The sequence below is a fragment of the Lepisosteus oculatus genome, chromosome 4 (assembly GCF_040954835.1).
Source record: "Lepisosteus oculatus isolate fLepOcu1 chromosome 4, fLepOcu1.hap2, whole genome shotgun sequence".
Lineage (NCBI taxonomy): Eukaryota > Metazoa > Chordata > Actinopteri > Semionotiformes > Lepisosteidae > Lepisosteus > Lepisosteus oculatus.
In genome coordinates, this window is record NC_090699.1 from 51,592,959 (window position 1) to 51,737,137 (window position 144,179).

At 35.4% G+C, this 144,179-nt stretch overlaps 1 protein-coding gene across 3 annotated transcripts; it reads right to left on the bottom strand.

Moving 5' to 3' along the window:
* Positions 1-18,316: 18,316 nt before the first annotated feature.
* cntn3b (contactin 3b) lies at positions 18,317-96,193 on the bottom strand. Of its 3 annotated transcripts, XR_011189477.1 has the most exons (24): positions 95,717-96,193; positions 81,139-81,275; positions 75,691-75,817; positions 67,611-67,786; positions 62,073-62,168; positions 57,585-57,788; positions 57,001-57,103; positions 54,269-54,453; positions 51,960-52,096; positions 51,318-51,447; positions 47,512-47,662; positions 45,336-45,466; positions 43,348-43,523; positions 40,151-40,268; positions 32,410-32,568; positions 31,096-31,245; positions 30,609-30,679; positions 27,545-27,779; positions 26,793-26,908; positions 25,899-26,085; positions 25,505-25,617; positions 24,087-24,252; positions 21,914-23,494; positions 18,317-20,507 (listed from the first exon to the last, which is right to left on the bottom strand). XR_011189477.1 is itself a non-coding variant. In XM_069189363.1 (23 exons), the coding sequence occupies exons 2-23, from the start codon at positions 81,191-81,193 to the stop codon at positions 23,397-23,399; spliced, it is 3,084 nt and encodes a 1,027-aa protein (XP_069045464.1). In that variant the 5' UTR covers positions 81,194-81,275; positions 95,717-96,193; the 3' UTR covers positions 18,317-23,396. The 3 variants fall into 3 exon arrangements, 2 of the variants coding, with proteins under 2 accessions (XP_069045464.1, XP_015202782.1); XM_069189363.1 differs by having other exon boundaries at positions 18,317-23,494; XM_015347296.2 differs by lacking the exons at positions 18,317-20,507; positions 21,914-23,494 and having other exon boundaries at positions 24,093-24,252; positions 25,494-25,617.
* Positions 96,194-144,179: the final 47,986 nt, after the last annotated feature.

The following is a 144,179-nucleotide window of genomic DNA, read 5'->3' on the forward strand; positions in this document are numbered from 1 at the left end:
CAGTTTCCCTTAAAAATTTTTGATTTTTTAAAATTAAAGATATACAGGAGAATAAACCACACATAGTGTCCAGTTCTACAAAAAATATATTCAAGATGAAGAAAATGCCCCAATAAGCCTTTTCATTTAGTTACAAGGTTTTGTCAGAAAATTTCCAACTTATGGCACCTTTCTCTTAAAAAGAATGTAATAGAAGAGGACCAAAGACAGTTGTCCAAGGAAATGCCATACAGTGTTCAAGATATAGTGAGGAAGATCATTGCTGTGGAATGCCATGACATACAGTACAGTTGCCATTTTTGTTTTGTTTTTTGGATCCCATAGCAAGTATTGAAGTGACCTTTAGCTGACTATTTTTTGTAGTTTTTCCAATTGATTTCCATTCATCATGATTGAATAGAAAAAAGAACAACAAAACTACAAGTATATATACTATATATTATCTTGTCAGCGACATTACGCACAAGTATGTATTAGTATTAGTATTAATTAGCTCATACCTGAAGAAGGCTCCACGGCCGAAACGTTGTGTTCTCTTTCTTCTTTTTTTCAGCATGGAATAAACCTATTACTTGTTCCTCTGCAGCCTACGCATGCTGACGCAGCTACCCACCTAAAATTAGTATACTGTATAAGGCAAAAACAAATTAAAATCAGGTAGAATTTTGACCACCTCCTTAGCTTTTGTTTAAAACTCATTCAGTGGGGATCTTTCGATAGGCACAATGAAATTGATACCAACAAAATACCAATAAAACTAAAGGGTTTATGAACCTTTTTTAGTACATACACCTTTCCCTCATCTATTGTGATAGGCCTTGATTAAATGTTTTGTGAAAATAGTTTTTCAGAATGCAGTATTTCAGTTTTACACATTATAATCAATGTCCTGCTTTTCTCGCCTTTTTTTGGCAGACACCAGGATTTTTAGTTTTGTTTGAAGTAACCAAGATCACACTAACAACAAGTGAAACAACCATTCTTCATTTGCTGTTAGAATAACTTGCCCTTGTTAATAGACTTTGTCCTCTGTTACAGGTAAGGTCATATTAAAAGGCAACAGTAGCATTTTATTTCCAGGCTGGTTTAAGCTCAACACATTCAACTGAGACTGTACTCTATTACCAATTCTCTTCATTTAGCCCAATCTGTCTCCTTCTGCTCTGTCCTAATCCTTCTTGTTCTCTCTGCAACCTTGAAAGCTGTGGATAACTCATTTCTCCTGTCAACACTTGATGACCTCAGAACTGGTACCGCTCTTAACTTGTTGAAAAAACATACTGTCTCCTAGTGAGGCTCAGTCTCTGTTTCTCTCCCCTGGTGCCCCTTAAGGCACTGACCGGGGTCCTTTGTTCTCTCCTGCCTGCCACTTATCCCAAGACGTTTCCTATAACATTGCCATTGATTAAGTTCTTCTTTTCTATCCATCACTCTGATACTCACAATTTCTTTTGCATCTCTTCCTGTTCCCTTCTAGGTTAAACCATTCTAAACCCATCCTCTCAAAATCTTATCTCCTTTTATACCCTTTCTCTGCTGTGATCAATCTCAGTGTCACTCAGTGTATTCTGTTCTGTTCTTTGGTATGATAATACTGCATCTTTTTGAACAACAATTGCAGAATTAGCCCCTTCTTTACTACTAATTGCACAAGTCTGCTCATATCCAAGACCTGGTACTGTTCCTCTTAGACTACTATAACTCCTGTTGTCCAGCCACCATGGTAAAACTATGCATCCACTGCAGAAGTCTGAAGCCTGTTTCTTCTCCTCTCCTTCATTCCCTTCCATGGTTCAGTATTTCTGCTGATATCCAATTTAAAATCCTAATCCTTGAGTGTCTTTCATTACATCTTAGGTCTCAGACACTTGATTGTAGCACCTATTTTCTTAATTGGTTATTAAACCAATTATTTTCCAGGTCTTAAAGCAGTTAATGATGTAAAGCCAAAAATAAAAAGGGCCCTTCAAGACCCTATTTGAATAGAAATTATCCTAATGGAGGGACTCCTGAGAAGAGCATTATCTAACATATTCCATCACAGAGCTTGGGGCGACTCTGATTTTTAATTAATGAAGGTGATCATTAATCATTTTCTCTGTCATTAAATATCTGCGTGATAGGTGTTGGACCAGGCATTTTGCTAAAAAAAGATGTCCTGCTAGGATAGAAAGGTGACTAGAATCACTTCATTTTGTAAGCTCTGTAGAATGATGTGTAGATTCAGTGCTATCCTGCTGTCCTTTGCAAGCTTTCAACTGATTTCAACAACCATTTTCCCCTCTTAAATATATGACCCTTTTCTAGTTGACGTTTAAAGGCATTACACATTTTCTGCATTAGCTGGCATTTTAGAAAAATGGAAATAGTAGAAAGCTCATTCTGAGATTTCCATTTACATTCATGAAATGCTGCTCCCAGAAAAAAATGGAAACTTTTCTGAAAGATTGTCTCATTAATTTATTCATTAACACTACATATACTGTACCATAGTTGTTATGCCCTGGGTGTATATAAAGGCTGCAACTAGATATAGAATTACAACTGAAGGGTTAAAGTAAGGTCTGGAAGGCTCAATGCGTGACTGCACAGACTTTGAAAATAAAATTCAAATGGAAGTCACCTTGAATTATTTCAAACATTTCATAATGAATAAGTTTAGTTGGTCTCAGCATAGCTCCTAGTGTACATGAAGCTCTTTCCAACTGGTTCTAATTCTGCATCATTAACTCTGACAGCTTCACAAATGGAGCACAAAAGGAAAAGAGCTTTATCGATATCAGTCAGACATAATGGTGTGCTCACCTGGATATTGTTGTGAACCTATTTATTGATTTTAATGATTAAAACCTTTGCCTAAAATGTTTCTTTAAAATTAACTTCTCTAAGAAAATGATTTTGTGGTAAAAAAGCTGCCTTACATTATACACTTTAAAAAGCAGCTCTGTGTGTTGCAAATTGCTCTGAGCAGGAAGCAGTAAAGGACAAGGCAAAGGTATAATAAGAACATCCGTATCAAAGAAACTATGACAATGGCACAGCATCAGAAAGAACACCAGTGGCTTTATAACCACAGCTCTGATGCACATAGCAACAGTTTTGGAGAGCCAAACTCATACAATTACCTTATATAATTTATTCTGATTGCAGCACTGCAAATACCTACTTGCAGAAGTGATAATTTATTGGGAAGGAACATTAGGAAGACTGTCCTTGTCAAAATCTCCACTGTATACCTGGATTGAGCAGGAATGTTTTGAGGTTCTTGATAAGAATGTTTCTTTGAGCAGCTGGAGATGAATGGGGAAATATATACCCCTAATGTCTTACAGAATGTGATTTCACATTTTAAACATAGGAAAACTACTGTGATGAGCTTTCCTACTGGCAAGAAAGTACCTTCTGGAATTATTATGCCCTAGGCACACTTTATGAGTTATTCTTTATTTTAACATTTTACAATAGAACTTACTGTACAACTAAAGAAGAAGCTTACTTTACCTTCAATGGAAGTCCATTTCTGTGGTGACAACTGAGACAGCTATTGTTACCTGTGGGTCTTAAGTAGTATTTTAAGGCTGGTTAGTAGTGGTTTTTCATCCTATCCAAAAATATTAACACACGGAATTTATAATGAAATTTCAGGAAGAATAACAGCCAAGTTCAATCAGCATCAGCTGTCAATAATTTGTAATGAATCCAAACATAATTTCTTCACTTAAACATTATAAATACTAAATTGCCTTCTATCCCTCACATACTTCTTTTGCATCCCTTCTCTATCCCATCTCCACCTCTGCAGCTGCACCTTGGTCACTCCTCACTCCACATAGAGGTCCAAGCCTCCTCATCCTATGAACAGAATATTACCCCCTCAAAAAAGCAGGTTAGGCCAAATTATTGTAACTTAAAATACTCAATAAACCTTTTCATAAGTACTGTATAATTATTGGCTGTTCTCATTTCTAGTGAATCTGTTGATGATTTCACACTATGCAACATTATACAGTATGTGATCCTCTTTCTGCATCATAACTTCCTTTGCATTATGAAAATCTATTTTTGGTCTTGTCCAAGACTCTTGTGTTGTGTGTAGCGCCATTTAATCAAAATATTCAATTAAATGTATTTATTTGACATTTAATTTTTACGTAAGCTGTGTGCTGTAATAAATACTATATGTCTCTGCTAACAAGTAAAAAAATCAGTCCTGAGATTGTTTTATGTTTTACAGATATACTGTATCTATACTGTACATCACTACACTTTTAAAGGAGTTGATGTGAGAAACTTTTTACCACTCTGGGCACAATACAGTATATATATATAATCTCTCAAGGTTTCATTAACCATTTTCTGCTTTATATTGAATTTTTAATCTATTTAAAGAATTCACTTACCAATTAATTAAACTTCTAATATATAGAGCTACAAAAGATACATTAATGTATTTAAATCTCAGTTGTGACCATATATACTGTAGGACAAATGTATCAATATTATGTCCCTGACCACTTTCTAGACAAAGTTGTTAACTTGAAATGCAACATTAAGTAATTAAACAAATTTCAAAAGAAGCAATAAAAACTGAGTTTTCCTGATTTATTTCCTCAATTTGCCAATGTGCCATAAAAAGTAATGAATTGCATTTGTAATGTTGTAGATTAGGTCTGGCCATGCATTGACAATTACACTTTTAATACCATCTAATTCTAGTTAACTTTCAGCCATCTAACTTCTAGAATTTTCTTTTAATTGGCCCAATTTTCAAAGAACGTAGGCGCTTAACTCTCCATGTGAAGCTTAAAGATCTACTGTAAGTCTATTAATGTGGAGCCCAAAAACACAAACATTAAACCTTTTTACAAGAATATGTAAATTTATTTTATTTTATGTTTCAAAGATTTGGTTTTTAGCAATTAAAACACACATTATGCATGCACACTGTTTACAAATTAAATCCATAACTGGCATTTTGAGAAACCTGTTGCCAGTAAATTGTGAATAGTTTGGCATTTATACTTAATTAGGCTTAGCATATCTTCAGTTCAAGCCTGCTACACCTCTAATTGCAAGGAGCTAAAATGAAATGCAGAAGGGCACGTTGCTTTAATGTTTACTGATCCTACAACTTTTTGAGAGTCAGTTTTCAGCATTTCCAAAAAATCATATGCCAGTTCACAATCACATACCATTATATAACTATTTAATTACAGTCCATCGATCCATTTTCTATCCACTTTATCCAATAAAGGGTCACTGGGGAGCTGGAGCCAATCCTGGCAAGAAATTAAAAACAAAGCAGTGGATGGGAGACCAGTCCTTTACAGGGCCCACACAGACACTCACACAAGGGCCAATTTTCCGAGAAACCTATGAGAATGTCTTTAGACTATGGAAGGAAACCAGAGCTCCTGGAACCCACACTAATAGGGAGAACATGCAGATTCCACACAGATAGCACCCCAGGTCTGGAATTGAACCCAGGGATCCAGCACTGCAAGGCAACAATTCTTAGCACTGTGGCATCATGCCACCCTCGTTTAGTATTAGTAAGCTAAAAATCCAACTAATGTTCACAGATGCTCTCAGAAATGCTGGAGCCCTTCAGGGTTATATTTTGTGTTCTTATAGTTTCTGTTTTACATAAACTACATGTCCATGGCCACACTACTGGTTTTAATATTGATTGCACCTTTGAGTTTCTATAGTTACCAATCTGTGAATGCTTAATTCAACACCTTTGTTGTGTGTGGTCTCTATTCCTGTGGTGCTGAAGCCATGTGTTTAAAGATGCGATAAAACACTTTAGAGTGATTAGCACTGTCAAATAACATCATTCACACCAACCACTTATGTGCTGTTTTCTCAGAAAGAGCAGAGCACACATAGGTGTCATTTTACCATTATGATAATTCTTAATATTTTCCACACTCATTGTAAACATTTCACATATTGCCAAAGTGGTTATGTGTTCAGAAGCTAAGTTCCTGCAGTATAGGGTTCTGCATGAAGAAAAATGGCAATGAACAGTAATCTTTAGCAATGTGGCACAATTATAAATGTACATACTACAGCACTGTCTCTCTGTAAAGTATTATTGATCTTTTATTTTAATCAGCTGTGGTGAATCTGAATTATTTAATAACCAAAATATTGTCCTAAATTTTCATTATGGGTATCTCATTGTTATCTGATAGGTAAATAGCCTTCGATTGCTTTTACTTTCTATATTTATTTTTTACCTGTGCCCTTTATTTCTTTTATTCCAAATGTAATACATTTAAAACTAAATAATAAGATATTCTATGGGTGTCAATTTCTGGAAAGTGAAACAGGAGAAACATTTGTTTAAGATTGACTTAAACAATTAAAATATATAAATAATGGAACATCTGTTTTATAACATTCTATCACCAAAATGTATAGAATATAGAATATCAATGTAGAGAAATATAAAGTGCATTGGTGTTCTCACTGTTTTGTAAAATATATAACTACAACCTGTGTTTGGTTTGGTTGAAAGGAAAGTGCAAAAGAGTTGCAGCCTTCCGATTCCACTTTTCCTCTCCCATCTTCTCTTTACCAGTGAGCCGACACCAAGACAGCTACTCTTGTGAGTGTCCCTGCTTTTAATCACATACTGTAGGTCTAGGAGTCTCAGTATTCCTAGACTGCCCACTCCTAACCTTGGGACATTTTAACCTTCCAATACTAATTAATATCTCACTAAGAGACTGATCTTCCCTTGAAGCTCCAACTCTGTCTCTCTCCTGAGCAGACACAGACGTCTCACTGTGAGGCGTCTGTCTTTCTTTCAGACATGCCTGTTCACTTCCTAGAAAAGGCTGTCCATTGTATTGCTCAGTCCCCTCTGGGACTGCACTGGAAGCTGCCCCTTCCAGGGCTTAGATTAGTGGTCCTCAACTTGTGGCCCGCGGCCCACCACACACAAAAGTCCTACCCATTTTTAATAAATTACATTTGTCTGCAGTCGATTTGTTTGATAGAAAATAATTAAAAATAGGTAGAACTCGCAGCCCCACTAAGAGTGTGTTCTAGTCACGTAAAACTGTTTCTGAATAGATTCACTGGTGATCTGATTAATTTTCATTAATCTTTAATTTCAATAAAGTGCTGTACTGTATGTAGGCAAAGAAAAGCCCACTCACAGCAGCGTCGCCTAGCCTAGTAGCCTAGTAGAAAAATAGAAAATGACATAGGCCAGAGAAGAAAATGACAACAAAACAAATACAGATAATGAAACGTGTGCAAACAGAAAAAAGAGTCGAAGCATCAGCAGTGAGGGTAGGAAAGTATTAGAATGGAGGAGCAATTTGCCATGATTGATAGAGATGGGCAGCCTTTCTATTTGCTTTGTAGTAAAATTATTGAAATGTAAAAAGACATTTTGATACTACTTGCAAGAAATTTGACAAGCAATACTCACCGGATTCAAGTGACAGGTCTCTCAAGATAAGTAATCTCGAAAGTAATCTAGAAAAAACTGCTATTGCCGAGCAGAAAATCATGCAAAGTATTTTAAAAGCATCCCAGGTAGTGACGCTAGCTACTATACATTCAAAATTTCATGGCAAACCATTCAGTGATTGTGAACTAGTAAAGAACTGTTTTCTTGAAATGTCTCTTTGAGGACTTGAGCAACAAGAGCGAGATAATTCACAGGATAAAAAGTTTACAGCTAAGCAATGACACAAATTGCAGAAATGTCTGAGAACTTGATAGCACAGCTTGAAGTAGACGCTGCTTTGGCTATGTGATTAGCTGCAGACAAATCTATGGATATTGGGGATGTGGCTCAGCTTTGCTTTTGGGTCACATGTGTGAATTCAGAGTGTGAATGTGAGTACTATACTGTCAGAGTAAAGAATGTTAAGAATATATACAGTATATATATTATGTATATAAGAAAATAACTGTAGTGTAACTGCAGTGTACTTCAGTAGTAAATGTAGAGGTTCTGGCAGAAGTCCTTCATCAGCTGTGCAAGCAAAGTGCTTCTGAAGTTGCCCACCTGATGAAGGACTTCTGTCCAAAATGTCCTATTTCTCAAGAAACCTTGTGTAACGTTTCCAGCCTTTCCCTCGATATACAGTGGTGTGAAAAAGTGTTTGCCCCCTTCCTGATTTCTTATTTTTTTGCATGTTTGTCACACTGAAATGTTTCAGATCATCAAACAAATTGAAATATTAGACAAAGATAACACAAGAAAACACAAAATGCAGTTTATATTATTAAGGGAAAAAAAAACCAAACCTACCTGGCCCTGTGTGAAAAAGTGATTGCCCCCCCTGTTAAAACATAAATCAACTGTGGTTTATCTCATCTTTGGAAAGCTGAGTTCAATTTCTCTAGCCACACCCAGGCCTGATTACTGCCACACCCGTTCTCAATCATTTATATTGATTTAAATCGCATTTAAATCGCCTTTATTTAAAACCCATAAATAAAGCTGATACTGTTTAGACTTAATTATTTAAAACTGTATTACAGCAGGACAATGCACAATGCAACGTAAATCGCTATCTTTGTCTTCTGCGTAATAATGTTCAGCTCTCTGTCCAGCAAATTAACAATAATAATAATAATGAACTTTATTGTATATGGTGCCTTTAAAGGTGGCTCCTCGAAGCACTTTACAGGATAAAAACAATAACAACAATAGTGTTAGGCTGGGCAAACAATTTATTTTTATATAGATATACAAAATGAGATATAATGATGTGTTCCGGCTTAGACATTAACGAAGAGCATAACACGTGGGCGGCGTAGTGGTCGGCTCTGGCTTTCCCATCTATACCGATGCACTGCAAGTACAACCCCCCACTCTGCAGGAGTGCTGGCTGTGACGAATTAAACCGGTTTCACAGGTATTTTCAAAGTAGAAGGGGGCGAGATTTCCAGTGAAAGACACCTTCCCCCCTCCAAAACCACCCAGTAAGTACAGTACTTACTAGTTAAGAAAGCTAGGCTCCTCAATGAAATCGCTTTAACATGCAAATGCGTTGGTGTAACAGTACGGGCGTGGCAAGCTTCTAATGTCAACCCGACTACGGCGAAAGGAACCCTTCTTTCATTGGAAGACAATGAACATATTCTAGCCCTAAATGAATTAATAGTGTAACGCAACGGGGGCTCAGGCGGGCGCCCTTGCCGCATCTGGTCGGCCCAAAGTATAGGTGGCTCGAACCCGGGACTTCCGTGTCACTCTGCAGCGACCTAGCCCCGTGAGCTAAAGAGAGATCTCTCCACAGCCCAGTAGCTGTGGTCCTGCTATCACAGGGAAGGGCGGTGACGTCACCCGCTTTGGTACGCCGGCTCTTACACAGTGCCTGTCGGCCGTAAGCGTTACACTCTCCCCCGCTTAAATCGCCGTCCCCGGCGAAGGGCTATCCCGCCCCGCTTCTGACACCAATGTAACGCAACTGGGGCTCAGGCGGGCGCCCTTGCCGCATCTGGTCTGCCCAAAGCATAGGTGGCTCGAACCCGGGACTTCCGCGTCTCTCTGCAGTGACCTAGCCCCGTGAGCTAAAGAGAGATCTCTCCACAGCCCAGTAGCTGTGGTCCTGCTATCACAGGGAAGGGCGGTGACGTCACCCGCTCTGGTACGCCGGCTCTTACACAGTGCCTGTCGGCCGTAAGCGTTACAATAGCAAACATGGTTTACATAAAAAACATTTTTCCAAGAAAGTTTAGCCTTTGTCACTAATGAAACCACTAAATAAAGACATAAATATAGAAATCTTAAGATTTTTAAAATACATGACTTTGCTAAAATTTGTTTAAAAATAAAAACGATTACAAACGTCAGCAGAGAGAGAGAACAGGGGAGGGATGTTGGTTTTGCATAAGGGGCGGGGCTATGGAAATTAGGTCTATTTGGGAATGTGGAGTTACATGTTCTGGCTGTTTTGTGAATTGGAGTATGGAGTGTTGAGGTATTGATTTTGTGTTATGCTTTATGTTGAAAATTGAGGGGGATTTTGTTTATGATAAAGAGGATAAACTGGGAGGGGAGGAGGGTTTGGTTTTGCATAAGGGGATTATGATAATTTGAGGAATTTGAGAGAGTTTGCGGGCTATTTTTGGTTTGTATTATGAATAATTTGTACAAGATATTGAGATTTGTTGTTGTTTTGTTGATATTTAACTCCGCAAGTCTGAGTTCTTGTGTCTGTCCTATCCGAGCCTGAAAGTATTACAATATGTATCTTTATAGCAGGTGGTGTACAGTTTTTTAGTATAGATTACACTTTTCTAAAATGTATTTAAAAAATAAAAATGATTACAATCTAATTTTTCCACGTTTGATCCCAAGATCCCCAAAAAAATAATCTAAACGGGGAGAAAGCTATGCTGAAAGTTTATTAAGATACTTAGAAGACAAAGATATCAATTTATGTTGCATTTGTCTGATTGTGAATCAAAAAACACATATACAGTATGACGTGATTTAAATCAATATAAATGTTTATATTGTAACACATAGGTGACTATTCATTGTTATTAAAATGACTTAAATTCGATCATGTTGTGATATTTAGAAATATAAAAGTCAATTAATTGTCCATAATATTGCTATTCTATTTTTTCACAGAAATGTCGCAGTACACGAATATAATCATATCGTTATTAATTTCTTTAGATACGCGATTACATATTATATTAGCAGAAAAGCTTAAAACTACCACTTTTTAACAAGCTTTTTCACATGTTAATTAAAGACTTCGATGCTTAAAATGTTTAGGGAGAAATGGAATACCGGTGTATATTTTTTCTTTTAAAAAATACCGATTCCTGGAATCTGACTGGCTGACACCCTTCTGAAGTGGTTCCATAATATCTGGTATACAGAAAAGAAAGCGTTGATTTTATGAAAAATCAATTATGAAATTATGAAACGCTCTAATAAAAGCAAGGGAGTTTTTATGTCCGTTGCAGTAAAAGAAAATGCGTGACAAAGTAGGGCTTGGACAGAGTCCAAGTGCTTGTACAAATGTGCTAAAGAAATTAGCAAAAAAAGTAATTCCTTTATCATTCCTTTATCGTATTGGCTAGCTAATGTCCTGTTTGTCAAAGAAAAAACTAAAAGTATTTTCATTTAAAATGCATTTAGATAGAATGTGGACCAGCGTAATACTTTGATTTTACAGCTTGTCCAAAGTCATTCATTATTAATACTATTAGTAATATCTTCGGTAAAGGCTTTGATGCATAAATATTTCTGATAAAGGTAGGTTGTGTACTTTTGTCCAACTGAGCAATCTTGCTTTCATAAAATATACCAACTTTTTAATGACTGATGATTAACATGCTGTAATACACAGTTTAAATTTAAAAGCTCAAATGCTGTACATGAGAGGTTAAGCTTTATTGGCTCCTCCTGGCGGTTTTACAAGGTGATTCCGGATACCTTCCGGCATGACGTCAAATGACGCGATATACCGTGTGATACCGCGTTTTGATGCGACACGCCCACCGGGGGATATACCGCTAAATAACCCACCCATTTTGAATGGCTGCATCTGTACAAATGATTAATAGCTGTTATGCATGCAGATGAGGTAGGTCTAGTAGTGATTTATCCTGTACAGTATATGCAGCCAACGAGACTTGCTTTTAGCCACGGTTGCAGCCCAGTTGATAAAAAGGTTGAGAACCACTTTCTCTTGGTCTCTCATTGTCCCTGTGATGAGCTGACAATAGAGACTCACTGAACGCTCTGATATTCCCTGAAACGCCTGACAGCAAGGGTTCAGATCCCCTGAGTGGAACTGGACTGTCAACTCACTAAACCTTATATACTGTAGAAGATGGGCTTCACACAGGTGACACCAGCTCCATAATAACTTTGTGAGTATGCAATCTTAATGCATTCTTGAGTGTATCTGGAGTGTATCAGGATATCCTGGTTACTTAACCCTTTATCTGACCCTCCAGATCCTGTTGCCCTCTTATACTCATCCATCTAACAGTCTCCCATCATCAAAATTTTATGGTTCAGTTTTGCCAGATGTAGAATGTTCTCTGAGGGGAAATGGATCAGGGAATGACCAACATAATTTTATTACAAAAACATTATTATTTAAATAATAATTCAAAGGTTAACTATAATTATTAACTACCCACATAAATGTATCAATCTACTTTAAAGATATTGTCTATCATTGTGAACACATAACCTTTAAAAGAGCCAGGAAGACTTGTGGAGCATACCTTTTTTGTTTGTGTAGAATAGATGTCAACGGTGCGCTATTCCTCTAGATTTCTTTTTTATTTTTGACAAAGAGATCTATAAATACATGTCTTTGGATCCATTCCTTTCACAGTCATAGTAATTTATCTCAAGCAGTTATTTATACACCTCAAATCTAGAATGTCCCAGTGAACCATGATTTGCAAGGTCCATACTGACTGCAAACCTTACTTTTCTATTTATTATCATATGAGAGGAAAAGAAAAACATGAGTCAATGAGAAGGGCAGAGGAGGTAAAATAACACAACACAATCAGGTTTTGATTTCCTCAAAGACAAAGTCAATTGTTCCGAAATGCATTTTACTAGCTAAATCGAATATATTTCATACATTAACTGGCCTGCATGAGGAGAAATGTAACCGACGAGTCATGATGAGTACGGCCTAAAATTCCACTTGTCAAAAAGCTGCTGCATTTGAAGCACTACAATTCAATCCAGTATAAATAACATTAAATAAAAGCTTTTTTATGGATGCACATTCAGTTTTTCTTGGTTCTGCTTTTTTCATAGCAATCCATTGATGGCCGTTCTGAGCACATGTACACCAACCCTCTGCCTAAGTATAAAAAGAAAATGAAGCTGGTGTTTTTGGCTAGAATGCATAATGAAAGGAAGAAAGTAAAAAAAAAATCTGTATATGGGAAAATGAAAACAAATTATGTGTGATTGTTAAACACAAGATGAAAGGAAATCAATGTAGTGCTACAATAAAATGTTGAAGAAAAGTCGAAAAATGAAAACAAAGATTTAAGATATTGTCTGTGTCTGTGTGACCACTGTGAACATGACTGTATTATTCAGTACTTCAGTAATATTCCATCTGATTCCTCATGTATTGTTTTAATTTGTACATACAGTACTCCAGTATTTGTTCTCCACCATAAAGAAATAATTAGTGAACAGAACAGACACCTGTTGATTAAAAAAAATGATTAAAAATACAAAGTGTGTCTTTATGGAAAATATTGGCACCTCAAGCTATTTAGGCATTGAGGATTTCCTCTTGAGGACAGTGATTCTTTTTTAATGGAAAAGTGATTATTTGAAGCCGCAAATGCTTTGTTCTACAAACTGCTGTGGCCAAATGTAATCCAATTTGGATCCCAAACATTACAAAGTCTTACTCACCATTGATGTGTGAATCCCGTGAGCCATGCTTCAGAAAGACTTATTGAACTTTTCAATCCTCATATTAGATTACATAAGGAAACTGCCTTAAACCCAATTAAGATTCAGCCTTTTTTTACCCATGGATTTGAAACATTGATGAAATATATAATGCACCACTTACATATCCACAATTCTATCTGTTTTTCTGCAATTATGCCCAGCAGTCAAATTGATTTACAATACCAATGTGGGCTGTGAGGTCCTACTCAAGTAATGTGAGATGGTTGAAATCGAGGCGAATGGCAGGCTGGTGTCGAATGCATACAGTAGTTGTCATACTGTATGATCAAGAATACACTTTCAGAATTTTTCGGGTTCCTTTACTTGGTTAAATTGTTTCTGACAATATTACGAAAATAAATCTAAGAGTGTTTTATAACTGGAAATGTAATGCCTATCTTTCCTTGTAATAGAAGAATGTAATGTTGTCATCTGTAACTGGGTTTTCTTCTAATCTTTTGGAAATAAGATACAACTGTAATTCTTAACTTATTGATAGTCAAATAAATAATTATATCCTGTCCTATATTTTAAAACCTTAAACCTATAAAGGTATTTTATTCAGCATAGTGCTTAATAAATTCTCTGTATGATTATCTTTACAAAGTAATCGCAAATTAATTAATTAAATCTGGCATAACACAGGTAGAAAACAGGACCTCACCTGTGGTTTCCGAATTTACTAATACTCTTAAATGATAGCACTTCAGAGAATTAAATTCTCCACCCAATGTTTTTATCCACAGAGTCTGAATACATAAATTTCAGCACTTCTTGCAGAAAGAAACATCAATGTCCTTTTCTGTTGGCTTCTTTGCCTTCACGATATGTACAGTAAATGCATTTGATACTTAGAGAAGTATGAAGCAAATGGTTATATATTTTTTCATGTAGAAATAAAATATACTTTCACACTGATTATAGTTTATATACTTGCTGCATCACATTACCTCCACAGACTTATTTCCAATCTTTAAATCTGATTATATCCTGGTTATGCTCTCTCTCATTTAATTTAGTTATAGGAATCACTATACACTGGCATTTTATGTCATTCTTATTTCAGAATGACATCTCCTTTAATCACATTTCTCACTGTTTAAAAGATTTTTTAGAGATTAACAATAATCCTAAGATCATAATCATAATGTAGTTCTCTGCAAGCATTAGAAGGGCAATAAAGTCACTGAGAGTTTTATTCACCTTTCTACTCTTGTGAGGCAAGCACACAATCAAGAAATTCTTAAAAACCCCACTTGACATTTGCTCAATTAACTCATGAACAGGCTGAGCTCTCTGCATGGATTAAAGAAAATTAAAGAAGTTGAAACCTCCTTACTTACCAACCACGCGCTCCAACTTTTCAATGATTTCCGATTTCAGGGTACCGAATGCCACATTTTTACCATGGACATCACATCTCTGTACACCGTCATTCCCCATAATGATGGCCTTACAGCCCTCAAGCACACGCTGGACAAACGCACAGTGCTTGATCCACCCACCCACACCCTGGTACGCCTTGCGGAATTGGTCCTCACACTGAACGCATTCTCTTTCAATAATCTTTTTTACCAACAGGTCAGTGGAGTTGCCATGGGCACCAGAATGGGACCCAGCTATGCCAACATTTTTGTCGGCTGGGTAGAAGAACGCTTCTTCGCTTCCTACACTGGCTATGTCCCTGACCTCTACAAACGATATATTGATGACTGCGTCGGTGCCGCCACATGCTCCAACGATCAGCTTGAATCCTTCTTGCACCATTTCACCAACTTCCACCCGTCCCTCAAATATACGGTTAACATTTCTTCCACCACTCTTCCGTTTCTAGACATCCACTTGTCTATCAACTACCCCCGACTGTCCACTTCAGTTTATTACAAACCCACGGATTCACACAGCTACCTCCTGTACAGCTCATTTCACCCCAACCACACTAAAAACTCTCTTCCTTTTTCACAGTTCCTTAGGTTACGACGATTATGCAGCGACGACATCGACTTCGAAAACCAAGCCCTCGAAATGTACTCATTTTTTATCAACAGAGGATACCCCAGCAGTGTGATTGACAGGGCCCTTGCCCGAGCCAAAAACACCCCCCGGACCATCAACCCGATCAGGAACTCCCGCCGTAACAACCGCATTCCTTTGGTGCTTCCTTACCACCCTAACACACTTCCTATCCCCAGGACCATTAACCAGAACTTTTCCATCCTACAGGATGATCCCTCCATTGGGGCCCTCTTTTCTGATCGCCCTATCATCTCATATCGCCGACCACCTAATCTGCGTAACCTCCTCGTTCACAGCTCCCTTGACCGCCCTCAGCAACCATCCACACCAGGCACCTTCCCTTGCAAAAGAGCTCGCTGTATCACCTGCAAGTACACAGCCACCACCACACTCATTCAAGGCCCCTCAGGACAATTCCGGATCACCCAGACAGCATCTTGTACCTCCAGCAACCTTATTTACTGTATCTCTTGCAGTAAATGCCCAGCCATCTACATTGGGGAAACAGGAAGGAGACTCGGAGACCGCTTCAGAGAACACGTCAGGGCTGTGAAGATTAAAGATCTCTCCAAGCCCATTGTTTCTCATTTCACCTCTGACGGCCACGACCACTCTAATCTCTCCGTCTGTGTTCTCAAAGACGGTTTTCCGAACTCATACATTAGAAAGACCACCGAAACTAAAATTATTCTGCAGCTAGGATCACACATTCTCCCTTCCCTTAACGACAGATTACTGTTCTTTTAAATTTTCTCCATTCATTGGAAGTTTCATTTCACACCTCTCTGCACCCATTCTGACTTCACACCTCTTGATTGGCCTCTCTTTCTGTCCCCTGCTCCTGCCTCTCACTCCTCCTCCCTCTCAACCTTTGTTCTCCCGCTACTTTACCTTTGCCTACTGCCCTGTCTCTCTCACACCTGAAGAAGGCTCCACGGCCGAAACGTTGTGTTCTCTTTCTTCTTTTTTTCAGCATGGAATAAACCTATTACTTGTTCCTTATTTTACCTGAACTGTTACTTACTAGTGATGTAGTGTCAAGCAGTACCTTAAATACTAATATCACCATTTTTTCTATTGTCTCTTTCCATAAAGATACTGTAAGTATCAGATGTAATTTTGCTTTTTTTTAAAGTCAAACACCCATTGCAATGTTCTAGCTATAGTCTGCTATCTACAGTATATGAAACTCAGGAATAAAAATATTTACAAAAGGCCCTTTTAAGCAGATAGATACATACTGTACAGGTGTCCCCTAATTCTTTATGACTGGACAGGCTTCTTGAAGGACTAGTTTGCTTCTGAAAACATATGGCCTCTTTTCCATATTCTGGATAATGTTCACATTAAATTGGCTCTTCTATAATACTGTACTTGCTTTAGATGTGAGGAAAACATTTGATCACTGGAACTACAGTATTTATGGAGTTTTGTAGAAATCTTTGGTTTCAGACATTCATTTATTATTATCAAGTCAAAGCTGTCATGTTTAATTAGACATATGTACAATAAATCTTGGAAAGCAATAATTCAGACAGGAAATTCAGACAAAGGTCCTCTTTGGTGCTTCTGAAATTATTCTGCTTTCACAGCACAGCACAGAAAATGTTTTACCCTAATGCAGAAATCTCTTCTTCATCTTGGAGTGTGGAGCTTTATGCTTTATCTAGCTAAGCTGAAAATCCTCCATGGTCGGCAGCCCACTACATGCAAAAGTCCACTTTTCTGCAGCGAGTGTCAGCAATATCATCTCAGTCTATACTGGAAGGGGAACCTGACAAGGCTGATATCACAACCATGATTATTTGTTCTTTCATTAGAACCTCTAACCAAAGGTGTTCAATGAAATAACAGTGTGTATGTGCCACTGGTATACATGGATCCAAATATATTTCAATCTATATTGTTGACATTTTCCTGGTTCTCTGGTATTTTTAGTTCGGTTCTTCAGCCTTAAATCTATTCGAAAACTCTTCATATAAAAGAAAATTTTAAAAAACAAATATGTCTTTGAACCTCCTTGCTGCAGCAACTTCACTTCTAGTCTCCATTGTTATTAATTTACAGTTTTTAGGTTTTGTTTATGTGTATACTGTACCAATATCTCCTCTAATGCTCACAATAGTAATGCTTCAGTTTGTGTATAAAAGAAGGTCTAGTGTATTTTCTACAAGGGACCTCAAGCTTGATCAAAGCCCTGCAGTATGGCATAATACTGTACCTTTTCCACGTTTGAAAATCTCACACACAATCTCACACACAAATCTATTTTAAAATTGCACATGGATTGTAACATGGATTGTAACCATTACTATCCTGATCATTTGAGATGAAGACTGTTCCCATGCCTCTTTGTCAGAAATGCACTGTGTTTTTAGTTGTGATTGGTGTACTTCTGATACTTAAAAAAATAATATTTCAGAATTGTCAAAAAATTATTGGTGCAGGCTTTACTGACTGAAAAATAGGTGTTTATAAAGAGTGTTATATTCAGGAATAAAGCTTTAATTTATTCTTTACTATACTGACAGTGTTTAGTGGCAGAGTGTATGATATAAGTACTAAGAATCCTTCTACTCTTAAAGACATAAGGTTAATAAGTGGTTTCTGCCACGTTTAGGGTGAAAAACTAATGGCATTACCGATAGAGTCTCCATTAACACATATTGTAGCTTGTGATACAATCTTAAATATGAATAGAGTACGGTATATACAGTACACTATATGGCTTAACATCAGCTGAGCAAACAAAGGAATTCACAACTGTCAGCAGTCTGACAGCTTGAGGTGAAATATAATGTATACCTTATATGTATAATAAATATGTAGAGAAGCAGTATGCTGCTGTAAACATTTTATTAAGTTACAGTATTATAAAACTTTACACAAATGCACCAAACAATGTTCTACATGCACAACATTAGTATACAAGACAAACCCATTACTTTTCAATATGAAATCACCATATTTTTGGATCAGCTATCTCACAGAGATAGGGAAAACATTGAATTAATACAGCAGTATTAACAATTAAAGGCCAAGTGTTGAAAACGTATTACGTATGTTTGCCTTTCTGACACATAATATTCTTTCTATTTATCCAATAAGATAACTGTTTCTCTTTTGTGGAAATACCATATTTTAAACTGGCGGACTCTGTCTTTTGATTGTTCAGGTGTTCTGTGTTTCATACATGGGTGACTTAGTCAACACTGAGAACTATGGGTTAATTCATTTTTCTTTATACAACTCTCATTTTCCCACTCTTATCACATATACAGTAACTGTACAAGAAATTAGTTTTGCAGATGTCTATCCCAAATAATATACGATATGTCTTATGTTTGTGCTCATTACTTACTGTAAGATAATATCCTGACTTATTATATCCTTTTACCACTTCTAGAAGACCACTATGGTTTTTTTTTACAAACTTTTGGGATATCAATCATAAAACACTTTTCACAAAAAGAATACTGAAATATTTGCTTACAAATGTGTAATCAATGGATGGAAAGGAAGTGTTATATACAGTGACTGATGGCTTTGAATTTTCACTGTGTACAGAATGCTTTCCTCAAATGCAGAAAATAAGATTAGAAGTGGGTGAATCTTTTTGGAATGTACACATGCTGTTGTTTTATCTGCTAATTTTAGATTTTTTGTTCCTATTTTTGTGCCAACACTTGACCTTTAAGGTAACTTAGAAAGGAAATTTGCTTTTTGTATATACTGTATTACTTCTTTTCAAATTTCCATTCTATTGGTAGATTTAATATTTAATGATTGAATAGCAATATTGTATTGTCAATGACAAAAGACAGTAGAAACAGATTCATCGTGATTTAATCTTATTAGTAAAACCATTTTGTGTTGTTGCTGATGTTTTTAATCATGAGGATGCTAAGGGAAACTGTTATAATGATCTAATTACACAGCTTCTCATCTTTAATGAGGAAATGCAGTGCTACTTAATACACATATGTATGTTTTAGAGATTACAAGCTTGATTTTTTATTAGTTCATCTCTTTTTCATCAGATAAAGGACTGATTACATTTAAGACCCAGCATGATTTATGATTTGTGATGTGTAGAATAAAAACAGGTGAGAGTGAGACAGATAGAGACAGATAGGCAGTCAAACAAATGCCCACAACAAGTACACTGGCATCAGTCAATCTACTGTCTAAATTGTGACAGCTGCAATAATAAGAGAGAAAATCAATATCCCATTGACTTCACTGCAGCAGAATCTAATCAAAGAACACAGGCCTTTATGAAATCACACAATGAGTGGATAGGACAACCTAATGGTAACTGCTAAGGACTTTAATCAGACTCATAGGCCTGAACACCTGTTCCAGTGGATGAACAGCAGCTGAACAGGGGTGCTGTGTCACCTTGGTTCATTCCCTTGTGATTTCTTTCAACTCTGAAATCAAGTGCAATGTATGTGCACAAAGTGTATCATCCATGGGAATGTGAGACTTAACCTTTATCAGGTATAACAGTACTTGTTAAATAAAGGCACAACCCTACAGCAGTTCAATGAAAAAATGATATTTTCATTTTTTTTTACATTTTCAGGTTATCCAATCCCAATTCAGATGGATGTGATCTACAGAAGACCACAAGCTTTTTCTCAGCAAGATACAGGTTTAGAATTTGCACTGATAGTTCCCATTACAGTTCTCACTACATGTAACATGCTTGGATATAACAACAGCCATAATTCCATTGGACCTGAAAACTTCCAGCATGCTATAATTAATTCAGATGTCTTAATAATTCCTTAATTATGCCAAAACAGCAGACCTTATACTGCATATGGGGACATGTTGACTGTAGTTTCGATGATATTATAATCAGTCATGTGTCATTGTATAGCTTCCCTTTTTTCCTTGTATTTATAATTTAATTCATATTTTTACATAATATACTTACTATAGTACTGTATGCATTATCTTCCATCTGATGTTTGTGTGCTTCATCTGTTTTCTTTCTTAAAAGTAGCTTTCATTTGTCCCATGTTCATTCTTTCTAGAAATTTAGATGAATAAAGATTTGAAAACTTCTTATACAGTAGATCATGGTCCCATTTTCTGATGAAGGCTCTAACTTTACTAATACAATGGGCAAGGCTTATTTTACAATGGTATAGAATGCCACTGAAAAATGGAAACACCCAAGAATATTTTAAACAATGCTGAACAAATACAAACATCTTAAACCTGTATGTTAATGATGATTATAACATTTCTAGAACTTTTAATTTTGCTTTTCACTGCATTATCTTCAAAGGTGTCCTTTTGAAGAAATCCAATCTAATAAGCATTGTCCCTCCCCAAACGACAGCCAGATAACACATTAACATACAGTAGCCAACTGTCAAACTGAAGTAGACAATTCTTAATATCAACGCAGCTTTAAAATATGAATTATTAAAAGAATAACTGCAGGCCAGCAGTTTGCTATAAGTGCCATTAGAGCAGATCCAGTGTGGGGAAAGTGGTGTTTTAAAGCACTACTTCGCTGTAAGTGAAGAATTTCCATTCTGTTTCGGGGGGTCTGCTAGATAGTCTCTGAAGAACCTTAGGGCTCACTGGATTCCTGGTTGAAAATACCCTCAGTAATGTAATTCCTAAAAATCACCACAATCTGACACCACTGAAATGTGTGTGGAATCCTTAAATGAGAGAAATATTGATACATTTTATGTCGTAAAACATTACAAAGTGTTCATTTGCATAAAGGTTTCAAATTCATTTCCTGGAGGGCAAAGTGTCTTCTGGTTTTGTTCCATCCTGAGTTGTCAATTACTGTAGATTCTTTAGCCTAATTATTAAGATATTTAGTCATATAGGATTGTTCTTAGGGTTTCTTACTGTTGAAAAGACATTCAATTCACTACACCTCAGAGCCTGGTTAAATACTACAGTTATGCATTTAAATAATTAGACAACGTCACTTAGAGCTCAGCTGGAACTAAAATCAGAAGACACTAGGCCCTCCAGGAATTGAGTTTTAGACCCCTGATATACAACGGAAGAAAACAGTCAGCAGCCAGTGCTTATGAAGCATCAATGTCAATGTCAACTATAATTATTGTTGGGAAAACAGAAGGTTTATTTTCCTGAACTATGAAACAAACAATTTAATTGTACTGAAGTGAATCTTTAAGCTAAGATACAAACTTCTATTTAGATTCCGAGTGCTGATGTTCGGAACACCTAATGGGAATTCTGTTAACATTTCTACAGGCTGTTAATTCTAAATTGTTTCTTAGTCACTCAGTCGGAGTCTCACATTAGTTTTACATGGGTATTATCTTTTGGTAGGGTTGTGCAACAATTTTATCTGAAAAAGTGAGGCCTTTAAGAAACTTGTGCAAGAAGAGATTATAAATGTTTGTTATATATATATTTAGATATATAAAATTGTTGTACCTTAAGGCATGCTCACACCAATGTAAAGCATTTGCACTAGTTAGCCTAAAGGAGGAAATGAAAAAGAAGTTAATTTAATGCTTTTTTCTGAATTTGAGTTAAGATGTCTAATGACATTCTTTCCAGTGATACCTTCGTATGTAGTTCAAATCGAACAGAAACATTAGATCGATGGTTAGCACAAGCAAATGTCTGCTGAAAGTTCTTGATATCATTTTGGGAAATAGCAATATTTTGTACTCCTGAAACTAGAGTGAAGTTTTCACATAAATGTGGCCCATTTTACTGACACTATTCTAAAAGGAACAAAATTAAAATGCAGTTATTAATGACTAATGCAATAATAATTAGTTGTAGTTCAACTAATAACTAAAAATAATTAGTTTTTTATACATTCTGTTGAGGAGTAAGTTATTGATTACTTGCATTATGTGGACATTTCTAACCCTAAAAAATGGTGTTATCTCTGAATTTATGGAAAAAGCTTTGCGAATACAAGGGTGAATCTCTTTGTTTTGAAAGTAAAAAACAGATACTATAGCACCTTCTGTAAATATATACAGTATGTCCACAAAAGAGCAACTAAACTGGAATAATCTGCTTCTGATATTCTATAATCCAGTTTCAGAAAAAGCTTTTGTTTGATGAATAGTACTGTTATTTTGCTTTCTTTAGGGCATGTATTGTATGGGTCAAAACCTAAAGGTAAATGGCAAGAAACTGAATAAAAATTAAACTTAATGAAACCATACTAAAAGCAACATAATTTTGATGAAATGAGGAAATTCCAAATACAGTTGCCTTATTTAACAACTATTTTACTAAATCATGAAATATTTCATTTGATCAGTTCTTTACATTATATGATCAAGATACACAAACACTAACGTTTGGAAATCCCATTCCAGACCGGTTTTCTTAATTAGGGATAATGATACACATTAATATGTTTAAATTGTCAAATTTCTGCCTTAAGACATTTAAATTGAGTCCATGCTGTCATGTACAAATGGCTTGAATTTGGATTTATTTTAAACCTACACAAAAATATTGTCAGTAGCACAATAATGATTTTGTGTGTATGTTAAACTACTTTGGTATGTAAATGGAATTAAGGCATTTATCATCTTGAAGGATAATCTAAGATCAAAATAAACTGGTATACCACCATTCCCTCATGGACCCATGTATATTTAACACAAGTATATTGAACTGAAATTTTCAAATGGTTTTAAAGGCAAGTATAACATAACTTGGTAATAGATTTGATAAGCAACATGCACTCTATCCCAGTTTCTCTGAGTGTATCACCATGTTATGTTATACTTGCTATCAAAGCCTTTCAAAAATGTTAAATACACAAAATAGCAATAAGAATTCATAATGGAGCTGCTCAAAGAACTAAAGGGTAATAAAAAGCTTCTGGTGCATTCAGAAAGGTACAATATACGATAGTCTAGGCATTTGAAAAACTGTGGGTATCTCACAATGTAGATCTGAATGTAGAAAACAGTACTATGAGGACCACCGAAAGGGTGAAGGCATTGAAAGTTGAAGTACTGGAGCCTCTAGCACTCATACCTGTAAAGAAATAAGAACAGTAGGAGTTTGTGGCCAGGATTACAGTTTACCATCACTGAAAGATGAGTTTTAACATGGGTATCACACGTTTACCATGATTTTACCATGTTTTGCACTGGTTTGTTACACTGGTTGGATTATGGTGTTGTATAGTAAACATACTTTAGAAATGTATTATAGTAGTTTTACAAGGAAACTACTGGAAACAAATTGACAAACAATGGCAAAGCCATGTACAAATCCCAATGAAAACCTACCTATGTTTTCATAGGAGATAATAATGTGACATTGTTTCATTTTATGTACAACAATGCTACAGTGCCATATGCAGTACAGTAGCATCATTTCTAGATTGGAATTTCTGAATTTCAGAAATTCCACATTTGGAATCTGTGCTCATAGTGTAATCCTTTGATGTCTGTACAAAACTTTCGTATAGTCATTTTAATACATGGACAGTTAAGAGAGATAAGAGATAAGATCACTTAAGATAAGATAAGATAAGATAAGTTATGGGACTAATAAGGTGATGAAGAAATCAAAACCATAGCTGTTTAAAAAAGTAAAATAAACAGAAATAGCTCACACTTACTTAGTTTATGAATCCTAATTTGTTCACTGCCAGCTCCCTCTCCTCCTTCACTTAAGGCTTTAACCTGTATTAGATAGTCATCGTGTGCAGCAAGGTTCAGATCCACAGTGGTCTTGTTAGTTGTGAGTATATTAACAATGTTGCTTTTGTATCTTCTGAATAATACCTGAGTATCAACAGAAAAATATACTATACAGTACATCCCTGTAAACAAATCCTTTTAGTTTTCCATCTATTTTATGCACTCAGGAATGCTGTTTTCAGTTTTATAATATCCTTTATAATGAATACAAAATTTGTCTCCATTTCTTCAAAAGCTATACACTCTGTTTTGAAAATCCAATGGGAAATGATTTGCAGTTCTTTAAGTAATCATTCCATTATTTCAAAACCTAATCTTGAAAGCATTGCAATTTAAATGAATCAAATACAGAACTTTTTGATTTTTTTTTTCAAGGGAAGGCTGAGGTTGACATTGTTCAGGATTTACCTGATTCAGTTTGCACTATCAGTTATGGTGAGGTTTTAAAGTAGGATTAAGAGACAATGGAAGATCTTTTTCATTAAAGGCAGTAGAATAAAGCATGTAATGTGCATAAAAAAAGGACTGTCTACTGTATATACTGTATACTTTCATAACAAAAGTGGATTGATTCACATCCATTGTTACATTGATTGCCTTAAATCTTCACTGACGTCTACAGTATGTCTAAATTATCTTCTCACACATCAGTACATCTGTTACTGTATCTCTTCTTTTAGTTTAGAAGTTTTTAAAACCTGCACTTTTGATGATTGCTTATACAGTACATGAACCACAGCCTTTGAACCCTTCAAACTGTCTGAATTGCCAACTAGAGGCATGTGCACCAACAGTTATGCATCTTATGAGATCACTTAAAATAGAGTCCCTAAGCATTATACCCTGCAGAAAAAGCCTGGTCTGCTACTGCTTTATAACTCTTTCATTTATTCCTCATCATTTCACATGAGGTAGGCCACCCTAGTCCTCGAGTGCCAGATTCCTGCTGGTTTTAGAGAAACATTTATACAAGCACCTGATTACAACCCCGAAGACACAGCTAGATGTTTCTTCTCATATATTTAATTGGTTAATTAAGTTAAATTAAGGTCTGAGATGACAAACAAACTCAGTAGTCCGGGACCAAAATTACATCTTCCTATTCTGGATAACACCCACTACTTTTGCAAGGATGAGTTATTCATATGCGATTATTATGGCAGGCGGACAGGTAAAAACCCAATTATTTGTTTCTTTTGTAAATTCATGTGACTACATCTGTAGAAAGTTTTTGCTTTCCGACCATGCTAATTCACAGGAGGCAATCATCTGAAATACATTTTGGAGAATAAGCCAAAAAACAGATCTCTAATATAAGTATATACCTGTTACTTACTTGATACCCTGTGACTTCAGACTCATTTTCCATTGCTGTCACAGGATCCCAACTTAAAGTTAGCTTTAAGCCAATCAGGTTCCACTCAATATTTGATGGAGGTTGACTTGGTGCTAAAAGGAAGTGAATTGGTTAATACAAATCACACGATAGATGTTTTATCTGTATCCTTACTTTAGAAGTAAATAGTTTTGGCATATAACCCTTTTCAGTGAACAATCTGAAAAAAAAACATATTTTAGCATTAGTTTGTCTTCTACAGAACATTATGCCTACAGTAGTTTTTCATTTTGCACAAGCAGTTATACAGTCAAACAAAACAGATGAAAGCTTGTCAGATAAACTGCTTTAGTTGTAAGTACAGTACTGTACGGAATATTTTAAAAGCACTCACGTGGTTTTTTGGTTGTGACGTTAAATGAAACAGAAGAAGGGCCTGTTCCAGCAGTATTAAATGCATTCACTGCTATGTTATATAAGCTGTTTCCTTTCAAACCAGTAATATTAACTGATGTCTGATTCCCATATACCCTTACTTTCCCTAAAGTATCAGGTTTTGAGTCATATTCCATGTACACAACCTGTGGAAAAAGAGACAAAGCCAGAGTTAAGTCAATTATCCTTGCTGTTTTACAACAATATTATAGTTGAATGAGCCACTTTTGATATAAAAAATCCTCATTTTGGAAAGAGCAATATTGTACTTACAGTGTAATACACAGTGTACACAGTTTCCCAATTGTATTGCTTGTCTGCTTGGTCTGATTTCACAAATTAAATATGAAGCACACAACTTGAAAGTGTCAATGTTCAATAGCTTTTTTAGAAAGAACAAGCCTGGAATGTCAATACCTAGGTTTTCATTTTAGCACAACTTAAAGGATAAAAAATACAGTTTTTCTATTCCTTTTACCAAATCATCTTCAATTACATAATAGCACTAGTTCTGTAGTTTGGCATTACTGGTGCCATGGCAACACAAGGACTGCATACTTTGGGGCAAAGGTGATGGAAATAGAAAGAGCATTTGATGAAACTACAGTGCACTTTTCACATAGAAAAAAATAAAAAAGATGAGAATGGTTTTATTGGCATCAATATGCTGTTGCAGAGGCCTCAGTAACTTTAGACCAAGGTATTCAATGCTTTTTCGACGAAGATGTCTCTAAGGGAACCTGTGATGTACTGTACGCTCTAGATCCCATTAGCCATCAAAAAGTATTTCACAAACTAATGCTCAAGAGGTGCCATTTTGGGTGTTCATTACAGTGAAAGAAAGACATAATACCTCATATCCAAGCACCCTTCCAGAGGTCATCTTTGAGGAAAGAGCCTGCCAGACAACTTCAATTTGTGAAGCAGAAACACTTTTTGCTGAAACTATCTCTGGTGCTGCACTGGGTTCTAAGAAAAATTGAAAAGACAAGCTGCACTGGAAGGCTTGCTCCTCACAACGCGACAGAGAAAAATAGTTATTTCATTAATACATGAATAAGTATACAATTGTTTCTCTTTAATTTTAATTGGAGCTGCAACTGACATGAAAGAATATTATCTGCAAGACAAATTAAATTAGCACAGTAAGCTACTCTCAGAAATTAGGTGCCACAAAGCATCTTTTAATGTATGCATTGGAGCAATAACTAATCTAAAGTTGGCACCCATAATTGTTTAATCTGTAAAATCAAATTAATTTCTGAAATAGCTCATTTTTCAGGTCCTGTCATATTAAAATGAAAACCGAAATGCACAATTGCTCAATTCTCCTGTGGCATCTGAGTGCCATTGATATAAATATCAGAGTTTTTCATGATTGTCTGCATCAGACAATGCGGATTCACAAGGCCAAACGACCAGTTGTGTATGGATGAATTTCTAATAATACATTTTTGCTCAATATTTCCTCAGAGATGTGTCATCTTTGTCTCAAGTCTTTATTTTTTTATTTTTTATTTTATTTTTTGTAGCAGGTTTATGAATGTGTAGATATGGCATTTGGTCATTGTCACTGTCTTAGACATGAAGCTATTTTATACTTACCTTCTTCAGCAGAATATACAGTTACTATAGGACTGAAAGGCCCTTCTCCTTTGTTATTGAATGCTCCAACCTTTACATCAAAAGGAGAAAATGGTGAAATGCTGTCATTTCGATAGACATATCGAGCTATTCCTGGTGTGGTTATGATCACTCGTGTCCACGTCACTGTGGAGGCGGGTCGAAATGCAACGATGTATCCAAAACCTTCACCGTTTTGTAGTTCCTCAGGGATGGGCTATGAGCAAAACACAAAACTATAGTGATATTAAAACAAATACAAAAAAGAAATGTTCTTACTTCTATACATTCATACAAATATATAGGAACCTGTTAGGGACATAACACCTGTTAGCACATCATACACTACATGCTGAATCTACACCTTATATACTATACAGTGAAAACAGTGATACAAGTAGATCACAGATAATAGAAAAGACACCTTATAACACCTTTAAACAGGTAGACATAGACTTCAACAGATGTATACATTATTTGCATTCTATTTAAAATCACATCTCCATTATAAAAAAGTGCCTCCTCACTTAAAATTTCTTCAGTTCTAGATTTCCTCTTTTTCCCACTTTTTCCCACTTTTGTGTATTGGAGTTAATAATATTCTAGAAAGGGAGTGTAACAAGGAGGCAGGAAAGGGAGTATGGATCCTGTGCTGGACGCAGGAGAGAGAACACTGAGAGTTCCAATCCAAATCACAAGGCTAAGACATACTGTAAACCAGGAAACAAGCAAAAAGGTCTGATAGCGGTTAGACAGCAGGAGAGTAACAATCCGATTCACAAGACTAAATTGTAAATGAGGAGACAAGCAATATGGTCTGATAATGATTAGATAGCAAGAACATATAACGCGCACTAGGGAGCTCATAGAGAATCCACAATAGTGAGCGGGTAAGTGAGAAAAAGGGGAACTAAAATAGTGATGGGAGTGAATGGTGATAGGTAAATTAGTTACGGCGTGAGCATTTGTTAAACACAGTGCTCGTGGTTAATGTGAGACAGGTCTGGGGCGTGTGCGGAATGCGTAACAGTAACCCCCCAGGGGCGGCTCCTGACGCCCTACTAGTCAAAAGTGGATGGGTATGAAAAAAGTCTTCAATGATGTTTAAGTCCAGGATATCAGCCTCTGAAACCCACAATTGTTCTTCTGTACTGTAACCGTCCCAGTCTATCAGGAATTGGCGGGAGCCTAAGATCTTATTCACCGTATAGGTGCCATCAATGAGTCGAGGGGAAGATGAACGTGGTTGACGTCCAGAAAATGGGGATTTGTGGTAAGCCATCCAACACTGGGTTAAAAAACTCTGAAGTTTCGCAGGATCTCCCTCAGATTTTTCCGGAGTGGGGAGGAGTAAAGGGCTAGTAGTGGCAAAAAGAGAATGTCTGGCATAGGTGCCACGGGTTAAGGTGGTGGATGGGTGGCGTGGTCCACAAATCGCTGAACTGCTGCAGTCAGTTGTCCAAGAGCCTGGGACTGCTGTTGAAAAAAGGCGAAGGGGTCATTCCGGTCCGCTGGATCCATGTTGAAGCTAGTTCCTGGGGCTCTAACCTGAGAGATGCTGTGGGAAGCATTTTCCATGTTTTTAAATTGTCCAGTTCTGGAATCAAGCGAATTTTCTATTTTGTACATTATCTTAATTAAGTATATTCTTGTCATGGCCTGACCTGAGGTACCCACGAGAGATGTAGCTCTTTCCCATATGAACAGCTTCCTCACGGGACTCCTACATCCTCGGGTCGTGTGCTGAGTCACACTTCTTTCTACCAAGCCAGCACCTCATCTAATTGGACCTGACTTCCTATTGAACACCTGAACTGCCATTGCGGAAGATGCAATGTCATTTAAGCTTCCAGTTACCGCTACACTTTGTTCTATCTTTGCATCTCTCTGTTCTTACAAACTAGCTCTACTTATAACCCTTCTCCTGATTCCTAATCAAGTTACCAGGACATGCCTGCTGGAAACTTCCCTGTGGCTAATCATCCTTCCTGCAAAACTAGTTTCCTTCCTTTTCTGGATCCAGCTCTGCCTCCTGACCTTCTGTATTTTCCCTCTACACCACTTTTGTTTTTACCTGTTCACTCAGCGATCTCTATCAGACTACAGAAATCACCAAGCATCTGTTGATGGATTGTGTGCCTTTCTTTTAGCCGCAGCTGTCAGCCAGAGCAAACTTCATCATAACAATTCTCTTTTCTCATCTTTTAGGCCTGCTAGATGATAACTCTAATCCTAACCTGTCACAGTAGCAGAAACAGATTTGACTGCATCTTCCTGCCCTTGGCCTTACGGGATCCTGGTCTATCCTGACATTATTTAGATGAAGCTCTAGACTTCCAGAATTCATGGTCACAGTGAAGAGAACTGGGGAGTGCTTGGAGTCAAGGCCTCTTTGCAAAAGACTTCTATTGTAGCAAAATCTATTCATTTGTAGGTCCATAAATGGAAACTCAAGAGGGTGTATGTGTGTGGGTGGGGAGGAAGGTAACACTGAGGATGATGGGGGATTTTGTGGTATGAGGAAACTCTTTTTCCTTTTTTTGTATTGTATTTTATTAATTGTTTTTTGAGTTGAAAAGATTAAAAATAAGATTATGTTAATAAAAAATGTCACAAGCGTTCACACATTACAGAATAGAAGAGCAGACAAATTATGTAGTGTACTTGGCAAGGTTCCAGTACAGTATGTAGACTAAGAGGCATTAAGAGTTTGAAGTATAATTTAATTGATTTTTACATCAATTAAAAAAGTATGATCAATAAATAAGTAAACTGATACTTTGGTTTATATTACAGGCCAATTCTCAATAAAAGCACTGGGAAAGCAAACAAAACCATCTTCCATTTTTGTTGCTTCTTATATTTGACAGCTAAGACAATCTAAATGAAATGCTTTCTAATCCTGAGCTAAATTGCACATCCACGAAGTGCAAACTACTGAATTTGGCGGGGGCAATACAAAACCTTCACACAATTGTGAGCTATTAAACAAATGTCATTCATTACCTATCATTGGAGTGAAATAAAGCGGTGATAGATCACTTACCTCCCATGTTATTACTAATTCTGTCTTAATGCCACCACCTCCGCTTACATCAGTAGGAGCTGTGTCAGGAACTGTAAGAAAAAAAGAGATAAGCATGTACAGTATACTTGTATTCTTTAATTGTCCAACAGGGGATTAACATATAACAGTATACTCTTTTATTTTCAGGATATACAGTATTAATTGCTTGTTAAAAACATCCCTATAATGTCAACCCTGAAGTAAAGTCAATAAACATTACTAAAGCTTTGCTGTCAGTTCAGCATTCTGCATAGAATGCACCTTAAAGACCATGAAGGTAATAACGTTCAATATTTGGAAAACTTTCAAATCCAGTAAAAGAAGTTACTTAGCTTTTCAAAATGGATGTTTTGACTTTCATATTTGGCACATCATTTGTAGTCATGTAGCTTTTGAAATCAAATCTGATTTGTTGTCATGCTTTAAATAACTTCCTTTGACATGGATGAACAAAAAAGATTTTCACCTGCATCTTCTGTTCGAGTTTTGATTGATGGTGGACTAGGTTCCCCAACTCCAACACTGTTACTTGCCACTACACGAAATTCATACTCCACCCATGCATTTAGATCCACTACTGTGGCTGTTAATGTATTGCCATCAATAACCTCAGGAACTAAGGGAAAGAAATGAAGTTAGGGATGTTTAAAGAACTAAATTACTATCGCTGCAGCATCATAGTTTGTGCTGGACCAAAGAACATGTATTTCATAGAAATAAAATCACTTTTTAGCAGGATGACTACGATAGCTCTAGATTAAAATTCTGATTCTTAGTCCTACAAAGCATTCATAATCAGCTCCTGGGCTTGCTAGTAGGTTAGTGGACACATGTTTGTGAACACGAGGCTGGAATGTAGACAGGCTATTGACACACCAAAGTAAAAGGAATGGGCTCGTTATATTTTAATGCCAGCCAGCTTTCCTGCAGGCTTGAACCCATACTGTATTTTAGCACTTAAGTGAAGCATTTTTTTTTATTGTGCTTCACTGACTTTCCTCTTTAAAAACATAAAATCACTATGCTTAATTCCATCATTCCTCAATGTTTGTCAACAGTGACCATCGTGTTAAATCCATTTATACTGTATGAACAATTCAGTCAGGGAAACCAATGTGTTTAAATATGTGGTCAGAATCACAAGCCAGACAGAAATATCTGAGAAGATTCACCTGAACACTAAAAACATTATTCTACCCCAGTATGTTGGCTAAGTATGCAATTTTTTTCTAACCCAGTATGTTAGCTAAGTACATCATTTAATTCCAATTTATAAACAAGTGGTCTTAACATTTTCTAGGTAGAACATGATTGTCTCCCATCTTATTACTGCTGCATATCAAAACTCTTGAATTGCTGGTAAAAGACTCAATATATTTTGTGCAAAAGTGAGATAAAGGTTGTATAAATCACATAAATTGTTAGCATTCAGAGGTCTGTGAAATATAGTTACTTAAGTACAATTCAAAGTCAATTGGATGTACTCTATGCACCGTAGTCGACACAGACCTTTATTTAAGAGATTTGATATTATGTTTTCAAGGCATACTAAGCCCCCATTGAAACTACTGAAACTATTGAACATGAGAATTATATAGCTCTGAGTTTGTACTCATAAGCATGTCTGAAATTAATTTAAGAATTGTTGTTTAAAGTTATATGTGTAAAATGGTACTTACTAATATTTTATAAATATATATACAATACCTTGTAAGTAAATACTTCGTAACCTTTCTTAAGAGTGGGATATAGGTTCTGATTCATATGATGAAGCATTTACCTGTATCAATTGCCTGCCATCCCACAGTGAATGGTGTTCTCCCCTGTATGATATAGCCGGTAATAGGACTTCCATTGTCTCTCCCTGGCCTCCAGGATAGCTGAGCTGTGCTGTCTGTGATCTCTTCCACTGTTACAGCTTCTGGAGGGCCTGGGGGACCTGACTCAATCAAAACAATATCCAAAGTTAGTTTTAAAATGATATCACCACATACCCTTTTGTTCTTCAGTGTGTCACAGAAGATATGAGAAAACATAAATTTTCTAAAATTAAGTATTTGCAGCAATTCTTTTACTACGAAAACACTAGGCAAGTAAAATTTCAGATTCAATATGCAAGACTGTACACTGTACAGTATGTGCATCTGTCTTTTTTACTTACAATGTCACATCACCACTATCAATCATAATACACTCCTTTAATATGTCTGAAATGAATTCAGAGGATTTTAAAAACAAGAGCAAGATTATTCCAATAAAAGCATAACAGTGCCCTAAAGTTAACCGATCAAACAACAGGGCAAGAGATGAGATACGCAGAGACATGTTTAAATCTAACCCACAATTTTCCTAGCCCACACAGGGGCACCCTTATTTATACCATTCTGGTGTAACTTGACATGGGACCTTATTTCAGGCAGGTGTCAGCAAACCAGCTCCTGCCAAGCACCATCCAATATTTCATTTGTATTAGTAACCCCTCTCATCTATACAGTCAGGACATTATGGCCAAAAAGTCAGCCCTGCAGTAGCTGACTGTTCTGTACATAGCTTACAAACTGTATATTAAGCAATGACACGCACAGGCATGTGCCTTTGATAATTAAGTAACAAAAGCAATTGGGTACATACTCTCTGTACTCCAAAATAATTTATTAATGCTTATTAATGTTTTAGCATACAGTACATACTGTAAACCTTCCATTGGACCTGCTGCTTTTGTATGAAAATAATCCATTTTAAGCTAGTTTGGACGAAATGTGGTACATGCAAACAGGACAGGTTGCCTCTCAAGAGCAGGATCGTTTTAAACAAGCCGACATTAGAAAACATTGGCACTGTGATCCAATCATATTTCGTGTGTGCTTAATATGCACGCACTGCAACATGTATTTATAGGACAGTTTTTGTATAATCACAGAAGACTAGCTTTGGCAATTATAGTCCACAGCTGGATAAAGCTGATTGGTCACATGAAATGGCAGCCAAATAAAAGGTTTAATCTGTCCTTCTGGTCAAATAGAATAAATCCTATGTGTTATACTAAAATGGTCCTTACTCTTGACTTCTAACCTTTTCTAAAGGTCACATGCAAAATCTATTTCCTTAAATTGTATAGAATCGGTCATGTTTATTATGGAATGCATATACAGTAATTGTTAGTTGCTGCTATTGTATATTTTCCACTATGGTATGTCACATTCAGTCTTTAAACATGAACCCTGATAGTTCAAAAAACACCCATTCATTTTCTAATTGCTGTATCCAATATATGATTGTGGGGGAGCCAGAGCCTATTCCGACAAGCAATGGGCGCAAGACATTATACACCCTGGACAGAATACCAGTACTTCACATTACACGCAAACACTCACACCAGGACCAAATTTCCCACAAGCCAATTCACCTACCAATATGTCTTTCAATTGTAGGAAGACACAGGAGCACCTGGAGGAAACCCACGCAAAGACAGGGAGAACATCAAAACTGCATGCAGACAGAACTTCAGGAACTGAACCCAGGACCCCAGCACTGCTAGGCAGCAATGCTGATCACTGTGCCATTGTGCTGCCCTTAAATAAAAACCATCAAAAATATGTTTGGTTTTTTTTTTAATAAAGCAAGTCCTCAAACTAAAAGAGAATTAGCTTAATATAACCAGATTTGAGTCAAACCCCTACACTCAAAAATGTGTGAGATCACTTGCCTGCTGTTGGCAGAGACAGTTAGAAGTCATTTTTTTTCTTCAATATAACTAAAATGTAGTGAGTGAGTACTGTAGCGGTGGTGCATAATATTTGTTATCCCTGCCAAATATCAAGATAATGTCTACCTGACTTCCCATGTCTATACAAGAATGGGTTTTTTAATTGGTTTCCTTGCAAAAAATAAAAAGAAATGCACAAAAAAGTCACTGGCCAGGTGGCAGTTCTAATTAGGGTGCTTATGAGATTTCAAGAACACTGGTTTAAAAAATGTGACTTTTTCAGTTACATTATCTGTCCCCTAATTACCCATGTATCAGATCTGCAATTCTTCTGAGCTGTTCACTTTTTCTCTTGATCAGGCAGAAGGAGCCTCAGAAATACAGGCATTACATTAAACCAGCTACATATTTTTGATGCATGGTCAACAGCAAAAAAATATGTCATTTGTTATTATTTCATGAACCAATACATGTTATGCTCTGTGCAGTAAGCAACAAAATTCAAGTTCACTAAGGTATAGCTACAGTATAAGTGCACTTTGTTAAATTATTTAGGTTTAAAAGTTGCTTTTTAAAAGGTGCATGATAACATTTTTTAACTCAATTGCAAAGTTCTAGATAATGTTATGTTAGAAAATCAAAGATATTTTAACTATAAAACGTGCTAGCAGTATTTAATTTATGTGATAGAAGACTGTATTCTGGAGCTGTCCATTTATACTGTATATAAATGTCTAACAAAAAAAACATTGACTAATTTGGTGGTTGTTTGATAAAAAACATATTTCTTTACTATTTGAGCTTTAAATTGCAATTGTTTGATAACTTTTACCGGTGGCTTCTACAGTAGTTTCGCATATGTCTCCTTGCTATTGCTCTTTCTTGTCACTTAGAGATGTATGATAACACTATAGGCTTACTCTATATAGACACCTGGAGTACCTGTCGCAAATCATATTGCATGAACCTTAATGTATTTAAAACAATATTGCTACAATCTCAATAATCTGTTTATCATGAAATAGTGTGGTCATAACTGTTTCTATTATGACTACAGTCCCCATCCCATCTTTCCCTGGAGAGGTGTGTCTCCTACACTGTCCCCATGTATCATTCCAGCAGTATTAGCCTGCTTTCCGCGGCAACGGTAAAAGGAGGACAAGCCACTGCAGCGCAGTTTCAATTGCCTGTCTCTTTTTTGTTTTCTGTGGTGAACAGAGAAGAGAACAAGGGGCTTCAATTCAGGTATTCAAAATCATCATAGACAAAGTTGATCCAAAGAACGTCTTCAGAATCAACTGTGAGCACAAATCAGAGAAGAGATATAGAAACTTTGAAAATGTGCATTTAAAACAGAAAAGGAGACATTTCTTTATACCATGGGTTGTGGGAATCTCCATCAGGCTGCCCAACTATTTTCCTGATTTAAGCGATATGCTGGCATCATCAGGGAAGTGGGTAGATGAAATGAATGGGTCAATTACCTACTGAAAATAAAATTAAATAAGCAAAATGGGCCAGATAGTCTCCCCTCATTTATAACCTCTTGTAATTTCTATTTTTTAATTGTTCTTATGTTTTTATTACTTTTTGTAGGTTATGGGCTTCCCCTTCTAGCTAAGCTACTGTACATTCCTCAATTTCTTGGTCTTCTGTCAGAGGAAGTAACATTTCTGGAAGTCCTACTGCCTTTAGTCAGACAAACATGGGATACATGTTCTTCAATGCCTCATCAAAATTTGCTGGTAGGCCACCAAGGTAGACAGCATAAACTAAGACAGTTAGAGAGGCCAAGGCCCAAAAGAAGCTTGGGGCACAACACAATAACAAAATGGCTTGAAATTGTGCAGTTCCCTCCCCTGTGAGCAACCATTCTTCGGGCCACTTCTATCATTTGTTTTATCTACCAATACCTATTTCTTAGATTGAAGAGAAATAAACCACTGTAAACCAGAGATGTAGCCCAGCACCTCATTGATCTCAAGGAATAAATATAAATCATTACAGGTGAAGTTTTTTTTAACTCAAGTCCACACAGAAACTAAAAGTCCATTCCTGAGCTAAATAACCAGAGCCTCTCTTAAAACTCAGCCATCCATTTGCCACTTGTTTACTGAGAAGTGTTAATTTGATGCTGTACTAGATTGGCACAGGTAAAGTCCTTATCAAGAGTATTAAAATGTGCTGAAACTCTCACAGTCTTTCAGCTGTGTTTTCTCTGGCACCAACAGCCCCTCCCAACACTGCTGCCACAAATCCTCTATAGCCATTTCTTACTGCTTCTACAGTATTCCAAACCCCTGACTGGTATTAACATATAGTTTCCCTTAGAAGGCCAATGCCTCCTGCATCCTTTTTGCTCTGCAGTGCTCTGAGTGGAAGCAGTCCTCAGTCCCAGCTGACAAGCAGGGTCGTCTGCTTCACTGGAGGCAACATCTTTCATGCAGCAGCACTCTCACAGAGCTGCTGGCGGAGCAGGTCAAGACAGAGGCCTTGTTGTGGGCCTGGAGAACACCTTCTTCCTGTGCTGCTCATGGGAGGGTGACAGACTGCTATTGTCACTTTTTTTTCCAGAGGGATTTTTGTCCCTTTCTAAACTATGCTACTGCTCAATGGCCATAGCCAGGAGATCAGCATAGTACTTCAACTGTTAATGCTTAAAGCACATTTTTTTATTGCTCAAAAAAAGTTTTTGAGGGTCTATCTTGACACATCAAGAACAGCGCTGTTAGTGGCAATGGTATCTCTGACATAATCATCGACCTGTATCTCTATTCAGCTGTCTGTCTTCCTCTGCTATCTGAAAAAAGAACGATTTACTTTTCTTCCAAACAAAGTTCTTCTGATGGCCCTGGAAATATACTGTAGATTTAGGACTGGCCTTGTCTCCCATCTTGTTGGAAAAATGCAAGCTCCTAAGTACAAATTGGCTCCTGGAGATCCAGGCCTAGGAAAGCGTGGGTCCTCCACATGTGCCAATCAGAACTCATGATTGATGGCATGTGTCCCAGCCTGGGCCTCCAACACTTGCAGTTGTATCATGGACTGTATTGTCCTGTCACTTCTGTCTCTTCCCAGCATCTTCAGCCCTTTAAACTGCAAACTGAGTTTCCAGATTGAAAAATGATGATGGTGGAGACAGTGTTAATGAAATTAACAGCTGTGTTGCAACAATGCTTATGTGCAGGCCATTCCACTCAGCAGGACCATCCAGTAACACTGTTATTTCCTCATTTGATCAATCTGCTCCTTGCTGCTGCTTTGTAGGCAGGAGACAATGCTCTTGCCATCAGGTAGCTTTCCTTCTTGTAATCCTGCTCCTGCTCTGTGGCTGATCTTGCCCAATCTGCTGCACCAGGGCAACATGATAGCTCATGCATCTTGCTTGCTACAATTACCGTCCAAAGGTTGCTGTGTTTGGTCAGGCATGGCATGTCTTCTACAATTGTCCACAGCTGCCAGGTCTTCAGCCTCCCACAATCAGTCAACCACTGAGATAGGGTTGAAATATGGTGCTAATAATATTATAGTACTTATAACTGAAGTTCTTTTCCCACCTGTTCAGAGTTCCACACAATGTTTTATTAAAACATGAATACCATTTAGATCCTGAGCTTCAGTCTAGAGACTGCCTTCAGGTTCACCACTAATCTTATGTTAGGCAATAGTAGCTATAATTTATCAATTTAATCTTCTGTATGCATGTCCTTGCTTAATTTTCAAGAAGCTCATAAATGCACACATCTATGTATTCATTTACAGAACATACATTATACATTATTATTAATTTACCTGTTACAATATTTTGCAGATTCACTGATTCACAAATAAACATATTTTACTCATACAGTATACCATATGACAGATACAAATTTTATAAGGCAATGTCTTATGTAAGTGATTAATGACAATGCACTTTGTTGTTTCCAATGTCTTTATTTTTTTTCTTCCTGCACCAGGAGCCTTCTAGGAGTGTTCCAGCTGTGTGAATCCTCTGTTAATGCTATAATTAAGAATCCTTTAATGCAGTGTTTCTCAGTCCTAGTCCTGAAGTACCCCTGAGCCTTCTGGTTTTTGTTCCAGTTGAGTACTTGATTAATTAAGGTTATTGAACACTGAATTGAACCAACTGTTTGGTTTTCGTCTATTTTCTGCAGTTATGTCTTTGTTATAACAGTAATTATTTTTTTGCAAATTAATTTCAGGAAATATTAAAAAGAAATTCTATTTCAAACATGTAAGTTGTTGCTTTCCTATAATTTCTAAAAACTAATAATGATTTTGTTAATTCATTATACATTAATTATGTTCAGGAGGTAGTGCCACTGAGCCAAACATTCACATCATAAGCATTCTTAGTGATGTACCATTGTCTAAATTCCAACATCAAGTAATCAACAATGAAAAGGTTTGTGAACACAGCTTCTGAGACAGGGTTATTGCTAAATCCCAACCTTTTTTTATTATGCATGGTCTAAAAGGGCTGATTTATAGAAGCAAATAGTTCAATTAAAAGTTCAATAAGCTAAATTAATCAAAAGCTGAGGCAGAAGAAAAAAATGAAGCACACAGGTACTTCAGGACCAGAACTGGAAAACAATTGTTTAATATAATTCACAGTATGATTCAGCTCAACTCCTGGGATTCCAAATGTATTCTAAATGCATATTAAAACATCAGAGTAGCATATAGAGCACAATGAACAGAATAGAGCTGAATATGTCACTGTTGTGCTTTGGAGTGAGATAATTTATTTGCTTTTACAATGCATTCATGTATTGTCAGTTTGAAACTGAAATTATTAAAAGGCAGAAAAAACAACTGCATTTTTACTCTTTAGCTTTCAGTATGCTTTTCACAATAAAATGTGGATCTGCTAATAACTTTCAAAATGAATTGCCGAATTCATTGTTCCTCTCATTACTGAATATCTGGTTTTCTGTGGCCTCCTGATAAATTAAACTCTTTTATTTGATTTTAAACCAAGAAACTTTACAGTATAGTTTGATCTTTCTAATATCTACGTGCCTCTCAACAGTTTAAATACTAGCTTAGCACCTGCTGTATCTATTTAGCTTGACTAAGTTTAATTGAAAGGTATTCATCATTCTTAAACGTATTAGCTAGCTTTGATAAGCAGGTTTGATAAGGTTGTCTTGTTACCATGTACCTAATGAACACACAATCTGAATTGCAATTTCTGCATCAATTCATTATAATCATAAATTATAATTTGCTCCTATTGCTTAGAGTGAATTGATGAAATTGTAAAAAGAAAGTGTGGCACTTCTGTACATGATAGAATTCAAGGGAAAACCATGTTAAACCAAACAAGAAAACCTATGGAACTATGAAGTAATCATCAAGTTCCCAGTCAAAATTAAAATTAAAGCCAGAAAGAAATGCATCCCTGTTTTCTTCTTTAGTGATCATACAAATTATTTTGGATCCATTTAGGGCTCCACATAAACATCCATGTCAGTTATCTCATGATCAATAGGCAATGGGAAATGCACTTTTCTCCTCCCCTTCAATTTTAAATATTTAAACCTAACTCAGATTGATTTGGATAAACAGTAATGCAATATGCCTGCTTGACAGTTAAAAAAAATACTTTAAAGGCTTGAAGGCAAAACATTGGCACAACCCGCCAAGCTTTTACCTTCATCCCATCACCGTGAAGGATGTTATCTTTATATTTTCCAGTCTGTTTTTATCAGTATTTTTATATCAGTGAATCGGTTAATTTGAACTGTTATTTTATCTAGATTAACCATTCTGTTTGCCTGGATACTTTTGCAGTCCAGTCACTTACCTTTTACAATTAGTACGGCTGCAGATGACAAACTTTCTACATCTGTATTTACAAGACAGACATATTTTCCAGCATGATTCAATTGGATGTTTCGGATCATCAGATCTCCTGCTATACTCTGAAAGGCAAATTAACACATGTTCAAAAAGCTTATACAAAATTGATAACCATGAATATATATATATATGCCAAATTTGTACTTACATAAAATACAACAAAAAAGCAGAAAAATATAAATTAGATTTTGAACAGAATTACAACAGACTAATTTGCAGTATTGAAATATAATTAATGGTAAACTGCTGTTCCAGTGTTTAAATATTCATACTGTATGTTTTATACAGTATATTTTAACTTCAATTTTATGCAAAACAAAGATAGAGAACATTGGATGTAAAAAGTGGTCAATAATGGAAAAAAATTCACTGTGCATATTTTGAGCAAAATCAATGATAAAAAACACCCTAAAAAATCTCTTAATATAGCTGTGGAAAATGCAAATTTGGTAAATTGGAACACTCCCAAAACGTTTAGTGATGCAACCTTCAGGGGAGGTGAATAAGATGAAGAAAGCTTTATAATCCTCAGATGCCTGGAAAACTAATATAAATGTCTGCTGTGCTCTGTAAAATGCCAGACTTAAACAAATATTCACATTGGCCCAGCCTGGAGGCTTTGCAAGTATTATATAGCCAAGAAGAAGGGTACAGTGTACAAGTACCAAGGAAAGAAAATACACAATATTTAATTGGAAGGATGATGCTAATTAAATCTTAATTATATAAGCAAGTAAGAAGAAAATGGTCAAACACACAGCGTAATAATATCTTACACACATCAGCTCCTGGACTGAATTTATAAATATGTTTTTCTCTTTGGAGACACTATTAAAGAATAAACCTGTGTAAATATTTTTTTTCTAATTTGCATTTCTAAAATACAAGTAAATTTAGTCAGGGATAAAGAATTTCCAGGAGAGGACAAAACGTTCTAGCTAAAAGGGCACCAAGGACAAATCATGAGAGTTCAAAAGAATTATGAATTATCTATCAATGAAAAATATGTATCTTGTTTGCTTTCCCTATGAAAAGACACAATACTGTATGTACATTAAAAATGTAACTTAACATGAAGTTAAAGCCTTTTCCTATGTATACTGTATGCATCCCTACAGTAAGTACAGTACTTCACAATGCTGCCACAGCCAAGCCAACAATTTTATACTGAAGTGGAGCCAGCTCTTGGGAAATGCAAAATAATTATTCTATGGCATTATATCACACAGCAACGCATGCCAAGAATTGCCCAGAAGAAGAATGGGTCCAACAACGGTTTATCCAAGAAGTAATCAGGTTGGAAAGAATTTAGGCAGGCCAGATTTTATTAACCTATATGGGTTTGGGCCATGACCCTGGAGTTAGCAACCTTGCCTTTTCAAAAGAGCATCTGGGGATCTGTAATGTTGACTGTAAAGCAGTGATAAAGTAAAGCAATATTAATACTGCTTGAGGCTACCTTCTATTAGAAAGGGAAAAAATGGGCCTTCATGCCTCTCTTTCCATGTGACTGGCAGGAAGCAAATGGTAAATTAAAGGTTAATTCTTTTCCTTATATATAAGTGTTACGACCCCAAGTGTCTTGTGCATTTTCCAAATGACCTTACTCCACTACACAAAACAGCACAGTCATTTCAAAACCTTTTCGGTACTGTATCTTCAAACATATAATCAAATATTAAGTATAGATGCACTCAGATATTGATATGTTCTATTTTACCATTTATTGATAAATGCTGATGAAGGAAACTGCTATATCTGGAGCGTTGAATCTATGGGAGAATTGGTTTTAATTATATGTGCATATAAATATCATATTTGGTTGTTATGAATATATTAAAGAAATGTATTTATGTTATGATTATTGTACAAGGTGTTCCATTTTGTTCCCATTTTGAATTTCAAATGATTAAGCAATGATAAAATATTTTACTTATTTTTCTTTTTTGATGTTCGAAATATTTTCAATTTTTCAGGACCTCCATCTTATTCAATAGACACTTTCAGAAGAAAAACTAGATTTTTAATTATCCTTTCCAGAAACATAATGTACTAATTAGTTCAGCTAACTTTAAAATATCATTCTTGATCTTCTCAATAAACTGTTGGTACAGTATGCCAATTTTCCTTATGTGCACCTCCTTAGTTTAGTACTGAACTTGCACACACATTTAGCCTGTATTGTAGTAACCTGGTATGATCTGCCGACTCTGGCATCTCTTGAATTAATAACATTTTCCATGAAGAGTAGACCAATCTAATTTATGAAGGCTTATAGATTTCTAATTAACAATGTAAGCATATGTCATGACTTTTCTCTATGTCAATGCTGTCTGAGTCATTTCCAAATTATTTTGGAGCACAAGATGTTTAGATAGTGCTGTTCTTTTAATATTAATATCCTGTTCTTTTGAAAAAAAAAAAGATACGCATCTTTCTCTCTGAATAATAGTCATTGGTATTAAAATTTCAGAGTGTTTCTAAATTGATTGATTGAAATAATGGTAAGATTATAATTTATATTTGCATTAAAAATAAGTGTGCATTCATTTTCATGAGTTACGTTGAGGTAGAAACAACATATAAAGAAATAAAATCCAATTATTAATTAAATTATGATATGCAATAAAAACATTTTACAGTACACTAATAAAGTGAACCATTGCTTTTAGAAAAAAGCAAAGTCACAACAAAGCCTTGTTATTATAAAACAAAATAAAATAAGAGGTGCTTTTAAAATTAACTGGTCTATTAAAATGCTGTTTTTTTATTTTCCGTTCAAAGCATGATCTTTAAGTGTTTATGTGCTTATCGGAATGTGCATGGTGGAGCAATGAAATTAATTAAACACTCAAATGAGACAATGAGGGAAGACAGGACATACAGTACCAGTGTGTGCTGCATAGCCTTGATGTGGCCACCATTTACAGTATGCTTACGATGGATGACACCCTCAGGTGGATCCCAGTAATGTTAATACAACATATTTTTTCTATTCCTCGTGCCTCATTTGTACGTGTATGAAACTGTTCTTAAAAGCATACCAACTTCATTTAATAATGGGGTTGTTAGAAAACACACAAAATGACTTCCTGGGCATGTACTGTATGTGTATTATGGTGTAACAATTAATTGACTTACCCCACCCACTTTTTCAAAATGATCTCCATCCTTGTCAAAATCTATGAGCTGCCCATTGAAAGACCAGGAAAATGATACATCCAATGCTGGATCGTAAGAAATCTGGCATGGTATAACAATGCTTTCCCCAACTATTATTTCCATGTTTGTTGGTCCTTGGATTATCCTTGTAGGGTCTTTGAAAACAACAACAAAAGTGTAAATAAGTTACTAAACAAGTCAGCAATATTTATGCTTCTAATCATAGTCATAGTCGTAGTCATAATCATACAATCATAGTATAAAAATAATAAATAAAGTATTAGTTTTTATACTGGAACAGTCTCAGCAAGTAAACAAATGATGTTTATAAGTATTACTTTATATTTTGTTTTGAAACTCTTAATGTTTTTTTTCTAAAATAACAACTACACCTAAGTAAATGGTGAGATATGTGTGTGGTAATTGGTTTACAGCTGTATTTGCCAGCTTATCTTAAGAACAGCCATGGATAAATTATATGAGAACATTAAATAATGCACTGGCAGTAATAAATGCTTTCGGAAATTGATGGCAGCAGAGTATAGGAATCCTTGGAGAGAAAGGTCAAGTTAATTAAAGCTACATTAGATTAAAAAGGTTTTCAGATGGTGATGTATAAGTTTTTGTGTGAAGTAGGAGAGTCCACTGTGGATATGCATGTCCATAAAACACCTACTTTTTAATTTGGTTTTTTATTACACTTTAACATTTTCAGCGGATGTGTATTTTCTAGAGCATTTGCTCTGTACTCTTATATAAATTGAGTAAATGTGAACTAATTACAGTTTTTAACCAGAACACATAAGTTGGACCTACAGCAATATGAACAGAAATACAAATCTCTCTCAATAAAATATAATAAGGCAGCATTTTTGTGTAGTAAACAAGTAACTATGGCAAGTACAGCACAGTTAATAAACAATTAAATGACACAACTGTATTAGTATCATTGATAGTGTGAAGCTGCATTACAGTACATCAAGATCTGTAAGAAAACATCCTATGGTATTCTTAAGGATTAGATACATTGTGTCCCTTGAGTAACAGAGCTTTTGGTACACATACTCTATGTAGGTTATAAAGTGTACAACATAAAACAGACTCGTGAAACCTCACAAGTATTGATTTACATAACCAGTTACAAGAAAACAGGCCAAGCCATTAAAGCTACCAACATCAAATCATTGCAAACACTTTTCAGATCTAAAGATTTAAAGAAATAAATTGTTAAATGTACATATTGGAAAAGTGGTAGGAAACAACTGGCAAGCACCCAGAAGCAGTATAAAAAGAAATATCAGGAATAAGCTATGAATCATCAAGAATTCTTCATTGACATCTCGAATTGGAGAAATAAGCTGTACTACAGGCTTTAAATTACTCTACATATCTCTATTGTTTCGGAATACAAAAGTACAAAGTTCAAGTTCTTTCATAACAATTGAGTCACGGAGAAAAAAATACTAAAATGAATCTGATATGTCTAATAACCGGGCAACACAATTACTGTATGTTGAGCTCTACCAGAATTACAGATAATACCCAAACAGTGGGTCTGTCCACTCCCAGCAGTAATTACAGTAGCAACACTTTTCAGCATTGATTCTACTTGATGCTCAGTCAATAGCATCTGCACAGCATTGCCTGAGACAATTCAGTACTTATTGAGGCCCAGATTCTAACTAGGATAGGAAGGGACACTCTTATGAAGCATACAATGCACTTTTATTGTTGAAAGGCAATGTATACAGTATGTGGAAAAACCTAAGAACATGTGAAAAACGCAGCTACAGAAGAAATGTTAATACTGCATATTATGTTTTAATAGTTTCAGAGATAAGGCATACTACAGCTACTACTTCTTTCATGACACTGCAGAGTTATGCACTGTTTTGTAACGGTGCATGTACAATATACTGTATCTGCATATCTTGGAACAAACACATTTTCAGAATTATCCTGTTTACCTGTTATGAGTAATCTTCCTGTTGTGCTTGCAATTCCGAACTGATTTCTTGCCACACAGGTATAGCTTCCTCCATCAGCCTTTGTGACATTTACTATTTTAAGGGTTCCATCTTGAAGAAGAGTGACCCTACTGAAAATTAAATCTGATGTCATAAATTATTTTCAGCTTTGGGTCTAACAGTTAAAGTGAATATATTTAAAACAAATAAAGCTCATATTGTTAATATATTGTATGTATAACAGTTGTCATAAAAGATGACAATTTGAGTGTTAAAAACAACTGGGATTTAAGAATTTATTACGTTTAGTAACACATGGTTTAAAATTTTAAAAAAATCAAATACAGCACACAGATTCTGTGAACCCAGAGATCTTGAATATTCCACTGAATACTGGATTCCATGTAGAAATACCCTTTTTTCCCAATCTGATCAGTTAAGACACCTTTATTTCTTTTCTCAAAACCTAATTCAAAATTTAAAAGGTTCCCCTAGACTTCAAAACCTTAGAGACATCAAGGCACGCAATTTTGTCACTAGAAGTGAGCCAATGAGACAGTGTCACCCACTGCATGATGCACCTACATAATAACAAAGTTAAATGCCATAGATTAATGCAGTCTTTGATAAGCTGCCTCCAAAGAAAGCATGACACCAATCGATGAATAAGACTGATAATCATATCTGCAGTTGTCTTTTAAATCAGAGAAAACAGAATCATCCCTAGTTCTTATCAAGTAAAAGATGCAATTAAAATTAGCCTCCTGAATTTAAACCAAGGGCAAGTGAGAGCAGGTGCAATTCAGATGTTTTTGAGGCAGGGTTTGTATTGCCATATTGTTCTTATATTATTTTGCTGTAAATTTATTTAACCCAGCACTGCATTATACAAAATGCAAATACAGTACAATGAAAATTTGGAAACATTATTTTCGACTAAAAAACAAAAACAAAAAGAAAACTCAGGTTTTTAAACTGTATCCTTAACCTTCAATGAAAAATAAGTACATGATATATTTGTCACTTTTTAATCCTCTTCTTAAGTGAATGAAATTAAATTAAAAGCTAGAAAAAGATATTCTCAGATTCTTTATAATGTTTCTTCTGAAAAACCATAATATTATAATACAGTTTTTATACAGATCTATACATTCATGGTTCATGCTTAAAGCTATGGAAAATGTTAACTGTTCTTGAACATTCAATGTTAAGCATTAAGTTTATATTCAGTATACATTATAGTGCAATATTTTATCAGCTTACCATTGGAACACTTTATCTAGACTTACGTCTCTACAAAAATCCTTCTAACTTGACAGCCAAGGATTAGGGAAACAAAATGAACACATAAGATTTCAACTGTTAGAGAGCTTGAGCGAATTGGCCCCTTGGGGATTTTTTTTTTATAAATAAATACTATCCCCTAAGAAATCGGCAATTATTGTACATGCTTTGACAGTATTTGTCTGAAAACTAGAAAAAATGAAAACAAAATGAACAGAAAACTGTATTTTTGTGCTTGCTATGGATAAAAGCATGTTTAAACAATTTGCACAGGCTCTGAAGGGAGCATAAAATAACTTATATAACCTTAAGAGCACCTTTTATACAAAGAGAGGCTTGAATTTGACTAAAAAAATGCACATGGATTTTCTTAAATGTCCTTTTCAACTTCTATTTAATGGCAGCCACACTGAAATCCAAGACAGCACTAGGTGCATGTCCTTTCCCATTTTGTTTTCATTCAGCCCCACTAGCAATTATAGAACCAGGCCTTTCATATTTACAACATTATTATTCTTGTTACAGCCCCCATCTCCCACTTCTGACAAAAATGCAATTCTTAGTCTCTCAGTGTTGACAACAGGGATTCCACTATAAACCATTTGAATTGATCATCATTTATGCTTCTAAATGACAGAAGTTGAAAAACTGCTGAGGTCCCAATGGGTTTTCTGATTTAGTATGTTACAACCTATGGTATTTCAAATGTAGCTTTAGATCCAGCACTTAATGGCAGGATATATAATTCATGAAGATGATGGTTAACATTATTTTTCTCTCTCCCCTAAATCTGTCCATTTGTTTCCTCTCCCCCATTTTGAAGCAACAGGGTCAAGTTTTCCATAAATGCAGGCGAAACTGCACACTATTGATCATCAAAATTATAAATTACCTTTCATTTCTGTGAAGAATCTCATTCCCCTTCTTCCACAAGCTAATTGCTTTGGGAGAAGCTTGGGGCCTGCACTCTAAAATCACTTCACTGCCTGAGCGAGCTTTAAGCAAGGCCTTTAGTGGGTTCTTTGAAAAATCAGGAGCAGAAGCTGGAGAAAACAGAATGAAAACCAATAACAAATAAGCCAATCACAGCCATCACAGAATAACAAGGCCCCAGAATAACATTGTTTTCACTGAAGTATGCAATACAATTCATGGAAAATAAGGATCTGATTCAGAGTTCTGACATATCAGTGAATGGGTATACCACCTGAATATAACTAATTCATCATTTATCACTAACATTTTCTCTAATTCAACATTTTTTAAATCTGACTCTTATGCTACTCATCCACTTCAGAATTAATTCATACAAGTGCTACTGTATTTACTGTGAACCAATTTCTTTTTCATAACCAAGGGCTTCTACTTCAGGATTTATAGTTAGAAAGTAGTGTTTTTGCAAAGGGAATATCAAAAAAGCCAAAGTAACACTTAATACACTTTTTGTGATGGATTGTTAAACATTTTTTGGAAGAATGTGCAGCTCAAAGTGATGATTGTTCATCAAAATAAGATTGATTTAGATATTTTCTTGATGATTTTTTTAATTGTTCACAGCTATACTGCTGGATTTAAACATTAATTTATGTCTTTATTGCGTATGTAAAACTAAGATGAGATTTTATGATTTTGAATATTTTGTTTTGAAAGTTCGAGAAAAATCACCAAATGGTGGCTAAAAAAGTACATTAGGACAAAATTGGCAGAGGGTCAGTGGAAAGAACAAATGGTGTTCTGTAAATTGATTTATGAAAAATAAGAGCCTATTGTATAATAATTAATTAAGATTAATACTTTCTATTTCCTGAAGGTTCAAAAAAACTTTGTACATTTAAATATACAAAAATATATATATATGTACTCCAAATGTTTATTATAGAAAACCTGTACTGGAACATTAAACCAAACTTTTTGGATTAGTTTTTATTTTTTCCACCTTAATTATCTAAAACATACTAATCCAAATATTAATGGTATTGTGGAATGCAATAACCTGTGAGAGATTAGCAAAGTTATGCTGACAGGTTGCCTGTTTTGGTCACCATATTGGAATATTGTGCAAATTGTAAATACTTTTCAAATCTATTATTCTCTTAAACTGAATATCTTAGAGATCAGACACTTTTTGGGCCATGTTATGCTATGTTGTGGTATAATCTAATTAATCACAAATTGATTGGTCTTGTGGTTTGGTCACCATCTTGGATTTGTGAAGAAACTTGAATGACTTCTCCTTTGAATCTGCCAAATGAAGCAGACCTTAAAGTAGATCCTGTTGTCTATGAAGCTGTCTATCAAGTTTGTTAATGAAAGGATATAAAAACAACGGTTGCCACGAGCCAATCAAATTGAAGGTTTGAGTAATTTGGCTCATGAAATGAGTAATAGGCTCATATAACATGAGGTAGTCCCAAATCCTATGTCCGTACAATGAATGTGGGAATGAAACTGACCAGACACATTGTGTGGCTTCCATATGCAATAATTCAATTCAATTCAGTTTCACAGCACAGACCTGAAACATGGTGAATAATGTTACCTCATGTTCAAGACTTCACACGTGGTCAGGACAAGGTGATAGACCAAATGGTTTGGGCTCCATGTTGGATTTGCAAAAACAAATTCAAGCAATATCTTCTCTAAAACGCCATTGTCAATTGTAATAAAATATGTAAAATAGGTAAAGATCTTCATCTAACTTGTTCAACACAATTTGCTGTATGTAGAAGCATGGCCACCACGAACCAATCAATCAGTTATGACACTGAGCGTAATAAATATATTAGGTGCAAATGGGCTGTGGTCATTGTAACACATGTAGGAAAACATATATAGTCAGAAAAAAAAGTCCTCATCTTTGACTTCTTGTATGTACTCCTGATAGAGTCTATAAACTGTACAGTATAGCCATAGTTACTCTGCAACACATAAAGCAACCTCTTTAAGTTCTGTCCCAAAACTATTTGAGTTGTATGACTGTAGGTCTTTAACAGCCTCAGAACTCCTTAGAAGGTGCAGATAGATTCAACAGAGATGAGGTAAAGAAAGTCTGGAGGAATAGGAGGAGCAGTGAAGATGAAAGGAGATGTAGGGATAGATAAGGTAGGAAGGAGTAGGGTGGTTGAGACTATGGTAGCCAAGAATCAGGGTTTTGCACCTGAATAATACAGAGCAAGTGCAGGGGCTGGATTGATGGAGCCTCTTGAGAGAAGTGAGAAAAAGAAAAGACAAGGCGAGCAGCACATTCTGCAAGAGTTAGAGTGGGTGGATTGCATTGACAGGGAGAACAGCCAAGAAGAAATCACAATAGTTTTGGTGGGAGATTACCAGGGGCTGGGCCAGACATTGCATAGACTAGTTGGCAAGGAGGGGGTGGATTCTGTGAATGATGCTCAGGAAGTGACAGGAGTGTGCCAGGGAAGAAATGTGTGCAGGAGAGGGAGGGGTCAAGAGTGACACTGGGGTTCTTTGCAGATGAGGAAGGGGATAGAGTAGTATTGGAATCATAAAAAAGAGATGGACCAAGAAGATGGTGAAGGGATACAATGAAGTTTAGTTTGATGTGATACTTTAAGATGGTAGTGCAGTCCACAAGGAGATGGTTGTGAGGCAGACATATGGGAGGAGACATGCGTATCAGTGGAAGGAAATTAAACTAAATTTGAGGATCACCAGTATAAAATGATAACCAACTGGAAGAGATTAGAGGACACAGATAGTGAGTGTAGAAAGCAAACAGCAGGGAACACAGGATAAAACTCCAGTGGAGGGAGAGTACAGAAAAGGGAACAAGCCTCACCAGCAGACCTGGTATGTACAATCAATGAGAGAAGAGAAATGGGTCATAATTCATGTCAGAAATTCCTTGGTCAGCAAGTGCTGACAGGAGAATGGCCAGATCTGCAGGGTCATTGGTAGCAGAGAGATCAAGAGAGATTAAGAAAGAGGAGAGGGAAGCAATACATATTGTGAAGAGAAGTAACATAAGAGAACAGTTTCAATCAAGTGTGTTAAGTGAAATACAGACTGCAGATCTGGCTTAACTGCAGTTTAAGAATCAAAAGGTACAGTAAGTTGGGAGCTGTCAGTGCAACACCCACTCTAGGGCTTTAGAAAGAAAGGGAAAGAGGGTAACAGGGTAATAGTTCTGAAGGGATGGTGGACCAAGAGTATGTTTTTTAAAGAAAGGTATAATGCAGGCCTGTTTAAACACAGAGGGAAAACATCCAAGAGTAGAGAGGTGTTACATGCAGACGTACAGAGAAAATACAGAGAAGGAGATTAGCGGAAGCAACATAGAAACAGTGAGTACGTCTAGAATACATGTGTTAGGTTAATTGGTCTAGAGCAAGGTCTGAGTCAGCAAGGGTATAAAGGAGAAGAGGGAGATAGGAAATAGAGGAAGTAGTAGGTTTGGGAATTATAGTCTTCATAGAATCTGTTCTATCTTGTTGTATATTTAAATTGCTTACATTCCTTGTAACAATGTTGTCTAAACGATCCTTCTGTATTTTTGGTACTATAGTTCTATTTGGTCATATATGTTTTTAAATCTTTGTGTGATCTTTGACCAAGAATAATTAGTGATAAAGTACAGTGTTGTTTTTTTTCCTTCTGCAAGCATGTATATAGGTTTCACATAAGATGAAAAGATAAACAGACATATTGTATTACAATAAAAATGAAAAGCAATCTTACCTGATACCATTAGTTCAGCACTAGAATATATAATACCATGTTTGTTTTCTGCAACACATTGATACATCCCAGAATCTGACATATTTAGGGATGCTATTGTAAGTGCTCCATTTTCAATTTGTATTCTATCCTGTTAATGAAAAACAGATTAGTTCTTGTGTGTAGTGCTGTATCAGGGTTTTACTTTTACACTCTGAATCACATTTGTATTAAAAATATCAGTTAAAACTCAATTTTCAATTGTGTTTTTTTTACTGAAATTAAAGTGGGAGAACAAGGTAGGTAAGAGACATGCAGTGTTTAAATAGAGAAAGTCAAATCCTGAACTTGAGATGCAACACAGAATAATGTTCAGAGACAATCACTTGCATAACAATTAGAGAGAATTGTATTTATTTCACTACCAACTGGAGTTCAAAGTAAAGAACATCAGAGTAAGGAATTAATATTAAGCAAACACTTTTTTTTTAAATCGGTAATACAAATTTTAGCCCCTTGCAAGCCTGTTACAGTCATGTTACTTCTCTGGATTCTGAAACGTCTGCTGTAAATACCATCTGGATCCACAGACCTTAACAGTCTTACAAAAAACAGTGCAGACATTATGGAGAATGGCAGAATTTTCTATTTGAAGTGATTTACCTCCACCAGTAATGTCTGTCCATTTTTCAACCAGCTGTAGGAAGGCCTTGGTTTTCCATTGGCCTTACAATCCCAAGACAGACTGTCCTCGATTGACATGGATGTATCTCTTATTGTTTGTATCCAGTGGGGCTTAGCTATAAATAAATAGAAAGTTTAAGAAGAAAGTAAGCATTTCATTCCATATTAAAGTGAGTGTTAAACTATTGTACATTTGTTGTGAGTGGTGATGGTTAAATGTGATTCTGAGATTAAAATTACTGTTTAAATATTTTAAATGTATGACCGTGTGCTTTTATTCAACTATCCTATGTTTCTCAATGCAAAAAAAGGACATGCAGATTTGAACAATCTGAAAATATAGTTATGCATGCTGTGAACACGTAAGAATCTGTTCAATGTATGGAAAATGCTTTTTGAAAACTAATTAAACTTTTGTAGACTGAATTCACACGCAGACATTTTGTGAATAGAAAAGTTAATTTCCCAAAATATTTAGAACAATTTGACATTCTGCAAACAATCATGTAACATTCCACATAGTACTGGCATCATAAAGTGACAGAATTATATTTAGTTCAAAAATGAAAAAAAAAGATGCAGAATAAATCCCATGCGTTCAGATCAAGGACACTGAAATAAATATTGAACAATATTTGTGGATGGGTTTATGAAACAAATCTCCAATGCTCTGACTGCTTATTTACTAAGATCTTCTTCAAGAAACCAGACCGATGGGATTCTTGGATCAATTTGCAACAAACAATAAGATAAAGAAAACAAACTGAATGTCTTTCTTACTTTAATTGTAGGTAGAACAAAAACAATTAAAAGGTAATTTAACCCACTGGTAGGTAATGGACTAAGTAGCACAGTAGTTATGATAAACCCTTTAAGAACTAAATTACATTTTTACCGGGGTTTTGGAAATTGATATTCAAAATTATTGTGGAAGATTACCTTTACAAATGAAACTGCATATTTTCTTATTTATTTTGTTTATACTGTATGTCACTGGCTCCAGTGTTAGCTTCAGACATTGTTATTTCACAATATATTTGTTTGATGCATGAAACAGTTGAACATTTTAAAAAGTTCAAAGTTAGGCTTATCTAGGACCCAGAGGCAAATAGCCTAGTTTTCCATGCAGGAATTAGCACAGAGATGCTTCACCAGCCTTTAATTATAATCAAAATCTGTTTTACAACTAAACACACAATAAATCACTACTGCCCCCCTTTTAACTTTCAGGGCAATAAAGCTTCATTTCAAAAGCTTTCACAGGAAATAATTTAGTGCTATTGTCACTTCTTAACATGCACAATGCTCTTCATGTTAACATCTTGTCAACGTTAATTTAATAAGCTTTATTTTTTGACCATTGTGGCTGTAGAAGGCACAAGAAAGGCTACAAATTCAGAGTGGATCTGGAGAGAAAAAAATAATTATTGTTGCAATGAAATAAAATATATTTGACACTCATTTGCTGGCCTATTCCCAAATTTTGTATCAATTACACTTTTTTTCACACAAAAAAAATATCAGTAATTATACTTTCCTATCTTTCTAACTGTGCAAGCTCATTTAAAACAAATATTATTGCATATTGCATCACTTTCAATCAGGTACAGTATGAACGATAAAACAAATTGCTATTCAGTATCAGAAACTAATACAGTATAAGGAACACGTAAATAAAGGTTTATTCCATGCTGAAAAGAGAACAAAAAAAACACAATGTTTCGGCTGTTGAGTCTTCTTTGGGTCTCACCATGGAATAAACCTTTACTTGTACAGTACAGTACGTACTTGAACTAATACAGTATAAGCCTTTTAATGGTCACAGCAACCCATATCCTATCCTAGACACATATGATGCAACACAGGTCTGGATAACCTGGATGGAGCACATTACCAGTAATTTCTGTGTAAACATATCCTAAATCCATAGAAATTAAAACTATTTTATCTTGTCTGTTTTTCAACCAGCTGTATGAAAGAGTTGCCTTTCCATTGGTCACACACAATGACTCCAATAACCTAGCCACTACATCTTTGGAACTAGGGCATCTGGAGAAAACCCACAAGCCCAACTCCACAACGTACTCCAGTTTAACACTGAACAAAATATTCATTGAGCTCTAAGGCAATAGCATTGACGGCCACACACCTGTGCATTCTGAAAACTAGCCTATGAAAACCAGCATTTTTTAATATGATGATCTGAACTTTTCTCCACACATGATCTCCATTCTTATTTCAGGGCAAAGCCAGAATTTTCAAAGAAAAGATCATTGTACTGCACATACCATGAAAAGAGAGACGCCCTTTTGCAGCATTTTTGCCTCTTGTATTCTCCACAATACATTCATAAGACCCTGCATCTTCTTGTTGAAAATTTGGAATCTCAAGGACTGCATTAGATTTCTTCATTTTGACTTTGCTTGGAAATGGAACTCCATTAGTCCTCCTCCAGGATATTTCAGGAACTGGGCTACAATTTGAAAAACAATACAAGATGGTTTTAAAATTATTCAATATGTTTAATGAGAAAAAAAAGTATTAGCATGTTTTTTTATTTTATTTTAGCAAAGAGAAGGAAAAATTAATAACCTCCCCACCCCCATCTTCTCCTACAGTATCTACTGTGTAATAATGAATCAGTCTAAACTGAAAAAAAGCATCAGAAAGCACTGCAAGCTGATATCCTGAAATGTTATGAAAGGTGGGCAGCAATGCAAGCCGCTTTTAATGCTCATTAAAACTTTTAACATTTATTTGTTACTTTATTTTCTTTATTGTTTGACTAGTGCTATGGCATTGCTCAAACAAACCCAAGCACCATTACGTCTCACACTATTTGCTGTTTATTATGGGAACATTGCAAACAAATCTAGTTAGCATATACAGTAAGACACATCTAGGTGCATTACAAAAGAAATCACCACTGTCACTCTTGTTCTTCTGAACATTGTGCACTCTCCACAAGTAAAGCTCACCCACAATAACAATAACCGCACTTCAATTTGCCACTTAACTAACAGTTACTCTTCTCCCCATAGTCAAACATGGGTTCCACTCAACAACAGGCCACTTAAAGGCCAACTACTGAATAGCATTTATATCAATCTTGTTAATTCAAGAAGTGTTTGCTTATGTTTAAAATCCAACCAATTTCTCTTAGAAGCTCAATCATGTGTATGACTGAGTTATTTGTGTCTGAAATTCATCGTTTTGAAGATTTATCACATTTAACAACCTGCTATGTGCTACCGAGTGTTAAAAAATTCATTAAGTAGAGAACCAGGGGAATTTTTCAAAATAACTCAACACTGCTGACACCAGTGAGTTTGTACGAGAACTGTGTAAGAATGTACATGTATCTTGTTCTTGTGAGCCAGCTGTATTGAATGCCTTACATTCCACTTTTCTTTGATTATTTTATCATTATTATTTAATGATACTGACCCTCCTTTCCACCATTCACAAGCAAAGTAAAATAATAAGAGTTTATAAATATACAGCACAAAAGATGAATATTGTAATAATACATATGGTTGGATTTTTCATAAAACAAGATTGCTAGCACTGCAGGTAAAACAATGAATTCATTGTAACATACTGTACACACCCTCTTTAAAACCTACAACATACCAGATGCATTGTACGTACATTACTGTAAAATGTACATATCTTCTTTTAAATATATCTTTTAGTCGAAACCAACAAAGATTAAACTCTTGTCCTTTTATATAAATAGTAAAAACTGATGTGTTGTTTAGATTTAATGGACTGTATTCATGAAACATTTATCACTGCGTTAAATTGACACCTTCTTAATCCGAAGAAAGAAACATGAAGTAGCAGTTGTAGGCATCACAGTTCTAATTAGAATACTAAGAGTCTTCATTTTTCATAATGAAGTGCTGTGAGTTTAGCATAGTGGAAAACACTTACAAATATGTTAAAAATCTAACAAATATATATAATTTTCTGTAATTTCTTAAATTGATTAATTTCATACTCATACTAGTTGGTCTTTCTTCCTTCACTACTATATAACTTTAGTTGTACACAATCAGCCTCATCTCTCGCTTAGGTTTTCCACCCACTGAGGACTTATTGATGAGTAAAACCTCTTTGAACAAATTCTATAGTAATTGAAGTTCTTCAATTAATGCTTAATAATAACTGTCTTTCAAGACAAACTACATTTAAATGTACATTTCTTTTTCATACAAGAGAATTCTGTATGGCTGTGCACATTTTGATGTGAAATATTAACTTTGATGTCCTCACTCATTAGTAAAGCCCTTACCAACTTTGGAAAATAAGGCTCTAAGTACAGGAAAAGTCTTTTGATCCGGCTTAATAGGGTTATTATTTTGTCAATATGCCCTGATTTATCTTTGAACCCTAATGTAATATCTTAGTTTAACTAGTTATAACCATGTCCCTAATTATGTCTGCACCAAATTATATACACTCTAAATAACTTTTACTTTTACAAAATTACCGGGCATGTCTGCTCACTCTCCGCACTGTGATGCCACTCGGTTCAATAAACCAGAATATAGATGGTGTGTTTTAGTGAGAATGGGAGCAGCATGATTCTCTGAAATGTATTTCAAGACCTGCTATTTTGTCTTCCACATTTGCTGCATTTTATTCACAGATTTCACAGGATGTACAGTACAGTCTGAGTAAAGTATTAAATCAAACAAATAAACACTTAATAATCTGTATATTTACATATTTAATGTTGATATTAGATTTTATTTTTAAATCAATCTAGTAGTACTCTAGACAAATATATTCTTTTTTTTTGTCGTGTACAGTAAAACAGTAATCTTACACTCATCTTACACTCTCAAATGCATAGTAACTGTCGATGATCCCAAACATGTACATACTGTATACTGTACATGATCCCAAAAGCACAAATTAAGACAATGATTTAACTAATGAGAAAAAAGTACAAGGTAGAGTAACTGAGCATGATATAACAGCTTGGAGCCATGTTATAATCAATCCAACTTACTTTCCCAAAGCAAAGCACTCAAGTTTAACAACTGATCCTTTAGCAGCAGGAACAGTCTCAGCAAAATGTACTTCTATTTTTGGTTCATATTCACCCATTGCCCCTGTAACAGAGAGACGATAAGTAAATTGTATTTGTAATCAATATTGTATGACTTGTACAGTTTATGCCTCAAAATGTATGTACAAGAAACACGTTCTCTGTATAGTTTACTTGAAGTCACTGATTCAAACTGGTTCAAAGCAAAAAAAAACATCCTCAAAACAAATAATTTATAATACACATTTCAAGTTAGGTAGATGTTGGAAGTTCAGGTTCTTCTCATGTGGAGTTCTGGCCTCTTTCTTTTTCAGACTGACAGTAAATATTTAATCAACACCATAGGCAATGTTTGTGAGCAATGTGAGACTGCTAGACTTGTACAGTGTAAACCAAAAGTAGGATGATAGAGCTTTGAGGGAACAAAATCTGTAAACTAAGGAAAGGAGCTATATCACCAACCTAATGGGAATATGTAAATGCACAAGGGCATACATGTGTAACATTTTTATTTTTATAGGATCTATCTCTTTATCAAAACTTACCATCATTCCTCAGGACTAAAGGAGTGGGTGAACTCAGAACTTTGCCCTTTGTTATGCTGTTGATCACAGCACAGGTATAGTTGCCTACGTCCGAGGGCTCCACTTTGGCAATGTACAGATTTCCTGTTTCTTGAGACACAAAACGTCGATTGTCTTGCTGGACAAAGTAAGGATATTCATTGAAGATCCATGCATACGTAAGTTCTAGTGTGATTAAAAAAAAGATTTGTTAAAGTTTGTTAGTGTTCAAAACATTAAAAAAGGTTATAAATTTATAATGGCTAGTTTTTGCCTCAACTGAGATAGACTGAAGATAGAAGACTAAAACCGATTCTTGTGATGTACATGTATTCGTTAGGTGTGTGACAGCTAGGCTATATATATAATCTTTCACAACGCTGTCATTTGAGACATTCTACTGAGTAATTTCTTACACTTCAGTATTCATTTCAGAACATCAATAGATAGATTTTATAAGCTCCAACAAGGCTGAAGATGCCTAGAAAAGTATTTTGCTCTTCATCATTTCTCAGGGATAGCTCCATTTATGTGAAATACATAATTCTCAACATACCTTGATTTATACTATCTTCTGTATTTATTAATTAAATAAAGCACATCAGAATAGACAAAAAAACAAAAGAATTAAAGCAAGTGAAAAGCTCAGTCCTAGCATTTTGTTCCACATGCCTTTTCAAATGTCCCAGCATGCTCAGTGATTTTTCATAATGCTTAGATACATGCCTCTCTCCCTCCTGCAAAGACTGAACTAAAGGGGGGGCTTCATTGCTTTGATGCAATATTGTGTCATCCGGCTTACATCCTGAAGAAACGAAGCTTCATGTGAGCAGCTTCAGGCAATAGAAACAGCCTTGTTGGAAGCTAAAAGGTGCATGCAAAGCCTGTCACTCACTCTTATCCCCAAAATGCATACTGCATAACCTTGGCCAAGACTTCATTTCAGCCGCCAGAGCAATGATGCTTAAACTAATTCACTCTGACTAACTAGGTTGTATTCCAGCACACTGATCTAGAGGTACACTGTTATAAGACAGAACTCACAAAACTGAAAAAGTGACAATATAAAAAAAAAGAAATAAAAAGCTACTACGCTGGCAAGAACAAAGGAATAATAAATATGTTCATAGCGGCATGTATGGGAACATTCTGTACTGTCTTTTTTTCTGAGCTGTCTGCAGGGCAAAACAAAGAAAGACCATTTAAAAATGACCAAAATGAAGATCACATTAAACCAGAATAAGAACAATTTTAGACTTAAAATGAACTGCACTGCATTCCTGTTCTAAACTATTTTAACCTTTGCATGCATAAAATATTCAATTGCTATTAAACGGATCACAAAAATCCTTCAACTATCTACAATAAATTGAAATAACAAAATGCAAAGAACCTGGCTTAGGTATCCATATATTAATATATCTATAATCTGAATCTGCTTATTCTTGGTAAATGTTGTAGCTGCCAGTCAATTTCCTGGAAACAAGACAAGACTACATCCTAATCAGGACGACAGTCCGTCACAGGGAACACAAGCACATTGGCACTCCACACAGAACATTAATCAGTCAGGAACCAAATACAAAGCTATGAAGATGCATGGTTAGTGGCTATTCTATCTGAATGTCTAAATATTTTAAACAAAATAAAATACTCTGCATTTATGTATTTCATCAGTTGCTTGGAAAAACACTTGGCAATTAACAGACGGACACAACATATTAACACACAGTGCATTACAAAATGACACTATTATAATGTTTAACATTATTAATTTTACTTTTTGTTTTCAAATATGCTTTTTAAGACTTTTTTTAATTTCACTTTAATAAAATGTGTATGTATCATTTGTAATTCAGCAAAATGAGTCATCATTGGAAGGGGTGAGTACCTTTGATAATCACTGTACAGTCTTTGCTTGAATGTATTTTATACAGTACAACTACTATTTACACAGGATTCTTTATAATTGGTTTACAGAGATATCAACAATGTCTCTGTCATATTGTCCATCATCGCAAATTTCACAGACACAACAGTTGTTCATTGCATTCTGTGTCAAAACTTTTTTTTTCATTTACTGTATAGGCAAAGCTATCTAGTTTTTACAAGTGAGGTGTACAGAATAAAAAAAGAAGGCTATACTTTAACTAAATTACAGCTCTTGAACTGTAAAGATATTATGTATTATTATCAACATGTGGGTGCTAACAATTTGTATAATTTGTGATTCATGTTGTTTTATGTGTAAAATGCCCATTATTAACTAAACAATTATGTTTGATGACTGACAAGCTGTTTAAAATTTGCTTCAACAATTGGATACTGTTAAAAGAACAGTAATTCATTTTTAAAATGATTTCTTCTAGCAAAGGAGTCTTTCCTAGAAATATGTAACACATAGCCCATTCTATTTTAGCTACAGAAGAATGTCTGTGAACAAACAAAAAAATATTTTAGTGGAAAGAAGAACATTTCTATTAATTGTAGATCAAATGCCATTTGAATTTTTTTTTGAATGACTTACAGTCCTCACATTTGAGAAAAAGGAATCCATCACCATTCAAACAAACATAAAAAACTCCAGGGATGCTCGTATGTCTATAATGGTGAAACAATCTGAAGAACTTCAAATCTACTGCATGAAGTGCTTTCATGCTTCAACAATTCCCAAGTACAAGAGGGTGGAATCGTCTGATGAATCCGGAGAAAAATACTGACTCAAAAAGCTAGCAAACTGTTTCAGTTTCAGTTTATCAGTAGGCGGCTGTCGCATTGCGTGTCCATGTGAGAATACAGCATGATAAAGACATATCTTATCCTTGATCAGCATCAGATTTAAACAATGAAGGGACATGAATTTATTCAAACAATGCAATATTTTTTTAGATCGACTTAATACTTAACAAAGAATACTGATTCTACCATGTATAACTTCAGAGCTACCTCCAGCTAATGTTATACCAAGCACTATTTTCTTATTAATTATTAATTAATAAATTATTATTACAATTATTTTGTGTAATTAGTAGCACATTACTGTAATGTAAAGGAGCTGCTTTGCGATAACTTTTCACATTCTATGACTTTTAGATATCTGAGAAACAATGCAGTAAATGTCATCATAATGCCTTATAGCATTCTCATTTTATTATTGGATGTGTTTTGCATTTGAAGGTCCATATACTGTATGAGGTAAACAGCACTAACACTTTTTAATTGAGATTATATAGAAGAACCCTGAAACTATATTTTGATTGAGCTATTCTACTGAAAAAAAAGTCAAACAACTAAAATATAATACAAAAGTACTATTGTATTATATAAGTGATCTTTATTATAACTCATAGGTTGCATATCACACTTCAAGATGCATAATATCCCAAGGCCATAAAATTAAAGAAGTTCTTTAACCAAATTAAAAACAAAAATTTTTGACAGAATGAGGGTAATATATACAGTACTAAGACATTAAAAATGCAACCAAGATACCTAGATATTAATTTTAATATCCAGATATTAAAAATGAAACAAATGTATATCTGACCCAATAGCAGTATGTTTTTAATTCCTTTTAGTATACACTTAGTATAGTTAGTACAGTTCACAATGACCGGATGTCTTGATATTGATGCACAAGTAGGAATTTGTACTGTAGACATCATAGCAATCAACTGTTGAACAACTGTTTGCATACACTTAAAATTAGATATGTATAACATGACAATGATCACCTGCTTAATACACTAAAGCAAAATGTAATACAGCACTAGCAAACATTCTAAAATTCTTCTTTACAGAAGACAGAAAAATGCACAACAATTTTTGAAGTATTCATCAAGTCCTTTATTTTAAAAACCATATGCTGAACTAATTAAGTAGGTCCCCATTTGCCTGTAATAAATTAGCTCAGGATACATTTTCAATTTATTATCCAATCTAAGCTGAACACACTATCTCCTCAATTTATATTTCCTTCCATTTAGGTCAGGATTCCCATTTAAGAAAAGACATTTTATTTGCTTGGATACTGATTTTGGTATAAATCAAAATCAAGCACAATTATTGGGTATTTGACACAATTCCAGCTACATTGCAAAACAGACAACCGTTGCTTGATTCTTTCAGAATCAACCATGGCATTAAATATTTTTTTTAGAATTATTTCCACTGAATCACTTCAACTGAAGTGTATAATAAAATGTTGAAATACAGCCATCCTTGCTTGCACAATTCTGGTGATTAAGTAGCTTTTTTTAAGTTTCTCGTTTATGTCTTCTGTATTGTCTGGCATTCTTAGGACAGAAGAAAGCACCATAAGAGTGCCTGTTCATTGATACCAATGTTTTAACAACATATTTTCTATTTCTCTGGTGCAGTTTCAGCACTGCTTGGTCACTAAGATAACTATTTCCAGATTTCATCCACTTTCCTCTTATTTAATTCAAAGATAAGAAAAAGCAGTTTTACCGCCAGAATGCATTGGAGGTCCACACAGCAGCACAACTCCTTGTCCTTCTCGAACAGACACTGTACTTCTTGACTGAGTTTTGAAATTATCGATGACTGCACAGAAGAATTAAAAATGAAACAAACATTTTAATGCATGGAATGGAACACAATTCATTAAAAAGTAAAACATTAATTAATTTTGACTGTGGTTAAAACAATTTATTCTCGGATTTACATTCACCTACCATTCAGTCCCTGATGTTGCTTCCAGATTTTTTAAATAAATCTTGAATTTTTGAATAAATTACAAATGATGTGGTTCAATTATAATTATTATGAGTTAAATGATTTAACTCATGACAGCTAGATACAATTCTCAAAGTGAGAACCAGAGTGTGTTAAATCTATAAGCATATTTATTCCAGTGAAGCTGTGGGTTACATTAAAACATTATTTATTTATTAAATTTTTTGTACATTTCCTTTTATGTGAAGACATCTCAAACTATTTGATAATATAGTTAAACAGTAGCAGAAATATAACATTTTCAAAATATGTATTCATTAAATCAATTAATTAAATCAATAGTTTTACTTACAAGTTGTTTAAAATTGTACTGTAATCACACTACAATAACTGCAGTAATCCTATTTTTACTCCCTAACATTGTATGCAATATTTACTGTATACTTATATAGTATACAATCAGGAATACCATTTTTGTTTTTCCCCTTTTCATGTGTTTTCTGTTCAAAATTGACTTTGGCAAATCTTTAATGCTTTAACTTGCAAGGCTTAACACTTCTCAGTCTTTTACCTCATTGAAATATTTTTCTATTACCTAAAATGCTCATTCTTAAAGTCCTAAGCTTTTAAAACTCTTTCTGTTCCATTTGGAATTGGCCATGGCTAAGACTGCAAAGACTGCAAGTAAGTCACTGAACATTGATTCCCTAGGAAGTTACCAATGCAGACACAGAGTATTTGTACAAGAAATCTGTAAGTAAGTAGAGATATCATTTGTTTTGCGAAACGTAGGTGACAGGTGACTCAGCATCACTCTTGCAAGGTATTCCTAAAGCTTTAAAAAGTTTCGGAAGAACAATCCTTGTCAGACCACATGCAAAGACATAAACAAAGGCATCCACAACAAATTGTGTGTGCACTAAGTGCCGAAAAATATACAGTAACTCATGCATATTGTATTGCATGCTTTTAACTTGAAACATTAGTTAACACATTTCAGGTGTGAAAAGAAAAATCAACTATAGGTATGTTCATATCACTATGAAGGATACCTTGCAAGCCTTACACAATGTATTGCATTTAATTTCATGTTTCTTATGAATCCTTAAAACAGAGATTAAACATATTCCATCTATGTGTATTCGTGGTTTCAAATGAAACAAAACATCTGAGACAGGATTGAAGCCTCATCAAAATCCAAAATAATGCATCAGCAAGAACATTTCTTCCATGTATACTTACACAGTAGTTGCACATGGTTATATAATACAGTATATTATATACAGTATATGTAGTCTACTTCAAAGCTGTATTTTCCTTGTAATTTTCACAACAATGATTTAGCCAATTACTTATAACAAAAGATGGAAAGGTGATTGCTATTAGTAATTTGAGAAACAGTTTTGTCTTTTCATACATTACTGATATACAGCTGTATAGGTTATGCTATACAACCAACAAAAACTGCCTCCTCTCAAATGATCCAGAAAGTCAAGTACAAAATATTAACAAAAGAAGATAACTCAGTGCCTAAGACAAATTATGACCATTTTTAAAAACAGGATTAATGCTGCCATGCAGGAGAAGATTAATGAATTAGTCCCTTATGCTCCTGGCAAAATCCCATGCAGTGAAACTATATTAGGGATCATAGATAGTAAACTATGAGTTTTAATCTGACAATTATGCCCCTAACAATCACGGAGGAAGAGAAAGTAATGGCAAATTTCATTCTTTAACAAATTCTCATTTACACAAGAATCGCCAGCAGTTCATCTAAAAGGCTATTAGAGTGAAAAGTAAGAGAAATTATAAACAATGCAAGAATCATCACAAAGAAACGAAATGCCAGAACAGTTTAGAAAATTTAGTAATTTTTTATGTGACAGACTGAAACATAAAAGAAATATATGGTTGCCTTTCTTCCAATGCACAGTGTTAATTGGAGTGAAAAAGACATCTACATTGTCTCTATCTACTCCATACGCACAGCAGGGCACAGCAAAAGATCAGTTCTGTCACAAATATCACAGTAAAAAAATGTTTTATGTTCATAACAACACCTGCAATGAAGCATAGATTTTTCTGGGGTTATACTGTTTCAGCTGAGACATAATTTAACACCCATGAGCTTATCTGAACTGACAAAAATGGATGTTTCCACCCTTTTTAATGTTCATGTACTTAAAATAACTGTGCTGTATTTGTGGATGAAAAACAAAGACATGAATAAAGGCTAAAGGAACAATTAACAGGTTTATTCCATGCTGAAAAGATAAGAAAGAAAACACAACGTTTCGGCTGTGGAGCCTCCTTCGGGTGTGAGAAAGACAGGGCAGACAGCAAAGATTAAATAGCATAGGATAGGAGAACAACAGCTGGGAGAGTGGAGGAGGCGGGAGCAGGGGAGAATAGAGAAGATTACACAAAAACAAGTCTGTCTGGAGCCCATAGTTTCTCATTTCACCTCAGACAGCCATGATCACACTGAACTCTCCTTCTGCATTCTCAAAGAAGGGTTTCTTAACTCCAGTAACAGGAAGACACCAGAAACAAAAATTATCCTGAAACTTGGGTCACACCTCCTCCCTTCTCATAATGACAGACTGTCTGTGTAATCTTCTATATTCACATGCAGGTTTCGACTTCACACCTCTCTTCACTTCGCGCCACCTGAGTGGCCTCTCTGCCTCTCCCCTGCTCCCTCCTCCTCCACTCTCCCAGCTTTCATTCTCCTATGCTATTTAATCTTTGCTGTCTGTCCTGTCTTTCTCACACCCAAAGAATGCTCCACAGCTGAAACATTGTTTTCTTTCTTCTCTTTTTATCATGGAATAAACATATTACTTGTTCCTTTGCAGCCTACACATGCTGATGCAGCTACCCATCTGAAAGGCTAAATTAGTTGAGTGCAGCATAGACAATTTCAGTTCATTAAAAGTATGGGTGCTACTGTTTTCTTTTGAGGTACTGTACTTTTTTCTCTGTTTAATTTTAATATATTAGGATAACTATTATCAATACACAACATATATGAAGTCTAATTTGTAATTGATATCCTAGTCTATTGCAAATATCCAAGAAATATGAAAAAAGTAAAAGATAACTACAAACTAGAAAAAATGTGAGCACTTCACTACATATTTAGGGTGCCCCAATAACATAAAATAATGTTTTAGCAAAAAATAACTGTTTTAAGCTAATTTTGAATATTTTTTAAAAGAAATAAAGGCATTTCAATACCTGTTCCTTAGATATGATTTAGATTAAAATATGAGACACTGCATATGTACATCAGAAAGTAAAAACTATTGTATAAAACATAACAATTTGGAAAGCTTCACATTTTTAAACATAAAAGAGGCTTTGAAAAGAGAGCTGCATTGGCTGCAAAGGAACGGATAGAGGTTCATTCCGTGCTGAAAGGTAAAGAAAAGAAACTGGCTGTAGAGCCTTCTTCAGGTATGAGAAAGGGAAATGGCAAAGAAGGTGTGTGAAGGTGTGTGAAAACAAAAGACAGAGAAAATGAGAATGAGTGAAGGGGAGTGGGAGATGAACACATAACAGGAGAGCATCTGTGTCCACACTAAGGGAGATCAGGAGAGGTGCGGAAAGTTGAACAAACGAAGGGAGATTAATTAGAAGGAAAATAATTTGTCATTGAGAGAAGGGGGAAGATGTGATCCAAGTTGAAGAATAATTCTTGTTTTGGATATCTTTCTGCAATAGGAGTCCTGAAATATTTTAAATCTAACATTTCCTTATTGTGTCAATATTTAAAACTGAATATCTAAAACCACTAATTCAGACATAGAAAGGCTATATAAAAATATTCAAAACATGTGAATGTGAAAGTTGCTCAAGATAATCCCAAAACTAAACAAATAAAAGGGCAAATATGGACTTGGAATAAAGAGAACAGAAAATACTTGGTGCTGCAGAAAATTTGATCCCGTGTATGCCACAATGATCATCATCGATGAATGTTGCCATGCTACTGAGATCAGATTGAGAGAAATCGTCTAACCAAAGTAATTGCCAGACCAAGAGTTGTGCTGAGCTAAATCATACCAAATAATATGTTTTTCGTTTTCTGAAACTTAAGATTTTTTTCTCATAAAGTTTGGTTCAAATGCACTTTTGAACACTGTTCAAAATGTTCTGAGAATTTATTAACCTCTATTTGACAAGGTGAGATCTTCTAATTCAATTACATCGTATTCCCATCAATTCAATGCAATCAAACTCCCCAGTTTGTGATCTCCTCAAACTTGCAGTCTGTCATCATTATGAAACTTGCAAGTAGAGCTCAGCTATTTGACTATAACTTGAGCTGTAGTGGCCCTGGACAATCAGCTTCGTCTTTGTATTTCTATAGTACATGTTCTGCAAAACTAATTATTCCATAAGTGGTATATTCACTCAATGGGACTCTACACAATATGAATCAACATGAAAATGACAAGTTAAAAACATATTGGCAAAATACAGTACAATCCATTCTAAGACATCAGATGCAGTTAACGGTTTTCTTGGCTATATTGCCATTTTGACATTTTGACGTTAAAGGGGAACTGTCCCCCTATTTTTATATTTGGGGGTTAGAAAGAATCAGCATTGATGAGTGCATTTCAAACCACAATAAAAATAAAATGTGCGCACTAACTTGTAAAACCTTCAATGTACATAATAAAATACACAAAATTTCCAGGTATTACCAAGTGCCATATTTTACAATTCACAAAAAGGGCAACAAAACTTCCAGTTTTGTGGCCCAGTTACATTCTAAGCAAGCAGGTTTGTGAATACATCTCTTTTAATCAATTCAGTTAAAATATTGCCCTTGACTTCGAGACAGTTTTGCCGATAAATGAAACTTGCTTGTTAACTCTGTAAGCAGATTTTCTGATGTGAAATATCTGCTGCACAACCTGTACTTTTTCGCCCGTACTTCACATTAATTTAGTTACTGTATTACATTGACTAGTGAGCAGGAAGGACAGCATTCGTGGGAACTCTTACTGTCGCCTGTGGCTAGACCAGAGGTTTGCGACAACATGGCAACTTATAGTACTTACACAAAGTTCACAATTTTGTGCTTAATTAGAAATTTGTCAATCTTTTTTATACCATCAATTAATTTAATATAATAACCAGTAATTACCAGTCTGCAAAATTGGGACAGCAGTACCCCTTTAACACATCTAAACTAGATTCAGACATATATTTGTACAAACCCATCTACTAAAATACCAAATATTTCACATTTTCCCAATACTGCTTTAATACCGTAGCCCTCTGAAAACTTACATGCAAACTGTAGGCTTGCTTCCCTGCTAACAATGGTTCCCGATGGATTTGTTGCAATACACTGGTATATTCCTGTATCTTGGTTTTTGTCCAGTTTTTTAATTATTAGGCTGCCTTCAGACAAGCGATGTCGGTTGTCAATGCCGAGATCAATCAGTGTTCCATTTAGTGACCATCTGTAAGACACAAAGCAATCATTAACACATGACCTAACATATGTTCTGCTTATAATATATTTATCATTTGTGTTATAAAAAATAATGTTGGATGACTTTTTCAGGAGTAAAGACAGAACGGTAGGGGCTTACTTAAAATAAAATAGATCCTTCTTCTTACACACCAAGGTTATCAAATGAATGTACAATACAAAAATGAAAGCCTTAAACATTCTTACAACCTTGCCAACATTATCTATTATATACAGTATGTCCTGCTTTACGAAAAGTACCCAGAAAACAAATGAGGAACAAATGACTTGAGGGGGGAGATTGTTATGCTCCTTCATAACCATTATGGCTTACAGATTTTCTGAATATGTTGCCAATCTTGAACATTTGTTCACTCTGTAATTATGCAGACTTTGACGCTCAAGTCATCTCATCAAGTATGAATGTGATCATTTTTGAGTGGGTCTGTCTGTTCACTTGTTTGTTAAATGGCTTGGTATTTGTGCAGAGAGTTTTGTATTTGAACATTTTCTGTTTTTTATTTAATTCTGGGACAAAATTCTATTATTTACCAAATCAACTTAATTCGTTTCAGATATCATTAATATGTCATGTGCTATCATCTAACCTTTTGAAAAACGTGCTTATATATATTTTGTAGAATCCCTTTTCAGCTTTAAAATCTCCAAAAAGGAACAGCTAAGATTTACTGTATATACTGTACATACAGTAATATAAAAATATTTCCCTAACAGTTCTCATCTAAAGTCCTAGAAACAGTCATCTTTATTAGGAATGTAGTTTGATTGTTAAATAATAAAATACCTTTCTCATAGTCCAGACAAACATTCTCAAAATGTTTTATTCACATTATTTTCATATTCAATTCTTAAAACCTGGTAGATTTTATTTTCAAGAACATGTTGAAAGATAAAAGTATTTTCATAAGTTTCTTCTATAATTAATACATAAAAGTAGAAGGCTTGAGATAATAGAATGTGTCATAACTGGAAATTTTAATGAAATAAACTTGTAAACATATTTGTGTCTGTTGTTTCTGTATTTCCTTTTTGTATATAACAAGCCTGCAAGAGGTACAGACCTGTGCAAATGGTTCAATTTAAATATTTTCATTGTCATGCTTCTACTTTTATGTTTTATGTACACAGTCCAAATTGTTATTTTTTTATTGCCCAATTCCCCTTGCAAATCTAACACTACTTGCTATAAATAAATAGTTATTAGTCACTTGTTGGAAGTATTGAAACATTTAATTACATTGTTATTAAATAATATGTAAACTGTAAACTGAAATAATATGCTTTTGGATAGATAAATGTAGAAGCAAAGTGATTAAATGTTTTAAAGGAATAAGTATGTTGATACAGTATATTCAAAACTTCAGAAAAACAAAAGTGTCCAGCAACCACTTAGCCTATCATTAGTCAATGAATGTTCAAATATATTTAAAAGTAAGAAAAACAGATTCAGTAGGCAAAGGACCTGGCTAGTCTACATACAGTATACAGTAGGTACTACAGATATTCCTATAGTGTGTTCAGCTTTTGCAGCTATTGGTGGCCATCGTATCAGCCATGACTCCAGAAACATTCCACTAGCTTCTTTCCACAGCTGGACCGAAGTTACAAGATAAAACTAAAGCTTTCTTTAAACGACTGAAGCTGATTTTACTATAAAGCACAGGAATGCAAATGGACGATGGCAAAAATGAATGAAACCTACTGAATGATGAAGAAACCACAAACTTAACTTAATTTAACTCACTAAACTTACTACTTTATTGTGTTGATGGCATCTAAATACAACAACCTTTTCATCTTAAAATATTTTAGGTATTTAATGTTGCCCATAAGATTCCCTATTACTATTGCACTAGTTCTAAAAAAATGTAAATTATTACATTTTTGCAAACAGTGTTTTTATTGCTCTGAAATTGTGTTATGTTGAAGCGTAAAAAAATCCCCATCCCCATTCACAAAACCATTTTATTTCCTCCTTTGAAAAATAAATACACATCAAATAAAAATAAGAAATCGGGTCTCATAATGAGTTAGGAACACAGTAGCATGTCTATATTGTCCATATTTTTCCTATCTTCAACATCTTTTACCTTCAACATTTTGTGCTACATCACAAAAGTTGACACGTTCTAATAAAAACACTTATTGAAGTAGATGAGTGCCTAGCGCATCTTATTATTTTCACCAATTTTAACTGGACAGCACCTCAACAATGGTTGGACACCAGCCCTGAAGAATGCTTTCATATTTCATTTATCCTCTCTATTAACTCTAACTAAAATAAAATCTAAAATTATGAATCTGCAAACTGAATGTAAATTTTCAAAGGCTATCAAGTACATGTTATTGCTGTTCCATGTTAACAATTCAAAACTTGTGATCACATAACCAAAGGTTATTTTTTCTGTACATTTTCTGGATGTATTTTTAGAACTTCTCTTATAAAAATATTGGCATACAGTACTGCAGCAAGTATACTGTATTTGTTTCAAATTCCTGTAGTCAACCCTAATGAGAGACTTAAATACAGTAAATCAATTTTTTTAATTTAAGTGATTAATGTATTTCACTATTTGTTTGCTAGTTAAGATGATTAAAAATAATGCACAGGTTAATTAGCAATAAATACTACACATGCTCATTTATACTGAATGAAACTTTCATCCATCCATTTTCCACCTGCTTTATCTAATACAGGGTCGTGCAGGGGTCAGAGCGAAGGGGGGACACCCAGGACAGCGTGCCAGTTCATTGTAAGAGAAATACACATTCACTCACATCAGGGCCAATTTTCCCAGAAAATTTGCACCAGATGTATCGGACTGCAGGAGGAAACGTGAGCACCTGGAGGAAACCCAAGCACACACCGAGAACAAGCAACTATCATGAAACTTTATTTCACTTTTGAATGTAAATTTAAGCAGCAAGTGTATGTTTTAATTCAGAACTAATACCACTATCTCAACAGGTCTAATTAACACCAGTAATAAAATAGTAAGAAGTAAAATGACTTCACCACTCTAAGCATTGGTGTCATAGATATAAAGAAAACCCAGTTAAACCGATCTTCAGTGTCAGGAACACAGGATGGCTAAAATTGTAGTGATACATAAAATACACATTTATGCCTACATCTCATACCTATCAAAAAACAACAACAAAAGCAGGGTTGAGGCATTGCCTTATCAGTTGCAGGAATGCTGGGCAGTACAATGAATTCTGTTTAGTGAAAATGAACTCAGGCTGACCTTACTGTTTGTATCAATTTTGTATGAGGTCCCTTAATCAAAATGAGTCTGACAGCACTGCTGCTGCACATTTTTTTCTCTGAAAGCCTTTCACCTTTATTACACCTATCCACTCCCCTGTTCCCCAGTGACCATCTAGCTTTCTGTGTGCTAATAGCTTTAGCAGCAGAATGGCTACTTCCCCAAGATTCCTTTACCACAGAAGAGGAAAACCACAGTAAATACTGTATACCAGAAACAAAATAACAAGAAGAAACATCAAAGAGCAACAAAAGATACAATCACTATGCATACTACCCAATTACATAGAGATGTACTAACATTAAGCAAGAATTGTTCAATCATAGGGTACTCGAGGTACAAATATGAAGAGCTATAATTGGAGACTATGAAACCTTCTTTGTGCCATTAGTAACATTTAAAAGTAGTATGTTAAAAATTGACTTAGCTGCTGACAATAACAATTTGTCAATACCTATTATGTATTCAATTGCAATTGAGCAATTTTAATCTAAAAAATAGCGAGACAAGTACAATTGCCTCCTTTAATATATACAGTAGTAATATACAATGTATACTGTATATATACTGTAGCTGTTTATTTCAATATGATTTTTATCATCTAGTTTCTCCTAAATGCTGTATCTCTTGATATACACATATTCTCATTTAACCACACATAAAACATCTCAATTTTAATTCTGCAAAAGTAATTAAAAGTATACATATGTGCTGAAAGTGACAAACACAATATCTTTACTTAAGTTAATTAAGGATGTATCTAACTACTGTACTCTGTGCAGTTTTGATTGAATGCAGAACAACAAGAGCAGCTAATTGGCATCAGCAGAGACAAAGCTGTTCTAATTTCTTTTAAATGTAGATTTCTGGGAATATAATTAAGAGCTCAAACATCCCTTTGCACAAACAGGCACAAGTAAATCAAGAGGATTGCTTTGTATAATTAGGATAGGTGTTCAGACTGTTGTAGCTGTATATGAATTGATGTCTAAGGTTTTTGAACTCTATATTAAAGAAATGGCATAGTTATGTTTTTCCCTTTTTAAAGATTTCTGTCCTAGTGCGGTAATTTCAACATGTGGATTTACTTACCAGTGAGTGATCCCTAACTAAACTCTAATCCTGCCCTTTTCTAGTTGTTCGGATAAACCTGTCAAGTTATTGTAGGATTCCTAGTCCACAGGGTCTGGAATAATGGCAAATGTGAGCCCATAGATACACTGCTTACTTCAAAGCTCACCCATATAACTCATGCATTCCATTTATCATCCACAGCACAGAGCTGTTCATTGCTTCAAGCTTCTTTCTACCACTTAACTACAGTATCTGAACTTTAGAAACCAGCAACTCCCTGCACTGGTATCCTAGTTTGTTTGCCTTGAGGTAGGGCAATCCATTAGTCATGGACTTTCAGAGATATCCCCCTACAAAAATCAATTTAGGTTCAATGTTTTTTTTTTATGTCCCCTGAGTACTGAATACTAAGGGACCCAGTCAGCTCTAAAGAAACAAATATGCCTCAGTGTGCTATGCATCCCCTTCTTGTTCTCAGCTGTTCTTATCCTCCAACATTCACACTGAAAATAACTTTAAACTAAAAAAGGAGAGCAAAGTTTGATTGAATCACAAACTTCTATCTATTAATTTGCCTTCTAAATCTGTTGAGAATGTCTTCTTAGTAAAATGTCTCACAACTCAGTTCCTCATAAAAGTTGGAGAATTAAAACATGTTTTGGCCATTTATACAGGAAATAAAAATGCATTCATCTCAACAGGAGAAGAATGTATTACTAATGCAATCTTCCTCTGTTGTCCTCAAGGTTTCTCTTTAAAAATGCATACAGTATATACAATATGTAATACTAGTAAGCTTGCTTAGTTGTTTCTCAAATAAAAATCAGAATCTCGATTTGTGTTAGCACATTAATAAAAAGTCAATGTTTTGGGAAGAGTGTAATACCTTCTCTACATCCACTGCTGGGAGAGAGTGGAAAGCAATTTGAATTTGCCTCTGTTGGTTTCTATGAACCCTGGCGCTATAACAAGGCAATTTATTTTGTGGCTCTGATGCTTTGCATTTGTATTACCAATGGAGAGAAATTGTTGTAGCCCTTTTTCACTTGGGAAAGAGTACAAATAAATGAGGGCTCTGGTTGTTCTGATCAGCACAATGTTTTTGTTTTGTAAAAAAAAAGCGGTTGCACTTTAGTCATCTTAAGAAAAATACTTTTTGTTACCAAAACAATATTATTTCACTAGGAATAACAATACCCAAGAATAAAGTGTCCTGAAGGGATTATAGAGTTTTCAGTGAATATTTGCCTTAAGCTGCTTGGCTGAGGGCTAACCTGCTGGCCACAGGACAAGGAGGCCAGGACCCCATGCAGGGTGAGGAGTGACCAAGGGGCTGCTGCAAAGGTGGAGAGGTGGGATGCAAAAGACAAACACGAGGGACAAAAGGCACGATGGTATGGCGTATAACATTGGTGCTTCACATCTCTTGGATTCGGGGTAGAAGCCTGGCTTTAGAGACATTATGTGTGGAGTTTGCATGCTCTTCCTACAGTCAGGTGCACTGGTTACTTTCCCTGCTTCAAACCAAGCTATGTTAATTAGCATCTATAAGAATGTGTGCCTTACATGTTTTTTTCCTGTCTGTGAATAAATGCTACCTTGCATCATTGTATCCTTTTGTTAGGCTTCAGCTTACCACATCTCAGTTTTGGACTAAGCAATTGTTGAAAAAGGATTCATTAAAAAAAAGAATAGCAAGAAATCAATTTTGTAAACTATGTACAGCATGAATTATCTGACCTCTCCTTAGTAAAAACGTGTAAACACATCTTTTGGATAAATAAAAATCTGAGAATAAAAATATGAAAGGAAGTTACATAATGAAACATGAGGGACTAACAATTTATAACAATTCAATATTCCACATCTGTGACTATTCACACATTTCTTTAGAAAAGAAACATTTATGACAAACATGTCAATATTCTACAACAGTGTGTCTTAAAATGTCCTTTTTTTCTTTGTCTAAACATGCATTCAAAGATCTATTGCAGCGCTTTAAATTGTCTAAATTGTAACAAATTTACACAATTATTTACACTTAATGGTGATGATGATTGTTGTTTAGATAGGGGCAGTAAACTATTATGAGCAGTCCTAAGTTGTTGCCTAAGCTGATTTTAACATTTACATTTAATTTGTCAAATTCAAAAGCATGTTTTTACTATTTTTGTTTAAAAATGATGCTACACCATAACATTCATTTCTGAATCACTCTGCTAAGAAAGCGAGCAAAAAAGAAACAGCATTCTGGCTGTTGCTTTAAGGGCATGTTTTCAGAACAGGCACATTACAGGAAATGTAAGCGTTTAACAGAATGTCACTCACAAGGTTATTACTTCTTTCAGATGCTTGCTTTGCATTTACACGCTGCTGACCAAGCTAAGCTACACAATCTCTTAAAATTTTCCCTACCCTTTATTTCTGGGCAGGCTGTGTCTGGGGGTCCATTTTATTGTGCAAGTGAAAAAAAATCTGCATCCCTAATGTAAATTTGTCACATTATGGTCTCCATAATAAGTTTGTCTTCTCTTGACTTCATTATGGACCTTGTGTGCTTCAGTGGGAGTAATATAAACAGGCTCCACAGGTTAGATGCAATTTTCTTACAAGTAAGCTCAATATAAAAATTGAAAGAATAAATCTTACATTTAACATAACAGCATATTATGGCACTTATTAATGAATACAAAGATGACACCTTGTAGGCAGGTCTTAAAAGCCAAGCAAGGTTAGTACTGGATTGGACGACCTTTAGGGAAAATCAGGTTGTTGTAAGTAGTGTAGGTGGACCAGTAGGTGGTGCTCCTCCTTCTGTAATTTCCAAACCAATGCCCCAGTTTGATGAGAAGGGAAGCAGCACTGTTGGAAGTGTAGTCTTTTAGATTAGATGTTGAAACAAGTTTCTGGCTGCCGGCTCATTACAGGCACTGTTCAATACTGCTGTCCTGGCTGAATTCCACTTTGGGCTTCTACAGTCAGGTCTCTTTAAATGTCCTCTTAACTCATTTCTCCTGATTTTGATCTGCAGAGTAGTTGGGATTGTCAGTGCAGAATGACTGCCATGCTTCACCCAGCTGGGTGCTGCACTTCAGTGGATGCAAATGCAACAGGTGCTATTGATACATTCTTCTTAACGTTATTATTCAAAAAGGGAGACAGTAACAGGTTCTCCTCTCTTAGGCAGAAGAAAAAAGGGCTGTAAAGCACTTGAAGGAGAAATACACAGCCATGAAAAAGTCATCATGCATATTTAAAACCAGCATCGTTTACAAACAAAGATCTACTGTAAGCTTTCACACATTTTAAGTTACTGGGTATCAGAGGTGAGCTGATTGCAAATTCAGGTCACAGAATTCCTTGACCGTGGCTTATCAGGCAAAGACCAGAATCTCTATTTGCCAGCGTAGTTGAAACAAAGTGAAATACATTTTAGTTGATGTACTGTACGAACTCAAAGTTAAAGTGACATACACTAGAATTGTTTTTCTTTCTATAAAGCAGTAAATTGAAAGTTATCGGTACATACCTGTATTGTGGAGCAGGGTTCCCCTTGGCCTCGCAGGTCAAGGTTGCCTCCTGTTCTGGTAAATCAATAGGGAGAATGAGGTTGCTTGGTTCATTCACCCAGCTTGGTCCATTGAATACTCTGTCTTCTGTACAGAACAAAAACATACAAAACAAAATTGTTTGCATGCAGTGCTGTGTCAGATAACGCTCAATGTTTTTAACATACTGTATGTAATAACTTAAAAGAGACTACGTATCGAGACAGGTAATTCTGGCTAAGCTGCAATTTATATCAGGATTACACAGATAATGTTTTTTAGCACACAAATATGCATGTTAAAAGACTGGTTGGATTGGAATTAACATGAATAACCAGCATTTTTCAGCATAAAATGATATCCGTGGGTCTCCTTTTACATAGTCCATTATGTCCTTCATTAGTGCATGAACATTGAAAGCATGTTTACCTGCCTGGAAGTAAAGGGCATCCATCTGGCTTTAGAGACAAGCCACTCTTTTTTTTCTTTGAGAAATATGTCTATCTCCTTTTGTGTAGACGCTTAAGAACATTAACCAGAATCACATCTGGAACAACTGATAATGAAATCAAGCATGACACCAGGGAGGTGTTTTTTTGCAGGAACAGAAACCACAATGCAATGTTTCAATGAAACTGAAAATAACTTAATTTAGATTCAACAAGATCCATATATTTTCTTATATGTTCCAATAACAATGCAACAGGAAACAGAATAGGTAGACAGTGATTGGATGAAGAGTTCATTAAAATGTATGCATTATAAGATGTATAAACAGTATACTGTATACTTTCAGATAATTAAAAAATGAAGACGTATGATACAGTTTTTGCTAGGAAAAATGTCAAGTGATTTTCACAATATCAATATACACAGAGTTTAAGAAATGCTTTGTTGTAGAGCCCACAGGCTTCCATTGCAGTATTTCAAACTTCTTCCAAGTAAGCTTTTCATAATATGATATTACAGAATAGTAGAGAAACAAAAACAGATATACTTATAAATGTATATGAGATATACTATGAGTATCATGTGGTCATGTACTGCACAGTATACTGTATACAGTATACTGTATGATATATACGGCTTCTGCTATGAGTCTTTAATGCAGATATTATACTTACAGTATAATGCAGAATGCTGAAATTATTAAGTAAATTCATGTTTGAAAAAAAGTTTTGATAAAAGGAAATTTAACAAGTTGCATAGTATTTGCAGAAAAAGAAATCACATTTTGGTGTCAAAAAATAAAAATAAATCAGTTGAAATTGCTTTTGATTTTTCTGGGCAAATGTTAGCTGTTTCCGAATTTGTAGAAACTTCACTTCACAATGCAAGTTATTTTCATACTGACTGAACCCTTCAACTGAATCTTATACAACACAGAGAAATATTACTGTGACATCACCTAATATCCTTGCTTCTTGTGTCCCTGTTTTTCACAAGTGGGATTACATTTTACATTAAAACATTGTGTGTGAAGTGAATTATATGTGAGGAAAATATAATTATACAAATTACTTTTAAGGCCTGGTCATATAATGATGCATCATGAATGTACTCTAAGCACATCTTTCCCAAAACAGTGGAGATGAAGTGCTTTCCTGCTCAATTACCCCCTTTTATATAAATACTGCATATATAAATGACCGATAAATCACTCAGCACTTCAAAAACCCGAGGGTATGCAGAAAATAATGTGCAAAGCACTAAAGGTCACAAGGAGTTTGGTTTCAATAAAATCAGTTAGCACCTTGAACGTGGACTGTACTGTAAATGACCAGGTATTCATATCCCTCTAGAACTGGAGCACTGGAGGAGACAATTAGAATGTCATGCAGTCAATATAACTGGGACTATGAAGTAACTGAGCTTTATTCTCTTCATCAGAAAGTCAATGCTAGTATACTCCAAAAAGCAATTTGCTTTATATAAACATAAAATTTGCGCATATACTCTAAAAACAGCACCTGATCATCATCGTCATCATCATCATCACCATTACAGTATGTGCTCTGATGTGTGAAAGAGACAGATTCCTGCTAGAACATACATGTATTATATTATTGATCTGGAATGAGCTTATGATACAGTAAAGGTCATTAAAAAATACAAATTCCATATTTTTTCAATACAGAACTTTGTTTTCATGTGCACTGTATACTCTGATTTATCAGGTACTTTTTCTTTGTATATAAACACATCACGCAGACCTAATTTTAATTTAAAAAATCATCTGCATTTTCATGCTATACTGTACATTTCATTATAGTATGTCCATTCAGTACAAAATCATAGGACAACATGCACTGCAAATCCATTAGGATTTTAAATTACAGCAAATAAAAACAAAATAATTCAATAGGTTAAAAGGTTCATTCTTTGCAAAGTATATGAAAGAATGCAGCATAAATTCCCTTTCCTCTAAAGCAAAGGGAAAAATTAATTATTATTGTTAAAAAGCGTTAAGCATTTGTATACTTGAGTCGTAGAAGGTCATTGTTTGCATAAAATACAAGCACTGAATACTAAGATTTTGTGCAGTAATGGGCTGACAGGTACGACTTTGCACACCGAGAAAAAAAAATATTTCCCCATTAAAATTACTAGGTGTATTTTCTACATTATGTTGCCTGGGTATCCAATATCTAGATTTAAAATATACCTCCAAGAGTGCAGGAAAGTTTTAAGGAAATTGTATTTCTTTTGTTAGACTACAGTTTATCAGTTTTGGCCTCATTACCTGACAATGGCAGGTAATCATCATCATGTTACAACTCATGGACACCCTCCACCAGACCTATCACTCACGCTTTCTATTCGATCATTATTTGATGTAAGATTTCTGTTCTCATTCCAACATCTCTGGAATGGGAATTCCAGTAAGATAAACACTGAATGTACCCTATGCTCTCTTCAGTTCCAAACACCAAGTAGAAAACTTCAATTAATTCTTACACCTATTATGCATGACCTGCTTCTGTTTGAGCACATTAATTATTACCATTTATGTTTTGATGCTCAGTGTTGTCACTATTCTTCATTAGAAATAAGTTGCTGTTATATCTCACCTACGATAAGACAAATGAGTAGTTTATTTTTTTTCCTCACAAGTTCTTTGATTAAAAACACTAAATTGCTTCACGTTGTGACCACAGACTTTCTCAAGGTGAAACAGAACAGTTATGTCCCCTAAGAGAGCATAACGTTCCTAAGACAACATCAGTAAGAAATGCACTTAAAAAGGCAAAACCCAGTGGAAAATATTTAAGGTATGACAATATGTTTGACAAAACCGCACTTACACATCTGCATTTATTTGTCAGACCCATTGTTCTAAATCCAAACTAATAATTTCCCTTTAAATCAAAGTCGAATAATTGACTGGAGTGAATGTCATTCGTTACAGATAGTATATCATTCTCAGAAAACTGTGACGAGAGAGAGACAAAAAAGAGAAAGATTTCAGTATATTTCTCAGACAATGTTATAGTAGAGAAATGTTAAATATTCAGTGTCTTAGAACAGCTCAATTGCATATGTACTGTAGAAGCCTTTCATTAGTTACAGCTTCGACCATATCAATAAGTTATGTATTATAACTTTTATCTACCTTCAATCTTCATCTGAATTAATGCTGCTGTTGACATTGATTATATGTTTAGAAATTGACCGAGAGAAAAAAAAAACAAAGAAATGACTATGGCTATTAACAATGGCACCCCAGTCCTCATTTACAGGAAAAAAATATTGTATACAACTTAAGGGCACAAAATACTTTCCTGTCTTTACAGCTTTCTTTCTCAGGCAAAGCAAAAGTTATTTTTATTATTACTTTATGCCCTTTGTGCTTATAGGTAATGATAGATACCTTCTGCAGCACTTGAGTGTACTTTGAAGTAGTGTCAAATTATACCTTTAGATCTAATAAGAATGGTGTTCAGCAGCTACATGATTTATAACATCCTTAGGTCAAAAGGCCTTTGATTGCAGCACTCCCTTTTCCACTAACTCATTCTCTTCATCTTTAAGCTACAAATGTTTAGCATATAAGTTGGAAGCTGTTTGCTCTTGAATGCTAAAATCTTTTTTTTAACAATTTTCTACACCCTCGTGGAAAATTTCAGTTTTCTGTCTGTGTGCAGGTCTGAAAGATTCACTACTTTAAATATTATAATTGATTTATTGATTCCGTGGGATTTATTTTGACAGTTTTGTAAAAAGTGATCTGAAAAATGTGTATCTTAGAGTTAATGTACTATGTAATTGTTTGACATAATTGCATACTAAATGTTATTTCAAAACCTATCTATTTTATATGGATGGATAGGCCTTTCTATCATTGATCTAACATTTCTCAATTTTGATGTTGTAATTGAGGAATTAATTGAAAGGGATCACGTTTGTAAACATATAATCTGAAAAATGTGATTGTGAAATGAAATGAATCACATAAGCTGTTTGACAACTAAATAACTTACTTTTATATACGTTAATTAAAAACAAAGGTTAGTTTCAAACTTATCAGTAAACTCATCAGATTATTTGTCAATATTAACATTGAAATTTTGTTTTTAATTTGTAGCTCTTTACCTTTATCTTTATCTGGCATGAATTTTTACTTTAAGATCTTCTGCTAAAATAGCATGGTTTAACTATGGGACAGTATGAAAAAATGTAATTGTCTGAAATAGTGATCCATGGCGAAAGGAATAATACACATAAAATTAAATCTTTACATATCATGTTGGACCTTTAAAATACCATAACACTTTAAAAGGTCATGGTTAATGGAATAAAATGAACATTTCAGTTTTCTCTGTTTTAGAAATATTGTGAAATTTTACGCTGGCCCAGAAGGGTAATCAAACTCCATAAAGTCTCAGTTAATGGCTAAAATAAGCACTAATGACAAGGGCACTTTGTTTGTTCTTCTCAGTTATGATTTTAACATAATCATACAGTAATTACTGTACAATGCATTACATATTTCTGAAAAATGTGTAGAAGGAAATTAATGCATATAACATTAACAAAGGATCTCAATTTCAGTTAAACAACTGGCATTTATAAATTCAGTCCTATCAGTGACTGGCCAAATCATTGTCACTTGTGAAACTGTTCTATTTAACTTCAATAAGATTCTTTCAGCTAATGTGATTGGATTATGGATCAGTCATCCATATTGAACTAAACAACTATCCGGTTTCAAACTTGCAAAACATATCCAACATAGTAAAACAAAATGCAAGAAATAAGAAATTAATTTAAACCTGTACAATTAAACATCAGAATAAGTGTGCATTGTATGTTTTTGAAAATAATGACTTCCTTGTGCTGGTCATTTGGAAATTGCATTATACTCTTAAAATAAAATAATATTGCAAAGGAATCATTTTTAAATAAAAAGAAGTAGTAAGACATTTTACCTGCAAGGCAGCCAATGATTGATAGCAGGAAAAGTCGTTTCCATAGTAACATCATCTTCAGTTGCCAAGGGCAAAGAAGACTCTCATCCAATCGCTTGTGAATAGAACACTTTTCCCTTGAATGCAAGACCCTTAATCTGAAAAAAGTAATTATAGAAAAAATTAATAGTAAGCCATCTAGTGCCAGATACACTAAGCATTTACTCTTGCAAACTTTGAATTATTATTTATCTTTATTTAACCCATTTTCATGTAATAAAAGGTGTTTAAAAAGGCAATGTGTGAGAGAGATAAAAAAGGAAATGACCCACTTTCACAACAGAAACTATATCAACAAGTTAACACTAACACAAAAAAATATATTTTAGAATTCCAATACACTGTTGTGCTGTAAATAGGCCGCTTTCCTGAATTAATTTTCTCTCAGTTGCTATTTTTGCTATTTTTGCCTGCGCATGAGTAGCAGGTGGCCACATGTTTTCCATCCCATTGTCATTTGGAATGTGATTTGCATTTACATATGAAGGAAAGGCCTTTAATAGATGAGAAGTGAACTAAAATGCAATACTAAATACACCTAACAGCAAAGGTTATGTTAATCTGGCAGTTATCCTGTATACAAAATTGTTATGTTTTGTCTTTCATTCCAAACAAAATGCATCCATAGAAGCTACCAATTTGTGAGAAATTATATGTATATTCTTCCATTTCATTATATGAATAATGAATGATAATCATGTATTTTTCTGTTTTAGGATGTTTTGAGATGTACAAGTATTTATTTTATACATAAAAAAACTAAAAATATATTACTAATACAGAAAGGATGTGGAACAGGCACACAATCCTCTGAATGGGATGTGAATTTGCTACCGCCTTCCTATTTCTGCTGTTAGTCCCACTGTGTAGTGTTAGCTACTATATGATTGGAGGAGCTGCTCTCACTGAAATTCCACTTGCTGGGAAGTTTTGCAAGCCTTAATTTTTTTCCCATTTTAAATTCTGTCAAGTAACAGCCTGCCAGGTTTCAAGATATCACCTTAAATAAAAAAAAAAATAAACAGAGCAAAGGTCAAAAGAAGCCTGTTAGGAGAAATCTTCTGTCAGTGAAAACTATCATCACTATAACCAACCAAAAGTAAGCAAAGTCAGAAAAGATGGCAACATTAAAACTGATTAAAAGATTAATAAAAATGTAATACCATATTTTACAATAACACAATGCCAGAAAGAAATTGCATTGATTTATACATAACATGCCAACCTGAAGAACATGAACAGCAAGAAAACCAAATGGTATTGATATGGACACCAATAGCAACTGTTCTAAGCCTCTTGAATAGACCCGGTTGCGAAAATAAAAGAGAGTATAAACTAGAACACTAATTTTCTATTCACATTTGCCAGCAACTTGTTATGGTACTGACATCCAACCGCACACACCCTTATGCCTTGCTTCACCTATTCTGGTATGGCGTGGGTTAACCAGGTCCCTTTAACCCATGACCACACCTCCCTCCCTCTCTATTTAAGCCCAGCCATCTGCATCCACCTTTGCTCAGTATTGGGTTGTACCTCTTGGTATACACTTCAGAGCCTTCTTTTGTGATTCAGTCTGTCTCCTGTTTTTTTGGACTTCTGCACTGCCTACTTGTACTTGCCTTTTGGGTTTTGACTGTGGTCTTGATGAATTGAGTGCTTTCCTGGTTTTTGGACACCATGTTATTCCTTTGAGTACGATTCCTGATAACCACTTTACGACTTCCCGGTCTTCGTCACACTCACATACAGTATACCCTCTGAAATCAGCATAACACAGCTCTATCACCCTGCAGCTCACAACTAACAACCCACTTAATATAAGTAGGTGTGAGTAGGTGTGAGCCTGGTCTGCACCTGGATGGGAGACCTCCTGGGAAAGCTAATGTTGCTGCAGGAAGAGATGTTAGTAGGGCCATTATAGGGCACTCACCCCACAATCTGTGCCCCAGTATAGAGACAGGGACATAACACAGATGACCTGATTCTCTGTGGTCTTCCCAGGGCATTTCTCGGAAAGAGTAGCGGTGTTATCCTTCATCCTTGCCAAAGTTCTCATTGTTCTTTATCAATTGGCTTCCTAATAATCCCGGTCTATGAATTGGTTTCATCACTCTGTTCGCCTCCTCACTGATAGTTGATACAGTACAGTATGTGGTGAGCGTTCTGGCTCACTATGGCTGCCGCCGCATCATCCAGGTGGATGCTGCACATTGGTGGCGGTTGAGTGTAGTCCCGATTATCTGTAAAGCACTTTGAGAGGAGTGTCCATAAAAGCGTTAGAGTATATAAGTGTAAGGAATTATTATTAATTATATAATTATTTGCAGTCTTGTTAACTGTCAAAAATGCTAATTCTGTAAACAATGTCTCTTCTGAACATGTACAGTATGGGAAGTGTAAAAATTGCTCAAATACAGTATGTATATCATATCAAAAATACTTCTGTATATCATATTAAAAATAGATTATGACAAAGTACATCTTTTTAAAATCAGCAACACAGAAGAAAAGTAAATGCACAGAAATCAATGACTAATGAACAGGGATACAAAATGAATATTCTTGTTACTGCATTTAGGTTGACAGACAGTTCTTTTAAAAGGGCTTAGTAAAGTAGCATTTGGGGACAATGACTTACCACCCCCTCATTCATTTATAGGAGATCATGCATGATATTCGGGTTATGTACCAGTGAATGGATTGTGGTTTGAGCTCTGGTCTTGTAACTTTTTTGCAGTTTCACATCATAGATGGAACACATGCTGTCGTATTCTTGCACAAAGCAATGCCATGACTCATTGATGTGAAATGCCCTGCTTTTTAAATACAATAGATGTAAATGTAATTCTGTTGGATAATAAAGGGTCCTGGGTTTGGAGTTAATATATTTTCGCTAAGTAGTCTCCACCACCTAAAAACTTGCAGGTTAAGACGGATTGACTTCTTTACCTTCTTTACCAAGGGGATTTCATACTTTGGGAATATGTACTGTAGCCTGTACAGTATTGGATATGCAACAATGGAGAAACAGAATCAGATGTGCTCAATGGACCAAAAGATCTCTCGTCTGAAGACTCTCTGAAGTTCTAATAATTTTGGTCAAATAGTTAAGTAACCAAAGTATATTTTGTTTATCATTTTGTTAATGTTATTCTTGTTTCAGGAATTAAAAGCATTCTCATGTCTTCAAATAACTTGAAGTAATAATAACTTATATTTTAGTTCATGATCGTGATGATTGAGTTTTAAGGGTGAAACAGCACTCAATAACAACATGCAGGAATAATGTATGCAGCTGAATACATTATTCCTTTTAGAACTCTAATGTGTCTAATCTGTTTTTCTTTAACCAAACACCGAGTTTATTCATTTTATGGATGCACTTTGTTGATATGTCTGTGGTTTTCACTAGATCAAGAGCTGAATGTTTTTTAATTTTTCATTTTTTCAAGTGACAATTACTTAGAGCAGTGACATGACCATGGGTTTCAAAACACATACATTGTAGATTAATTATCAGGGTGGGAATATTAATTAGGCCTCAGTGTTTCTCAACACAACAGTAGACAGCAGAACAACCTTAACAGATTATTAATTAAACTTCACTTATACAGTATAAAGCCAAAGACAGCAGTCACGAACAGCTGTTTCATCAGTGTGGTATAAAAATCTTTGACCAGTGAAACTGGTTCATATACAGTACTGTATGCATCTAACAAGGTCCTTTCAGGATTATGGTGTGTATCTTTCATTGACTTAATGTTGCATATACTGTAGTTCTTTAGCTTTAAATATGTTATGCCATGCCCACCCAAATTATATATTTCATTTTGTAATGAAATTTATTATTATTGTAGCTGTTTTTTTTTAAAATGATTTTTATCATTAGGTTTAAAATGCCAATAAAATGCTGGCTTCTACGTAGGTTTTATTTCAGTATTTTAGCTAGGATTGTCTTCACTGGGATTTGTTTTTACACCTCTTTCATAAATTAATTTTATTAATACAGAAGAAGCATTTATTCTTTTTAGGATGGGTGTTTGTCATTATAATGCTCGGTTTTTCCAAACATGATAATTGAGATTGTTATGTTCTTGCATCTTCATATTTTCTAAGCTTGAACTTTAGCTTTTTTTGGTAAGGGAGAATGAGCCATTAGCTGCTATTTAGCATTTGTTGCTCCTCAGGCATAAAACTTCGGAAGGGGTGAAGGATTTCGCTCAGCACAGTGATGTCAAATAATCTTTTCATATATTTGCTTAGATGAAATTGGATGAAAGTTTTATCCAGTTCACATGTCATGTTTATAGGTCTCCAAGTGACAGCTTTAATGTTCCTTAAGTTGAGAATTGATGAAAGACAGAAAGAATTCTGTAGAAAGAACCTATTAAATGCCATTGAAATTACAGTTTTGCCCTAGAAGTGGCAAAGAATACTTATGTGAGAATGTGAAAAGATTAGCGTTATATTTTTGTTAGGAAATAATTTCTAACAATGGCTGTACTAACCCATAAATGTCAGTGACCCAGATTTAGTGCCTAGAGGCATTTTTGGAGTCTATTAATTTTGACCACAATGTCAGTATTTGCAGGGATTTTACACATAAGACAAAAAAAGAGTTGCAGATACTGTATATCAGGTGATATAAGCAAAATAAAAAAGCCATCTCTATGGAATTGACCATAGTCACACAATATCCACCTACTATGACACCACTTCTGAAAATTGATTTATTTTTACTGAATATGTTAAATAGACAATAAATAAAAAATGTAACATGATGTATGTCCTCCATTCTTATTTCTGTTGTGCAGCAAACTCTAACTTATAGTGCAGCACCATCTGACTCATTCAGTTAAGTGTTGTGGGTGTGCTCTTTAACCCTTGATCAAAGAGCTAACAAAGATTCCAACTCCACCATGTTTGCTTTCAATTTTAATTGCTTTATTAAAACAATTCCCTTTCACGTCACACTGTGTAGACTAATAGTTATGCTTCAGAAGGTTAAAAAAATGAGTTTTATGTTTTTTACAGTGAGGGAAATGGATTGCAGAAAGTAAACCATACTGTATGTTGACTAACAATGGTAGGGGGGGTTTATTGCTGTGTTAAGGCTGTGATTCAGAGGTATCTGAGAAGACAGCAACATTTTGATGTTTTCATAGCTATAAGTGAGCAAATATTGACTGCAATCAATAAATAAATATGCTTTAATCTTGAAACACATCTAAAAACAACCCCCCAAAATATAAAAAATCCATGAAAAATCAGCTTTCTTATCCACCTATCCATTTTCTAACAGCTTGCTCCAATTCAGGGTCACAGGGGAGCCAGAGCCTATTCTTGTAAGCAACAGGTACTGTACAGTATAAGGCAGGATTATACCCTAGATGGGATGCCAGTCCATCACATCGCAGACACATACTGTAGAGTTTTTGGACTGGAAGGAAGGAAACTGGAAATACTGGAGGAAATCCACACTAACACAGGGAGAACATACAAACTCCAAACCCTAGGTGCAGAATTTCACCGTGGATCCTTGTCCTGCGAGGCAGAAATGCTAACCACTGCACCATGGTGGTCAAATTATTCAGTCACCTCTACCATAAAAATGAAAAATCCCATGAATGATTTTAAAACAAATTCCAAAATTCCATGATCACACACCTTCCCTGCCTCTTAAAACACAATGTTTTCCTTCCAGGAGAGCAATTCTGAAAAAAGTCATTAGAATATTGCCTTCAAAAATTCTAATTCCAGTCTTACTAAAGCCATGCAGGGGTATGTCAGCAGAAAATATACTTTTATAGATGAAAACTGACACATTCTTCTCAAGAGTAAACTTTGTTCATTTATTCAAAATTATATAATCTTCAAGTCACTCCTGGGTCAGTTCTGCTGGATCTTCATGCACAATTTTCTTTCATACCCAGTCACTAAAGCCATATGGGATTTCAATGTTGCTTTCTTTTCATATTAGGTTTTTTTTTCCAATAGCTTTGGACTAACTTCAGTACTAAGCAGTATTGTGGGGGAGCAATTTGAGGTTTTGGCTTTAACTCACTTGGAATGACAACCAGGCTGTGAGAATAAAGGTATTATTCTCTCTACTATTTGGAATTAGCCAAAGAGGGTGACAATATCTTAAAGAAAGAGGTGAAAAAATGTCAACACAGCAAAGGGGTATTCATTAGCAGAATTTGTACATGGTGTAGAAAGGTTTTAACACTTTGTGCTTGATTTTCAGGGAAAAGACTCCATGAAGCATATTTGCCTAGATATCATTACAATCTCCAATTCTCTGGTAAAACTATATATATTTTTTTACTTTTAGATAAAAATCGATTTTCCTGTCTTGTGTAACATGAAAGCTTTTATCAAATACATCTTCAGTGTCACAGCCTTGATGTTGGCCTACCCTTTAAGCAACCTGGTCTTACTTGTCAAACCAAAGGGAAACACAGGTCAGGAGCCAGTGAGCTGTCATTCCCCCCTCACTGGGCAGAGCCAAAGAAGGTGCATGCTGGGGAGGCAAATTCTAATTATAATTCTAATTCAAAAACAGCAAAAAACAGCAACAAATACTGATAGTGGTATCTTTATACAGGTATATAATTTTTGCTGTTCATTGGCTGACAATAAAAGGTACAGTACAGTAGTTATATTTGAGATTAAATACTTCTGGAAAATAATTTGTGCAATTGACTGTAATGTAATGAAGCTTAAGCTATACATACATTAGTAAGTTCATGGACAGCACACTGAACTGTTATGTATTAAATCATTTACTTCCTATTTGCTTTTCTCTGTCCCACCTTCTCCCTGACCTCCTTTCTCTCCTGCCATCTCTTTGATTTCTGTACCTCATTGGCTCAGTCTCACAATTATTCCCCCCATTCCATCTCTCTTCCCAAACCCTCATCCCCTATTCCAGGTGGTAAGACCCATAAGGTCACTCTTTCATTTTCACAGGGTGAAATAACAACATCAGATGCAGAGTCCTTGTCACTTCCTCCACATACAGCTATCATGGAGATGTACACAATTCTTCTTTGTGCCCTCACTGCTTCTTCTTCAAGTCAGTCAGATCACCTAAATAGCTATTCTGTGTGTTGCACAACCTTTGACCATGCTATGTATCTGATCAAAGCAGCGGGGCAAAATGCCCAGCTCTTAAACTTGACATTGCTAATGCTTTTAAAGTCATGCCTGCTGACCCTTAACTCTGGTGCCTCTTTGGCCAAACAAATACTGTTTGGCAGTTGAGCTATACAGTACTATGTTTCAGACCTCCTACAGAAAAAAGGCTCATTCTCTCATGTCCAAAATATAATAGGTGATACTGCTTAGAGAAGTACTGTCACAAGAGCATTTATTTTTTATCCATCCACGCATTTTCTAACCCACTTTATCCAATACAGGGCCAGAGGAGAGCTGGGGATTAACCTGAAAGGAACAAGCGCAACACAGGATACACTTGGATGGGACACCAGTCCATTGCAAGGCACACACAAAGTCAAACAGTCATACTTGCACCAGGGCTAATTTGTACAGAAGCCAATTAATATACTGGCATGCCATTGAATTGTCATTTATTTTTTAATAGATTTTAAGTCTTAGTTCTAATTTAATGGTTTGGGGTACTGCTTCTTTTGGGGATCCTAATTCCCTTGTTCTTTGTCCATACACTTAACCCTCAACCAAATGGAGTAGGCCAAAACCTTCTTAATATTTCAATAAACATTCCTAAACACATTTTATTCTTAATGGGTGTTGTCATCCCTCATGAACTGGATGTTGCCCCACCTCAACCATTGCTTGTCTTTATGTGCTTTTTTTATCAAAGCTTCTCATTATTCCATTTTGAAGAAATGTTAACAAACAACTGCTTCGTAACTGGATGGGGAATAACCAGTATTAAATGCTGACTAGTGCATTTCTCAATAGCAGTAAAAATGTAACATTTCTCTTTATATAATTGTAAAATTTTAAAGAAAAATTGAAGGGCATTTCCTGTTATTTGTTGCTTACAGATCAGTTCAAAATACACCCCATTAAATGTTTTAGTGTACAGAAGCTTTGGGCAGTAATTATTTAAACAACATACTGTTCCACCAGCTTAATGGGAGTTTCACAGCTTTTGCTTTCACAATAACTGAGCCTAAACAGATATAGTTGGCTATTAAAAGATCAGGGGCTACAGAGTCTAAGATTCAGCAAATTATAAGAATGTCTGTTTGTTGAGACATTTGTCTGCTCCTAATTGAGGGGAAAAGTGGTTAAAGGGCCATCAGCTTTCCCCTGAAGGGTATTTCTGCCACAAAGAAGCTATTGTGGAGGAAGGATTTCAAGAAAGATGCCAGAACAATATGAAACCGTGCATCTACTGTTTAATAGATGAGAACAAACAATTAAGATGTGTTGAAAGCTGTTGCCATGCCTCAGACGTCAGCAAACCAACAGTACTCCAGTACTCTATGAGGCTCTCACAAATCTTTCTACTGTATATGGAGGTTTAAATTGGGAGGATGTATTATTGGCTTTTGTATCCATACTGACCAGATTTATACCGGCATAGGCAACAGCTGGCATTATTTACCAGTACAGCTGCAAAACTGAACCATTATGGTTAATCTCTGGTGTCTATTTTGGCACAAGTGTATATCAAACCAAAAAAGATTAATTACTTAGTCTTGATAAAGGAAATTATTCACATTATGGAGTAGTTTTACCTGCAGATATGTTTTATAAAATCAAAATTGAGGGGTATCAGCTACTGTATGTTTATGAACCGTATATTTTGGTTCATGTTTCTCTTAAGGAGGTTCTTAAGTGGAACTCATAGATCCTCCTGTCTCCTAAGAATTGTATTTTCAATTAAATTAATTAATTAAGCATGGATGCCAAATGGTATTCATACTATTGATTTTTCATTTATATTGGTACAGATGCCAGCAGAGATCTCCTGAGCTAGTCGAGTAACCGGTAATATTATGTACCTGTAACATAGAATATCATACATAAGTAAGAGGCTGTTCCATTTACATATAATGAGAAGAGTATCACTTTAGCACACAAACCATATTAATGTATTATGCATATATTTGCTAAGCATGCCAAAGATGCAGTTGTAAATAGCAAATAAAATCCAAATAAGAAAATACGGTTGCTTATTGTCATGTCTTCTAACGGGCGCTCCGACCCTTTTTGTAGTTTAGTTTCATTATTACAGTACATTCACGTGCCCCTTCTATTATTTAAACCTCATGATTCTGAAGCTCAGTGCTCTGCATTGGAATATGGACGCCCGGAGACCTGCCTAGCATCGAGTTGCCCCATGTCCACGGCTTGAGGGCATAGGCTTCTGAACGGCGTCCTGACCAGCTGAGTCCAGGGCTTGGAGCGCAGGTCCTCGTCCTTCTGATTTTAACTACTGTGTTCCTGGTTCCAAGTTCCCTGTTCCTTGTCTTTGTCTCGGATGAACCTCCCTGCTACTGGATTTTGGACTGCACCCTAATTTCCCCTTTGGACTGTTTCAGACACGTATGCCTTCACCATGCCCCCAAGCACCAGATCTCTGCCATCACCACCCCCCTGTCTGTCATCCTGTCCTGATCCTGCCATCTTTCCCCCGATGTCCTACTCCAGTCACTTCCGGATTATACAGTCTGCACAGGGTCCTAAACTACACACTTTACGGGAGTCACGACTGGCTCCCATTTCGCTTGTAGCTTATTGGTCCAAGGATTTTGTCCGGCCATTTCCTAAAGGATTCTAGGAAATCTGCTTCTCAACTTAGCTTTGCAGTTTATTACAGACCACCACAAACATTTGCGTAAAGAAGCACCTCTTAATTTAAATTCTTTTAATTTCCACATGTGCACAGTTAATTTAATCTGCTTGTGTAAGAAATGTCTTTAAGGCCATTAATTAGCAATGTGGCTCTCCTTTGGACTCATTCCCGGGATTTGTTATTGTGTCACCAATGCTTTGTTCTTGCTTAGCATTAATATAACAGAATATGAATTAATCAAAATTCCTAAAGCACCTCATTACTCATTACTTGTCACTCAGAGAATTTCTTCATTTGACTTGTAGTGCCTAATATTTTAGCCAGAGAGTGTGTAACATACATAAACATAAACAATAACTTTTTTTTCCAACTTAGAAAACATCAGCCATCACTGTGACCTTTTACACCACTCAAGGTTCTTTTTGTAATACAAAATATAACTCATGTTTTAAATTATCCCTGAGTTGATGTTGCAGCTCTTTCACAGTGAGAACATAACATGTAAAACATTCAATTACAGTTTAACTGTAAGATCTGGAAGCATAGATTTAGCTCAATGTATTATATTTTTGTAACAGATCTGACCAGATAACAGGGTAATCAGAACTGAAGTAAACCCAAGGGGCAGAGGTCATGTTAGTTAATCGATCCTCAATCACTTGGCTTTCTGTAAATATCCATACATCTACATCATCTATCAATATAATACAGAACACATTTCAGGATTAGAATAAGCAAGTCACTATTAGTTATAAAATTGTGAATACTGACCATTAACTGGTTACAGTTTAGCTACAATAAACAATAAACATTGCTTACTTTGATTTTGTACTGTACATGCAAAGTCTCCTTATAAGAGTTCTATCTTTGTGAAAAGCTAGAGCTAATTAAGATTTACATTTCCATAATTCATCTCATTTTCTGGCAGTTCATATCCAATGATTACATGGGCATTTTTGTGATTTGTGTGTTCTTTCAAAGATGAAGGAAAACTGGGACTTTTGCTCTCCTGTGTTTAACAAAACCTACTCACATATCTGCCAGACAAAGCAGTGGAGTGGAATATATTTATTGTTAAAGTGATTAGAATTGGCAAGTGCAGTTTAGTGTAGGAAGATGTTAACAATAGACTGAAACTTCTGTTGCTGTTTTGTTCCAGGATTCATTCAGCATCACAGGCCTTTAGAATGAACCTTTTAAATCTGCCACTGAAAAATATAAAATTCAAATATTAATCTCCTGATTTCCATTTTCTATTCCAAGTCACAACAATAATTGAAGTATGCCTGCCCCCTATTTCAAGTGCTGCTGACACAGAAGCTGGCAGTAACACATGCAACTACAGTATATGCATGTTAGTTTAACATTATCCTTGGTATATAATGAAAAAGAAGACTGACACTAAATGGCTAATCAAGTGTCTGCCATAGCTTAAAGATCATAAACAACAACAATACAGTTTTATTGTTATTTTTTTAATTTACACTAAGTATGCAAATAGCCATGTAACTGTTTTTTTAATAAAGATCACATTTACTTTAGTTTTTTTTGAAAATTACCTGATCAAGCTTGATTTTATTTGGATTATAATTGCTTTTTAAACATGTTAAATACAGCTGAATCATGTTATGTTTTTTCTGTTAATGGTAAAATGGTCATCATTTGGTCACCAGAAGTTAGGAATATACCAATAAATCAAAGTAAATTTGATACAGTATGCCTAAATTAAGTTGAGACTACACATTCATTGTACACCTTCTACTTTTTTCTTACATGATTGTGAAATTTAAAAACAAAATGCTGCCAATACTGGAAATCTAAGAAATGTTGGAGATTGGGTTGTCTCTTTTATCCTTCTACTATCATAGCTGTCACAATTCAGTCCCAACAGATCAGTGAACTAACATATTGAGTCACTGAACCTTTGGTCTTAGTTGCTTACTCTGTGAGTGACATCTACTGTGAGAAGCAATTGCATTCTGAAATTGTCCATCATCTCTGGAAATTAGAGTTCTTTCTTTGTTACAGCATTAACTAAAGTCCTATCTCTTAAATTCTCATAGACTCATAGTTCCCTTACAAGATCAGTAATAACAAAAAATAAATATTTTTTTTCAAGCACAAGTCCCATACTGTATCTACCAAAAAATCTAATGAAACTGAAAAACATCTTGTATTGGTTCTTAATCTTCTTCCTATTTGTTGCACAAATTAGATGAAAACTATTGCCAATGATTTCCACCAGATAATGTACTTTACAACTATTCATGCAGAAAATGTAACTTTCTTATCAAGGAATATCTCACTAAGTCGTGAAACAGATGGGTAGCACACACTCTGCTGAACAGATTGTTTTTCCATTCCTCATCTTCCCAGAAAGAAACTGCACTGCCCTCATCTTTATCATAAAAAAAGACTTTATTGATAAACCATTGTGAGCCTCTTTTTGTGGGTGGTGTCTCAAATTAAGGATTTCCTAACACAAGGGGAAAAAAACTAAAATAAACATATGCTGCTAATGTTTTATGTTGCAATTTACGAATTGCATTAACATCTTCTGAAAGTTTTCCTGTCTGTGGGGCAGCAATATGAAATCTTAAGAATCGTATGAAAGTTTTCATTCTTTTTGAAATGTTGTGACATAGAATCTGATCACTTTACACCCTTGCACCCCTACTGTCCAGTTATAAGGTGTCACATTCTACTAAGCATTAAGTGAACCTGGCAATTGGCTTTATAAGAGGCTTTATAATATTTGCCATATTCAAATTCACTTAAGCATATTTCACCGTGTTGGTTCTTCCAGTAAAAAGAGAATATGGACTTTCCATAGTTTCCAAAAACAACTGTGCATGGCCATGTGATACCAGGACACAGAGGAAATCTCTTTTAAAAAATAATGATGTTCAGTCCCCAATACTGCCTTGTCCTCTAATGTCCTCAAAGTGCCTGTTTGTGATTAAGTGAATATGTCTGCTACCTACAGTTAGTATAACATATTCTATCAGCTTCCTGCTGTTACAAGACAATTTATACCTTTCCTCTAGTATACAATGAGATTAATTACTTGTAACTCTCTGAGATATATATATATAGTATTGCATTATAATTTTCAAACAAAATTACAGAAGATTTTCCATTTATTCCTTTGACTTAGTGACTTATTTTTGCAAAATTGGAGGTGTTTATAAATGGAAGAAATTGGTATACTGTAGGTTAAAAAATAAAGAAATGTAGGACTGTGTACTACAAACATACTGTTTTATTAGTCTGTTACCTTTAGAATACTGAATTTTTTTTTAAGTTTCTACAAAGAATAATTAGTAAGGGTTGCTTGCTACTAGGATATTGAAACAGCATTAATTTATCAATATGTATAGTGTATTCTTTATGTATTATGTACTACGGACTTTATACATACATTTGCACTTCTTATAATGAAGCATTACCATTATCTGTTGTTTCATTGTACAAGGCTCATATACCTGTATGTGCAGGTTGATCCTTTTTTTCTGATCTTTTTGAAAAATGCTAAGAGGGGGAGTTTAAAGCTGGATTAATCTCAAAAACTGTATATTCTGCATCATTAGTCTCATCCGTGTCTCAGGTGATGCGTATTTTGGCACAAGATACCGATATGACCAGGCACTGCAGTGCACACAGAAGTACAACATACGCTCATGCATAAAGCTATCCCTTTAGAATGATTCTATGTTTTACAAACCTTTCTGCTTAGAGAAATAAATACAGACTCAAAAGAAATCAATTGCATTGTGGATGAATAATTTGTATTAAATGTTTTCTGACTAATTAAAGTTATGAAGAGCAAACAGCTGAAAGGAAAATGTGACTGTGCTTCAACACAGATAAGACATGATGTACTGTATTTAAAGTTATTTTCTGTAAAAGAAATTGACTGTCAGTGCTGATATTTGCCCTAGATCAAAAAGAAACCAACAAGAGATAAATCACAGCAGCCTTAGGCAGCATTACTTTGCTCTTCACAGACTATTGTATCAGCATTATATGCATGAGGTGATGATCACAAAATAGTCTATGTTGAAATTCCTGATGGTTCATTTTAAAGCTAAAACATTATTGTAACTTCATGATGAATTAAAGTTGCATAATTGACAAATTAATTTAAAGTCTAATGCTGACACAATGCAGTTATCTAAAAAAAGCTATTAATATATATTTATATATTATTTTGATGAGATACAGAAAGCATGATCAGGTCTAACTTTTTAAAGTATGATGAAGTATAGGGTATCAAAGATTTAATGTGGGACACAGAAAAATTCCAACACAATTCTTGCAGAACTGAACTATGTAGGCATTTGTAAACCACATCACTTGTAAAAGATAATAAATTCAGTTAATGTTTTCTCCCGTAATGGTCATTTATAGCAATTAAATGAACGAGAAACAAATAATTATTTGTTAAATATTTGCCTGAAAGAAGCATCACATTTTAAGCATGTAATTTTACAGTGTATTATTTTTATAGCACAAAACTTTTCCACATTGTTATTATCTAAAAGAAATCTCAAAAAAGAAATGTTTGAATCACTAAACCAAAACGATATTGATAAATGAAAAAATATATATATTTACATTTTGAATAAGAAGTCTGAGCAAAACTAAAAGAAGTATTAAAAAAATCTGAACATTTTTCCCCTAATAATATTAATTTTAAAAAGCAAATTTCAAGTGCAGTAAGTCAGGCTTTTCTTTACTTACCGAACTATGCTGAGGAAAAAGCTTTCTTCTTTTTTGTTAAATTAGAGCTCCAGTCTTTGAGCAGGTCATTGCATTAACTAGGCAGAATCAGTTCTTACAGGCTGCCAGTACAGCTGACTGACAATGAAACCATTTTCTCAGCTGGGGCTGGATGCTTAATCACTTAACCACTATCCACGGAGCAGCACTGTGTATATGTCTTTCTTCACTGGATGCAGTCAGGAAACACTCGGCTTCTCTGCTGTATTCCCCAAAGCACCCACACAATTAGCACACAAATCACAAAGAGCCAGAGCCAGAGCTGTCCCAATATCCTCGATTGGATACTTGCTTATAAACCCGACAGTTTTTCAGCAGCCACCGGCAGGCATTTCATGGGCTGACTGAATTATTGTAAGGCAGAGAAGAAGGCTTTTGTGCTGGGATTTACATGCTGTGCATTTCACTTGTGCTGTAACCACGACTCCAGCCCTTCTGCAGAGAATGTGGAACGTCTGTGGTGGAGTTGGAGGCATGTATTGAGAAAATGCGCCACTGGTTGTGAAGCAGACTTCCACCTTGTTCAAATTCAGTGCAACCACAAGATAATTAAACACTCACAAATCTAATGACTGAAGCTTCATCCTGCTAATCATATGACACTCTAATTTACATTTACTAATTATCACCTGCATGTTTCCTATTAGAAATTAGATGCAGCCATTTTATTTCTCCATTTCTGAGGTGTTAGGTCCAAAGACTGCAAAAGAAAAAAAAATAAAATGAGTGCACTGATTTATAGTGTAACAAAGCAAATACATAAATGTGTGAATAATACATTATTCTCACTTAATTCTTTTCCATGAAATAACTGAGGTGCAAAATGGATAACCAATCATAAAACAATCATGTCTGTCATTAGACAATATTATTTTGTAATATGCAAATATGCATTCTTATATCATTATAGTACTTTATGTGATACATGTACAGTTAATTCAGTAAATGTTTCTGTTTGCCTGATACAAACTGATACAAACCTTTAAAACTACTTCCATTAGTTTTTTTTTTCTGAAAATTAAAATGTTGTATCTATACCCACTTACAGAACAACTAGAAAAAACAGCAATATTCTATTGCAAAATGTATTTTGAATAGATGAGGTAAAGTTAGCTTGCAGAAAAAAACTAGCAAAACAGCATCCCCTACTGTTAAGAAGTTTATCTGCTGTCTGCCTACAAAATCTGAAAAAATAAACTTGTAATGTAACTGTTTTGTAATAAATTAAATGTCTGTTTAACGATTACTTTTTAACTATTTTTACACAGAAACGCAATGACTGACATAATGGCATTAAAATGATGGGAAACACATTTTTCTTCAAATACGTAAAGCTTTTTAGTTATCCATCTATTGAAAATTTAAAAAATTAAATTCGCCATTAGATGTTTTCCTTTTGTATTGGTTTTACTACAGTTTCACAGCATTTTATCAGTTGGTTTCTTTGATTTGCTAAATGCTTTACTGCACTGGGCCATTCCTTATACACTTTTAGCTAACTGTCATGACCAATGTAATACAACATAGTGAAACTGCAGAAAATCCTTGATTAATCCACAGCAAAACCAGCAATGTGTGAAATACTGTACATACTGTACATCAAGGTTGCCATAGGAAGTTTTGAATAAAAATTGAGATGAATCCTTCTAGTACAAAACATCATATAACATTAAAAAATGTAATATTAAAAACATAATTCAGGTGTGGTTTGGAATATTTAAAGAAGAGGATAAAATAATCACTCAGATCACCATGTTATTTCTTTATTTTGTATGTACAGCAATATGTTCCATTATATCACCCATTCTTATTTTGTCAGTTTTGTCTGCAATAACACATAAATTAGTATTTTTAGATCCAGTAAAACTGCCAGTCACTAAAACCCTTGTCAAAAAACATCACAAAACTGACTGTACAGTACATAATGATTCAAGCATAGCTTTTTATTAGCATTCAATATGAATTCTTAATTATTACTAACCCCTAAAAAGTATTGCTGTTGTAACACAAGGTCTTTACTTGTATACATACTGTACACATCACAAGTCACTTTGAGGTTTGGGTAAATTCTGCATTTTGTGAAGAACCAAAGATCAGAGTACTGTATGTAGGAATTATGTCCTTTCATTTAAACAAAAATATTTTTGTCCTTTTCTTGTATGAATTTTCTATAATACAGTATGTATTATATTTTATTATTTCTATTCACGTGCTGTGGCGTACTTTGGCAGTCTCAGTATCTGTAGGCTTTCTGAGCTAGAGCTAATGTTATGCCTGAAGCAAAACTTGGTCATGGAGCAAAAATAGATTCTGAAACTTAATTCCCATAAATCATTGTGATTTATTAAATTACAACATTTTTGTTGTAAATTGTCCACTTCTTTCCATGCGTTTCAGTATGTAATAGCACACAGTATGAATCACATTCTAACTTTAGGTTTTCTTTTACAGCCTAAAAAAATTGCACATTACTGTCTAAGGTTTTTAAAAACACAGAAGTTGCAACAGACAAGAACTGCACGATGATAGGTACTTACAGCTGCACACACAGTGTATGGTTATAATTCTAAGCCTCGGTCATAACCCTCACCATGCACTGTACTTTGTTTTGTTCTGTTTGTTGTTTTGGAAGTACATAATCAATTTCTAAAGGATATGGGTTGGGGAAGAACATGATTGATAGCTAATTAAGCTACCAAACACATCACAAGGGGTTAAGTGAACAGGGACTTTATCTGGCTGATATTTCTTAAAAGTGGTCAACTGGGTATTTTGCATGTGACCTTTGGATCTTGGCCAATCGCTGACATTGCGTTTGGTAGAATAAGCTCAACAGGTTTTCACTTGGATCTCAACTTTTGTTTTTCTTTAAAAAAAACATGGCCAATATAGAGATTAAAGAAATCATGTTCTGTATCCACTCATGTACCTTTGTGCATGCCTTGCTGCTAAAATATGGGTTGGGGAAGAACATGATTGATAGCTAATTAAGCTACCAAACACATCACAAGGGGTTAAGTGAACAGGGACTTTATCTGGCTGATATTTCTTAAAAGTGGTCAACTGGGTATTTTGCATGTGACCTTTGGATCTTGGCCAATCGCTGACATTGCGTTTGGTAGAATAAGCTCAACAGGTTTTCACTTGGATCTCAACTTTTGTTTTTCTTTAAAAAAACATGGCCAATATAGAGATTAAAGAAATCATGTTCTGTATCCACTCATGTACCTTTGTGCATGCCTTGCTGCTAAAAAGTGTTAGAACAAGCGAGTGCAACCCTAATGATGTTTCAGCAGCTACAAGATTTGTCATGTTAAGTACAAAAGCACACGTTACATATAGAGTATATACACAGACATACTGTATCATGTAGTTGAGTGTTCAGCATTTTCATTAAAAGGTTTGGTTTCAGTTTATTTTTCAAATTTTGACCATTTAGATAAAATAACATCAGCTCTCTGCTTTGGTGCTTTCATGTAAGGCATTCAAGTGAATTAAAGCTTTTGTTGCTTCACAGCCAGTCACAATCAAACATTGATTTTCTCTTCCTGACCTCAATTATAAAAACAGTTTTTGCTCCGTTAGACTGAACACAAGAATGAATTGTAGCACCAAATATTTGAGCCATGCCTTGATCTTGAACCTAACAAAAAGAAATAGAAAGTCACAGAGATTCAAAGATTTAACTTTTTACCATTAGTCATATCATTTTTTTATGGCTCTCTGACCCTAAACATGAATAGATATTTTTGACAATGTTCATATTTTCAAATGAATCTACCCATGATGATATACAGTTTGCATTCTGATTGAGAAATGGTTTGTGGGTAAAAATCATAGAATGCAGGATTAATGTAATAAGTGAGGTACCACATAGATCTGTATTAGGACCATCACTCTTCCTAATTTCTACACAGTAGGTGGCCTAGATTCTGGGATAGTAAGTAAACTAGACGAAACCACAACTTTTACCAAATTGGAGTATTAGAGAACTTTGTGAAAGTAATAACTAAAATTTGAAAGACCTAAATAGTTTTCAAGACTTATAAAACACTTGGGGGATGATTTTGTTAAGCAGAAGAGCACAGAGTTTTACATACAGCTAATAAACACTGATCTTATGACAGCTAAGGAAAATACTTACTGTAGGAGTTGACCTATCGTTTTCTTCTCCACAAATGAAAAAAAAATAGGTGAACATAGACAAAATCAATGAACTGTATGTCATGTTAGAATGATGCAATAGTAAGACTAATTTAGTATATTTTGCACAGTTTTATCTACATATTATAAAAATTATCGGTGCTTTAGCTTAAAACAATATCATACAACTCACATGCTGAAATAAATTAACCTTTTTAGTCTAGTCTATAAGGGGATACAATAATTCAAAATCCTTAAAGGTACAGTACTGACAAAGTCAACCATATGGTCTTCTTTTCTATCAACAATAAAACATAAACCAGAGGTCACAAGTGGAAAATACTGTGATATTTAGATTTGAGGACTTTTTTTAATGAAAAGGTTGTTAGTCTCTGGAACAACCAACCCAGCTATTCTGTTAAAGCCAATGCTGTGACTTATATTAAGAAAAAGCTAGATGAAATCCTCAGATCAAATAACTATTAGCAACCAAACAAGTAAGATTGGCTGAAATACCTCCTGTTACGACCACCCTACACACCTGACCACATTAATCGCACTCGTTACCTCATTAACTAATCACGTCCCTTTTTTCACAATTTAAGCTCCTTGCTCCCACACTTCCTCACATGGTATTTTGAATCACAGGCTAGTCAGTTCACTGCTTGCTTCCTTTTTCTCACTGTGCACTTTTCCTGAATGATCTCACAGATTTTGACCTCTCATTTCGACCCTTGGATTTTGCTTTTTTGGACTACGCCTCACCATCTTGTTTGCCATCTCGGACACTCGCTACACATAGGGTTCAGCTCGTTTATCGACGCTCCGGCTTAACACCTTCTCTCTTTCGAAATCTTTTGCATATTCTTCTGCATATTTAAACAATGATTCTAGTTTAAATTGGAATTGTTCAAATCAGAAAACACTAGACCTATTTCTTTTAACTTTGAAGAATCGGAACCTAATGATTTCTTATTACAATAAATGAAAGATGCCTCCTGTTTGCACACAGCGGAATTGCACAATTGACAATATTTATGCGTGTGATGCAAAAAAACTATTTAAAGAGTGCTGCACAATCCATGGACTGTACTGAACAACTCCAAAAGCTTGTGTTCAGATCACACCATTATGTGTTACAGTCAATATGAGGTAAAGCATGAGACCTTTGCTTTCTTGAATTACATTTTTTAACCATTAATTTAATGGTTTTTAAATTAGAGATACAAAATTATTCATGTTATTCATAATGTACATAGGCAATGTTGCTGACATTTGGGAGGCTGGGGGCCATTACAAAAACAGAAATTATACCTGGATTGCTGGTACAGGAGACCACTGATAACAACACAGTTACCAAGTAGCCCAGGCTGCCTGGCAAACTGGGAAGCAGCTAAGGGCATCCTTGAAATTCCTCAAGGGCTCTTGCGTGCCACAATGTAGCTTTACTTTGCCCTTTAAGAACAAAAAAGTATAATTAATTATTATGTTTGAAGCAAAATAACAATTAAACCATATAAATGAAAAGAAGACATTATATGACTGAAATTTTACTTAAAAATGTTGATGGGTATCCAGTAAAATCTGAAAAGCATTTGTTTCATTTTTATGTGTAACCTCCGAACATTGGGTTTACTCTACATAGTTTTTTCAGAAACTGTGAAGCTATTCTACACTTTTGGTTACAGTGAAATGCTTCTCTCTCAGATTATTTCGATTATGAAAAGACTACAGTATACTATTCCATTTCTCACAACAGAAACAAAGGAGCCATGCTGTGACCTTTTTTGATCAAAGCATCAATGTTCAATATTATTTGAAGTGACCATTTTTATTTAATCTAATGACTGCAGAAACAGCTCCTTCTATATTTTGGTCCCTGAGGTACCATTTGTTGTTTATGCACAGAATGTTAGGAGAATAGGTTTAACAGCACATCACCAACACATGGTGTTCTCTTGTGTATATTGAAAATAAATGGGCCACAGAAATGTTTAGTTCAGAATAGTGCCCATTAAAGAAGCAGTACCCACCCCTTTTCCTGAGAGACCCCTGATTCTTGTTCTAACAGATCTCAATCACTGGTGTTTAATAGTGCCTTTAATTAACCAGCTTGCTTGTCTAGGCTTTTCCCTTCTGTAACAAGTCCCTGGTTTTAAAAGAGACCCTACTTCAAACATTTTGTTTCCAACAACATCAGGATTCATATTGTTATACAGTCTCCCCTAATCTTATTAAGAGTTTTGATTCATATCCATGCCTAAATAGTTCTTAAGTACTTAATTGATATTGAACAGATACAGGTAGAAATGATACTGTATCTAAAAAATACACGCTCATTGTGTGGATTATGATTTCAAAGTAAAGCAGGAGATAAGAATCCATGTGGTACAGGATATATATATATAAATTCATGGTTGGCATGTATTAGAAATTTAGATTGATAAAAAAAGCTTCACATAAATACTAGATTACCAGACATACAGCTTGAAATACTTACATTGCCTTGTTGCTATGGGAACTCTGATTGGATGAGAGCTGTGTGTCTCTTCTTACAGAAGTTAAGTGTGAAGAGATGAGCCAAGTATATTTTACAGAAGTAGACATCAATAATGAATTAAGAATATTATTATTGGATATATTAAGCTTTAAGACACACAATATATTATAATTCATTTTGTGTACATCAGGTGATGAGGGTTTGGAGTCTGTCTGATAAGGAAAGTATTTTATACAGAGTACAAAAGAAACTGTTTTCTCTAACATTGCATGACTAATTGCTTTTCCCATATTGCATATGAATATTTTGGTTTTAGGTTGATTAACTTTGAACAGACACTGAACAGTATTTTAGATTATCAAGCCATGCCCTACACATGATCACTGAAACAAATCATTTCATTCTTTTAATGAGAATTGTACTGTATATTGGATCCCCAGCAAACCAAATACACTGTATTCACTGATCAATGAAATCTGCAAGATGCAAAAGAAAGGTGCCTTACATACAGTTTTTGCTGATTCTGTTGAGTTTCTTCCTCTTTCCCCTTTCTTAACTTTTCTTTTAATTATTATAACTGAGCACTACATACTGCATACTGTATTGCATGGAAAGAAATAAAACTTCAAAATGGAATAAGTACGCAATTAGGCATCGACCCCCTACTGATCCTGGGAGACTTGATGGCAAGCTATTTTATTAAATCTACTTTATGTCTTTGTTGCAAAAAAACTGAAAACAGTTAACTTCTAAGATATCCTAACCAGGCTTCTCTCTTTACTCTTTGCTATTGAAAATGATCACTTTGATGCAAGACATTTGTGGGAGTATGAGCTAAGAAAATTGGCCATTATTTCAAAACATGGAGCACACAAATTAAAAAGCAAATTGGAACCTACCCTGGGTGCACTGGGTCAGGGCAAATTGGAACCTACCCTGGGTGCACTGCACATATGATAGACCTGAGGGCATATAACAACCTATTCCCTGAGCAGCATGCCAGTCCTTTATACAGTCAATTTGCAATGGATAAATTATAATTATCAAACAAAACTTCAGGAGGTTGACAGAATACTTGGCAAAACCCTTTGTGAGCCTGGGGAAAGCATGCAAACTCCATAGAAAATATGACTACATGTAACTCTGGAATCGAGCAGAGTCAATAATGATAGAGCACCACTAACCACCAAACACAATACCAACCTCTAAACAGGGCCACTGGATCAGTATCGAAAAGCATCTGATAATACGGAACTTGAGGTACATGTTAATTATCTTCAGTTCAGTGCTTCAATTCTTGCTTCGAAAACTGCATAGAATCAGTGACACCCCCATATGCAAAAACATAATTTATTATTATTCATTTTATGGATACAAAATTATAGGTGTGGATCGAGTGATTTTTTCTCTTTTAAATCTTTAGGACTCCTTCAATTGTTCAACTGTTTAGTTCACTGTATTTGGAATCTTTATAATGTGTGTTCAGCAGTTACATTTTCTCATTTTTTAAAATTGTATCTCCAGGTCAGCTTGATCTATAGAAAATCAATCAAAATGGTGTAATAGTGAACTTCTATAAATAGTAACAGTAACTTCAATAAATAGGTAGATTTTATGTCTTTAAATGTATTTCTGAAACTGAAACAAATTCAGTAGTTGTCACTTTTTTAGCAATTTCAAGAGATGGTACAAATATGTGGACTTATATAACATGAAGTGATGGTCACTTTAAAGCAAGAGCTAACATAATGTATTTTAAATTGTTTTGTCTGATGGAGAGCTATGAGATTGGTCTTAACCTTCTATGGGTACATACCATTTGTTTTAGACGGCTTTTATTGTTTGTCCGATGGTGTGAAAATTAAAGTATATCAATCTTTGATGTGCACCATGATGTGATAGCTACAGTACTATCTAATTATATGTGCTGTCATCTGCATCATGTAATCCTGGATATGCTAAATAATGAATACACAACTACATAATATTTAGAATTGTGACTCTTCAAACTTTTTGTATCTATGTATCAATGCATTTCTATCAGCAACTTTAATGAAAAATGCAGTGTGCATAAAGAAGTCTAAAATCATATCATGATCAAAAGTTGTTATCAGCTAATACAATTAGTTCAATGGTATAATTGATTGAATGATTGATCAGGTTGATATATCAATTATTAAGCTACTAGCACATTGATAGACTCTGGATTTGAATTTTTCAATTAGTATCCAATAATAATGCAGTGAAATAAAAAAAAAACTTCAAACAAATTAGTGGCAGCAACATGCACACCATTGAGGTTCTGTTCCAGGCTTCCGAGTTTTTTTTCCATAAATCAACACCAGCTGTATTCCTGTAAGATTTTCTTCCCCTCCTCTTCCCCATTGGTGTGACTGTGAAAACACTTTGCAAAGACTATCATCCTCAAACAGCTTGGTTTACAGTGACACCTGTAAGTACTGAAAAGCTGACAGATGTCTTCCTTAACATTGTTGGTTAATACGGTCCTGTTATTAACTAATTCCAAAAAGATGCAAAAAGAAAACTGTGTTCACATATCTCTGTAGACATTATGCCAAACATGTGGCCATCATTTACCTATATCAAATACACTTTTTCATGTTAACTTCAGGCTTCTATGAAATCAAAACCCACTCAAATGTCTAAAAAAGGATGTTTCAACTTTTCAGACTCACAAAGAATTTCTGCCAGGCAAATGCAATTTGTCCTTAGTTTTAAATTGAACTGATTTTTGAAACTATCCTGAAAAGCTGCTTTGCAGTAGCACGGTGGTATTGTATAATGGTTAGTGTTTCTGCATGCCAGTTCTACTGTCCTGGGTTTGATTTCAGATTGGACTGCCTCCTGTGTGGAGACTTTTATGTTCTCAGTGTACCCCTGTAGTTTTCTTTGGGTTCTCCAGTTTCCTCCCTGGAAAGCTTACTAGGTTTTTTCTCAATTCTAAATCATCCATGATCCATCTGTGTGTTCACTTCAATGGTCTTGCACCACATTTAGAGTGTAGTCTCACTTGCTTCTGGAACAGGCTCCAGGTAGTTGAGACCCTTATCAAGAATAAGCAGATTTCTGATAATAGATATATAGAAGCTACTTTGCAGGACTGAGATATAAAAGATACTGTATGAGTCCTGATTTTCTGTAGGGATGGAGAAGCTTGAACATTTTCAACACCACACCATCCTGTTGCTTTGTAATGTGCAGGCCAAATAGATTAACAACATTTGAACATATTGATAATACAAATGGTGAAAATTAATCATGTTACCCTTTTTTTTCTTGTTTTTGTTTCAGTCAAAGTATTTTTACTTTTCAAAAATAAAGTCTCTAACTATGACATTTTACTGATGTGACATTTTTCATCCTTGTGGTATTTCTAATCTTTACTTCTGATACAGCCTCACAGACCTAAAGATTACACATTGAACTTTTAAAAGGTTACCGAGTTTCCCAAGAGCTTGTGTACTGTCAATAGTTGAGAAGAAAACAGCATCATAAACACCTCACCTAAAAAGATTTCTTTATTAAAAGCAGAAATGTTCGGTATATATACAGTATAATTTCACCATTAGTGTTCTTCCATAGAATCTTCTTTGTAGTTTTTACATTATGAAAGGGGAAGTTGCCTTAAGGAACACTGTATTACCTCAGGTTAACAGTATGAACACCATATCAGACCATGGTGTGCTTATTCCACTATATCAAAGACCTACTAATCCCCCTATCTATGTATAAAACTTCCAATAAAGGCATTGAAATGATCATGAAACAAGCTGACATTGAATTGTGTGCTTAATGTAGTAAAACACTTCATAACATTGCTTAGATTGGAAGCTGGTGAGGCAGAAAAATGCAAAATATGACTGGTGCTAAGCATCAGTGGGGTTACAATGCTGTTCAGACACATGGAAATCAAAAATGGAATGCTCCAGTAATTACTCCTATGCATTATATGGTGTGCAAATATAAAGTGTGGTTTTACAGGTCTATCAGAACCAACGTTGATATCCACTGGTTATATTACAGGTTGGTGTCTGAATGCATCTTTTTTTGTTTCTTGGGTGGGAATGATTTTAAACATAATAAATACAGTATGCTATTAAAAGCTAAAAGCTTACTTTGAATCACAATCTTCTTGTTTTATACCAAAACATTTAATACTTAAAGGAGGATATTACTTTCCTAGTAACTCTTGTAAGCTTATTTTATACCATACTTGATTGAACCAGGGGTATTTTTGGTTTCTCCTTGATAGGGAAAGCAATTAAGTGATTATTTATGTCTAAATCCGCTTTCTGTGTGACTGTCAGCTAGACTTGTCAAAATGTGTTCTGAGCACAAACTTCAAAAGGCTGAAAAAATGTCAAGCTGGTATTTGTTTTTGTTTTTTTAAATGTTCAGTGAAGTTCTTAGCTCCACATGGTCAAGCACCACATTCAGTATGAATAGAAAATGAAGAACAGTAAGTTACAGGGTACATGTTTTTTACTTTATACATGATGCTCTGGGTTCCCCTGTTATGTGACAATAAACTTTCAATTTTTCCCTTTTTTTGGTGAATTATATTGTATGTAAGGGTGTCTTCAGCATAGTAATCATTTTGTGTAGTCTTTATTTTACTACTGCTCTTGAATGGAACGCATGTTTTCTTCCATTTTTTCAGTAATGCTCATGCAAGCTAATTAAACTGTCAAAGTGTAACATCGAGTTGATTAAAGGTTGCTTTCATTTCACCCAGGCTCCAATTTGAGTTCAGTCCATTGGTGTGTCAAAAACACTTTCTATAGAGCACACAATGAATGCAGAGCAGGAAAATAATACTTCATAAAATATCTTTAAATCAAGCAACGAATGGTAAAGCTAAATGGTAAAGAATTATGAATACTGAAAGGATAAAGTTTTCTGAATATTTAGATGTCGTGACCTCCTACATTAAGGTGTCTGAAGTCCAGAGTTGTTATTTAAAAGAAGAGTGCTTGGTAATAAAAAACATTCAATTCCTACACACTGAAAAATTTACAAAGCATATCATAAGAAATCAGATTTCAGAGAAATGTATTTAACAGAATCATGGGATATTTGTTAATTCTGTTGTACACATTTATATTAGAATATTAGAATATTAGAATATTATTATATCATATTAGAATAATGTACAAACCTCTCATTTTTTAAATAAAAAATATTTTGTATTCAACCTAGTTTTTTTAACCCAGATTACAAGTCACTGTAAGCACTGGGACACATTTGCTATAAATAAATTTAAGAGTGTAAAAGTCAGCACTTGGTTGCATATCCCTTTGAGGAAATAATTGCATTAAAACTGTGAATCACTGAGCTCATCAAACTGTTTACAAAATCATTTATCACTTTTCCTGCAGCCACTTAGAGTTCTTGCCTGTTCTTGGTGTGCTCAGTTTTTTCTTCAGAATGCCAAAAACATCTGTGACAAAGGGCTTTGCTGTTGCCCTTGTTGCACAGCCTATAAGACACAGAATTGTTTATTTCAATAGTATATTTCTTATAAAATTTGCGTGGCTGTATTTTGTGAGTTTAATATGTTACCTGTTGTGGATCCATAAAATGTTTGTGTTCTGTTTGTTCAGCCATCTCGGGTCACATTTCAGATACAACCCTATGCAGCTGGATCCTAGACTTCCTCACCAGCAGACCTCAGACTGTCAGGATTGGCAACCTCACCTCCAACACACTCACCCTTAACACCGGTGCCCCCCAAGGCTGTGCTCAGCCCACTGCTTTACTCCCCGTTCACCCACGACTGTACTGCTAAGTTCAGCACAAACACCATCACCAAGTATGCTGACGATACCACAGTCGTGGGCCTGATCACTGACAACGATGAGACTGCCTACAGGGAGGAGATAAAACAACTCGCAGACTGGAGCCGAACCAATAACCTATGTCTCAACATCAGCAAAACCAAAGAGCTGATTGTTGACTTCAGAAGACAAGGAAAAGTTCACTCCCCCATTTACATAGAAGGGTCTGCGGTGGAGATGGTGAATAACTTCAAATTCCTAGGCGTTCACATCTCTAAGGACCTTACATGGACACTGAACACCTCCAGTCTCATCAAGAAGGCACAACAGCGGCTGTACTTCCTGAGAAGGCTGAAGAAAATACACCTACACCCACTGATCCTCACCAACTTCTACAGATGTATGGTGGAGAGCATACTGACCTGCTGCATCACAGTCTGGTATGGCAACTGCACCGCATCCGACCATAAGGCACTACAGAGGGTGGTCAAAACTGCCCAACACATCATCGGCAGTGCCTTACCATCCATCCAGGAAATATACAACACCAGGAGTCTGAAAAAAGCCACCAAAATTATGTCTGACTCCACTCACCCCGGTCATAACTTGTTTGTTCCCCTACCATCTGGCAGAAGGTTCCGGTCACTCCAGTCGCACACAACTAGACTCCAAAATAGCTTCTTCCCCAGAGCTGTCAAGTTGGTGACGCCCCCACTCCCTTCCACCTTATTATGATCTCTCCTAACATCCTCCTGTACCCACAACCACTGTACTCCTACACCACCACACACACATGTAAGCCAAAATTGTACTGTCCCCTCGATAGCCCAGTAAAATTGTAACAGGCATAATAATATTTAATATTTATTAATTAACCATACTACTTTTAACCACACTATTTTTTTGCACTGTTCCAAGAATTACCTTGCACTGTTTTTGTCCTGTTAAATTTTCTCTGTTTGTGGAATTTTGCACAGTTTTGATTACTTGATTACATGTTATTTATGTTTTGTTATTACATTTTACTATTATTGCTATTGTGTAACTGTCTATTGTCTTATCTTCTGTCCTATTTATATACTGCACCTGAGTGACTACACTTTTCATTATACTATGCACCTGTGTAAGTTTAATGACAATAAAGTTGAATTGAATTGAATTGAATTGAATCTGATGCCTAAATAGGGTTCACCTGATTATCACACAATCCTGCATGAATAATACATAATTTAAGCTCTATGTAATAATATGGATATGGATTGTTTCATGTATTGTGTTATTATTTTTATGATAAACTATTTGTTTTGGAACATTCCAGGCCATGTAAAAGGGATGTATTTTATAACCCAATCTTGTTTTTGTGATGTGGCTTTTGTTTTCTTTTACTCTCTGCATTGTTTATCTGAGAAGACACCCTGAGCTTGCTGGTGGTCCTGGTCCCACAACTTTAATCTACTTTTTGTTTATCCGGGGACCTTGACTATTGAGTTTTTGTAGCATGAAAGGTCATAATGCAGATGATTTTTAAAGAAGGTAACAACTGTTTCCCTTATTTCATCCTAGGGGAAGAACAGTGAGCCAGTCTGCCTGGTAAAACTTAATGGGAGACCACAGCACGCACTAGTTTATATGGGCAGGGGTTTTAATTTAGTCAATCAGATTTGGTAGCTAATGACTGGTTTAAACATGGAGTTTAGCATCCACTGTATTCATGGTGATGAAAAGAGGTAGACCGGTGCTGAGGTCTTGCTAACAGTATGAAACCAGCAATATGTGATGACTATTGGAGCAGTACCACATTTATCGTTCCTTGAGGTGCTAGGAGCTGATCTTCCTGGCCAAAAAAAGAGTATTGCAGCTTGGGTAGAATGTGCTGTTGCTTCTCCCTATAATGTAGAATCAATTACTTGCTCAGTGACAGGGACAATATTAGGTTCTTAGGAAGACCAGGCCAGTGAATTATGGACTGCACCTGCCAGGATGGAAAAAAGTACAAACAAATATCTCACATTAACCTCCTTAAGCCCTTGGAAAAGCTTGCTCTGACTTAGTCCTCCCTCATTGTGTGAGGAGGAACCTGAGGAAGCCTTTCCATGAAGCTTCAGGCCTCCAGTGTCTGTTATGAATCATTTAAAAGGTCCTCAGAAACATGAATTGACCAACTCTACTATTGAAAAAGAGTGATTAGCCTTTAAATGTGCATTGAAGGGCATCCATTATTAGCTGATGGAGAGAAAATGTATTCTTGGAATAGATCATTGGATTTAACAATAGTCATTTGAATCATTTGAATCATTAGTGTTATTAACTATGGCACAGACATCCATTCTAGACATCCAATTTTAAATTCTAATCTACCCAAAGATTTACAGAACAACAGGTTTGGGCAAAAATAGTAAAGGCATTGATTACTGGACTTACAGATTTTAATGGGATTGGTGAAAACGAAAGAACTGGAAATGATTACTTCTGAATTGACTGTGAACCTAATTATTGTAAGCATCTTTTTTATTGTTTTTATTATCTTGTTTTCCTTTACATACGTTTAATTTGATTAGTCATTTACTGTATGTGTCAAGGTAGATTTATTTTGTCCTATTTACAATACTTACATATTTATCTTCACCTCTTTATTGTATTGGTTATTTTGCACATCACTTGTATAAATAAATCAAATATAAAATAGCCTAATGCACAAAAGCTTTTGAACAAATGAGAAACAGTGAGAAGGTCAACCTAAAAAGACTTCACACCGCCTTCCTGGGTTTCTGCAAAGAAACCTCTATTTATTGACTACATATATAGAATGACCTGGCTATTGAATAATATATAGAATATTTACAAACAATAGCAGGCCATTTGACCCAGTTAAATCATTTAATTTTTATTAGGTAATTGATCCATTGTCCAGACCTTTCTTGAAATACTGTCATGGTATCTGCTTCACCATCATGGTTGAGTTGCCTGGTTCAGTTTCCCACAACTTTGTGTCAAAATGCCTCCTATTGGTAATTTTATTTTCCTTTAAAAATAAGCTTTTCAGAAGTATAACAAAGAATATATGTACTGTATATAGCTTTTGTCTGTACTCCTGTTATTGAAGTAACAAAGGAGAAAGGAGACACTCTCACATAAAAATACATAATAGCTACTCCTCCAGGTTTCAATATTTAAGTTGTTAAGCTAACATCATTATGGAAGTAAACATATTGTAAGCAGGGGGTCCATGTTTTATCAAAAAGATGTGGCCTGCCTCTTACTTTATCTTCTCAACATGAGTTATCTTTAGTTTATCTTCTCATTGGGCATAGAGGCATTTAATTCATGTATCCAAAGAGATACTGTAGGTGGATCATCCTGATTTAATTTAAATCTTATATATCTTTTGGCACCAGTCATATCTATATTTTAAAAGTATCAAGCCTAGAAGCAGACAGATTACATTCTGTAGTGTATCCCAGACTTCTACATACCATTTAAGTAAATGGATTGATTTATTCCTAAAGTGCTTAATGTGGAAAACTTACAAACCACTTAACATGGCTGCAGGCCTACATGAAGCTAAAAATGCAAAGCAGTCAGTTGGAAAACTTTACAAATGCCTTAGATAACACTTCCTCCATATTAATTGGGGGGGGGGGTAGTAACATACAGTATATGATATCATGTAAAAAAATGTAAGATTTTTTTCTTATAGTTCTTATTAAAATACCAAAAGGTAAAAAAAAACAGTAGTATCATTATGTCTTTTCCATTGTTTTTACTATAAATGTTAATGGGCATACTGTAACATGCAACAAATCCAGAGAACATTAAATATAAGAATACTTTTGAAAAGGTATTATGAAAAAATGTCATATAACCCTAAAACTAAAGATCATTTTCAGCACCAAGAACAGCTGTGCAGACTTTTAGAATTTCTTTCCTGACCAGGTGGAAAACAGATATCACTACAGAGCCATCTGAGCTAGCTTGCATCTTTCACAGTAAAGAAGACAGATGTTGATAAAGTAAAATGTGCAGTGTTAGAAGAGAGAAGAGTCCCCAGAGTGAGGACTCAACAAGGCTTCTTCGAAATACTGAAAAGAAAGTTTTGTTGCTGGTATGTTTATAGTAGCATTTTTACAGGTAAAAAACTGCTCTAGTGATTGGGGTTCAATCCCCAGCCCATACTAACTTCCCTTCAAACATAATACTGGTGTTGCCCTTGGGATGGAGTGTTTCCTGTTCAGCCATGTGTGTGTTGGACTGCGGAGACTTGCTGCTATTGAGAAGGGAGTAGTGTTACTCACATGCCCTTTGGTAATGTTCCAAAGATGCACACAGCAGCTGATCTCTGCCTCATCAGGCAGTCAGGGCCTTTCGGCAATGCACTAACAAGCTTCCTAGTTGTTCTAACAATCTATATTCATTCCCTGGCCCAAAATCCCCCACCCCCAGAAAGAATATGCAATTTAATTGAAGACGTATGGACAAACAATGAGAAGAATTTCATCAAAAACAATGATGCATTCTTATATGGTTTGAAAGAAAAACCATTGGGCACAGAGTTGCTGTGCTACAGTTTCTATATGAAGACTACTGTATTTCCCCCTGTATATCTAGAAATCTTGTGTGTATTTTTAATATTGTTAGATGACTGTGCTTTTTTTCAAAATTTTAAATGTATTGTTCTTTCTGCTCTACGGAATATGCCTTATTTCCTTAGGGTGTCTTTTAAAACTCTCTAGTTCATTAGGCAGGATATTTCCAATATGCTATGGATAATGATTGTTCATACATTTTATTGCTTACTTCACAAGTCCAGTTCAGGGATATTTTAAATTTGAACATCCCAAATTGTCCCTTCTTAAATAAGGTACTCTATTACAGAGTCATAAAAATAATAATTAATTATAATATAATAATATAATATTATAATGATTAATACAATATTACATAATAATAAAATAATCATAATTTACATACTCCTTTAGAGGAATTCAGTCTCTTGGTGACAATAAGTCAAAAATGCATATAATGTAAATCTAATCCTCACAAAATAACTCATTAATTTTAGATTACTTTTCAATGAACTGGAAAATATTTTTGCTAGCTGTTTTTCAACCCTATTTTCTTTAACTTGTGAATTTTCTTGAATATTATTTTGGAAACATACAGTATGTACTGTTTAACAAAAAAAATTAACCGCAGTTATTTTGAGTTTCATCACTTCTAACATAAATGAACAGGACAAATTCTGAAATGCCATCAGCTTATCAAGCTTGGAAAACATAATGTCAATGTGTACATCAATACATGTTTTTCTTAACTGACTTTCTATTGTGTTAAACATTATGATATTAAAATATGCTTATAAAGATTCAGAGAGATCACAAGCTTGTGAGAAGCTGTGTGTGACAATGTATACTGTAGATATCTAAATTGATTCAGAAACTGACATTATAAGTACCTGTGAAATATACAAAACCAAGTGCAAATACTTTACTAATTTCTTAAATCAAGAATAAATGATTTTTGCAGTTTTCATTTTGTTTTCCTTTTAATTTGAAAACATTTTTTTCTTATACTTTTTTTTTTGCAGTTGTTCACAAAACCAAAAGCATTTTAGTGAAGATTATATTATGTCTTCTTGAAATGATTGCCTCTAAAAGTCAACAATCTTGTTACATTCTGCTGCTTTTCGTTCTGGGACTCTGCAACAAATGATACAGATTCGGCAACAGTGGGTGAAAGACAGAAAAGGACCTAAGAAAAGATTTAGTGAGCAAGAAGAAAGCAAAAGCACTGTACAAATAAACAAAAAAACCTTTGTGCAGTGGCCATCCCAAGCTAACAGCTTAGTGTCAAGCCCGGGGTGACTATTTGGTATTCTTCCTATTGCTTTCTTAAGGAATCTAGAGCTGCTTTGGAGATATTTTCTGTCTTTTCAAGTTCATTTTGTCTTCTTTCATGAGGCAACTGACAATGCATGATCTAAACCTCTTTTATAGAGCCAGGGGATGATGTATAGAAAACCCTAATGCTATTGATTACCAGAGACACCAGCTTCAACAACCCTTTGGAAGATGTTTATTATCCACTTAGATGTCATGTATTATAATTATATTTAGAATCTTCACAGATGTTAAAATGCTCTGACAGATTGTACTGTTCTAAGAAAAAAAAATGGGTGTGGCTTTTTGCAAGGTCCAGTTATTGTAACCATAGTAACCTCTACATTTAGACAAGATGTTAAAAGCAATAAGAAGATCCTGATAGTGTATAGTTACTGGAATTGTAATGATCTCAATGTAATCAGCATATGCCAATGCTGAGGACATGCAGCTGGCAGCATTTTAGGAATTTATGAATCCTACATAGGATTAAATTCCAAATTCAAAAACATTTTTTCCTCTTGAGAAAAGATGGTTGTCAATTTGTATTTCCAAGGAATTCACTTTAGGTTATTCAAATGTAATACTGGTTTAAATTAATAGGAAATCTTTTTCAGACATGTCAAGTTTAATCTTCTCACTGTGTATTAGAGTGAATTATGTGCCCCTGCCATTACATCTCAAACGAGCTCTCTCCTCACACAGAGGAGCTCAATAAACTCACCAACTCTAGAGGCTGTAACTATCATTTTTGATAGTATACCGTGCTTTACACTTTTTTATACATTTAAGCATTAATACTTGTCAGGGTCTGACACTGGCCTATTTATTTAAAGCTAATAAATATTTAATCTGCAAACATGTTGAAGAAGATCACACTAGCACTTGCATAGGACTGGAGCAGAATATGTAATGCCTTGATAAATATTTCATTTTCCCATTCCACTAGCCCCCCTGTTGACTTGATGTGTGCCTCATGCAGTTTTTTGCAAGAATTAAACATGCTTTGCTTGCAATATTTAATCTTTAAAAAGGCATAACATACTGTGCGGAACTGCTAAAATGTATGCAGCTTCCAACTCACCTTTTTTCACCTGCTTTTATTGAAGCAATAATGGGTGCTCAAGGTTATAACAGGAAGCATATTAAAATGTCCATTCAGACTTAGAACCCTGTAATCATTAGATTATCACATTTTCGTTAGTGAAGCAAAAGAAATCAAGACTAAAAATCTGTGCTTTAATTGTGAACACAACACACATGTACACCTTTTACTTCAAGTCAACTGCATCGTCTTCTCTCTTTCTACTAAACATGAAATTTCCAACACCAAGAGCAAAACCAAAATTGAACTTGATTTGCCCTGATGGCATGGTTCCACAAGGAGTTGACTAAGACTACTAGATTAGAAATTGCTTTTTTTCAAAAAGCAAGGACAACTGCCAGATGCAATTCAGAAATCTTTGCATTTATTCAATCAATCACTTAGTGTAACGAACAGTTCTTTCCGGACCCTATGCGGACGACACAATCTGAAGAAGTGGGGGAACACTAGGGAAACGTCATGCAGGAATACGGGGCTGAAAACAGGGGGCCGTTTCCAAGGTGCGCTGGTGCACGGGGAAGGTGTGGCCGAGGCAAACAATCCAAAAGAATAATCCTTAGAGGGTATCCAAAACACAAGGATAAATCCAAAACCAGGAGATCCATCAAAACACGGAATTAAAACCAGAAACCGGGTCGGAACCGGCAGACAAGGAACAGGAACGGGAACAGAGATTAAAACCTTAACGGGACCAGGCGCTTCCAGGTCCCGGACTCGCACGGTACGGAAACCAGATGCAGAGTCCGGAAGAGCGTCAGCGCCTGGCTTTTAAGGTGGGCTGGGAATAGGAATCAGGTGCGCAGAATAAAGTCTTAAGTGAAAGGGCTGGAGCACCCTTAAGGAGGGGGAACTATAATCGTGACACTTAGATCTTTGAATTATTCTTCATGGAGAACTTTGATCTTGTTAGTAGAATAAATTAACAATACCAAACATACTTGCATCCACAGCATCATTGGAAATTCAGAAAACCATTTATAAATCCCTCAGATAACACTTAATTTTGGTAACAAATGTGTGGACATTTGTGTACCAGACTGAGAGACTTCAGTCATCATGACCATAGTTATGTTACTGTATGTTTACTGTAAATAAACGTCTGATCAAAGCAAAGCAGATTTTCTTAAAATGCCATTGTTCACAAACAAATTAATACACATACTCTTAACACTCATTTAAAAAAAATGTTTCACATAATAACTAATTATTGGATGAACAGACATTATTCATGGACTTACAATAATGTACCTTGAAGTAATAGCTTAAGAATATTTTCATCTTGTATAAGAATGTATTACATTAAAAATGTACATCTTTTTAAAGTCATTTCAAAGTGTAGAAATGGATTACACAGAATCGCTTGGTATTGACTATTCATAATGTGAAATTAGAGCTTTCTTAGAGACATCATGCAGAACTACAGAAACATTTAGACATACTGATGGCTATTTCAAGACATAACAATAAAGATATTACATTTCCTTTAAAAGATTAAATTTGACAAGGGCTTAATGAAACCTATTGTAAACATTATAATCAGCAAAAAGTATTGAATGAAGAATCATGAGAGTTTAACCCATCAGAATTTGTTTCCCACTTCTAGCTGCTGTTGAGTTGTGCAATGCAATTAAAGCAGTTAAGCTCAAGCATCTTTAAAATGATATTAGTTTGATTCATACAGAAATAGGTACATTGTCCATTTTTCCTACCTCTTGGTAAATGTCAACATTCAAAACTGCTACAAATTGTGCTGTCATGTGAATAATAGGAAAGGTATTTTTCAATTGTATTTTTTGGAAAATTTTCCAACAAAAATATAATGTATTGGGGGTTATTTTTTTTATAATGTACTGAGGCAGAAAACAAAAGTAATTTCCGTAATTATCATTTGAGAGGATTTATTTGAGCAAGGCATTGAAATGCAGTGTACCTCACACAAAACGCATATTTATCAAAATCAGTCCTTATTTAATGCTCCAAAATGCATTTCATGTTTCACACCTTCTGAATTAACTGGTAATGCATATGGAGCCACTGTATCATTATCAGGCACTTACACATCCAAATCCTTACTGTTTTTTAATCAGATTGATGGATTGATATTCACATTAGATTATATTCCTCACAGTATCCTAGCCAGTCAGAACTCAGATGCTGTTTCACTGTGATAGAAAAAGGGATGAATCAATATGGTACTTGCAACTGATCAGGTTAAAACAGGACAGTGATTTCCCATGTATGTAAATGTACTGTTGGTGAATGAAATGTTTGTTAAAACAAAAGTACATTCCCAGAATCAGAAATGAAACTGAGTGCCAGTACATTTGTTGTAGTCTGATGCATCTGAATTGAAAATCAGTCACTAGGAAGAACAATTAACATCCTTCATGTCCAGCTCAGTAAAAAAAGCTTTATTATTTTTCTTCTGTAAATAGAGTAGATTTGCTTAACATCAATGACTTTTATAATAAGTAATATCTTCTTGCACTTACTTTTACTATTGCTTGACATATTTTCAAGAAACAATTATACAAGGAAAAGTCCTGCATATTATAAGCAACTTTAAAGAAAGATTCTTCTTTTAGCGTGGTTCTAATTGGGCCAGATTCCCTTTTCACACATTAAACTTTTCTTAAATTATTCAAAACTGTTAAATAATTTTAAAATAAAGGGTATAACACCTAACAGCAGCTATTAGTTTCCACATATCAAAACAGACTATACCTGAATGCAAAAACTTTAAGAATCATGAGTATTTCAATTTCTAACTGCTGCAGTTTTCCCTATATGAGGAAACTCATCAATAAAGCAATTGTTTGAACTCCCACAAGATTCTGCTTGCGCTTGTAAAATTTATGAGCAGTAGTACAAACAGACACAGGATGGATCGAAAAAAATCCCCAAGGCAGCAGGAAGAAAGTCGTTAGCAATAGCAATGCAATCAATCATGTCTCACATATGCATGTGAACTCTGAAGTATACAATAGTATGTAATAATGCATTTCCACGTTTCCATTTGTGTACGGATTAGCTGATTACCTATCATATGGTATGCTTATTCTTAAGGTATTTGCATGAAAGTCTAGAACGAGACATCAATCCATAATCCATGCAAAAGCCACCTCCAAATTATAATACAGTTTCTCAAGCTTTAGCATTTTCTTTTTTAAGAATGCAATTTCATGGAATTCTAACACGGGAAAAAGATACAGCTAAACTATCTTTGTTTGGGATAATGTTATGAAAGTTGGGATGGCACAAAATGATCCCAATAATAAAACTATGTTGTGTCCTGCTGAGCTTTAGGTTGATTCCTTTTAGATTTTAGGTATATTCCTTTTCAATAACAGTTAAAGATTCATTCCAGCTGAAAGGTAAGGAAAAGAAACACATTGTTTTGGCTGTTGAGTTTTATTCATGTTCTTCACACCTTAAGAAGGCTCTGCAACTGAAACGTTGCATTTCTTTTCTTTACATGTACCTTTCTTTAAGTTCATTTATTGAATGAACTTTTACCTACATGTTTGCAACCTACACATGCCGACAGAGCTATCTTCTTAAATGGTTCCTTTTAACCCAGTGGTTTTCAAACTTTTTAGACCAAGTACCACCCCTGATCAAACCAGAGCATCCAGGTACCACCTACAAGTCATCTTCTTAACTTAACTTCTGTTCGCAACCTACAGTATGTTGTTGTTCCGTTTTCGTCCTGTACGTGTATGATTATGTCATGAGAGAGAGAAATCGGGCGTCAATATTAGTGTCTTTACTCAGTCTGTCCAGTGCAGAAGCATTCCCTCGAAAAGGCTCCCTATTTTGTTTCTCGTTTTCCTACCCTCAAACACAATGTCAAAGCGAAAGTGTAAATTCACAGCAGAACTAAAAAAATAAATTTCCATGTTCTCGAAGTGGCAGAGAAGACTGGGAATCTGAAACGGACATTTTGTGTGTAAGCCTGGTACTTTTGTCTCAGTGGCAAATAAAGGTGTACTTGACTTGCAAGCTTGTGTTGACTCAAACACAAAAAAGAGTTCAAGGAAAGAGTTCGTCAACCAAATTATCATATTCTTTAGTAAAATCTGGCAGCAAAACAGAGGATACTGTTATTGCAGCAGAGGGGACTTATGCATTTCACACAATTAAACATAATCACAAGTTACTTTACTGTAACTGTTTATAGTTATGAACATAAAACATGGGATTTTTTCAAAACCCTCTCCATCCGACCCCCTTCCCAGATAGGGCAATAGGAAAGTTTCTCAGAGTGTCCTCTTTTTTTTATGTTCAAATATACAGTAGTAACCCTAGTGGCCGATGTAAAATCCTCCTTGTTCTCAATGGATGTACATGATCTATCGGAGCTGGCACCAGTATTCTTGGCGTCTATTCCTTTCACGCATGACATAATACTTGTTTTTTGTGAGGTATTCATTTTCGATCATTTGTTCTGTTGGCAAATGTGGCGCTAAGCTGTGTCTGAAAGCTAGAGGGGAGTATGAACATTCAAGTATTAGTGCGCGCTGTATCAATGTAGCTAAGTACATAGGCTGCGTATTTGACACTAATTTTATTAAAATAGAGAATATGAAAACCCATCTCCACCTTTCTGAAACCGATTAAGTAAATTACAGATGACACATTTACATAATTTTTAATTATTCAATTTTTAATTCTTAATTTTTCAGTGTGGTACCACAGTTTGAGAATAACTGTTTTAAGCCATACAATTAAAGAAGAAGGAATTGGAAGTTTAAAGCTGAGAAGGGGAGGCCCGTCTTTACCCAAAATGGTTGCGGGAATGGGACAAGTTACCCGTCCATGCTTTTGAAATTGATATCGTGGCATCCTGGCAACCCTGGCTGGATTGTTTGAGTCAGTTAGCAACCATATTTGTAATCATGTATATTTTCTAAACTTCTATACTACTTTTAAACTGAATGCAGACCTGCCTCAGCATATACTGTAGGCTTCAAGGGAATAAAAAGAGGTTAATTTCATACTAACAGTGAAAGAAAAAAAACATTGGTTCACAGGCATTCAGCCAACAGCAAAAAAAAAAACAGAAAAAAACACATTTCAGCATGGAATTAACCTAAAAATGAACTATGACTGCTTTGATTTTGTACACATCAGGAATCAATGACAGTGACTGGTTTTATTTAGGATCACCTCGGAAGTACAGATGTTTTTTTTTTTTCAGAATTCTCCAGCCAGGCTTACACTGAGTCAGGGAAATACTGGCAGAACTACAGTACATGTCCTCAATGATCAAACAACAGTGTGAAAGAATGTCAGGGAGGTAATAGGTTGTTATACAGTGTTAGGATATTGAAGCACTGAAAACAATTAAGTATTGTGAATAGACTATTATCAAAGCTGGTCTCTATCTGCTCTGCAATTATTTTATACTTTGGAAGCTTAAGTATGCTCTTAATACTTAATTAAACTTAGTGATGTTGTTTAAGAGAAAACAAATCTCTAAAATGAAAATAATTTACTATTTAAGGATTTACCACTGAAATAAAAACAAGGCAGATGACTTCATGAGACCAAGAAACATCAGATCAAAAGAGTGCCAGTAGGACAGAAAAGAAAACTTGAAAAAAGCTAAATGTAGGCCTAGAGATTTCTCACTTCCTCTCTTTAACAGTGATTTTAAATTTATACTTACAGTTTTTGTGAAAACAGGTATTTAATGAAATATTTCCACATTTCCTCTGATGTGTTGCATAGGTTGTGTGAACCACTAGGACATTTGTAGGTTTTGTCAGTTTGTCAACTGGAATAATGATAACTGTATTTTTTTTCTTAGGCTACCTACAGAGTTAATTCTATTTGCTTCAGAATTATAAAGCAATTATGTATTAATAATTTTATGTAGCTTCGAGGTACGGTAGATAACTTTGTGCCAGCTTACTCTAACACCATCACTATCTTGCAATCTGTGCAGCCACAGCTTTCCCTGTCTGAGACCTACTGTATTTTGTATTGTCTTGGATTGTAAACCTCATTGACAGCCTGTAGCATTCCCACACATTAGGTACAGTACATACCAGTGAAGGAATATGTGTGTGCATATATATAAAATGGATTTAATGCTCTTTCCTGAACCCACAGTGATACCACATATCAGGGTGGAAAGTAGCAAAGTGCATCAGAGAAGATACATTACATAAGCACATACTGTATGTTACAACAAATACAGTAATGCAATAAATGCTCTAACATTTCATAGCTATCCATGGTAACTCCTGTCTTTTCTGTTACCGTTGCCAAAGGACTATTTGCATTGTGTCAACAAGAGACTGGTCAGAATAGTAGACCAATAGGAGGTACTGTAAAGTCCACACGTATACATTTTCCTACTTCTACAGCGACTTATTAGTTCAAAAGATCAAACTATTCTGTTTATACTGTATAATGTTGTGTTATTATGTCTTGTTTTTAGATATCTTCATCCTTTGTAGTGACTGGATCTGTCAGTTAAAAAGGTATAAAAAAACAAGGTATCAGTATCAAACAACATCACTGTAAAGACAAGAATCCATTGAATACCTCTAACCAGTATGAAACCCAATTGTAGTTACTAAATGTTTAGACAGTTTATTTGAGAAGATACAGAAGTCCATTGGCTTTATTTGGTCCATATATGTTGTGTATGCTTCTGTAAAAAAAAACACTAAAAATAAAAAAACAAATTGCTTGCACTTTTTTCTTGCTCCTTTTCTGCACATGAGTTCTATGTATTTTCAATGTTATGAAACAAATTAAAATGGAGAAACAATACAAACAATTCATATTTCAGTAGAAGCAACTGCAATAATCCTAAGAAGAAAAGGAGTCTGAAGGGATTTGTGGTTTCCATCTGTAAACTGTTTCCGAATGAAGTCATATGTTAGTTATTGATGAATAAAAACATAAGAATGTAGCTCACAATACCTTTATTACTGTATTTAAATTCATTGAAATGCTTTTTAAATTTCCCTTTGGTTTCCATGTGTAATTTTGGCTGTAGCTTTGTATAGCAAAATAAATCAAAGTGAATGACAGAGAAATCCAGAATTGTTTTGGAAATGTGGGAAGAGGAATATGCTGAATGCCAAATGTTATTTTTAGCAAATTAGCAATTTAAATCTGATTATATTTAAGCACAAATGTTGCATAAGCATTTAAATGCCTTAGCAGTGAAATAAACAATTACACATAAATTGAGATAGTTTTCTCTTCCAGCAGATATTCAGCATTAATAAAGAGCATGACACACCATGCCATCGTACAAGACAAGATTTATTGTAATGCAAAAATCCAATGTGCTGCAGGACATAAATTAATAGTGCTCAAAACCCCAAAATAATCTAAGGTCTTTCCTCCCACATGAAGGTGAAGTAATACTGTAAGTTCCAGAAACAATTTTGTGAATTTGCAAAGCATTTAACCTTTGACACCTATATAAAATGAACCAGTATACTGTACACATCTAATCATTCCATTCTCACATATAATGAGTCTATGCCTTGTATCCACTTCTATCCTAAAGACATATACAGTAGGAAACAAACAATTGAATAACAAACACAGGCATATTCTACAGGAACAATTATAAGACAATTCTTGCCAAATTGCATGAAGTAAATCTTGACTAAGCAATATGGTGAAGATGCTGTAACAATAATACTGGCACAAGAAAAACCTCAGAAGGCCACATAAAGGCAACTCATTTCCGATGCTTTGGAAATGGACTGAATCTAAGTTCACCACCGTATTTAACTGCTATAGTTTTCAAAGGCTATGCTGCAAGAAAGAAAAAAAATACTTCACAGGCCACTACAGGTGGAAGGCCAGATAATGTTAGGGTTTTTGAACCAGTATTGTATTTCATCATGCTGCTAAGAGGATGTTTCAAAAGAAAAATAAAGTGATACTCATGAAGGAACAGGGAAACATGCATGGCAGCCAACTCTTTCATCTGATACCACTTACTGTACATGACAGGAGAAAAGTCAACACATTCTTTTTGCTATTTAAAATGAATCCCATTGCTCCACATGTACTATAGACATCTTTGGTCTCATGCTTAAATCCCCCCCCTTACCCAAAATGTTTGAACAATACATTGTACGTATTGTATGTATAAATATCAGTGTTAACTTTACAGTGCTACACTCTTAATTACCTGAAGACTAAAGAGAAGGACACCTACTTGTAACAGTTGTTGAATCCCTAAAGTAATTGTCTACACAACTAATCAGATGTCTTTCCCATAAGCATCAACAGGTAAATCACATTAAATCATTTTAATGCTTTACATTAAATATTTTTTCAGAATGATAAATGCTAAATCTATGCAAAAATGTTTATAACAGATGTTACTGTACTGTATTGGGAGTAAAAAAAAGAGAAAACTAAAGAAACATGACTTAATTTATTCAAAAATTATCCTCCACTCATGCATGGGGATACTGTATGTTTTTGGAAAATAGGTTGGGGTATTACAATGCCAGGTCAATTTTCAATTAGTCTTTTTACAACTATCTGCTTTTGATGTATAAAACACCAGTTTTTAGCATTTTGATTTGAACAATTTTTGCTGCTTCCTTTTGCTGTTTATATTACGTCTTTCTGAACTAATGTGGACACCAAGGTTTCCTCTTAGGAGAAGGGTCATTTTTTGTTTTTCAGGGAAAACCTTTTATTACTTGGTGTGTGGAAGTGGAGCAATCATCCTTCACAAATACATTTTGTCAGCAGTCCACCATAAAAGATTTTAATCACATTTACTGATGGATGGCTACTGACAATCTTGTAAAGAGTCTGGTCTTCACAGATTTAAAGTTTTTGCCCCTTTATTCTCTTATAAAAAAACAGTCAAGATTGTGTAACTTTACTGTAAGAGTGTTAAAAAATTAATGCATTTTGCTGGAAGTGTAGTGTGCCCAAGATCAATACAATACTCTAATTGACCTGAAATCAAAATTGGATGTGCAAAAAGAATTCCAGAAAAAAAACACTGGTATACTAAGAGTCTTATCACTTTTTAACTTTTATGTCATGTTTATTTTCAGTCAGCAAAAACACAAAGCAAGTGAATGTGCACTTAAAATCTCTCCACCTGCTCCTGTATGCTTTTAACATACCATGAATGCTACAAAATGCACACATATAAAATTTATCACATCCGACACACAAAGCACTTAAAATACGGCACTTAAAAAAGCTCTACCTAAAAATAATAAAAAAAACAAACTGATAAAGGGTTTGTAAAATAAAGTCTGATAAATCCAACTCAGAATTGGGTATTATTTCTGGTCAGACCATTTTTGTTAAAGAAATATATAACTCAAAATGCATGCAATAACATTCTCTCACTAGGTAGGGTAAATGTGTGCATATATACAATGCACAAACTTCACATTAATAATTATATGATTCTCAGCAGTAGCATTCCTCTGTCCATCCCCAAGGTCCCTACAGAGATCACTATCTTTGTCCTTTCAAGTCTGCGTTGCTCCTGCAAATGCCTTTATTTCATCTTCTCATCTTCCATGAGGCCTCCCTGTGAGATATGGTTTAGAATTTCCTTTATCTGCTGTTGATCCAGTTTTCTTGTCATGTGCTCAGCTCATGGCCATTTTAGTTTCTTTTTCCAATGTCATAGACCCCTGTTTGCTCTCTTTTCTATTAATTTATTTTTCTGTTTAGTCCTATTATCTCCCACATTCATCCTTTCTATGCCTCTTTGTATCGCTCATAGTTTCTGAATCCTTTGTGCATTCAGACTCCGAGCTACCCAACTGTATATAAACACAGGAGCACAGATGTTTTAGAGGCAACAGAGGGATTTTTCTGGGATGATTCTACATGGTCCAAATACTGTATATGTACTGTAAATTCTAACTTCTTAGTTACATTTTAATTAAGGTCTACATTATTACTATGTTTTAAATCAATTCTACCATTATTAAAAATGTTATAAAGAGTTCTAAAGGGTGTTACATGCCCATAACCAAAGGTTTAGGTGGGTGTTTCAGTGTATGGTCAAGTTTGGATTCTGATATTAACAACCAATCAGTCTACAATACAGGTTCAGCATGATCATATTTACTGTATGTAACTCCAATAATGAGCTAAATCTTTTCTTTAACAGATTTGATACAGGGTCCACTGTCCATTCACCTCACAGGCCTTCACCCCAGATACCCTCTTCATGTCATTAGTCACCCCATTACAGTATTACTGTACGTATTCTAATTTTTCGTCTATCCTGATGTCTGTTTTTTTTGCTTGTCTTGGGCTGCTGTTACACATAAATTTCCCTTTGGGATCAATAAAGTCTTATCTACCTAATGTTTTATAAATGTTTTAATTTAAAAAATATTTAGACATGCTATCTGGACTCAGGTTCATTGACTATAATATATCAATTCAAAATACTTTACATGTATATGTATGTGAACATGTATACTGTACATGCTGTAATTGCACTTAGGTCTTTTAAAATATCCTTTCACAGGGATACTTTGAATCCAGTATCCCTTGACAATGTAGCATAGCATTGTATTTTCAGAAAAAGTGCACTTCTTGAGCAGTCATTATTGCCTTTGCCAAATGCCAAACCCTTTTTTAAGATTACACAATTTGACATTTAAATAGAAACTCAAATGATTTATGCAAATACCAGTTTTTCCTTTTTTTGTGGATGAAGTTAGAACAGTGGGTGCTCATAATTGTTAATTTTTCATAACCTGGATAAAAAGGTAAGATCAAAGTAATGAGAAGTGGGAATAAAAGCCCTCTGTTGCAATTAATAATTTCATTTTCAAATTTTAATTTGGAACTGTAAGAGTAGAATTCCCGAACACCCATCAGCCGGTCTTAAGGATTCAAACAGATGGGATAGATTTTTTCCTAATCGATTTTCCACATTTTCTTTAAAAATATGATAAAATTATGTTAAATTACAATACATAAAAATTACAATACACATCAATTATTTCCCTCTTTACTTAGTTGTGTTTTTCCACTAACATCTAAACTGGCTCACAGGTGCACTGCTTTCAGAAAGCAAATCAGTTCCATTATCTCATTTACCTGTCAGTTCATCATGTTAATCATGCAGTTCACCTTTTCGCCTCTTTCCAAAAGAAACAGAACTGCTTCCATCTTTGAAATGTACTTTATGTTCAGAAAACACTATGATAAACGTCTTTTCAGAATTGTGAATAGTAAGCCACCGGTAATGACCCTCTACTATTAAAATAAAACTTTTGTAAATTTGTAAATTCACCCTGCAGTTCACATCTGGCAATCCACTGAAGCTAAGCAGGTGTGATCCTGGTAAGTAAATGTATGGGAGACCTCCTGGGAAAAACTAAGGTTGCTGCTGGAAGAGGAATGCAGGAGCCATTCATCCTTCGGTCTATGTGGGTCCTAATGCCCCAGTATAGTGATGGCAACACTATACTGTATAAAGGCACCATCCTTTGGATGTGACCTAAAACCGAGGTCCTGACTCTCTGTGGTCATTAAAAATCCCAGGGTGTTTCTCAAAAAGAGTAGGGGTAAAACCTCGGCATCCTGGCCAAATTTCCCATTGGTCTTTACCAATCATGGCCTCCTAATAATCCGCCTCTATGAAAATGGCTTCACTCTGTTCTCTTCCCCACTGAGAACTGGTGTGTGGTGAGCATTCTGGTGTACTATGGCTGCCATCGCATCATCATCCAGGTGGATGCTGTACATTGATGGTGGTAGAGGACAGTACCCATTGTCTGTAAAGCGCTATATAAGTGTAAGTAATTATTATTAATTAATTTTAATTTGTAATTGTTCTAAACATCAACCAAGGGTCTGAATTAATTGTTATAAGGGAGTAAAGTAGTGAACAAATTACCTCATTATTCTTTCACAAAACTGCATTGGAACCAAAAGGCTGAGTGTCTTGGTGCTATTAAAGTTGATACCATCAATAAAGAAAAAGATTAAAACCAAATGCAACTAAAAACTATGGTAATAAACTCTAGTGAAGAAATGTACAGAAACTTCACAAAGAAATCCTTTTGTTTTGTAATTATTCTGTCACCCACTACTTGACTACTCTGATTAGTTCTTCTCTTCTCTCACTCCTGTTGTCACCCTCCACCAAAAACTCTGCTCTATGTTTCTTTCTACTTTTGTTTCCTTTAGGTTCTCAGAGATTTTAATGATACTGTAATGAGATTTTAATGAGAAATGACACCAACCAAGTTTTCCATCTCATCTGCCTAACATCTTACCCTTTATGACATAACTTCCTAAAAAACTAATAATGCCTCAGGAGGCTCCTCTCTTCCTTCCATTCATCTTTTCCCCTTTTCTTCCTTTCACTATTTTAGCTACCCCTTGGTTAACATCTCATTCTGAATGAAGGAATAAAATTGCTAATCCTGCGGCTAGACAGGCCTCTGCCAAGCTGTGTTAGGCAAAATTTCTAGACATTCCTAAACACATTTTTCTTGTTGGGCATTAGTCCTCATGAACTACCTCGTTGACTAGTTCAAACTAAGCTTAATGGAGACTCTTCCACCTCCCTGTCTGCTTCTTCTTTACCGCTTGACCTATCCACTCACCTCTTACCTTGCATAGAACCAGATTAAAACAGAAGCCCTACACACATCAGCAGGGCTCCCTCGCTTATATATTGCTAACAGTTATACATTTTAAAAGAAACCATTGACTAGGTACAAAAAATAAATGCATAGATATTATTATATAACCAACTCTACACTCATTTTCAAAAATACTGATAGAAAATAGGTTTGTCATTATATCAGAATATATATATATAGTAATATATATGTAATAATATCTGAAACAGACTGAAATTATTGTCCTAAATAAAGATTGAATTGAAAGTAGTTTTAAAAAATAGAAGTATGCTGGTGAAATGTAGCACAATTCAATTCAATTCAACTTTTTTTGTCATTATACTTACACGGGTGCATAGTATAGTGAAAACTGTTTTTCATTAGTCTCTCAGGTGCAGTTTATAAATAGAACAGAAGACAAGACAATAGACAGTAATATAATAACAATAACAGTATAAACAACAGTATGGTGTTAGTCAAAAACTGTGTAAATACGTAAACAGAGAAAAGTATACAAACAGGACAAAAACAGTGCAAAAATAATTCGGTGAACAGTGCAAAAATAATACGGTGATTAATAAATAGTACCACTAGTACAGTTGTAAGTACAATTTCGGCTTGCATTCAGTTGTTGTATATATAGTGGTGTTGGAGTACAGTCATTGTGGGTACAGGAAGAAGTGAGGAGAGATCATAGTATGGTGGGAGGGAGTGGGGGCGTCACCAGCTTGACAGCTCTGGGGAAGAAGCTATTTTGGAGTCTAGGTGTGTGCGACTAGAGCATCCAGAACCTTCTACCAGATGGTAGGGGGACAAACAAGTTATGACCGGGGTGAGTGGGGTCAGACATTTTGGTGGCTTTCTTCAGACTCATCGTGTTGTAGATTTCCTGGATGGGTGGTAAGGCACTGCCCATGATGTGTTGGACAGTTTTGACCATCCGCTGCAGTGCCTTAGGGTCGGATGCTGTGCAGTTGCCGTACCAGACTGTGATGTAGCTGGTCACTATGCTCTCCACCATACAACTGTAGAGGTTGGTGAGGATCCATGGATGCAGGCGTATTTTCTTCAGCCTTCTCAGTAAGTACAGCTGATGTTGTGCCTTCTTGATGAGACTGGAGTTGTTGAATGCCCGTGTGAGGTCCTTAGAGATGTGAACACCTAGGAATTTGAAGTTATTTACCATCTCCACCGCAGACCCTTTGATGTAATTGGGGGAGTGGACTTTTCTTTGTCTCCTGAAATCAACGATCAGCTCTTTGGTTTTGCGGATGTTGCAACATAGGTTTTTGGTTTGGCACCAGTCTACAAGTTGTTTTATCTCCTCCCTGTAGGTAGTCTCATCATTGTCAGTGATCAGGTCCACAACTGTGGTATCATCAGCATACTTGATGATGGTATTTGTGCTGAACTTGGCAGTACAGTCGTGGGTGAACAGGGAGTAAAATAGTGGGCAGATCATGCAGCCTTGAGGGGCACCGGTGTTAAAGTGTTAGAAGTGCGGTTGCCAATCCTGACAGTCTGGGGTCTGCTGGTGAGGAAGTCTAGGATTCAGCTACAGAGGGTGGTATCTAAACCCAGAGCCCTGAGCTTGGTAGCAAGTTTTATGGGTATGATGGTGTTAAATGCTGAGCTAAAGCTAATGAACAGCATTCCTCTTTAGGTGTTCCTTTTATCCATGTGGGTTAGTGTGGTGTGTAAAGCTATAGGGATTGCATCCTCCATGGAGCAGTTTGTGCAATAGGCAAACTGGAGGGGATCAAATGTTTTTGGAATGCTGGCTTTAATGTGTGGAATAAGTACAGTAGTTTTTCAAAGTACTTCATTATGATTGGGGTGAGTGCAATAGGGCAGTAGTCATTCAGGCATGTGGTTGCTTATTTTTTTAGTACTGGCACGATGGTGGTTGTCTTGCAGCAACTAGGTACAGTAGGCTGGGCCAAGGAGAGGTTGAAGATGTCAGTACAGACATCAGCTGTTATGCCACGCCCCTGAGGAATCGGCATTCCACCTCACATTCCAGCATGGTTCCCAATTAGCCATTTTCCCCAGCCTATTTAATGCTGCCTCACACTCTTCCCTGCACTCAGTATTAGGGTTTTCCTGGCTAGAGCTGCTCCCAGTCTCATTGTTATTTGGTTTTTGGCTTCCTGACCCTGGTTTGTTCCCCATCTACATCTCCTGGCTTTGGTTTTGGTACTTTTGCTCTCGTTCTGGTTTTGACTCTCGGTTTCCTCATGGTTTACGTCTCCGCCTCTGGTTATTTGTACTTTTGCACTGGCTACTTTACCTAAGGCTTTCGGACCTCGGATTGTTCTTTTGACTACGTCTTTTCGGAGTTTGCACGAGTTTTCCGCATACGGTCCTCACTACTAATTGGTATCTGCCAGGCACATGTTCTGAGTACCAGGCCAAGGATACCGTCAGGTCCAGCAGCTTTTTGTGTGTTCACTCTACTTAGTGATTTCCAGACATCTGGCTTGGATAGTATGGGGGGTGAGGCGACAGGGGAGTCAGTGGTCCTGGTGGCTGGTTCAGGGTTTTGAGCTTCGAAGCATGCGTAGAAGGTGTTAAGCTTGTTTGGAACGGAGGGGTCAGTAGGGCTTGCTTACATGGCTTGTTTTGTTCTTGTAGTTTGTAATTTGTATTTATGTCTTGCCACATGCATCGTGGGTTAGCGTTGGTGTTGTAGTGGTGTTCTATCTGGGATTTGTAGTGTTTCTTGGCAGATTTTATGCCAGCTCTTAATTTTTTCCTTTCCAATCTCAATTCTTCTTCATTACCAGATTTGAAGGCTGCATCACGGGCTTTGAGCAGGGAGAGGATCTCAGTGTTCATCCAGGGTTTTTGATTTGGGAGTTTGCGTATCTTTTTTAACACTCACCACATCATCAGCACATTTGCTGATATAGCTGGTGACTGATGATGTATACATGTCGATATTGGTGTGGGATCTGTGGGAGGCTGCACACCAGTCTGTGCACTCAAAACAGTCCTGAAGCATTGATTCTGCCTCTGTGGTACATGTTTTTCTACAGTTATAACTGATGCCTTGGTGCGTTTGAGAAGTTGTCTGTAGGCTGGGAGTAGGAACAGAGAGAGATGGGGTCAGATTGTCCAAGAGGGGGGTGAGGTACTGCTTTGTAAGCGCCGGGTACGTTACTATAAATATGGTCTAATGTGTTGTTTCCTCTAGCTGGGCAGGACTGATTTTAGATTTCCCTGATTAAAATCGCCTGCAATAATAAAAACACCATCAGGGTGTGCTGATTCTTGTTTACCAATAGCTTTGGATAGCATTTTGACTGCTTCCTTAGCATCAATGCACATAAAAGAGTCCATATGTTTCTGTTACTAATCTCAGCTCTCCAAAATAGCTTCAGCAAAAAGGAAAATTGTTCAATTTGTAGATCAGATGACTGAAACTGCAGTAATTTCCTTATCATCCTTTTCTGTATTTATTTTTTAAATGAACTGTTACAATATGGCTTATTACACAACAATAACTTGGGAATTATCTTTGTGTAAGGACAGTCTGGTGCTCATTGGCTGAGACGAGTTGCACTAAAGAGCACATCAGATCTCAAAAGTACCACAGACGACTCCCAAAATATATGTAAATAGTTGTCATTTATACAGTATGTTACAAAAAGGACTTAAAGCAATCTTCATTTGCACCTGACATCTTGTTATGTATACAATTTTAGAATAGACTAAAATGTAGTGCACTTTCTAGAAAATAAATAACTTTTCCCAGGACAATATTCAGAACAATATACTGTAAATTTGACTCCTCAAAATCCTAATCATTAAACAATCTACTTAATTTTATTCACAGGAAGAACTTTACTCATTGTAAATACTGCTACTGTATATGAAGTTAGATGCTATTCTCCTATATAAAGTACACTCTGTTCCTGGAGGAATAACTACCCTTTTTAGCAGCAGCAGAAACTGATCAGGGTGGGTGGCTTGACTGCAGGTAAAAAGATGCTGAAATGGGAGTCACTGCATTGCATCTCCTGTACTCATTGGATCCAGGCCTAACTTGACATTATCTATGCAGAGATCTCTAATGCTTGGATCCAGAGACAGGATGTTGGACAATTTTAAAATAAAATAAATGTAAAATAATTTAAAACTTTTTCAGAGAAAATAATGTATTTTAAAGTATTTTTAGGGTATATATACAGTATATATATGGTGGCTATCAAAGGTAGTGGGACCAGCAGGGGGCGCTTACCCTGCGGTCTACGTGGGTCCTAATGCCCCAGTATAGTGAGGCGCCGTCCTTCGGATGAGATGTAAAACCGAGGTCCTGATTCTCTGTGGTCATTAAAAATCCCAGGCATTTCTCGAAAAGAGTAGGGGTGTAACCCCGGCATCCTGGCAAAATTTCCCATTGGCCTTTACGAATCATAGCCTCCTAATAATCCTCATCTATGAATTGGCTTCATTACTCTGCTCTCCTCTCCACTAATAGCTGATGTGTGGTTAGTGTTCTGGCACACTATGGCTGCCGTTGCATCATCCAGGTGGATGCTGCACATTGGTGGTGGTGGTAGGGAGTCTCCATTACCTGTAAAACGCTTTGAGTGGAGGGTCCAGAAAAGAGCTATATAAGTGTAAGCAATTATTAATGATTATTATTAAAAATAACTGCATAACTATTTTTCACCTTTGCTGTGACACACCTAAAAAGTCTCTAGTGCAAGCCAATTGTATTTACTGTAAGTCACATAATTAATTGAATATAGTACACCTGTGTGTAATTAAGGTGTTTTTGCTTCCCTTCATTGTTTTGATGAGGATACAATCTACATACAGTAAATGCCCAAATCCATTTTGTACATTGCTTCTTGAAGTTCAAAATCACTCATGTGATAGGTATAAAGGTATTTTTGTGATTTTTTGGTATATAAATACTTTACACTTTATATTTGCTTCTGGCATTCTGTTTCCTTCCCCCTAAAAAACAAGACCTCCTTTAACCCCTATGAATCTCATTCCCTCTGGCGTGAAAGCTATAGATATTAAGCATTTCTTTCTTCAAAAACCTATACATCCAGAACTGTGGATTATGGTTCAATTGATATCTACAGTATGTTCATTGTTCTAGACCGCTGTGTCTATTTCAATAGGAAAAGTACCTATGATTCACCACCACTCTGTCACCTTTCCCTTCATCAAGATCCAAACATGCCAGGGCCCCACTGTTATGTTCACTAGTGAGAAACAAGCCTACAATATTTTTAATTCCATCAGCTGCACAAATCTCCCAGCACCACCTTCCACACTTCTACAGCTATTGTGAAGGCAATAATAATATTTCGAACTCTCTCTGCACTCCAAACCCTCAATTTTCCTTTTCTTTGAGACAGCTTCTCTTTTGGATTTTCCTTGAGGCCCCATTTCTTCATTTGGGGATAATTGCAACAAATTCCGAATTACTTTCACCAACCTGTCACCTTGAACTCTATTTTACTCAAGGTCCTCAATTAGGGTTTCAGGATTGGTCTGTTTCCTTTCAATGCTTGCCCAGTAGAGAACTGACTCTCTAGGTATAACTATCCTAAAGTGCTTAGGATGAAATATCATCGTTCTCCAGCTCTGCATAATTCTTCCACTCCAATCATTCACATACTTAACTCCAGCTTCAATTCCTCTATGCAGTATACAGTCTTCGATCATGCTATTTATTGAATCAAATGCTTCTAAGATAATGCCTGTCAATACAAACATCTGTAATCTGTTTAGGTGTTCTAATGAAAAATGTTACTTTATATCTCAGCATCCCCAAACTTTTCTGGAGTCCCTGTGTGTGGCACTTACTGCTGAACTGTAGACATACAAAGAACTCTAAAACACCATAAGACAATGGTCTGGAATGCCATTTCATCTGCTGTCAGTTAATTGAACACAATACTCACATTGTGTAATATGTGACAGTTAAATAATGAAATAAAAATATAATTTCTTTAATAAAATAAAACAAAGTTGTTGTGTAGTTATTCAATATGCCGTTCGGTTATATGGTATCCCTGCTATAGTGTTGACAAAAATGAAGATTTAAAACTTGTGTTATTTGTGCAGCTGTCAACTGAACAGAATACACTTTTAACACTAGTTGCATAAAAAAACCCTATGCAAGCAGACTCTATATGCTATAAGCTACATAGATTCATCTTTTAATGCACTGTTACTTATGTTTTCCCTTGTACACCCACACTTTCCCATTCACATCGAGCTGTAGAATTACATGATTTCAAATAAAACAAAAATAAATATAAATTTCAAGCTTCTCTTAAATGTGTACAACGTTGTTTGTACACACCACACGCTCCACATGCACATTCTAAAACCACCTAGAACTAGTTCCTTTGTTGAGGAGAGGAAGTAAAAAAAATGAGACAAAGATTTACAGTTGATTATTATATAATAGTAACATGTTTTGTCTTTCTGTGTGTTTTATAACTAGTAGTCGAATCCTTAATTTTCAATATTGTTGTAACAGAATTCTAAATATATCTCAACACTACAAATTAAAGGCATAGTTCACATCACTGCATCCAGAAGGTTACTCTCAAATATCAACAAAAATCAGATTGCACCAGTTCAGGGCAATAATTAAAGAATACTTTCTGAAGTCACAAAAATCTCAGGTAAATTTTCACTCCTGTCCACAAACAGAAGCGAGAGTAGGGGTGGAGTAATATTTGTAAGACTTTGGCTGCCAAACATTTGAGAGTCACTGTTGCAAAGATTAAGCTAGGGATTTTGCTGCAATGGTGTAGATGGGGATGCAGAAGGGATGAGATAAAAATATGTGAAGGGAAATCCTGGGTGTGTGACTTATACAGTATAAGTAGGCAATCAGAACTGTATCTTTAAACAGAAAACAAATAACATGTGAATGAAACACCTGTTAGGCACACCTTTACTAAGATTAGTTTTACTTCACAAATGCCATCCACAGTAAGCAACGCCAAGCATCTTTTCACTGGTCAATATGAATGGTGGTACACAATAATGTGAAACGTTTCCGTGAGCAGTGCAGCCGCTACTCGATTGCTGTACATCTCGTTTGGTTTTTAGTAGCAGCTAGTGAAAAGGGCATTTGTTTTCTGAATTTTAGAAGTTATTACAGTATATAGTGTTTCTCACAGACGTGAATGTGCCATTCAGTTAGGCTGCTCTGCAGGTCTCGCCCAAGCCTTATTATATATTTTGACTACTGACATGAGGGGACAAAGACATAAGACAATACTTTTGGCTTTTGTGAGTGGCACTTATTACTTTTATATTTCTAAAATAATTTTATTTTTTTTATTTTAAAGTGTCTTATTAAAAGAGAACAGGAAGTGTCTCCCTCACCAGGCAAAGCATTAACAAAATGCATAAAGATTAGTGTTGTTTGCTGTGTGTGGTATGGACAAAAAACTACATTTCCTGACATCCCAAACAAGTTAAAGAATTCAGTGAAAAATCACAGATATGCATTCTCCACATTTACTACAGTGTTAGCTTCATTCTTGCAGCTTGCGATCATCTAGATACAATTATTTACAACACTGTATTGCAAGCTATTATTAAAATATTAAAATATTTTGAGAGGTACATTGTTACGATACAGAAAAAGAAAAAACAGTAAATTTTTATATTATATATTTACAAACGTATTTATGATAACAAAACAAAACTATAATTATAATTACAATAATTTATAATGAGTTAAGAAAAACACAAAAGTTCACTTAACTAAGAGTCCCTTTGTGTCAATGCGCTTCCGTCACTGTTCTGTAAATTGTTGTTGCTAGGATTTCCCTTTCAATTTGTGTCCACCAAAACAAATAAGAGGCAAAGTTCAATATCCCTTGATAAACAGTAAATCCAAGTATATATTTTATATTCCTGCTCGTAGGTATAAAATGACTTTAAAACAGACTGCTCAAACTCCTTCTGTTAGTCTCTGGTGAATTCAAACTCCCCCCAAAGTTCTAGACCTTTTTTGTTGTGTGCTCCTTTTTAACGATTTAAATAATCATTCTAGTAAATTCTGGTTAAGAAAGTCCAAGATGACACAAATTATTTACCTAAAGCAATGTTATTCACAAATTATGAATATTCTAGTAAATCAAAACATATTTTCAAAGGTAATTATTCATAGCAACATATGTAATTGCAAATTACAACATTAACAATATAAATATACTGATCTTAATACAGTGCAAGTAATAGGCTTATTCCTATTCCACGCTGAAAAGAGAAGAAAGAAAACACATAATTTCAGCCGTGGAGCCTTCTTCAGGTACAGCAGGCTCCACAGCCGAAACGTTGTGTTTTCTTTCTTCTCTTTGCAGCCTACACATGCTGATGCAATTACCGACCTGAACTACTTAATGTAGTGCATACAGTACTTGTATCAGCTACAATTCAACTTACAAATACACTACGAAGTGATTCTAGTCACAGTTAATGACTTTATAATAAAATACTTTTATAATTAAAAATAAAAAATTATATTGTCTTATTACAGTATAGTACTTTTTATAATTACCAATAATTCTACATAATGCATGTAATTTAAAAAAGGATAATTCTATCCTTCTATTCTATGTGCTGTTGCATATTTCATTTGGAGTTGTGGTAGTAATACCTTGACAATATCCTGTCTCAACAGGATATTGTATTTATCATTGTATTTCATTAAATTGTTTGTTGCTAGTATACGTAGTGTGATTCACACAGGAAATAATTAATGGATCAATAAACATTTAATGCTGTACATATTATTTATGTACACCTGTGGTCCTTTAAGTATTCACTGTGTCAGCTGACAATTTAAGTAGTGCAGTTCTGTATCAAATTCATTAAAAAAAATTACAAAGCAATGAAACGTTACATTTTGTGACATTGCACTGCCTACCGTGTTATACCTACTGACACCTCGCCCTAGATGGCTGCACATCTAGGCTGTACATCTTCTGTTTTTGTTGGTGTTTGCAAAATTCAATGAATTGTTTGATCAAATTGTATACTCTATTTTATGGGTACTAAATAACACATCTTCCTACCAAATGAACTCAAGAGTTTCTACTTCTAAAGAAAGTCAGGTAACAGCCCAGAAAGGTATTTGCCAGTTATTAAAACATAAGTGATAAAAAAACTGTGAAAACTCTCCGTAAAGACAATTTTTCATTTTTTTAGCTGTTATTACCAAAATTGTAGTGTTTCCATGAGAAAGCACAGACACACAAATAGCCTTACACTGAAACTGGAAAGAGTAAAGCTGGCCTTTATTTGATATATTTACCAAGTGCTGACACTAAGCACTTTCTGAAATGATAGCTGAAGGTTCTGATGAAATCTTAAATTGCCTTTTCGGCTTGTTTGTTCCACTTGATGTTATCTACAATAAAACCTCAAGGCAATGCTTACCTGTGTATGGACTGAGGATAAACACCAGCTTTTCAAAAACTCACACAGCTACAGTACATGACTTGGCTACAGTGTTTGGCTTCTGAATAAACCTCTAAATGAGGAGTTTCCTTGTAATATAAAATGGAAGAAAAAAGCTTGCTTGGAAAAATAACCTGCTACTGCTGAATGGATCATAAATGGTTCTTATCTTGTTCTTGTGTCATGAATAGAGATATAAAACCAAATGGAAGGGATGAGTTCATTTTAACACCCCCCCCACACACACACAAAAATGCATTCGCTTTATAGCACTTCTCTAAAGATAAGATTACAGTGGTTTAAATTAGTATTTCTCTACCATGGTAATGTTTAACAAATTATCCAGGAGATTTTAATCAACAGGGTGTTGATCAAGAGTCCACTGTTTTCAAGCAGCTGACTGGTAAATGTCTTCAGTAAGCTACTGTATAGCTAATTATGGACATGCTTTTTGTGTGATTCTCCAAATTTGTGATATACCGTAGCATCTTATTTCTTACTTACAGTACATCAGTTTTATTTGACTAAATAAAAAAAAGATGCAACAGACACATGTATGAGTAGGTCCAGAAGGACAAATTAATAAAATAACATGGGAAAAGCTGTTTTTTACCTGCCAGTTCCATTTTTTGAAATCAGTGTGCCATATTTTATCTTCGCCCATTTAAAAAATACTGTAGTTTATTCAAAAACAGAGGAGCCATTTCTGATTGATGCTATTGTTGAGCAGCTGTTTTGCACAAACTTTATGTATGCCATGTAGCCAGCATTGTCTCAAAATGTTTATTGCTCCATATATTTCTAGGTGACCAGTTTGTTACAATGCTCACATATTCTCCTTCACTTAATAAGCAGTACACGAAGCAGATGCTACCTGTAATATCTGCAATCGATAAAGGTACACTTGCAAGTACTAATGCTTGAACAACACATCAATCAAAAGTTGAAACTGGAAGGACCACATAACATACACTATATTTTATATTGTAGTATTAGGTTGACGCTTACCATTACTTGAATGACAAATATTTTACAAATGGTCAACAGACTTGACAGCTTAATTGCAAAGGGATTTCTGATGATAAAGCCTGAACAGACAAGGTCAAACCAAACACTGTCTGATATTTAGACTGCTAGAGTATCACAACTGCAGAAGCAGCTCTTACATTAATGTGGATTAAATGCCAACCACTGAGTGTCTTTTTAATGCATATTCCACATGGTGAGTTATTTAATCATTTTATACCAAAACAACAAGATTTTCATACAAAATTGTTTTGAATGAAATAGTAGTTAGGTGATCTACCCATTCATTTTCAAATAGTTTTTATTAGGGTCTGGGGGAGCCTGAGCTAATCTCAGCAAGCAATGGGCATAATACAGCATACATCCTGGACAGAATGCCAGTCCATCTTAGGGCACACACAGATGCAAAAACTCACACACTCACACCAGGGACAGTTTTCCTAGAAGACAATTAATCTACCACTATGCCTTTGGACTATATGAGCAAACCAGAGTGCTCAGCATCAAGACACACGATCACAAAGAGAACATACAAGCACCACACAGATAGGATCCCTGTCACGCCCTCTGCAGCCAGAGGGCGCTCCTTCTCTGTCCTGTCCCTAGTTTCCGGTCTGCTGTCCTTCCTGTCCCTCTCTTTCCCTTGGGCTATATATTTCCGGGTCTTGCACTCTGTCCTGGCTCAGCATTGATGTTTGGATGTCCTGAGACCCGCCTAGCACCAGGGCGCCCCACGTCCGCTCCCTGAGGGCATAGGTTTCTATACAGCATTCCTGAACTCTTTGCACTAATGAGCCAGGGCCTTTTTCCCGTCTCGCCGCTACGCATATGGGTCTTTTTCCGCTCTCCTGCTCCCCACGGTTAGTCCCTTTGGACGTCCGTGACAATCCCAGGTCTGGAACTGAACCCAGAGCAGCAGCACTGTGAGGCTGCAATGCAAATCAATGTACCACAATGTAGCACAGGACATTTGCAAATGATTTGATATTAAATGAAATTTTAATTACAGCATGGGCACTTTTTAACATTCACTTCACTTTTGTACTTCACTTTTTCACTTCTGCGATGAGGACCTCTGAGCAATTTGTTTATAATGGCTGCATCACCGTGCCTCCCTTAATTAAGTGATGTAGTTTCTAAATAATGACTGAGACTGTCTATAAAAGGAAATATGAAGGCTATTGTCACAGGGAGGGCAGGAGGGGTGCCCAAGTGAGTCCTTTTAAAACTAATTGATGGCTCAGCCACAATTGCACTTAGGTGCAAAGATGATGGTATATTATGACAATGCTCCCCACAGACAATTTATATATAGCAAAACAAAAAAAAACAAACAACAAAGTTGAACTAATACACACACAAAAAAACAAACCCTTTCTCTAAGAAAGAGGTCAGGAGTTCTAGCAAACTTAGGTCCTATCAGCTCCACACTGTAGCGATAGCGAGACTAAAACCCAGTTAGATCTCTCCCCCCTTCCTAAATAGTTACCATATAGCCCTGCCCCCTTGGACTGTACCACTGTTACAAAATTATGGAGCTGCATTTCACCCCAGATAAACTAATTTCCCTTACATGGAAATTCCTTCTTTCTTTTAAAGAAAAGTGTAAACAGAATGTACAAAAAAAACACCAACCCTGAATACATTTCACTTATTTTTTACCTCCTGTAAAAATGGTACTTCCTTTACCGGAAGATGTGCGCATGCACAATAGCACCGCTCCATGTTGACATTATGAAGCCAAGCTGAAAACGGGTATCGGGTTTGGACCCAAGAGGCCATCATACCAGGAAGTCGGACAGCAACACGGAAGAGACAAACAGACAGAGCACTCTCTTACACAGATAAGTACAAATTAAGAGAAACAGAGTTTGTGTTTGTGTCTCTTCAGGTAACAGAAACGGATTTTGAAATAAGAGGTGATAATGTATTGCATGTATGAAAATAGGAAACTGCTAGCCAAGCCCCGAGTGTGCACCCTCATGAGCTAGCTAGCCAACAGGAAAGTGTATGCGAGATCGTGTGTAACTCAAGATGGATAATGAGTGTCTTGTAATGTACTGTCTGCGGACGGTGACAGAGATCCCTCTGTCACAGTATTTTGATAATAATATATTTAATAATGCAAATTATATCATTTTATACAACATTTTTCTTTTCATAATGCACACATCTGCTTCCATGTGTGCTTCCTGTATCTATGTCTTAGACACCCACAGTTTTCAAAACTTTGTTAACTATGATGGTATTAATCATGCAAGAAAAACAGATGTAGTACTCAATAATAAACAGAATGTCATTTATATATACAGATGCATCCATCTAGAATGTATGAGGTGTCAGTAGGTGTGCTGCAGTAGGTACAGTGGTGTTGCAGAGTACAGCTCGTAATCACTTTTTAAAATGTTTCAAAGAATCTGATACATTAGCAACCCATTAGGCTTTCCTGTGCTAATCATACTATTGATCAAGAACAGCTTCATTGACATATCAATGCAAAAAGGGGGCATCCCAGGAGTACCCGGATGTCTGGAGCACACTGGTGTGGTGTCTCAACTAATCAGAGAAGTTAGAGACCACAAGGGCTTAATGCAGACCACACTATCATGTAAATATCATGTTCCAGACAGAGTCAGAGATCTAATTGCAGATTACTACAATAACTTTAACATAAGAATCTCCTCAGGATCAGTCACATCAAGTTGGGACAAAATCTAGGTGGGATTATTACAGGCTGTATCATCTCCATGATCCTGTTTGTCCTGGCTATGAGCAAGATTGTGAAGTCTGCAGAGGCGGAATGCAGTGGCCCTAAAACCAAGTCTGCAACCAATCAGGGCTTTCCTGGTTGTCTTGACAGTCATGACAGTCAGTGCCAGGATGCTGGTGGATCCTGCTGGGCCTTGAGAAACTGATTTGGTGGCACAGAATGAAATTCAATCCAGCAAAGTCCAGATCTATGGTGCTGAAGAAAGGGAAGATTATGGACAAATTCTGTCAGCATTGATGAGACAACTACCCCAACCATCTCTGAGAAGCCAGTCAAAAGTCTCGGTAAGACAGCAGCCTTAGAGACACAATATCAATGCAAGCATCCTGCACATAGCTGGAAGGCTGACTGAGATCAGTTGACAGGTTTGGATTACCAGGGAAGTTTAGGGCATGGGTATACCAACATGGCATCTTGCCCAAGATCATATGGCCACTTCTCATTTATGAAGTCCCCATGTCAACAGTTGAAAATTTGGAAAAGAAGGTCAGCACTTACCTCTATAAATGGCTGCATCTACCAAGGAGACTGAGCAGTATCGCTCTCTATGGTCATGGCAACAAGTTAATGTGGCCTGTTAAAATCTTGGAAGATGAGTTCAAGGTGATGCAGTACAGAGACTCAAGTGACCCGATAGTATGATGGGGATGAAGTGAATACTGGGAGGAAGTGGAGAGCAGAAGCTCTTCAACAAGCAGAGGCTCACCTGAACCACAAAAGGCTGGCTGGGGCAGTCACTTGGGTTAGGACAGGATTGGGATTTTTCCCAACCCCTCACAGCAACAGTGGGAAGGATAGGTACAAACTGATTCAGGAGGAAAAAAGAGAAGCTATGGAGGAAAAAAAAAGTCCAGTAGAATGATGGGGATGAGATAGCAGGGAGCCTGGACAAGATGGGACCAGGCAGTTGAAAGGAAGATGACTTGGGCTGAGTTGTGGAAGACAGAACCCCACCACACCAGGTTTCTGAACCAGTTGGTGTACAATGTGCTTTTGATTCCATCCAACCAGTACAGCTGGGGCAAGGCAGAGTCTCCCAGGTGCTCTCTGTGCTCAAAACGAGAAACCCTGGAGCACATCCTGTGCAGTTGTTCTAAGGCTCTAGGAGAGGGGCGGTATCGCTGGTGCCATGGCCAAGTTCTGAAGGCCATTGCAGAAGCAGTTAGATTCTTGAAAGCACGCAGGTGCGACACACCACACAGGCTATCACATTTCTAGGAGCTGGAGAACAGCCTTAGCCCTCAACAAAACCATCACTGGGGATCTTGGCTTCTGCCAGGGATTGGCAGTTGTTGACAGACCTGGAGAAACAGCTTAGATTCCCTCTAACGTATTGTAACCACCACCTTGAAACCAGACATCATGCTGGTCTCGAGGTCACCAAAGAAGTTATCTGGAGCTCATTGTCCCTCGGGAACATCATTTGGAGGAGTGCTTTGAAAGGAAACTCACCAAGTATGGGGGACTAGGCAGTGACTGTCACAGCAAGGGGGTGGAAAGCAAGGTGCATACCGGTCGAGGTCGGATGCAGGGGTCTGGCAGTTTAATCACTGTTTAGGATTCTCATTGAGCTATCCCTAAAACAACAAAGCAGCAGAAAGAAATGTTGCTTGCAACATTTCATTGAATACAATGATTACATTGTTGAGGCAGAAAGTTGTTACGATATTACTACCACAACTCCACATGAAAAATGAAATGAAATATCTCACAAAGCTGTATAACACTAATAGAATTAACCTTTTTTAAATTACTTTTTATTAAGAATTACTGTTGATTGTGTGTACTGTAAAAAGTAATAAAAAGTCCAGATTAAAGTAAACATTTTGAATAGTGATTTGAATGTCATGTACTTGCATTGAAACTGATACAATATGCTCTATATTTAGATCAATATATTTAAATTGTTAAAGGGGAACTGCAAAGTTATTTTTTATATTTTCATGTAATAGTTATACAAATTTGAATCTGTTATAATAATCCGATAGAAATATTGCCCTTAGTAAAAAAACGTTAAATGCACATTTTAACATAATTATAACAAACAGGATCACTTAAATTGTGAAGATATATTTTTTTCTATCTGTCTAGAAAAAGTTTTGATATCCCCTCTCACTGTGCTCTCTTTTCATCGGTTGCTTTTATGGTAAAAAATGTTAGGAATGGTTTGAGCACAAGTTTTGGTTCAGTATCAGAACTGAGAATTTATTTAATATTAGAAACTGTCAGGCTTCATAATCATAACTGCAAAGCACAGAACATTTCAATATATTTCCTATCCCAAAATGACAATAATTTAAAAAAATATTCTGTTGCAATAAAGCACATGCTTCAGACCAAGCAAATTTTGCTAGTTAATGTATATACAATGTTATAAATCCGACACATTCAAGGCAGCCATTTTTTAGATATTTTAGACTGCTGATTTGAATGAGTGCCAATTTAATCCAATTTAACATATCAACTTTGATACAGTACTACTTATTTGTTAACTCATTGGAATATTTCTGCAGTGCAATGTCTGCTGCACAACTTGTGCTTTTTTCCTCATACATCGCACTGAATCCTGACAATAAACACAAGAAGAAAGAAAACACAACGTTTCGGCCGTGGAGCCTTCTCCAGGTGTGAGAAAGACAGGGCAGTAAGCAAAGGTAATGTAGCAGGAGAACAAAAGCTGTTGCAAGGGAAAGTGCCTGGTGTGGATGGTTACTGAGTGTGGTCGAGGGAGCTGTGAACAAGAAGGTTACGGAGATTAGGTGTTCGGAGATATGAGATGATGGGGTGGTCAGAAAAGAGGGCCCCGGTGGAGGGATCATCCTGTAGGATGGAAAAGTTGTCGTTGATGGCATCTTGTACCTCCAGCAACCTTATTTACTTATTTTATACCTATACTTATTTACTGTATCTCTTGCAGTAAATGCCCAGCCATTTATATTGGAGAAACAGGAAGGAGACTTGGACTGCTTTTCCTTTAAAACCATTTTCTATAGCTTTTAAAGTCATGAAGGTTATCAGTTCTTAATTTTGATTTTCAAGGAGCAATCTAAAGATGCTTGGTGTTGCTTGCTTTGTGTGGTATTTGTGAAAAACAGTAATTGTAACAGTAACAGTAATTGTTGGA

What these genes read in the sequence shown, in the direction of transcription:
- cntn3b (XM_069189363.1), bottom strand. Translation starts at nt 81,193, where the DNA reads ATGATGTTACTATGGAAACGACTTTTCCTGCTATCAATCATTGGCTGC. An exon ending in AACTCGAACAGAAGATGCAG is followed by an intron (nt 30,680 to 31,095) that starts GTGAAAATCTTT and finishes TTTTTCTTACAG; the next exon opens with TTCCTGACACAGCTCCTACT. An exon ending in AATTAGGATTCATAAACTAA is followed by an intron (nt 23,495 to 24,086) that starts GTAAGTGTGAGC and finishes ATTTCTTTACAG; the next exon opens with GTATGAGTGCTAGAGGCTCC.